Here is a 144,179-nt window from a genome sequence, read left to right as displayed (position 1 = left end):
TTCCTAGGAACTCACCTAGAGTCCTCAGGACACAAGAATGCAGTAGCAATGGGACAGGATCCTTCCATTTTCTGCCTATGCCTGTAGCTAACCCTACAACACAGGCCTCTCTACCCTGAACCCACTGGGATAAAGTTGGTCTCTAGGTCTGCTGACATGCAAGCTTACAGAAGGTTCTGATTTGGATATTCATGACAAAACCAAATTTACACAAGATCTTTCTAAAATTCGAGCTCTAAAATGATAGTATATGGAAAACTTCAATGTAAGGCAGGAAACTATACCCTAGGAAAAGCAAGAAAGTAATTTTCTTGCAATGAACCCAAAAGGAGAAAGCAACACAAACAGAAATCCACAAAAATAAAAAGAAAAGAAAAGAAAACAAAAATCAGTATTCCTTAATATCTCTGAATATCAATAAACTCAGTTCCCCCATAAAAAGATATAGACTAACAGATAGATAGGTGAAAAAATGACGCAGAAATTTGCTGCATACAGGAAATAGATCTCAGGGACAAAGACCGACACTACCTCAGAGTAAAAGGCTAGAAAACAATTTTCGAAGCTAATGCTCCCCAAAACAAGTTGGATTAGCCATTCTAATATTGAAGAAAATAATTCTTCAAACAAAAGTTATCAAAAAGAAATGGAAGGATACTTCACATACATAAAAGAAAGAGTCCACCAAGATGAACTCTCAATCCTGAACATTTTTACTCCAAATGCAAGGGCACCTACATTCATAAAAGAAATCTTACTAAAGCTCAAATCACACAATCACCTCACACAACAATAGTGGGAGATTTAAACACCCCACTCTCAGCAATGGTCAGATCATGGAAGCAAAAACTAAACAGAGACACAGAGAAACTTACAGAAGTTGTGAAGCAAATGGATTTAACAGATGTCTATAGAACATTTCATCCTAAAACAAATAATGTACCTTTCTCCTCAGCACCTCATGGTACCCTCTTCAAAATTGACCATATAATTGGTAAAAAAACAAACAAACAAAAACAAACAAACAAACAAAAAAACAGGCCTCGACAGATACAAGGAGATTGAATAATTAATTTCAGGTGTCCTATCAAATCACCACAACTAAGGCTAGTCTTCAATAACAACAAAAATGACAGAAAGCTGACATAAAATTGAAAGTTGAAGAACACTTTGCTCAATAATAACTTGGTCAAGGAAGAAAGAAAGAAAGCAATTAAAGACTTCTTGAATTTGATAAAAATGAAGGCACAACATACACCAAATTATAGGACATAATGAAAGCAGTGCTAGGAGTAAAATTCATAACTCTGACTACCTCCAACGTGAAACTGCAGAGAGCAGACACTAGCAGATTGGCAGGACACCTAAAATTTCTCGAACATAAAGTAGAAAATACATGCAAGAGGAATATATGGTAGGAAATAATCAAACTCAAGATTGAAATCAAGCAAGTAGAAACAAAAAGAACTATACAAAGAATCAAGAAAATCAGGAGCAAGTTCTTCGAGAAAAATCAACAAAAGAAATAAACCCTTTGCCAGGGCACGTAGACAGTATCCAGATTAATAAAATCAGAAATGAAAAAGGAGACATAACACCAGAATATGAGCAATTTTTTTCAAAAATCAGCAAATCCTACTCCAAAAGCCTTAATTTAACAAAACTGAAAATTCTGGATGAAATAGACAATTGTCTAGGCAGATACCAGGTACCAAGATTAAATCAGGATCAGATAAACCATCTAAACATTTCCATAACTCCTAAAGAAATAGAAATAGTTATTAAGAGTTTCCCAAACAAAAAATGCCCAAGACCAGAAGGGTTTAGTAGAGAAGTGTACAACTTCATAGATTACCTAATATCAATACTGTCCAAACTATTCCACAAAATAGAAAGAAAAGAAGCACTACACAATTCCTTCAATGAAGCCACAATTATGCTTATACATAAACCACACGAAGATGCAAAAAATAAAGAGAACTTCAGACCAAATTCTCTTATGATGAAAAAATACAAAACACAATTCTCACAAACTAAATACAAGAATGCATGAAAATCATCATCCATCATGATTAAGGAGGCTTCATCCCAGCAATACTGGGATGGTTCAATATTTGGAAATCCATCAATGTTATCCAGTATATAAACATACTCAAAGAAAAAAAAAAACACATAATCATCTCATTAAATGCTGAGAAAGCATTTGACAAAATTCAGTACCTCTTCACGTTAAAAGTCTTGGAAAGATAGGCCCATAACTAAATATAGTAAAAGCAATATAAAGAAAACTAGTAGCCAATATCAAAATAAATGGAAAGAAACTTGAAGGAATCCCATTAAGATTACGGAGTAGACAAGGCTGCCCATTTTTTCTCTACTTATTCAATATAGTACTTGAAATCCTAGCCATAGCAATCTGACAATAATAGCAGGTCAAAGGGATACAAATTGGAAGGGAAGAAATCAAAATATCACTGTTTGCAGATGATATGGTAGTATACTTATGTGACCCCAAAAGTTCTACCAGAGAACTACTAAGGCCTGATAAACAACTTTAGCAAAGTGTCTTGGTATAAAATTAACTCAAATAAATAAGTACCCTTCCTATCCTGAAAGCATAAACAGAATGAGAATGAAATTAGGGAAAACATACCCTCCACAATAGTCACAAATAATATAAAATACTTAGGTGTGACTCCAACCGAGTAAGTGAAAGATCTTGCAAAAAGAACTTCAAATCTGTGAAGAAATAAACTGAAGAAGATCTCAGAAGATGGAAAGATCACCCATGCTCATGGATGGACTGGATTAATATAGTAAATATGGCCATTTTGCCAAAAGCAATCTACAGATTCAATACTATCACCATCAAAATTCCATCTGAATTCTTCATAGAGTTAGAAAGAGCAATTTGCAAATTCCTTTGAAATAATAAGATCCCAGGATAGCAAAAATTATCCTCAACAATAAAAGAACTTCTGGGGGAATGACCATCCTGGATCTCAAGGTGTTTTACAGAGCAATCCTAATAGAAGCTATCTGGTGTTGGTACAAAGACAGGTAGGCAGATCATTGGACTAGAATAGAAGATCCATAAATGAACCCACACACCTATGGTCACTTGATCTTTGACAAAGGAGATAAAACCATCCAGTGGAAAAAAAGATAGCATTTTCAACAAATGGTGCTAGTTCAATTTGGTGTCAGCATGTAGAAGAATGCAAATCAATCCATTCTAATCTCCCTGTACAAAGCTCAAGTCCAAGTGGATCAAGGACCTCCACATAAAACCAGATACACTCAAACTAATAAAAAATGTGGGGAAGACCCACAAACATATGGGCACAGGAGAAATTTTCCTGAACAGAACACCAATGGCTTATGCTCTAGGAACAAGAATCAACAAATGGGATTTCGTAAAATTGCAAAGCTTCTATAAGGCAAAGAACAATGTCATTAGGACAAAGAAACAACCAGTAGATTAGGAAACGATCTTTACCAACCCTACATCTAATAGAGGGCTAATATTCAATGTATACAAACAACTCAAGAAATTAGACTACAGAGGGTCAAATAACCTATTAAAAAATGAGATATAGATTTAAAAAAGAATTCTCAGCTCAGGAACATCAAATGGCTACGAAGTAACTAAAGAAATGTTCAACATCCTTAGACATCAGGGAAATGCAAATCAAAACAACCCTGAGATACAACCTCACAGGAGTCAGAATGTCAAAGATCAAAAACTCAGATTAAAACATGCTGTTGAGGATATGGAGAAAGTGGAACACTCCTCAATTGCTGGTGGACACCAGCTGGTACAACCACTCTGGAAATCAATTTGGAAATTCCTTTGAAAATTGGACATAGTACTACCTGAGAACCCAGCTATATCACTCCTGGTCGTATACCCAAAAGATGCTCCAACATACAACATGATGCATGTTCCACTATGTTCATTGCAGCTTCTTTATAATAGCCAGAATGTGGAAACAACCCAATCAAAAGAGCAATGGATACAGAAAATGTGGTACATTTACACAATGGAGTACTAATCAGCAGTTAAAAGTAATGACTTCATAAAATTCATAAGCAAATGGACAGAACTTGAAAATATCATCCTGAGTAAGGTAACCTAATCACAAAGATACACACATGGTATGTTCTCACTGATAAGTGGATATTAGTCCAAATGCTCAGAACACCCAAGATTTAATCCACAGACTACATGAAGTTCAAGAAAAATTGAGGATGCTTCAGTCCTTCTTCGAAGGGGGAGCAAAAATATTTATAGGAGGAGATATGATGACAAAGGAATTGCTCTTCAGAGCCTGTCCCACCTGGAGATCTAAGCCATATACACACAGTCTCCAAACCCAGATAGTATTGCTGATGCCAAGATGTGAATGCCCATAGGAGCCTGATATTGCTGTCTCCTGAGAGGCTCTGCCACAGAATGACAAATGCAGAGATGAATGCTAGCACTCAACAATTGAACAGAGAATGTGTCCCCAATGGAGGTGTTAGAGAAACGACTGAAGAAGCTTAAGGGGTTTGCAACCCCATAAGAACAACAATATCAACCAACCAGAGCTCCTAGGGACTAAACTATTATCCAAAAAGTACACGTCAACAGACCCATGACTCTAGCTGCATATGTAGCAGAGGATGGCCTTTTGGGGCACCAATGGGAGGAGAAGCCCTTGGTCCTGCTAAGGCTGGGCCCCTCAGTGTAGGGGAAATTCATGGCTGTGGGTGTTTGAGTGGGGGTATGTCTTCATATAAGAAGTGGGAGGGGGATGGGATATGGGGTTTATGGATAAGAAACCAGGAAATGGAATAGTATTTGAAATGTAAATTTTAAAATATTTTTAAAATAAAAATAAATAAGTAAATAAATAGACTCAATTAGTTTTATTACAACAATAGTTTTCCAAGATGCCTGATTATATCTGATTTCTCACAGTTTCTCACTGAATTGCTCTGTTTGGCCACAAACTAACTCTGATATTTGTTCTTTTTACTTCTTATTCTCTAGGTTCAGAAGTATCTGCTGCAAGAACAAAGTGAACTGAAATGCACTCACTAAGCTGCCCTTCATCTCTCTTACTGTTCCTAAATAGACACTCTCTACCGTCTGTTTTTCTAAGAGTTGGATATAACCTATCTCTGACTCATTCTGTCAAGCTTTCTGATTCATCACTTTGTCCCCCAATTAGATGACACTTTCACACATAGTGCTTCCTTCTATAAACTAACATTACCTTCATAGCCTGTGATTAAATTTGTGTACTCAGGGTGTGTCTGTGTTCCAGCCAGAGGGATTAAAGGTACATGATTCTAGCCTGATCACACAATCCTAGAAGTGCTTTGAATATGCCTCTTTGCCAGAGAAGCCATGTTGCTGAATTGAAAGTCCTCTCCATTATGCATTCTCTCTCACCCTGTAGTGAGGGGGGTCGGAGTTGTATTTTCTATGTGTGACACTCCAGGAAACAAAAAGTCTATCTACATCAGATAATAAAATAAACAATAGACCGAAGTAAAGATACCACTGAAGTCCAATTTAATGACTAAGTTTTTATTAGAGTGACTTAGAGCAAAAACAGGGAAGGACATACTTAAAGGAACAGAAATGACTTAGGGCAGTAGCCACACTAAAATGTTTCCTCCCCTGATAGTCTGGGTAGCAGGTCAAGAAATCTTGAAAATTGGATCTCAGTGCCCAATCTGTAGACAACTGAACAAATTGGAGAATGTCTCTTTCAGGCAACTCCTGTGGTCAGAGTCTATTCAGGAAACTTGAATTACAGTCTTTTGAGAGGACCCACCCAGTAGCTGACCAAAACAGATGCAAAGACCCATAGCAAAGTAGTATCAAAAGGAGATCAGAAAGGTTTGTAGAAGAGTTGGATAAAGGATTGCTAAACCCAGAGGTGATAGGGATTTTTTAAGAAAATCAATATAGACAACTAAAGTGGACTCTTGTGGATTCCCAGAGACTGAACCGATAACCAAAGAATATACTATGCCTGGACCTAGGACCCCCACACATTCAGCAAAAGTACAGCTTTGTCTTCATTAGTGTCCCCAATAACTCAGAAGCTCAGGCCTACATGAATCTGTGGCCTACATGTTGATTCTGCCCCTCCCTCCTCCATCATTAGCGTCCTCAGTGGAAGAGGATGTACCTGGTCCTGCATTGACTTGAGGTGTCAAGGTGGACTGGTACTCAGGGCGGCTCACTCTTCTCAGAGATGAAGTGGAGAGAGAACCTAGAGAGGACGCATGTGAAGGGGAGAAGGAGAATGGGACTTCAATAGAGATGTAAATTGAAAAATAAATAAATAAACAAACAAATAAATAAATAGGAAAAAAAGAGAAAAAAAGAGGTGTGTCTCTCTGAGATTCTCTTAGGTAATACAGTTTATCTAAAAGTCCTCAAAGAAATCTTTCCTGTTTATGCCTGCTTGAGAAGGGAAGGACCTACAAATATCAGGTATGAGCTTCTTGAAGCTTTTGAGTTGTTTTCTTCCTGACATTAATTAGCTTCCCATTCAAGGGTTGATCTTCAATTAGAGCATCCTGTTCCTTAACAGGCTTAACCCTTAGGTGAAATATTTTGTCTAAGAGAAAATTGCTGTATAATAATGTCTCTTTCAAGTCTACTTCCCATAACAGAATTTTATATAACTCCTAAATAGATATATAACTCTAAGAGGTGGAATGTATCTGAGATTAATGTATAAACTTTAATGCTGAAAAATTGAGCATATCCATGATACCATAATTTATTTGGTAATACTAACATTTCTTGAGTAGGTTCTTCATGCTTAAATAGCTACACTAATAACTGATTAAAATATTAACAATGAAGTTTCACATGTATTTCATATAAGATAAATATATTATGCTGATGAAGACCTCTTATGCACTCATTTCCTTTAATTTCAAATACCTGTTCTTCTCCATAGTATATCAAGTTCAAGATAAATTGATAGGATATAATAGTTTATCATATTCCATAAGTTAAAAAAGTTGTATCTTAGTGCTTGAACATGTGTGTATCATCCATAATCATTTGAGTTACATAGATAATTCTATAATTTTTAAAGACCCTATATTCTAAAAGTAATATACTCATGAATGTAGCTATAAACCCCTGTTAAATTTAAATAATATTTTTTCTTTATTTTGTTTTTTTTAAATAATTTTTCAAAAAAAGTATAAATCTTATAAAGATGATTGAGGTTTTTAATGAAAAAACAATGAAACCCTTAAAGAAAGAAATAATCAAAGGTATGAAGGAAATGAATATAACTGTCCAAGACTTTGAAATGGAAATAGAAGCAATATAGAAAATATAAACTGAAAACATTCTGGAGATAGAAAAGTTAGGAAAGCTGCATCCACTCCTATAACACAAAACGGGAGCTCAAACCTAAGATTCTCTAACATACCCAGGATAACAGAGGTGAGGCCACAACATCTTCCCAACCACACAGAGTAACTGGGACCCCAGATCCAGGGACACATGAACCACCACCCAGCCAGAGACATGTGTTCCTTCTGGTTTGAACCTGTGACTAGAGCAGATCTGAGGCAATGAGTCTGCACACACTCCTCCAACAGCCAGAGGACTCACAACTCTAACATGCCCAGGATCACAGGTAAGGCCAAAACATCTGCCCCACTACCCAGGGTAACTAGGAACCCCAAGATCCAGGTATGCAGGAATCCCTGCCCAGCACTCTCAACAATGGACAGATCATGGAGACAGAAACTAAAGATACAGTATCTAAAACTAAAGATACATAGAAACTAACAGAGGCTATGAATCAAATGGATTTAGCATATTTCTACAGAAAATTTCATCTTAAAACAAAGAGTATACCTTCCCTTTAAAACCTTATGGTACCTTCTCTAAAACTGAACATAAAACAAGCCTCCACAGATATAAAAACCCTGAAATAAGTTCCTGCATCCTAACCAATAACCAAGGACTAAGGCTGGTCTTCAATAACAACAAAAGCAACTGAAAGCTCACATACACATGGAAGCTGAACAACACTCTACTCAATAACTTGGTCAGGGAAGAAAAAAATGAAGACTTTTTAGAACTTAATGAATATGAAGACAAAACATACCCAAACTAATGGGACAGAATGAAAGCAGAACTAAGAGAAAAATTCATAGCTTTTAGTGCTTCCATAAAAAAACTGGAGAGAGCATAAACAACCGCTAAAAAGCACACCTGAAAGCTAGAGAACAACAACAAAAGGAAGAAAGAAAGAAAGAAAGAAAGAAAGAAAGAAAGAAAGAAAGAAAGAAAGAAAGGAAGGAAGAAAGAAAGAGCAAATAAACCCAAAAGGAGTTGATGGCAGGGCTGAAATCAACCAAGTAGAAACCAAAAGAACTAAACAAAGAATCAACAAAACCAGGAGCTGATTCTTTGAGAAAATCAACAAGATAATAAAAAAATCAGAAATCAAAATGAAAACATAACAACAACTGAAGAATTTGACAAAAAATCATCAGATCCTACTACAAAATCCTATAATCAATAAAACTGGAAAGTCTAGATGAACTGGATGATTTTTCTGGATTGATACCATTAACCAAAGTTAAATCAGAATCAGATAAGCCAACAAAATCAGTCTGGTAGTTTCTAAAAATATTGGAAATAGTGCTACCAGAGGACCCAGGTATAATGCCCCTGGGCATACACCCAAAAGATGCTCCAACATATAACAAGAACACATTTTCCACTATGTTCATACAGTCTTATTTATAATAGCCAGAAGCTGGAAACAACCCAGAGGACCCTGAAAGAGGAATGGACACAGAAAATGTGGTACATTTACACAGTGCAGTACTACTCAGCTATTAAAATCAATGACTTCATGAAATTTGGACACTAATAGATGTGACTTGAAAATATCATCCTGAGTGAGGTAAGCCACTCACAAAAGATCAGACATGCTATGCACTCACTGATATGTGGATATTAGCCAAAAGAGCTTAGTATATCCATGATACAACACACAGCCTACATGAAACTCAAGAAGAAATAAGATCCCACCAAAGTGTTGATGCTACAGTACTACTCAGTAGCAGGAAGAGAATAATCTCTGGGAAGTAGAGGGGGGGATCAGGAAGGGAGACAAGAGGGGGAGGGTAAAGTGGGGCAGTTTAGATATAAGTGATGGGGGAGATATATAGAGGGTCAGGAATTTGAAAATACTTTTGTAGCAGTGGTTGAGGTAGGACCGGAGATAGTCACTAGAAAATCCCAGATGTCTGTGACCCAAGAGGTTCCTAGGACCCAGTAGTGTGGACTTTAGCCAAAATCCCCAAGAAAGGGGAGATAGAACCTGTAGAGACCAGATCCAGTGTATAGGCACTGACCCATGTTGAGGGATGGGGTCACTCACTCACCTCAAAAATATTAATTCAGAATTCCTCTGTCAAAGTAAATATAGGAACAAAGAGTGGAGCAGAAACTGTAGGAAAGTCCATCCAGAGACTGCCACAACTAGATCCATTCCATCTGCTGGCACCAAACTCAGATACTATTGCTGATGCCAAGAAGTGCTTAATGGCAGGAAACCGGTATAGCTGTCCCGGAGAGACTCTGACAGAACTGAACCAAAACAGATGTGGATGTACACAGTCAAATATTGGACTGAGCATGGGGAACACAGTGGGGAAGTTAGAGCAAGGACAGTAGGAGCTGAAGGGGTTTGCAACCTTATAGGAAGAACAATATCAACCAAGTAGATTACCCAATAACCTCAGGGACTAAACCACCAATCAGAGTACAAAAGGTGTACAAATGGCTACAGCTGGATATTTAGAAGATGTTTGCTTTATCTGGCATCACTTGGACGGGGAGCACCTTGGTCCTGTGGTGGCTTGATAACCCAGGGAGGGGAAAACTAGGATACTTAGGCAGGAATGGCTGGGAAGTTGGAGAGCATTCTAATAGATACAGGGCTAGGAAGGAGGGGATATGGGGTTTGTGGAGGGAAAACTGTGGAAAGGGAATGTAGAATGATGTCATACAGGTTAAGGTAGGTACAAGTAGACCAAGGCCTGTCATTGGACGAGAAGGAAGGATGGGTGGGAAAAAGTTTGAGAGAAGAGGAGACTGGAACGAGAAAAGAGAAGCAATGGAAAGAACATGGAGGCTGATGTTAAGATTCCTCTCAGCACATTTACAGGTTGTTATGAATTGGATGTGTACAGGGCTTTGTATGTTTAGGTGGGCAATTATATCTTATCAATTGGATGACAGGTTATTGTGCTGTGTGTTCTTTCATGTGGCAATTTAAGTTTAAGAGAGCATATGATAGCTGGAGACACTAGTCCGCCACAGATTTGGTATGTATATTTCTGGCATGGTTGCAACCTGCCTTGGGAACTAGATGGGTAGAGAGATTGTTGCCAGGCTCAGAGAGACGCCAGTGTGATATGGGATAGAGCAAAGCACGTGAGAGGCTTTCCTGACTGAGATGAAGATATCTACCAGATATCTTGGGGCACTACGGTGCTGGATCTAGTAAGGATAAAAGACAGCATTATTTGTAATTTTATAGCAACAAGGGATAACATTTCAAATGTAAATGATTACAATAACCAATAAAAATAAAAGTGAAATAAAATAAAAAATAAAAATAAGAAAAATATACTGAAAAAGTTTATAAATTGAATGTTATAAAAATCATTTTCAAAATTTTATTGATATATTGGAGGCTATAATATGGGTTTCCAACATATAAATAATTATATTTTGTAAATCCTTAGTGAAATAGTTTTCCCAGAAGATGCATGGAGATAATAATTCAGCAAACATTTATTTACATCTTAAAATTCAACATTTATATTATTCATAGAAATAAATATGTAGTTCCTCATAATAATATGATAAATAAATCACATAATCTCTCATTTCTCAGACTCCCAAGAGTCAATATTTCCAAAGAGCAATCTCAGAGAAGGTCAAATAACTGAATACAGAGCAAGGAATTTGAGTAAACTTGGTGTAAGTACTTTGAGGCCTGAATATTAAAATTTTACCCAATGTTTAGTATTCATTTCCGGCTTCACACTTAAGCCAAGTAAATTAATCAGGATACAGAAATATCAGGTCAAGCTGGCCAAAATGGTAGAATGGATGATAGAGAGACCAAGGAATAGTGAAAATTGATATGTTATAGGAAGAGACAATCCTTCCTCTTTCGATATGGCCACGTGGTAGGTTAACCTTGCTAAAGTGCTAATGCAACATGTATGTACATATGGGAAGTATTAACTATACTTAGTGGTTTATTAAAATCAAAGGAAGTAGCATGAATTTAATAAAAGTACTGCCTAGGAGGACTTGAGTGATGTTTGGGAAGGAATACGGTATATGGGATCTTATTTAATAATATGCAACATTGATTCTTTTATTATTATTGTTATTATTATTATTATTATTATTATTATTATTATTATTATTATTATTATTATATCCTATTTTACAGTCCAGTCCAGTATCCCTCCCTTCAGATCCACACTATGACTGTTCCTCATCCCATTCTTTCTCCCCTGTCTCCAGAGGATGTCCCAACCCCTCAGCACCATCCCACTGGACCTTCTCAGTCCTTGGGGCTTCAAGTCTCTAAACGGTTAGGTATGTCTCCTGTTGTGTCATGGGGCTTATATCATTTAGTGTTTGCGGCCTGATTTGTGACTCAGTGTCTAAGAGATGAAAAGAGGGGAAGGGGCCAAGTTTAATTGAGATTGCTGGTATTACTATGGGGTCATCCTCCTCCTCAGATTCTTCCAGCTTTTCTCTAATTCAACCACAGGTGTCCCAATCTTCTGTCCATTTGGTGGGTGGAAGTATCTGCATCTGACTCTTTCAGCTGCTTGTTGAGCCACTCAGAGCTCAGTCATGCTAGGCTTCTGTCTGTAAGTACATCATAACATCAGTAATAGTTTCAGGCATTGGAACCTCCCCTTGAGCTGGATCCCAGTTTAGCTGGGTCACTGAACCTCCTTTCCCTCAGTCTTTTCTCTTTTTTTGTCCCTGCAATTCTTTTAGACAGGAAAAATTCTAGGTCAGAGTTTTTGAATGTGGGATATCAATCCCATCCCTCCACTTGATGACCTGTCTTTCTATGGGAGATGAACTCTACTACTTCCTTCTCCTTACTGCTGGGCATTTTATCTAAGGTCCTGCCTTTGAGTCTTGAGAATCTCTCACCTCCCAGGTCTCTGGTACATTCTAGAGAGTCCCCCACCTCCTACATTCTTAATAAAAACTTTAATGTAGAAAAGGAAATGCATATTACATTTAAAGATAAAGACTACAAAATAGAAGTTTATTTAAACTATATTTGATGAGCTAGTAGAGTAATCTTTGCATATATATTCCCTGGTACTGTCAATAACATGACAAATACATGACATTGATATGAATAAAATAGAATAAATATATTCCATCTATCAACTGATATATGGAATTTTAATGGATTTTTGCATATGAATAATTTCTTGACTGTCAGGTGGACTTTAGTTTGATCATCAGATGATCTGAATGTTTCAAGTGTACTCTAATAATGTAGAAACTACATCTACATATGATCTAATAATGTTCAAACACATCTACAAACTGCTCAAAATTCATCAGAAAAAAATGTTTTATGTTATTGAGTTCCTAAAATAATTATGCATTTATTTGAATGAAACATAAAATGCTAATATCTACATTTACCATATTGAAAAGTTTAATGTGAACATATGGCTTCTTTATCTTTACAACTTGTATTAAAACCAGTTATGGCTCAAAAGGGAACTTAGAAAGACAACCAATGGCAAGATGCTGATTGGAAAAGTTTAAGGTACAAGTTCTTATTCCAGATAGGATCGAGTTGGGACTTATTAGTGTCATGTAACAAACCTAGACTTAGGTCAGATGAAATTCACTCATAATAAAGGGACAGCAAAAGCTGGATGTTCCCAACTCACAAATATTGTCTCAGAAAGACAGAGAAAAAGGTCTTGATATTCATAAGTAAGGAGAAGTAATGAGTAACAGGTACTTACAAATTGATTGCAAAGCAGTGCTCACCAGGGTACATGACTAGACTTGGACCTGTGATGTGCAAAAGATGCAGATTTTTAGACCTCACTTTTAGTGTTTGTACATACAAAGGGGAGAATCTACAATCACCACTTTACTAAAACAGCACGATCCTTAACTCCATTCTAAATATGTACTGTTACATCTATAAGTAAATAAGTTCTCACCCTTCCTCAAATAAACTTCTCTTTGCCACAGAGACTTTTATAGGAAAACACAGTTTATGAAAATGCAAGAATATTTTGCAAAGAACAAGAGATTGTCTGGTGCCCAGGTCCAACTGATACATCTACAATATATTCCTGGACTTAAGGCATAAGGATCAATTCAGAAATTGAGGCCGAATGATTGAGCCATAGAAACAGAAATTTTACTGTTAAACTGTGTCTCCTGAAACTGTCAAATTGATTATATGTTTGAAATATCACCAACTTGGCTTACTATATAAGATCTAATAAGTGACACCAACAATGGACAAACTAAAATGTATGGAGGAAAAATCATAGATCTCAATTTCAGAGAAAGAATTATGGGAAATTGAAAATTGTAAGACCTAGATAAATGATCCTTTTCCCAGGAAAGTAGCCTAATACCATGAATTCACCCCTGAGATTGTTTGCATTAGGTAACAGTATAAAGACTGAACGAGTTTTACTTATGTATTTAGTAACACACTTATACATATTTTATATTTTATATATCATATATCTGTTGTTTATTATATAATATATAATCATATTATAGATAATACATATCAAAACACATAAACATACAAGCAAATAAACACATAAATGTAAAATATGAAAACAAACAAACATTAAACATCAAAATATATAAACCCTGAATATCATAATATCTCCTAAAACACTAATGTTTTATTTTGTCTCATTAATTATTGAATTATTCTAATACTGGACAAGATAACAACTAATAATGTAATTTCTTCTGAATACATATTTTATAATTTATAAATATTTATACATAAACTTTGTTGATCACAAACACTCTCAAATATATATGACATTTGTCTTATGGTTTCCACTGATGTTAAGAGACATAATGACCAACCAGAGTAACTCATATAAAATTTTTAATTCAGCTTTGGCATGAGGATTTCTGCCTAGTCTTATTGTAGGGTTTTTCATTGTGTTGTGTTAATATTCATGGGAAGCTCTGTTGTTTTCTGCAGGGAATTGGAAGAGGAGTGGTGTAGGGGAGGTAGTGGGAAGGACTGAGAGGAAACTTAGGTTGGGATGTATTGTATGAGGAAAGAATAAATTAAAAACCTCTAATTATTAACCCAGGTTTTCATACATTAAGGACTATTACTGAGTATGGTAAATCAAAATGATTGCCCTTGACTTCTGAAACCTGGTTCACACAGAGTTCAAATTAATATTAGCCTGAATTTAGGCAGAAACTATTTCCAACAAATGTAATGAGAATAATTGGAACAATCGTTGACATTTTACCAACTGCTCTTGACTACCAGTAGCAATAATAGTTATTACTCAGTAGTCATGGCCATAGAATCACAGTAAAATAAGCCACTGAAATTCAGATCCACTTATACATATTATTTCTGCTTTTTGTATTCTCAATAAAATTTTAATTTTACTAAATTTTTGATGAAGCATAGTTGATATGACTCTAATTTATCATCTTATCATTGTAACCATTAAAATGATGTCCTCAATAAAGAGGGTAGATGATAGACATATAAAATGATAACTTATATGATTTCATATGTTTAAAACTGTAATCACAGAAGATATTGAAACTGAAGCCAGTATAAATCATGAATTTCATAAAAATTTAAGTTTTACCAAAAATAAAAGATTTCCCTAAGTTCATATGCTCATATTAAATATAAATAAATACATAAATAAGTAAATAAAACAATGCCTGTCTCCTCAAGCAGCCTTCATGGCACCTGCCGACACTATGAAGGAGAGCTAGCAAGTGGACCTTTTATTTTCCTGTGTAGTGCAAACAAAATATGTGTTCTTTTGGCTTTAGCATCATACCACCTTGTTATGGTGAGCCACCAAGAGCAATGTCAGTACCCTATATCATTTTTGGTTGCCTCTATGCACTTTCAGATCAATAACGTTTAGGGAAGTAAACTTTGTCTGACACTAGGCTTTTATTTAACAACCTAGCTCTCTGAAAGTATAATTGTTCATTCATCACGGGCCTCTTTTTGAATTTTTTTTCAAAATGTGTATTTTCATTTCACTTTAATATTACAGGGTTTTCACCAGTTGACTGATGATACCCAAAATGACATGCAGATACCCAAAGCCAGTATTAGACAGAGGTCAGGAACTCTAATGGAAGCATTGAGAAATGATTGAAGGTCATAAAGGAGATAGGAACCCCACAGAAAGCCCAAAACAGTCAACTAACCTGGACTCCTCTTAAAGAAGGAAGGGAGGGGAGTTTGTGGGAGGAATTCTTAGGGGGGGGCCGGAAGGGTAGCATTTGGGAATCAAAAAATAAATTAAATAAAATGATTAAAAATATTAGAGGTATTTTATGATTATGAATATTAAGAATTTTTCAAGTCCCAGATGCCAGGGAAGCAAGAAGTTCCCAGTACACGATGGGGATGGCTTTAGCCAAAATATGCAACAAAGAGAGAGAACCTGTAGAGACCACTTCGAGTAGATAGGCATGGCCCCCAGATTAGGGATGGGGCTACCCACATATCTCAAATTTTTTAACCAAGAAACGTTCCTGTCCAAAGAAAAACAAGTACAAAAAATGGAACAGAGACGGAAAGAAAGACTATCTAGAGACTGCCCCACCTAAGGTTGGATCCATCCCACCTTCAGACACCAAACCCAGACACTATTGCTGATGGCAAGAAGTCGGTATGGCTGTTCCCTGAGAGATTCTACCAGTACCTGACCAATACAAATGCAGACACTCAGAGCTAACTGCGTACTGAGCCCAGGCACCCCAATAGAAAGGCTAGGGGAAGGACTGAAGAAGCTGAAAGGGATTGTAACCCTATAGTAAGAACAATATTAATGAACCAGACTACCCAGACAACCACCAACAGGAGTATACATAGAGGGATCCATGGTTCTAGATATTTATGTAGGAGAGGATGGCCTTATCTGACATCAATGGGAGGGGAAGTCCTTGATTCTGTAGAGGTTTGTTGCCCCAGATTAGGGTGATACCTCACTGCTGATGGAGGAGTGGAGGAGTGGGAGGGGGAAGAAGGAGGAATAGGATGGGTTTTGTAGATGGTTAACCATGAAAGGGAATATCATTTGCACTGTAAACAAATAAAATGATTGAAAACAAGGAATTTTAATATTTTTAGTTTAAACTAGCCTATATTGACTCTCATCCCCCCTTCTTCTGACACCTGCAGTTGCTTGAACCTTTATATCCAATGTTCCTTTCCCTGGTCTTTTATATCACATGGAATACATTTATGGTTAGTAGAATTAAGTAACTGGTTATGGGAGTAAACAGCTTTACAGACTAAATCTAAGGCTTGCTTCATGGGATGAAAGTAATGTCTGCTACTATAAGCATGGTAAAAGAAATGGCTGAGTATATTAAGGTTCTAGATTGGATGAATTTGTGTTGTTTGTCTTACTGGTCGTATAGCCAAACTTTCTCTAGGCATTGTGTTTAAATTTGTACATTTCTGCTGCTATCGACCACGGCTAGTGAAACTTCTTATTGCTTTCAAGTTATGAATAGTTCAGAGAGTTATGATTGTTCAAAGAACTGAGAATACTTTATTATGATTAGATAGGCTTGGGTGGGCCTATCAATCCAACCTCAAGCTTCTGGAATATCATGGAACAGAGTAAAGAAAAATTGAATCAGAGACAAGGAAGTTTGCTGTGAAATGCTCTTTCTGCGCATGACATCACCTTTATACCAATTAAATCTCCACAGCTATGGTTTCCTATGTAAGACCTGCACAATATCAATCCAGGTAAAATCTTGAGCACTGAATATAAGAGGCTTTCAAGGAGGAAATCTTAACAATAATAACTTTAGGTAAAGAAAACCCATTTGTTTTTAGAGGGTTAGTGACAGGTAACTCTCCCATACCATAGTGGATGACCTTACAGCCACTTACATATGGACAGAATTAATGACATTCAATGGATTAACACAGTAATGATAATGATGATGGTGACTATGATCTCTATGATTTTAGTGCTGACGGAGACATAAAGTATAAACCTGGATATGAAGTTTGAATGTAGATGTACTCGAGGGAATCAGTGAGTAGTGAAAAGATAAGATCAACATACATTAGAGGCATGTATGTATTTTTGACAGAATTAATAAACATTTATTTCATAATAAAATATAATTAATTTTATAAATAACCTTTTTAATTATTTTAAATACAAGGTCACATGATTTTAAATATCTTTTTATATTCACTATATTACTGTTTGATTAAAAATGTTAAATGTTTTTATATGCTAAAATCATGTATCCCTTAGTTTTTTAAACTCTTCAGTATTAAATGTACAAGGATACTAAAAAGTAACAATTTTAGAAGCACTACTAGTACAGTTGGTAGAAATTCCCCAGTGCATACACAAAAGCTTTAGGTACAATTTCTAGACCCACATAAAATTAGAGTGTGGTGATGTAAACCTGTATTTTCAACAAGGTAATGTTATCCCGGATACAATGTGACATGCGTGAATTCACAGTAGTTGGAACAATGTGCACAAGACCTGTGCAAGCTAAAGGCACATCAAATCCTACCTTGGAACCAGGCTGATTATAAAGTTTGACCCATCCCTGAAAGAGCTATTGGCAAGAGATGGCTGCTAAAAAAGTGAACTTTGAGTTTTGCCCACTGGTAAATCTATCTTCTTCCAGTGTAAGGCCACATATCTAAGAGTATTTGAGCAACACAATTTGAGCTTCATTGGTTAAAAAGGAAAACGACAAGTAGGGAAGGTAGAAATGGAAGGATGTAGAAAAGAAAGTAAATATGACAAAACATACTGTGTGGCCCTCTCAAAGAATTAAGACACAATTTAAAAAATTAAAGATATTTGAGGACAGCCTTCAGTACTTAAGAACTTCTTTCAAAAGAAAAATAAAGTATGAAAATTACCCTGTGCTTCTGAAATGTGTTTATAATAAACTCTAAAAAATACCTTTTACCAAAGTGTATATCTTAAATTTAAAAAAAATTGATATAGTATTTTACTATAAATCATTTTTTTCTGAATTTGACAATAAACTACTGTATTGTATGAATTGTACATTATTTGGAGTTTTATAATCATATAGTTTATTTAAATTTTTAGCTGCTATTGCAATTTATGTTCATAGCTTAAAAATAAAAAAGACTATATAGAAAACTTTATTAGAAATATGTTTGTACATAAAAAAGATAACCCATAGAGAAAAATTATTGTTATTTTCATACTTTATAAAATGTCTTATAAGCATGTATATGTGATTTATAGTCTAATGTCTACTACTGCATTCTGCTTTTTAGAACCGTTTGTGCTTTCCCCACATTATGCTTAATGCCAGGTTCAAGTGTTGAGTATTCCACTTTTCCTGCTAGAACTTGTTACTATATACACAAGTAATATTTTAATTCCACAAGATAAAAATCAAAAATATTTTGGGGTTGGGGATTTAGCTCAGTGGTAGAGCGCTTGCCTAGGAAGCGCAAAGCCCTGTGTTCGGTCCCCAGCTCCGAAAAAAATTTTTTTGAATTTTGAAGTAAAATGCTTGATTATAAGAGAACAAAGAATGGAATTGAGGGTGGACCATGAATGAAGCCCCTTAATTTGGTGATGCTTACCGTATTTAATTTCACATTTATATATATATATATAATTTCAAACATTTAGAAACTTTTTATTTTGCTTGGCTTTTATTATCAGCTTGATAGTCAAAAGATTCCTGCTATAGTGACATAATGTAGTTAATACACTTAAAATGTATATTACTATAGTATAACCTATCTGATAAAATAGATCTTAGATTATATCACATTAATAACCATTGATAAGAGTGGGCACTCATATAATGGTCGCAAGAATTCATGCTGTTTTTGAAGGAATGCAAGCAGATGGTACTTTGCTGAAAGGCCTAATTTCAAGGAGCAGATTGATACGTGCCTATCCAAATAGTTCCAGAACATGGTAGAACATGTTTATGTCTAATTTGTCATTAAATGTGCATCCCTTAGTTGTAATTTATATATAAAAGGATGGTACTTGTAGGATGTTGGTGAATTGTAGCATTTTACTTTTTTTTCCAATTTGAATTATCTCAATATTCTGGATTCTGATGTATCAGATTCTTCTCTAAATCCTCTAACAAATCAGTAGTATAGACTTCCTAAATAAATATGAAATCAACAAAGCAGTATTTTCCAGAATCCTCAATGCAATTATGCAACATTATCTGTGTTACAGGAATTTTCCTACCTCTTTTGTGTTTTTATCATGGTGGTATATCTTTAAATAATCCTCAGATTGATGTTTGGAATTTTTAATAATAACATGCTTGGAAACAAGCTTCTACATTCTGAGAGTCATGTTCTACCTAGCTGCATTTATTTTCTTTCCAATAGTGATAAAATGATTCATTATATTTCCTCTTGATATCAACTAAGGACATTAGCTATAATTCTTAAGTTTATTGGAATACTTTGTCCACTAGAACCATCAAGCCTCATTTCTTTATTGTTGACCACCAGAATTACCTCAGTATATGTTAGTCCAGCTGTGATTTAATCAGCTTTCTAGTTTGAGAAGACAGTAAGTTGTATGGTTAGATGTAATTCCAGGTCGTTGCTTTTCTTGGTTGTATACTAATATATCTTCCATCTAAAATCACAAAATAATTTATATTTTAGAAAAAAAAAACATGGTCATAAACCATGTCTTTTTTTTACATATAACCTGAAACTTGTTGCATTTTCTGCAGTTTTAAGGTCATTATTGAACAGTGAATTAGTAATCCATGGCATAGGATTTTCCACATTTGTTTTCACAGATCTTGAAAGAGACATTTAGTCACATGTTGAATTGTGCACTGGAAAGCTATTGTTTCAATTAAAGGAGAGCTTAATGTTATATAAATATCAAGGTAAAATAGCATTCTACATTGTAATAGATTATAAATAAATACTAGAATACAAAACATATCAGTGTAATATTTAAAGAAAATTTTTTGCCCAATTTATAAATATCTGTTTTTAAAATCTGTAAATAATGAGGAAAATATTTAAATCTGACATAATTGCCAAAATTTTTTATTCTTTCCTATTAACAATGTTTTGAAAAATGTAGATATTAAATACTCTTTAAATTGACTTCTTTGCATGACATCATGATGATGCTCTCTAGAAATATATATTCTTAGATACACCTACTTAAGAAAGTTTCATAGAGGGCATTATACTCCAATATCACAATGTTTAGCAGTTAACAAGTACAACACTGCTCTATTTTAATGTTGGTGTGATCAAATCCATGTGACACCAACAAAGTTGGCTCAGTCTTCCTCAGTCTCCATGGTTTTGACTTTAGCCATGTCAAGAAGGGGAATGCTGCTTCATAGAATCTATGATTAAAACACACAAGAGAGAAAAACAGCTGGGCAGTATTCAGTCACAGAATAACATTTAGCAGAAGATATAATCTCAGGCAAAAAGATGCCTCAGCATGGCAAAAACATTGACATATTTAAAATTACTCAAAACAGCAGTGTGCTCACCATACTCTACAAACCTATATTCATAAAACTAGAAAAAATACTAATTTTATTAGCTTTTTATAGATTTCCTTATATTTTACAGGTTATATTTTGACACTTCAATTGTTTATTAGTATTATTTTAGTTCACAAACACATGAATACAAGTTTATGAGTTCTTTCCTTCTGGGGCTAACCAAGGAAGACAAAGATCTCTACTGGAATTTTAAGATAATGAGAAACATATCAGGAGATGGAAAGATGTCTTATTCACATAGACTACTGTAAAAATTGGTCTATCACTGAAAAAATTCTATAAACTCAATAAAATTTTCATATAAATGGCAATGAAAATTTCCACAGGACAAGGTAAAATCACCCACAGATGCCTATAGAAGTACAAAAGACACTGAATAGCCATGAAAAGGTTTCACTATGAGAAATAATGGATTGTTTCTTTTTTATATTTCAAAGATACAGTGAAAAACAAAAATAAAACAAACAAACACAGAAATTCCTGCATTTGGTTCAAAAACAAACATTAAGATAAATAGAGAGAAAGATTCCCAATAATACGTATTCATAGTTATATCTACCTAAGGAGTGTGTGTGTGTGTGTGTGTGTGTGTGTGTGTGTGTGTATTTGTCTTTGTGTGTAAGAAAAACAGAAACCTTGGCTTCTATCCTTAGTGATATTATGCACTTGGCTTTTGTTTATTTCATTGTTTGTTTTGCTATGCTCTTGATACATGGTCTTTCATTTGGTCTTAATCTAATAACTTGTGCTAGGCTACCTGGACAGCAAGCCTAAGAGATACACTCCCCAGCACAGGGTTCATAAATCATGCTATTATGCCTAATTTGATTTTTAACAGCTTCAAGAGTTACATACTCACATTTACTAGGCTAGCATATTTCAGAGCTTATTTGAGTCCTGAGTTTTTGACAATATGTAAATATATGGAAAATATATTTACAAAGGACGACCACTTAAACAAATTGGCTGGTTAAAAAGATTATATATATCTATAAGTGGAAAAATATTCATATTTCTGACCTCATACAAAATTGAAAATGAATCAAACACATTAATGTAGAACTTAAACCTTGAAAATTTGAATGGTAATCTTTGTAGATATAGCCATATCGCTTCTCGGCCTTTTGGCTAAGATCAAGTGTAGATATAGCCATGGGCAAGGACTTTCAATACACTACTCCAATAGTACACAGAATAATCCCTTGAAATGACAAAAAAAATTAAAATGCAGTTAAAAGCACCTAAACTACAGAGGAAAATATAAGTAGAGTTTTCAGACAATCTAAAACATAAAAGAATATCTTTACCAAACTATACCTTATGCAAAAGTTATTATCTAAAATATAAACTAAGTTGAAAAAAGGCAAAAATGAATGCAAACAAATCTTTTCATCAATAAATAAACTGAGCTAAAGGATAGTTCACTAAAAAAGAAATAAAAAGAGCCAAGAAATACCTGAAAAATTGGCAATATCATTTGCAATAGGAAAATACAGATTAAAACTGCTTTGAAAGTTCATCTCACCTCAATAAGAATTGATTGCTTGCTATAAGGATTTGATACAAATATGTGGGTGAAAGGAATCTCTTTCTAATATAGACACCAGTGTGGAAACTTCTGAAATGCCTAATGATATAATTCTCAAAAAACCTTGATAAAAAGATTCCTGGTTGCTACTCCGTGGATTAAAAACTTTATTGAAACTTTTATTTAAAATTTATGTTTCTTACTTTAATATAAAAGAAAACACAACCAGCTTATTTTTTCCTCCATTGTTATTAACTTGGGTACTTCTTATTTACATTTCAACTGTTATTCCCTTTCCCAGGTTCCGGATCAATATCCCTCTAACCCCTCCCCCTCCCCATCTATATGGGTGTTTTCCTCCCCATCCTCCCCCCATTATCACCCTACCCCCAACAATCACGTTCTCTGGGAGTTCCGTCTTAGCAGGACCAAGGGCTTCTCCTTCCACTGGTGGTGCTTACTAGGCAATTCATTGCTACCTATACAGTTGGAACCCAAGGACAGTCCATGCATAGTCTTTGGGTAGTGACTTACTCCATGGAAGCTCTGGTTGCTTGGCATTTTTGTTCATATGGGGTCTCAAGCCCCTTCTAGCTCTTTCAATCCTTTCTAAGATTTATTCAACGAGGATACCATTCTCAGTTCAGTGGTATGCTGCTGGCATTTGCCTATGTATTTTCCATATTCTGGCTGTGTCTCTCAGGACAGATTTACATCCAGTTCCTGTCATCCTGCACTTCGTTTCATCCATCTTATCTAGTTTGGTGGCTGTATATGTATGGGCCACATGTGGACCAGGATCTGAATGGGTGTTCCTTCAACCTCTGTTCTAAACTTTGCCTCCCTATTCCCTCCCAAGGATATTCCTGTTCCCCTTTTAAAGAAGGAGTGAAGCATTCACATTTTGGTCATCCTTGAGTTTCATGTGTTCTGTGCACCTAGGGTAAATTGAGCATTTGGGCTAATATCCACTTATCAATGAATGCATACCATGTGTGTTTTTCTGTGATTGGGTTACCTCACTCAGGACGATATTTTCCAGTTCCATCCATTTGCCTAAGAATTTCATAAACTCATTGTTTTTGATAGCTAAGTAGTATTCCATTGTGTAGATGTACCACTTTTCTGTATCCATTCCACTGTTGAAGGGCATCTGGGTTCTTTCCAGACTCTGGCTATTATAAATAAAGTTGCTATGAACATAGTGGAGAATGTGTCTTTGTTATATATTGGGCAATTTTTTGGGTATGTGCCCAAGAGAGCTATAGCTGGGTCCTCAGGTAGTTCAATGTCCAATTTTCTGAGGTATCTCCAGACTGATTTCTAGAAAGGTTGTACCAGTCTGCAATCCCATCAACAATGGAAGAGTGTTCCTCTTTCTCCACATCCTTGCCAGTATCTGCTGTCACCTGAGTTTTTGATCTTAGCCAGTCTGACTGGTATAAGGTGAAATCTCAGGGTTGTTTTCATCTGCATTTCCCTTATGATTAAATATGTTGAAAATTTCTTTAGGTGTTTCTCAGCCATTCGGCATTCCTCATCTGTGAATTCTTCGTTTAGCTCTGAACCCCATTTTTTATACAGTTATTTGTCTCCCTGTGGTCTAACTTATTGAGTTCTTTGTATATTTTGGATATAAGCCCTCTATCAGTTGTAGGACTGGTAAAGATCATTTCCCAAACTGTTGGTTTCTGTTTTGTCCTAATAACAGTGTCCTTTGACTTACAGACGCTTTGCAGTTTTATGAGATCCCATTTGTCGATTCTTGATCTTAGAGCATAAGCCATTGGTGTTGTTTGTTCAGGATATATTCTCCAGTGCCCATGTGGTCGAGATACTTCCCCACTTTTTCTTCTATTATTTTGACTGTATCTGGTTTGATGTGGAGGTCGTTGACCCACTGGAATTAAGCTTTGTACAGGGTGATAAGAATGGATCGATCTGCATTCTTCTACATGCTGACCTCCAGTTGAATCAGCACCATTTGCTGAAAATGCTGTCTTTTTTTCATTGGATGGATTTGGCTCCTTTGTAAAAAATCAAGTGACCATAGGTTTTGTGGGTTAATTTCTGGGTCTTCAATTCTACTCCACTGATCTATCTGTCTGTCTCTGTACCAATACCATAAAGTTTTTATCACTATTGCTCTGTAATACTGCTTGAGTTCAGGGATAGTGATTTCCTTGAAGTCTTTTTATTGGTGAGGATAATTTTAGCTATCCTGTGTTTTCTGTTATTCCACATGAATTTGCAAATTGTTCTATCTAACTATATGAAGAATTGGGTTGGAATTTTGATGGGGATTTCATTGAATCTGCAGATCACTTTTGGTAAAATGGCCATTTAAACTATATTAATCCTGTCAATCCATGAGCATGGGAGATCTTTCCATGTTCTCAGATCTTCTTCAGTTTCTTTCTTCAGCGGGTTGAAGTTCTTATTTTACAGATCTTTCACTTGCTTGGTAAAAGTCACACTGAGGTATTTTATATTATTTGGGTATCTCATGAATGGTGTTGTTTGCCTAATTTCTTTCCGCGCTTGTTTCTCTTTTGTGTAGAGGAAGGCTACTGATTTATTTGAGTTAATTTTATACCCAGCCACTTTGCTGAAGATGTTTATCAGGTTTAGTAGTTCTCTGGTGGAACTTTTGGGATCACTTAAATATACAATCATATTATCTGCAAATATTTTGATTTCTTCCTTTCCAATTTGTATCACGTTGATCTCCTTTTGTTATCTGATTGCTCTGGCTAGGACTTCAAGAACTATATTGAATAATTAGGGAGAGAGTGGGCAGCCTTGTCTAGTCCCTGATTTTAGTGGGAATGCTTCAAGTTTCTCTCCATTTAATTTAATATTAGCTACTGGTTTGCTTTATATGGCTGTTACTATGTTTAGGTATGGGCCTTGAATTCCTGTTCTTTCCAGGACTTTTATCATGAAGGGGTGTTGAATTTTGTCAAATGATTTCTCAGCGTCTAATGAAATGATCATGTGGTTTTTACTTTTCAGTTTGTTTATATAGTGGATTATATTGATGGTTTTCCATATATTAAACCATCCCTGCATCACTGGAATGAAGCCTACTTGATCATGATGGGTGATTATTTTGATGTGCTCTTGGATTCGGTTTGTAAGAATTTTATTGAGTATTTTTGCATTGATATTCATAAGGGAAATTGCTCTGAAGTTCTCTTTCTTTGTTGAGTCTTTGTTGGTTTAAGTATAAGATTAATTGTGGCTTCATAGAAGGAATTCGGTAGTGCTCCATCTGTTTCAATTTTGTGGAATACTTTGGATAGTATTGGTATGAGGTCTTCTATGAAGGTCTGACAGAATTCTTCACTGAACTCATCCTGACCTGGGCTTTTTTTTTGTTGGGAGACCTTTAATGACTGCTTCTATGTCTTTAGGAGTTATGGGGTTGTTTAACTGGTTTATCTGTTCCTGATTTAACTTCGGTACCTGGTATCTGTCTAGGAAATTGTTCATTTCCTCTGGATTTTCAAGTTTTGTTGAATATAGGCTTTTGTAGTAGGATCTGATGTTTTTTTTAAATTTCCTCCGGCTCTGTCCTTATGTCTCCCTTTTCATTTCTGATTTTGTTAATTGGGACACACTCTCTTTATCTTCTTATTAGTCTGGCTAAGGTTTTATCTATCTTGTTGATTTTCACTAAGAAATAGCCTTTGGTTCTGTTGATTCTTTGTATATTCCTTTTTGTTTCTACTTGATTGATTTCAGCTCTGAGTTTGATTATTTCCTGCCTTCTACTCCTCCTGGGTGTGTTTGATTATTTTTGCTCTAGAGCTTTTAGGTGTGCTGTCAAGCTACTGATATATGCTCTTTCCTGTTTCTGCAGGCACTCAGAGCTATGAGTTTTCCTCTTAGCACAGCTTTCATTTTGTTCCATAAGTTTGGGTATGTTTTTCCTTCATTTTCATTAAATTCTAAGAAGTCTTCAATTTCTTTTTTATTTCTTTCTTGACCAGGTTATCATTGAGTAGAGCATTATTCAACTTCCATGTATATGTGGGCATTCTTTCTTTATTGTTATGGAAGACAAGCTTTATCCCGTGGTGGTCTGATAGGATGCATGGAAATATTTCTATCTTTCTATATTTGTTGTGGCCTGTTTTATGACAGATTATATGGTCAATTTTGGAAAAAGTACCATGAGGTGGTGAGAAGAAGATATATCCTTTTGTTTTAGGACAGAATGTTCTATAAATATCTGTTAAATTCATTTGGTTCATGACTTCTCTTAGTCTGTCTATGTCTCTGTTTAATTTCTGTTTCCATGATATGTCCATTGATGAGAGTGGGGTTTTGAAATCTCCTACTATTATTGTGTGAGGTTCAATGTGTGCTTTGAGCTTTAGTAAGGTTTCTTTTATGTATGTGGGTGCCCTCGTATTTGGTGCATAGATAAATAGGATTGAGAGTTCATCTTGGTGGAATTTTCCTTTGATGAATATGAAGTGTCATTCCTTATCTTTATTTATGACCTTTTGTTGAAAATCGATTTAATTCGATATTAGAATGGCTACTCCAGCGTCTTCTTCAGACCATTTGCTTGGAAAGTTGTTTTCTAGCCCCTTACTCTGAGGTATTTTCTATCTTTGTCCCTGAGGTGTGTTTCCTGTAGGCAGCAAAATGGTGGGTCCTCATTGCGTATCCAGCTTGTTAATCTGTGTCTTTTTATTGGAGAATTGAGTTCATTGATGTTGAGAGATATTAAGGAATAGTGATTGTTGCTTCCTGTTATATTCGTGTTTGGATGTGAGATTATGTTTTTGCTTGTCTTCTCTTTATTTTGTTGAAAAACGTTTAGTTTAGTTTAGTTTAGTTTGGTCTAGTGTGTAGCTTGCCTCCTTTTGTTGGGCTTTTCCATTATTACCCTTTGTAGGGCTGGATTTGCAGAAAGATATTATGTAAATTTGGTTTTGTCATGGAATATCGTGGTTTCTCCATCTATGTTAATTGAGAGTTTTGCTGGATACAGTAACCTGGGCTAGCATTTGTGTTCTCTTACGGCCTGTATGATATCTGTCCAGGATCTTCTGGCTTTCATAGTCTCTGGTGAGAAGTCTGGTGAAATTCTTATAGATCTGTCTTTATATCATTTGACCTTTTTCCCTTACTTTGTTTTGCGCATTTAGTGTTTTGACTATTATGTGACAGGAGGAGTTTCTTTGCTGGTCCAGTCTATTTGGAATTCTGTAGGCTTCTTGTATGTTTATGGGCATCTCTTTCTTTAAGTTAGGGAAGTTTTCTTCTATGATTTTGTTGAAGATATTTACTGGTCCTTTTAGTTGGGAGTCTTCACTTTCTTCTATACCTATTATCCTTAGGTTTGATCTTCTTTCTCATTGTGTGCTGGATTTCCTGTATGTTTTGGGTCAGTTCCTTTTTCGGTTTTACATTACCTTTGACAGTTGTGTCAATGATTTTTATGGAATATTCTGCTCCCGAGATTCTCTCCTCTATCTCTTCCATTCTGTTGCTAATGCTTTTATCTACGGCTCCTTGTCTCTTCCTTTGGTTTTCTGTATCCAGGCTTGTCTCCCTTTGTGCTTTCTTTATTGCTTCTATTTCCACTTTTAATTCTTTCACCTGTTTAATTGTGTTTTCTTGCAATAGTTTCAGGGATTTTTGCACTTCCTCTCTGTATGCTTCTCCTTGTTCATTTGTGTTTTCTTGAATTTCTCCAAGGGAGTTCTTTATGTCTTTCTTGAAGTTCTCCATCATCATGATAAAATGTGATTTTAAGTCTAGATATTGCTTTTCTGGTGTGTTTGGATATTCAGTATTTGCTTTGGTGGGAAAATTGGACTCAATAAATTGCTAGGTGAAACAAGTTAAATACGATTTGGAAAAGAAAAATCAACAAATTTTCTCTATTGTTCAGACTTTGTAGTTAAATATTCAAGCATTGTGCGTGTTTGTGTTTGTGTGTGTGTGTGTGTGTGTGTGTGTGTGTGTATGACTATATGCTATGTATTTAATGAGTCTAAAAAGAGGTCATACATGGAAAAAACAATATTTACATTAAAACTTAATTGATGTGATCAATGAAATGCAAGTAATAATGAAGTAGGAGGGAGATATCTATGGGAGGAAGAAAGCTAGCAACAGGACATATTATCAGGATGGCTAAAAGCAGGAGGGACAGTAAAATAAGAACAATGATAATGGCATATGTGTGAAAAATACCCCAGTGAAATCCATTAATTTTCTGATAACTTTAATAAAGAGATTTAATCATTTCAATTACTCCAAATTACTGTAATCCTCTTAAATGCTATTTTGAACATTCTGAAGATACAAATCAAATTCTTCACTATATGAATAAATTTGGTTGGGTATTTTATATAGAACATTGAAAGCCTTGTTCTGTGAGACAGATGTATTACACTCAAAGTGTACCATAAACCCCATGTGTTTCCATTTATTGACCAGGCCTGATTTAAAAAAAAAAGTCTATAAGGTACCAGATTTAGGAATAGACCATATGTCTCAGAAACTAGGTCATATGTTGCCAGATCTAGGGGGAAACCATAAAATCCAGATTAATATCATAAAACCCTCGTTCAAAGAACAGGCTAAGGATAATCACAAAAATGGTGAAATATCTTATCTCAGAGCAGGCCGCCTGTGTTGGTCAGCCCTACTTCATAACATGGTTGAAAGTTCATGACATATGAATGTAGATCTCTGATCACCTGTGACCCACCAATGAATTTTTGATTATCTAATACTTCTAGAAAGTTTCCCCTATCCTGAATGCCTTTGTCTGTGGTCACCATTTCAAAGAATGGCTGATCCCTGAATGGTTGTTGTTTCTGCATATCAAATGTGCCAGTTTTCATACTGTCTGAGACTGAGTTCTTTCTTCAGCAATTTTTGGACCCTTACTATAGTTATATACAATTGCAATTTTTTAGGTTTATATTAAAATTTATTATAACTAGATGATAACAGATTTGACAATTGCAATAAAATTTTACCACAAAAATATTTTAAAAATTAGAAGAATAACGAAACAAATAAATTGCTAAGAATGGGTATCTGACTGTTAGGTAAATGTTACATGCTATCTGGAATATACTTACCAATGGCTACTGCAAACACTTTAGACATCCAGAGTGTGAGAGAAAGAGAAGAGAGAGAGAGAGAGAGAGAGAGAGAGAGAGAGAGAGAGAGAGAGAGAATGGAATGAGGGGAAGAAGAATTGAAGAAACCACAAAATAGAGATTAAATTGTGATAAAAAGTGAAAATACCAGCCCTTGGTAACATCTAAACTGTTATCTGTAAGTGCAGTGGGATGGGATATATGTTGTATGTGCATGCATAAACAAACATCTAACTCATAATTTAAGCATTTGAGGAAATGGCCAAGCTAACTCTGACCACAAAATACAAGAAACAAAGTTATCAAAAAGAAAAAGACAGAGGTAGAGACTTGGAAAATAAGACTGAGTCATGGATCATTACAGCATTAAATATTGTGCTTAAGAATTCCTTGTTTGGAAGTCTGGGTGTTTTTACAGGTATTGAACCTATGTGAGTAAATTGACAGTATATCTTTCTTATAATAATTTGAAATTTTATAAAATTTTTCTGGGTGGCTGTCATCGCTAGCATCAGTGAAGTGTTATCTCTTGGTAAAGGAGACAGGTAAATACAGCCAAAAAATAAAAAAAATAAAAAAAAATTAAAAAAATAAAAAGAGTCAGCAATTGTGGATGATTGGATGATATTGTAAATGAATGACAAAATCAATATTTTTAATGCCAATGATTTTGATTTACAAGAGCTCAGCTCAAAAAAGAAATACAAGTCTCACTCATATAATTGATGTCAGTTTTATTTTATGTTCTGACTGTGAATAAAATGAAATGTAGTATTTATAATTGTGAGCGGATTGGAGTTTACATTAATAAAGGAAATAGAGCATAGAACAAAATTATAACTATGATGCATGGTGAAGCCAATACTAGATCTCACATAATATTGCTGGATGGTCTGAATAGAATATGACTTTTCAATAATGTCTACAATACATCAGGTATACTAGTCCTAAAAAACGGAATGAAGAATAAATATATAAATACATTTAGTAAATATAGTTCATAAGTACACATTGCTTTACTTCTGTCTCATGTTACAAAAGCACATATTTTTGTATAATCAAAATTAATATATTTGGTTTTTGTACACTTAAATATGAAAGCATACATTCTACAGCACATATGTTGTGGCACCAGTAATCTACTAGTTATGATATATTCAATTGACTGCTGCATTTTCATGGATAGGATAAAATAGACATGCATGCAGACCATATTTTTGATGTCTCTAATATCATTCCTGAAATATAAGCCTATTTCCTCATAAGTGTACTAATACTTACTTTTTCAAGGTTTAGAATAATTTTATAGAAATCATTACTTTCTAAACAATGCCTACATTATTTTAGCATTTCTCTTCTTTGATGCAAATGTAATTTTAATGAAAACTAACTTGCAAAAGCAACATGTAATGACACAATGATTTTATAATAGTAAGTTTTATAAATAATTTTAATTACATGAATTAACTAATTAATATAGTTTTGATAAATAAGCCAAGGAAAATAAAAATTAATAAGTTAGGTGATGTCTTCTCATTAGCAATGTACTCGGTCCATAAATAAAAGTCCAGAATTAAAAAACAACTAGAAGGACAAGATATACAGTGAAGGACTTTTCTTCTTTCAGTAACTTTTGTCTCTGGTTTAAATTGATCATTTGTTTGCTAGGCTAATCCCCAAGCAGGGGGCATGTCCTCTTCACTTGCACAACTCTCTTACATAAGTAGCCTTGTTCTCACCTCAAGTGAAAAATAAGAGAGCAGAGCAGGGGAGGGAAGGAGGGAGGGGAGAGACAGAGACAGAGAGGGACAGAGAGACAGAGAGACAGAGAGACAGAGACAGAGACAGAGGGGAGAGAGGGGAGAAAGGAGAGAGAGGGAGAGAGAGGAGAGAAAGTTGGATTTTACTACTTGTTTAGCTGTCTCCATTTTAACCTCAGACTGAGAGTGGACATCAGAATATCAGAATGCCATTATGGTATTTTGAACAAAAGGCTCAGTGTTCATGATTCTACTTGGAGAACCCAAAATAGCATCGTAAGCACTGACATACTGACGTGTTGTGCTACTAAAAGCCCAGCATCCCTAAATCAGAGCACAGTAATCTGTGAAGGGTCGGCCGAGAAGCCCATAAAGGGAATCAGCTTTTCCTTCTTTTCTCTTTCCACTGCTGAGAAGCTACAGTTTCAGTTTGCGGAATAAAAGGATTTAAACCTGACAAGGTAAGGTTATGAGGATCCTGGATAGATTTAAAATATAAATCAACTGAATTTAGTAGAGAGTCAACAAGTAGTTGAAAAATTTTGGTTAGTTGATATTTTATAAAGAAAAGCAATCTAGAAATAATTGAAGCCAGGACATTTTTGGATGTTTCCTAAAAATATTATACGTGAAAAGATTATATTTTCCTGATCAAATTGATAAAAATTTGCCCACATGTTATATTATAAATGTATGTTTCTTCAACAATAGATAAGACTAGATTATATTTTAAATATCTTGAATATTTTATACTTGAATTTGCTGTATAATATTATGAACTAAAAATAATGAATTTGTGTTCCTTCAAATTATGAGAATTATATTTCTTTATAAATAATTATGAGATATAACAATTTATTTCTTGATACTTTTTAGAAACATACTACATATTAATACCATTGTTTTGTGAAACTAACAATTATGAAAGACAGATAATATTTTTGATTTCTTTCTTCTTTTCATAATTTGTGGCTATTAAACTTTTTATTTTATTTAAAATCTATTGTCAAAAATTAAAGCAATAAATATTATTAGGTTTCTAATAAAAATAAATATGAAGTAGGACAAGTATGTACATATTTGGCTGGTTATAGAGACAAAGACATTTATATATATCAAATTATGTATTAGAAAAAAGTATAAACTACATAAAAATATTAAAATCAAAATTTAAAAAATATGAGATTAGACACAAATATAATTCATCAATTTTTATTTTGAAGCCTATCAATTTTAATAAAACCTGAAGTTAGTTGCAAAAAGGATTTATAAAACCCAGAATATTAAACAAATTTAAATAAATAAATGGTTTTAAAAATAAATTTTCTGAAATTTTATTCCTGAAATAAAAAAATAGTTATATTCTGTGTATTTTTAAATCCACTTAAGTGAGTTTTTGACAAACTGAAATGTGCAGGCAGAGGTTTGCTAAATCACTTATAGTTATTCAACTGATTTAGCTACATGTATTGATAATGTTCATTTTTCATCATTACATTGTCTTTGCAGCTTGTAGAAGTCAAGTTTTCACATATGCATAGGCCTTTTTTAACATGATACGCACTGCGTGAGACTATGTTTTGCTACTATGTTAAGTGCCATGACATTGAAACTACTGTTATTTATAGCTCATATTAATGTCAAAAATTATATTCAATAATCTTATTTTTTTGACTTTCTAACAAAACTATTTTTATTTTTTTATTCTCATTGTTTTAGCCGAAAAAGAAAACATAACTACTTAAGTTTCAAATAAAAAAATAGTTCAAATATCATGTTTCCCACATGTAATTTTATGTATTAGCTTTATAAAGCATTTATTCCTAAGATAAAGTCATTATTTTATGTTTTACAATGTATTTAGACTCAGGAAAATTCTGTATAATTAATTTATATTAATAAAGTTTATATAATTTACACTGTAAGTATATGAATGTTAGTATGCAATTCCTAATTCCAAAATACAAATTATAAACAAGAATATTGGTTTTATTTGGATATTGATTTTTATATTATGAATATTTATTAGTATTGAATTTAGTGTTCAAAAAATGCTTTTTAAACACAAAAAATATTCTAATCTATATATATAGAATTATTTTTTAAATTAGGTAATCGTCTTATTCAATTTAAAAGCTACAATATTTCCTGTTCTTTAAACGTATTTATTTCATTATTAAGATGCCCTACCTTCTAAACAAAGTACATCTTACAGTGTATAAGATAGATGTACATTTACTATATTTTATTGCTAAATATTTTGGTAAGATTTTCTCTTTACTTCTGCTCTATATATTTCTCATTAAATGCACACACACACACACACACACACACACACACACACTTTTTCCTATTACTATTATTTTTCCAATTTGTACAAAGCTTAAAGTAGGTCATGCATTTTTAATTTTTGTGTTATTCTTTGGTTTTCCCATTGTGTTTAACAATAGGAATTTTCTAATCTGATTTAATTAAATTACTGTAAACTGAACAAAATATCTATTTTGATTTTTTTCACTATTAGAAAATATTCATGATGAATATATCATCTTACCTTCATTTAAGTATTACATTGCATGTATGTAGGCATCTATGATATGCACATTTCGTTTTTTACAAGAGAAAATAAATTTAATTTAAATTAAAGTATAAAATACATACCTGAGTGTCTCCCACACATTTTTCAGAAATTAATTTTGTTACAGTATAACCTATAAATAAATATAAAAGGAGACCGGTTTTGTCCCTCATAATTTTAGAATGCGTGTAAGATCTCATATGTTATATGTTAATGATAATACTGAAACATTAATTGAGTCAGGAAAAATAAAAATTATTTGTTCCATGCTTTAAGCGGTACATTGATCTTTTCAAACACATTTCTTGAGATTTATTGCTGTCAGTCTCATGTTGACAACCAAGATTATGAGTAAGAGAAAACATAATTTTAAATGCTATAGTGATGAATTATTTTTAAAACCATGATCTTCCAGCATGTTTATTTCAATTTTGCATAAAAGATTGAGGCTAAAAATAAACTACTATGTAACTAACTAATGCCTCTGCAAGAATCCCTTTTATGATTCCAAAGACAAAAGAATAGCGAGATGAGATTACCAAACTGACAAGGTGTTTGACCTAGTTAAAAAAAAGGAACTCAAAATAGATGTAAGAAAATATATATTTCTTCTGTTTTACTCACTATCTCCACTGACTTCATTACAGTAAAACATAAAAATATTTCTCCAATTACCTCCTGTTTCTACTGTCACCTGGACTATTGAGGTAGTTCTTCAAAAGGATGTTGGTATCCTTTTCAGGAGGGTCTAGAATATAAAGCATGAATTTTTTTTTTACAAAGTTTCTCACATGAATTATCGAGTTTACATAAAACATTTACTGACACATGACTTAAAAGAAACACTTGATTTTGCTCTTCAAATCTTCTATTTTGACATAAAAATGAAATTTTAAGTGTTAATAAACAAAAATTAATTATCACGATGAAGGACCAATACATTACTACTTGATCTGTGCTTTAATTGCAACTTACATTATGAGTGAATTGTGTGCTTTTAAAATACAGTATATTAAATTCATGCCTTATCATTACAAATGTACTTTTTTCTATGAAGAAATTAAAAATTGTATGAAGAAATTAAGAAAATATACCAGAGTAACAGGAAACTAAATGTCTCAGTTTTTCTACCTTTGCCGTACTGTAACTAAAGTTTCATAAAAATTATTCTATCATGCATTTTACTTGCAAAATATTCAGTAAAGAGACTATCACCTTCTTTCATAAAATGATAACACGATTAAATGAGCAGATAAATATGAAAAGTAACTAAATCATTAAAATATTACTGTAAAATGAGTAAAGCCATTGTTGTGGAAATTCAAACAGATCCTAGTGTGTCAGTAATTAATTACACCTTGACAATACTTGGATTATAGCTCTTCAGCCGGTAAAGCTAAATGCTGCCCTTTTGCACTGCACTATTTGCTGAAAGGGGCTAGGCTGCAATAGCATTTCAGTTGCATATAAATGCATACTTCCTAAATAATGTTCTTCATGGAACACGTTAGATGCAAACATCTCTTTATATATATTTTCATTCTCTTAATCAGGGTTTCTAGACTACCGATTATAGGGCCATATTAAGTTTAAACCTGATAATAAATAATCACTCATAGATATACAACATTGGCCAAAGTATTTGTCTACAGAAAAATTATTTCTAGTTGAATACATAAAAGTTTATAATTTCACTTTTGTATTATTATTATTATAATTATTATTAAAATATTATTTAATGGAAAATATAATTTATTTTTACTTATAAACTTTGTCTAAATTATACTTAACACATAAATAAACTTCATTATTAATAAGTGTGTATGTGTGCCTATAAATGTATTTATGTATTTTTTTAAGTTAGAATCTAAAACAAATTATGTTTAACATATATATATATATATATATATATAATGAGATCTCCTGAGCATTTTCATCAGTTTATATTAGTTGCAAAAAATACCATTGTTATACATTTGTATGCTTATAATGGTCTATTATAATATATCCACCTGCCTAATCACATATTTATTCTTCCACATCCACTTTTACTTCCATATTTTACTTATTCTGCTATTATTTCTTTGTATTCTTTTCTTTCTCTGAACTTAATGTATGAAAGAAAATGTGACAATTATCTTTCTCTCTATGGTTTCTTTCCCTCAATATCAAAACCTCCATTTCCTCCTACCTTCTTGAAAATGACAGTTTGTTTTATTGAATGTTTTCTACATATCACATTGTCATTGTTAATTCTTGTAGCAATAGGCATCTAGGCATCTATCCTGGTTCTATATTTTGGCCTTTGGGTAGATCCATGAAGGGACAGCTGGATCATGTAATTATGCTAATCTTTTTAAAGGAACAGCCACATGATTTTTACATTGGTTGAACTAAATTTCTGTTATTCCTGAAATGTGTGCATATGTCCTTTTCAAAACACTATCTTCTTTATCATTTATTTTCTTCTTGATAAACGTCGATGAAATGGAAATGCATTGATAATTTTACTTCCACTTCCTCAATGGCTAAGAGCATTGCACATTTTTGAATTTCCAGTTGCTCACTGGTCATTTGTATTTCAATGCTTGAGAAGTGTTTAATATGGTAAATTTGTTACCTCTTTAACTATTATTCCATCATTTACTTACTTTTTATATATTCTATTTATGAATTACATTTAAGATGGACACCTGGAAAACATTTTCTGGGATTCTAAGGGCTGGCCTTTTACTATGTTGTTTGTATTTCAATTGTTAGCATTTGTCATTTCTTCCTCAGCTACATGAATCTAGTAAAGAGTCTTTGACAATGTCAGTATCTTTAATTGTTTCCATTATTTTGGCGAGGAATTCCAAAGGATCAGATTTTACACTAACGGCGATGTAAGCTGTTTGTTTTTGTATAGGTTTCTATTTCCATTTTTCCACATACATTCTACAGATTTCTAAGAACCTTATGCCAAAGACGCTGCGTTTTAAAATGATTTATGTATTTGTCTCATTTTCAAGGACATTAGAAAACTATTCAAGCTCATTTCTGGGTTTACTGCTGCTTTGGCCTGTATGCCATTTGGTAATTTTTTTTTATTTTTTGCTACCACCTTCATATTATTCTGATGCCGGTGTTGCGTGCATTTAAAACCACAACAACAACAACAAACAAACAAATATGCTACCACCTTTCCCAGACCATGGCCTGGACTCCAACCTGCCCCAGTTTAGCTCCATTGACTTCACTTCCAATTTACCTGTTTCTCCGGCATAGCTTTGCCAAGCTGCCATCAACTCTGCCATTTGCTCTTTTTCTCCTGCCCACCTTAGCTCCGTAGAAGGAAAACTCTAGACAGTTTTATTAATTTAGAACTTGTCAGATAACGCAAATGCTGTGACTAGGATCTCCTGCCCTAAACTTACCAGCTAGCTTATTTCAGTTGATGGCGGAGGCCACTGGTTCCGGTGGCCATACAACTTTACATGGCTGTGTGTTCTTCTTCCAAAGCCTGGCTCGAAGAACTCCCTCCTCTCTCCTTGAGTCTGCTCTTCTTCCTCTTCCTTTCACCCATCAATTATCGTCTGCCTTTTTTATTGACACAATCAAGGGAATCAGCATCTCCTCTACTTGCCCCTATAGTATAATTTGATCTCAGGAATTATGATATTTGTAGTATTTTACTCATGAGTGCCTTGATTATTTGAGAGTATTTCATATTAATTTTGAGACCCTGAGTTCATTTCTAAGCCCCACAAAAAAACTTACATTAAAATAGGAGAAATTTCTCTTTAATTTATGCTTTATAATGCACATTTCAATTTTGAGTATAATAGAATAAATGTTTTATGAATATTCAATTTTAAAATAAGTATTACTTGTTAGTATATTATATGTGAACAAATACATGTTAGGATCTAACTTAAACATGCATGTTATATTAGATTGTTTATTTGAATCCTTGATTATCTTATTTCTTCATATCCTAAGCCTATGTGTTATACCAATTTAAAAAGAAAAGCCAGGAATCATTGTAGTTATGAAGTGTCATGGTCAAGTCCAGCACATGTATTATCTTTTTCTCTCCCTCAAAATTTATTATAAATAGTTCTTTTGAGGATATTGTTTATTTGCCAGCTCTGAGTATAAGTATTCAATTCATTTGGCTTAAATACAACTCCTTAGTTAATGGCTAAATTAAATCATTTAAATTTAGGATGCTCCTGGTTCACACATATACAATAACAACGATAACATCTGTATCACAAAATCAGTGAACAAAAGTCTGCTTCACAATGGTTGCATTCAGTGTTAACAGTGGATATTTGTCAATGTGGCTGGGGTGAATGAAGATAAAGTACCATAATCAGATTATTCGACTTAGATTAGCATTTAGTATTTGCTTAAAATCACTTAACTCAGTAGAAGAAGCTGGAGAAAAAAAAATGGCCAAGTATCCCTAAAGACTCTTATCATGAGCAGTGTATACAAACTGAGAAATTCAATAATGTTTTACCCAATTTTCTAATTTTTAAAAAACCTTAAGGATTGATACATTTACCACATTTCTTGTAGTATTTTAAACTAAAGACAATATAGTAAACTCTAACTTTTAAATCATAATAGTGTTCTGATGTTTCAACACACATAAGGATTTTGTTATTGTTACTCAAATGAGTTCCAATGATTTTTCAGAGTTATGGCAAGCATGTATTATACTGTGCCCACTGAAAATGCACCAGAAAACAAGAATTTAAAACAAAATTTTATAAACATTAATATTTTCATTGATATTGTTAAATTTTATTTTAGATTTTATTTTTACTTGGCCTGAATGATTTTTAACTCTCTAAAATAAATAAATAAACAAACAAATGAATTTTTAAAAAGTCAAATTGAACTAGCAGATAAGGAATATAAAAATAACTAAACCAAGTTTCATAAAAAAATATGGAATTAATTTTGTGTCAACCTCCTAATCGTGTGCATGAGGCCTGACTTGTAATACAGTTGGTATACCTAGGGAAATTCCATCAAGGAAAATTCTTTTTCACTTTGTATATAACAATTATATAACAATTGTATATAACAATTATATATAACAATTATAATGGCTTCTTGGTTATGAGTTAGCCTCTCTGCATGATGGGGCCCTCTACTGGATTGATCTTATGTGTTTGCTATAGCTTCTGTGATTTCAATTGTTCTAGTATTTCTGATGTGTTCCTTTGGCACCATACTGATATTTGGAATCCAACTATCCCCATCAACTATCTAGTTTTAAATTGCTTTCTACTTTTGCAGTATTAGGTATGGGTTCTATCGTACAGAAAGAGCCTTCAATCCATGAGAAAAGGTATACATGAAAAATGGATGAGGAAAAGTCCTTGAGGCCACACCCCTATGTGAAGAATTATAGGCAACAGAGGAAACCTGGGAGCTGGAGATATTACCTTCCCCAGAGAACAGCACAGCATTAGCTGTCAAGTTGTCAAGTGCCAAATGGTATGCCCTGAATACACACATATAAGCAACATTATACTTACTGAACAGGTGGAAATAATGAGAAAAAAAATCTGATAGGATTTAAGAGCCACTCCAAAGATGGAACTCATATATGATACTGCTTGAGGAACAGAGAACCAGAGACTAGATAACACAGGGATGCATGATAAAAGAAAATAATGTTTATAAAAAAACAAACACACACACTAAATAAAAACAAATAAGCCAAAAAATAGTAAGTAAATGTCTCCTAAGGGCATTCTGACATAATCATAGATCAATACTTTGTCCATCATCAGAAATGTTTCCTCCTACAGCAGATGAGAAAAATAAATAAATCAAGAGACCCACAGACATATATTATACAGAGAATCTTGGAACACGCAGAACTAAATGAGATGTCTCTGTTAATTACTTCCCCTCAGCGTTCAGTGAAATCCAGATAATGAACAGAAACAGAGTAGATGGTGATGGATAAAGGCAAGAGAAATAACCAACATAATCAAAGTTTATATGAACTCATACAGACTGCAGCAGGAAGTGTAGGGCCTGAGTGGGTCTACAACAGGTATATATAATGGCTTCCATTTTAGTGTGTTTATGAGACTCTTGAGTGTGGAAAAAAGATGATCTTTAATATCTGTACCTTACATGGAATGGGAGCTCTTTCTCTTCTGTTAGTTTGTCTTTAGCTACAGTGTATTATTTTTGGTTATACCATACATTGTATTAAGTTTTCTTTTATAACTATCCCTTAAAAGCCTGTTCTTTTCCAATGAGAGACATAAAGGAAGTGGATCTGGATAGGACAGTAGGTGAGGAACTGGACTGGTAGAGTGAGCAGATACTAATCAGAATATAATATGTGAAAAAAGTCTGTTTTCAATAAAAGGAAAAAAACCAAATAAATATTTTAAGACAGGAATGGAAGCAGAGAGCACAAAGAAATGCAGCTTACTGACTTTCACTTATTATTTGTTCAACTTGATCTGAGAATAATAAAACCTAAGGTAGTCTCAGCCTACCACATCAATTAATAAACAAAAATAAAATAAATAAATAAAATTAATAGAGAAAAGAAAGGAAAAGAAAGAAAGAAGGAAAGAAAGAAAGAAAGAAAGAAAGAGAGACAGACAGACAGACAGACAGACAGAAAGGGCCTCCAGACATATGATAAGAAAATTGCAGCAGATATTTTCTCAGTTGAGCTTTGGAATGTTTTATTGTTGAAGAAAACTTATGTGTTTCCATATCCTTGTTATTGTGGATGAAAGAATGAGGAGTTTTGCCTTGAGATTGTATTTGCTAAGTATGTCAGAAGCCAGACTAGATGCCTACCAGCATGACTCCCTAAACATGATCTGATGAAGAATAACAATTGATATATATATATATATATATATATATATATATATACACACACACAGAGAGAGAGAGAGAGAGAGAGAAGGAGAGAGAGTGAGAAAGAGAGAGAGAGAGAGAGAGAGAGAGAGAGGAGTAGAAAGTACATGAGACCTCAAAAGTACAAGCAACCAAGAAATGAGAGAAGAGAATAATTTCCCGAGGAGATGAAGACACCAATTGTTTTTCTAATATCCAATGATTAACCATTTAAACATATATGTAAGTAACATTGTACTTAGAAGATTGAACTTGTTTAGCTGAAGAGAAAATATAAACAGATATTTGTATGTAACAATAGGAAAAATATATAAACACAGAGTACATAACAAGATGTAGTGAAAAATAAATCATGAATTAAAAAAGAGCTAAAAGATGAATGTTGGGAGGACTTAGAGGAAACAGAGGAGGGAATTATGCAATTGTAACCCCCAAAGACTAAACTTATCAGGAAAACACAAAATAGAAGCGCTCACTAATAAACATGAATTAAATAAATATTATGAAAAATATGACACAGGTTCATTAGAAAGATGTGAGCAGTGACACTGAAAGTTGTTGAATGTGGCCTGAGGTGTTGATTAAAGTACACTACGTAAATGCATTGAATATTCAAAGATTAAAAAATATGTCTAAGACCAATTAACAAATATCTCCATTCTTATAAAACAAAACCCTGTCATTTAATTTTTTACACTTTAAAAGTAGATAAGTAGGTAAGTAGGTAGATGAATAGACGTGCACACACAGATATACAATAAATGAATATCATGGAAAGAAATAATATAATATTTTAACATAGTGATAGCTAAAAATTATAGTTTGTCACATAATAAGATTTTTATAGATACTAATTTTAAATATGTTTACACTCATCAACTAGGTATAGGTGGCCATATTTTAAAATGTTTGCTAGCAAATCCCCATATTTGAACAATACCATATATTTATAATGATATTTTATAATATGGATGCTAAAATATTCTAGCAGAAATATAATCTGCAGACTGAGTTAAAACTGTGCCTTATAAATATACAATGAGTTTCATAGATTGGTGTTTTGGTAAACCAAATTAGTAATACTGACTGACAGATGTTGTAATAACAACCAGAACCTGGAAAGAACTCATATGTCCTTCAGTGGAGGAATGAATACAGAAAATGTGACACATTTACACAATGGAATACTACTTAGCTATTAAAAACAATGACTTCATGAAATTCTTAGGCAAATGAGTGGAGCTAGAAATATCATCCTGAGTAAGGTAACCCAAGCACAAAAGAACATACATACATGGTATGCACTCACTGATAAGTGGATATTAACCCAAAAGCTTGGAGTACCCAAATACAATTTATAGACCACATGAAGCTCAAAAAGAAGGAAGACATAGGTGCTTCAATCCTTCTTAGATGGGGGAACAAAATATTCACAGGAGGAAATAAGGAGACCTCTCTTGATCTTGCTCTCTTGCTCCCTCTTGCTCTCTCTTGCTCTTATCCTTTTCTCCCTTTGTCCCCTCTCTCCCCACTCCCCTCTCCCTTTGTCTCCATGTGCCCATGGATGGCCTCTACTCTTTTATTTCTCTACTTCTCTCTCTCTCTTTCTCTACCATACTACCCTCTTTACTCCACCCCCCATGCCCTGAATAAACTTAAAAAAATAGAGAGAGAGAAATAAGGAGACAAAATGTGGAGCAGAGATTGAAGGAAGGCCATCCAGAGACCACACCACCTGAGAATCCATCCCATACACAGTCACCAAGGTCAGACACTGTTAAGGATGCCAGAAAGTGCATACTAACAAAAGCCTGATATAGCTGTCTCCTGAGAGGTTCTGCCAGAGCCTGACAAATACAGAGGTGGATACTCACAGCTCTCCATTGAACTAAGAACAGAATCCCCAATGGAGGAGTTAGAGAAAGGACTGAAAGAGCTGAAATTGTTTGCATTCCCATAAGAAAAACAACATTATAAAACAACCAAACACCCCAAAGCTCCCAGAGTATACATTGAGCGACCCATGGCTCCAGCTGCATATGTATCAGAGATTGTCCTTGTTGGGCATCGATGGGAGCAGAGGCTCTTGACCCTCTGAAGGCTTAATGCCTCAGTGTAGGGGAATGCCAGGGCAGGGAGGCAGAAGGAAATGTGTGGGTGGGTAGGAGAGAAAGTTCACAGAAGCAGGGAAAGTAAGGATGGGAGAGGTGTTTTCTGGGAGAAGGGAATAACATTTGAAATGTAAACAAAGAAAATATCCAATTAGAAAATAAGAAAATATATAACAGAATGAAACATTTTTTAAACAGAAATTATTTTCATAATTCAATAGATATCTTACACTTCAGTCTTTCCCCCAATTTCTCAATTGATGGCCTTATCCGGAGTGGATGTGTAGAGGAGCACCCTCTTAGAAGCAGGGGGAAAAGGATGTAGGAATGGGGAGTTTTGGAGGGGAAACCAGGAAGAAGGGTAATATTGTGGTAATTGGTTAAATTTCTCCTCCATGCTATCAGAGGGTGCATGGGCAGCTCTTCTGCACCTGCCAAAGAGGTGTGATTTCAGGACTGAAATATATATACAACACACACACACACACACACACCCCATAAACACACGTACACATGCAAGCACACACCATCAGGTTGTTCCAGGTTAATTTTAATAAGCTGTATCTAGCTCAATGTCTGGGCCACACCTAAACCTCTATGTGGAAAACACACTCCCTTCTGACATCCTTGAGTTAATTCTTACTAAATCTATATTTTATCTTTGTTACCCTGTTTTGTTTCCTGTGTAGCCCACCCATGGGGCACCTTTCCCCTTGCACCTACATTTCAGCCATCTAACCCTCCTGGTCCTTCATGGTGTGGTCTGTCAGATGCCCCTTTCATGGTGACTCTTTTCTTCTCCCGCTCCTTCCTTTTTTGTCTGGGAATCCTAAAAGTCCTGCTTCTGTGCCCCTGCCCGACAAATGGCCACTGGTAATTTTATTTCCCAATCAGAGTCAACAGGGGCCGGCTTCATTTAGCCTATGTGCAGGACATTACAATCACACACAACTTGTGGGAAGGGACTTATTTTAGTTTACAATACCCAGGGTAGCAATCACTCCCTGAGGGTCATCAGGACAGAAGCTCAAGATTGAAAGCTAGAGGCAGGAATTGAAGGAAAGAGCTGGTGCTTACTACTTGCCCTCTATGGTCTTTTCAACATGCATTTTTATATAACACAGAACAAGATACCTAAGGATGGTAGTCTAATAGATGCACTTTTTAAATTCAGTTTGGCTTCATAGATGTTTTCATCAAGGGGACAAGAAAATCAAACTAGTACAACATCCCTTAATATTTAAAGGAAATTGAGATATAAAAGGCTCTTCTTCTAGTTAGATTTATATGTAGGGCACATATGTCATTGCAATTTAAATTCCTTTAGAAAGCTGTACATATATGTGGTATGTTTGGATTTTAAATTTATGAGTTAAATTTATACCTAAAAATCTCTAACTCAAATGACTGTGCAAGTTATTATTTTTTTTTGTCAACAACAAAACAGAGTCAACTGTGAAGAAGGGATATCATTGAAGAATTAAATGCACTACGTTAATCTGCACACATGGCTGTTGATCACTATGTGTGTGTGTGTGTGTGTGTGTGTGTGTGTGTGTGTGTGTGCTTGTGTTTATGTTGTGGTGTGTGGTGTGTGTGGTTTGTGGTGTGTGTGTGTGTGTGTGTGTGTGTGTATGGTGTGGTATGTGGTATGTGTGTGTGTATGTGTGTGTGTTTGTGTGTATGCGTGTTGTGTGTCTGTGTGTCGTGGGGGTGTGGTGTGTGTGTGTGTGTGAGTGTGTGTGTGTGTGTGTGTGTGTGTGATTGATGATGAAAGACCCTGCCCATTGTTGACCATCGCAACTCTATATACATAATCATGGATTTTTATAAGAAAACTTACCTAGGAAGCCAGACATACAAGATAATAATAAGCATTCCTCTGTAGTTTCCATGCAACTTCTGCCTCCAGTTCCTTTCCTGGTTTTCTCATGAAAGAATATACTGTCTAAATTTTTGTTGAATATCTGATTCATATCACCTTTCCTCTCCCTCTGGAAAATAAATACTCAGAGTGCTGATTTTGTTTCTTTTCTTCTTTTAAAACATTATTTATTCATTTGTTTACATGCCCAATGCTGCTTTAACCCCCATCCCATCCCAGTCCCACCTTCAGTGAATCCTTCCTCCCCATCTGTACTCACTGGTTTTGTGTGTCAACTTGACACAAGCTGGAATTATCACAGAAAAAGCAGTCTCAGTTGAGGAAATGCCTCCATGAGACCCAGCTGTAAGATATTTTTTCAACAAGTGATCAAGGAGGGAGGGTCCAGCCCATCGTGGATTGTAACATTTTTGGGCTGGTAGTCTTGGGTTCTATAAGAAAGCAAGCTGAGCAAGCCATTGGGAAGCAAGCCAGTAACATCCCTCCATGGTCTCGGCATCAGCTACTGCTTTCTGACATGCTTGAATTCCAGTCTTGATTTTCTTTGGTGATGAATAGCAATGTGGAAGTGTAAGCTGAATAGACCCTTTCCTCTCCAACTTGATTCTTGGTAGTTATGTTTGTGCAAGAAGAGAAACCCTGTCTAAGACAAATTCAATTCGTGCCTCCAGTTCCTTTCCTGGTTTTCTCCATTAGAGAATATATTCTCCAAATATTTTGTTGAATATCTGATTCATATTGCCATTTTTCTATGGAAATTAAATACACAGAGTGCTGATTTCATATATTTCCCTCTTTGAAAAATTTATTTACTCATTTGTTTACATCCCATATGCTGCTCTCACCACTACCCCATCTCAGTCCCACCTTCTGCAAGTCCTTTCTCCCTATCCAACTAGCTTTCTCTTCTGAAAGGTTGGTAGTCCCCCTCCCCCATTTAGATCTTCCCCAGACCCTAGTGCATCAAGCCTGCCAGATTAGCTGAACCCTCCGACACTGAGGACAGACAGGCCAGCCATGAACACTGAGCTGCCTGTCTGCTATAAATGTGCTGGGGGCCTTGTTCCAGAACATGTACGTTCTTTGGTTGGTGGCTCAGTTTCTTTAAGTTTCCAGGGGTCCAGATTTGTTTACTCTGCTGCGCTTCCTGTGGAGTTCCCATCTACTGCAGGACCTTCGACCCTTTCTCCAACACTTCCATAACTGTCTGTTTGGGTATGGGTATCCGCTCTTGTGTCCATCTTTTGCTGGTTATAGCCTCTCAGAGGACAGTTATGTTAGGCTCCTGTCTACAAGTATAACAGACTATTTTTAATAATGTCAGGAATTGGTGTTTGCCCATGGGATGAGATTAGAAATTGGTTGATTATTGGTTCGCCTTTCATTCAGTCTGTGCTCCATCCCTGCATTCCTTTAGAGGGGACAAATTTTGGATCAAAAGTTTAGTGGGAGGGTTGATGTCCCTTTCCTTCCACTGGGGGTCCTGCCTAGCTAAAAGAGGTAACCTTTATAGGTCTTTTCCACGTCTCTACAGTTAGGAGTCTCAGCTAAGAGCACCCATATTGACTCCTGACAGACTTCCTTATCCCAGGTTTCTGGAACTTTCTAAAGATTCTCCCCTCCCTATCACCCCAGCAATTGCAGATGTCTGTTCCTTCTCCTGGCCCACTGGGTACTCTCATAATTCACGCCCCACAACTGATCCTGCCTTCCCATCCCTCTCCCCCTCCCTTTTCTCTCATAGTTCTCTCCCTTCCTCTAGTTATTTCCCTTTTCTCAAGTGGTGAAGTTGAGTCTTGAATCCACTGTGACACAGGAACCATCTTTTCATGTCCTCCAAATAAAGCTTTCCAAAGATTAATATGAATTCAAGGGGTTATTTTTTGAATACTCTAGTCCAACTAATAATACATTAATACATACTAAAATTATCATAAAACTAAATAGAAAATTAAAATGAGAAAATTAAATTAGGAATCCAAAGACATTTTAGAAAAGACAATTCAAAGGTGGCTTACACTTTCATTTACCTAAACTCTTTACTGTTAATATCCTTGTCTACAGTAGGTCCTCTGTGTATTATATTATGGTTTCTGGATTAATGATTTACAAAATTCTTAAGTATGTGAGTGAGTTAGTCTCTGATTCTTGTGTTTTCTCTTGGGCTCTTTTCCTTCTGTTTGTTGTCTTGTCCAAATTCAAAATGTCCTGGATTTTGTCTTATTATATTGCATTAATTATATTGTATTTACATTTTATCATATAACATATTATTTAACATCATTATTCCTTAAAAGCCTGTTTCTCTTTTTCTTCTTTCTTTCTTCCTTCCTTCCTTCCTTCCTTTCTTCCTTCCTTCCTTTCTTTCTTTCTTTCTTTCTCTTTTTTTTCCCTATGGCAGACTGAAAGGTAGTAGATCCAGATGGGAACTGAGGTAGGATGGAGTTGGGAAGAGTAGAGGAACAAAAAGCATAATCAGGTTATATTAAAAGAAAAAGACAAAAACAGTATCTGTTGTCAAAAAGATGAAACATAATACTCTAGTTTCTTTGTTTAAATTCACAGATTAGGCTTAAAATGTATTCACCCAAATACAGAGTAACAGTTATAATCTGACACCTGTCATCTGCCATTTATTTGGTTATCACATAACTGCCAAGGACCATCCTCAGACTGGAAAGGGGTTCTTAGAAAAACGGTGTCTGGAAGGAGTGAAAAGAAGTGCATCAAAGTCAAATTGTGGGTCCAAGCTGACAACCTGTGTTCTGCTATATGCAGCTTTTCCAGTCTGCTTTTCCTATGTTCTGCTTTCTCTAAAGAGAATTATCTCTATTCTATCTACTTGCTGTTTTAAGAGATCTCTCTGTCCATGTCTTGCTTGCTTGTGTCTACTTGCTTGTGTGTGTATGTGTCTGTGTCTGTGTGTCTTTGTGTCTCAGTTTTCTAAGCAGTTCTCTCATTTTACTGTAAAACAAATTCTCTGGATAGCTCATTTCCTGGGGAACACAGGCCTATTTTATTATTTTACATATCAGTCCAGCTTTTTACTCCAAATTTTCTTTTCATTTATCTTAAAAATCAGGATTCCATTACCAGAGCCCTTTGATTCTTCCTAGACAACAAGCATCCTTTTTTGTTTTTCTTAACCTTGCAAAGGAATTCAGAGATCTGTCTGCCTTTGTTAAGCACACCTGGTAAAGTAGTTGGGTGAGGCCCTGCTCTGAAATTAACATTTCCACCACTCCTGGACCTAGACTTCCTGTGTCCCACACTGACCTTAAATTCGGGAATCTGCCTGCATTTGTATCTGCTTGTCTCTGTATCTTTCTAACAAGCTAGCTCATAATATAGCTACCTCTGCTCCTTTATATTTGTGAAGCCGCTCATATAATTCATATTATCTCATTATATTTTTGCATTGTTGAGAAATTATGTTTTGAATTCACAAATTTAGAACTCTTTCCCATAGTCTGGAGGACTGTACTAAAGGCCCCAGTGTTTATCATTTTGCTGAGATTAGCAAACTTTGCCTTCTGGACTCCTACTCTTTCTAATTCGTAGGGAGTCATTAACATTAACAGAGAGGACATTCCTCAGAGGAATGTGAAAATGTGCATTATTATACACACAAGACTTATACCCGTAGAAAATATCAACATTTAATTGGAGGCTCATACTGGGACCTTGTCCCATGGACAGCAACCATCTCCCTCTGTCCTCACCAAGTCAAGGCAGGGAAGCTTGACATGTACCATTTTGGAGGAGGAGCAGTGGTAAAATGGTGGTGGGTATATAAATGCATACTTATATTTCAGTTTGTTATTTGCTTGAAAATTTCATATGCTTTAATTTGAACATATTTACCCCCACATCCAAAATTCCTTACAGATAATCTCCTATATTTATATCCACACAGTTCTGTGATTTCTCTTTTAGTCTCACTGAATCAAATTTATGTTGTTCATGTAATCTTCAGTACAGGTTGTGTCATGGAGTTGGAGACCTATTAGTCCTTATGCGTTAAAGAAAACTGTTTCTCCCTCCCAGAGCAGCTACCAAATTCAATAGCCACCAATCTGCAAATTCACCTTCATGATATCACCATCATTCCTATCTATGTTGGGATTTTGTTGGACTCAAGCATGTAAAGATCTTGTGCATGCTATAACAGTCATTGTGAGATCATATGTGTAACTGTCCTGTTCTGTCTGGAAAACAGTTTCCTTATAGTCATCCATTTCTTGTAGTCATCATACTTTATCCACCTGACCCTAGCTCCTTTTTCAATGACTCCTGAGCTCCGAAGAGAAAAACTGTGATATAAAATTTATAGATTCAGTTGAGCACTCCAATGTCTCTTATCCTCTGCAAATTGACCACTTATAAGCCTTTGTGTTGATTTATATTACTACAAAATAAAGATGTAAATAAACATATAAACAAATATTGCTAATACATTCACAAATCTCTAAGTATAGCCATAAGTCATTAATAATAATTTTAATATTACATGCAAAATAGTAGTAGTTTTAGTCGTAGTCGTAGTTCTCGTAGGTTCTTTTCTAGGAACCATAACCTATCTATTCACCCCAGTAATAGCGTCTCACATAATTTTATTTTACAACATTTTATGTTATTTGTGTTCATATGCACATGTGTATGTCTGTGTGCATTGTGTGCACACAATTATGTGCAAGTGAACATGCAGAATACACTGTAGAATGCTGGACATCTGGTTCTATAACACTCTGCTATCTTTCCTTCATGGTAAGACCTTTCATGTTACCTAGATCCTGGCATCTACAAAGCTCAGGTGGTCCATCTGTATTCAGTATCCATTTTGGTAAAATCAAAGGTGTGCTTGGATTCATGTGGAGTATTTTGTGTGATTTCTTAAAATTTGAATGCATATATTCATGTTTTTACTATAAGAACTCTTACTCACAGAACTCCCTATGAAACTTTTGACACTTTACTAAGCAAAAGAAAAATGAAAGAAAAAAAAAGAACATTTTTTTACTTATAAGAAGTTAAAATACTAGTATCTACTGCAGTATAGTCAAAAAAACTTGTGGGCCCAACTGACCCTTCCATTTTTCTTTCACGCAAAGCTTATAGTATTTATTTACTTCACACACTTAGATTTTAAAAAGCTAGGCAGGTGAGGGAACATTCTCTCAGAGTCAGGAGTGGGTGGGATGGGGTGAAGAACTCCAGAAGTGTGGCTGGGAATTTGGGCAACTTTTGAAATGTAAATAAGTAAAATAATTTAATAAAAACAATCTTTAAACTATGGAGGATTTTTTCATCCTATTTTTGCTACTTATATTTTAAAAGTATGCTTGATATTTTAAAGTTTTAGAAATTTCTTGTCATCACAAATTACCTATCTGAATTGAGTCACAGGATTGGAGCCATTGTATTAATTGCCATCTGTTTTTCTCCATGAGAAGCTTAGCTCAGTGGAGTCAAAATTTCATGATCCACAAATATTTCAGTGTTATATTTTTATAAGTTTTCACAGATGGAATAATTATCTTTATGTAATAAAAAAGTCATAGAAATTAAAATTGCTAATTAGATTCAGACTGAAGTTCTATAAGTACATAGATGATATTTTCATTCCTGAAGTCATAATTTGACTTTCTTTGTACACATAATTGTTCTGAGTCACATTGGGATAACTGTCAGTATATACCAAGCATTGCTTCAAACATGATCATGTTTGTCATACTATTTAATCATGCTTAGCACAAAGTAATGACATTTAACTATTTTACACTATATTTCGAACAGGCATTTATGAAGGTTTTGTGTGTCTGTGTGTGTGTGTGTGTGTGTGTGTGTGTGTGTGTTTGTTGTGTTCAGATATCATCCATGCTGGCAAAGATGCAATGTGTTCCTGATTAAAACAACTTTTGCATAATTCTTACATGGTTCCCTGTTGCATAAATATGAGCACAGTTTTCCATTGATTCTTTTCTGAAATCACAGACAACATTATTATCAAAATAGAGAAATCATTTGTTTGTTCTTAAATTTTTATTCTTTCATATTATACAATAAGTGGACATTTAATGGATAAATAATATTAATTTTAAGTTTAAAAATTCACTTTCTGCTCAATTGTGATAGCAATTTTATTTATAAGTACAAAAGAGTAAATATAACATATTGAGGTAAAAGTATGTTTCAATAGTTTGTATAAGGGAGGGATATATGGGAGGTTAAGAAAATTAGACTTCATTTTATGTTATATCCACTGGACTTTGTTTGTTCCTCGATTTTGAGATACTGTTTTTCTTAATTATGCACACAAGCTCTTTCTGACACATTCCTTTTTCCATTATCTTCCTATGATCCCAAGAATTCCACTTTAACTGCTGTGTATGCAGTGTTATTCTGTGAGACTGCCACATTTCCCATGATTTTTAAGAGATAACAAGTACAATTGAGTTTCTATGTTTAGCCGATCAACTTTCCCTGGACTCATCTTTTATCTTCCGCAAATTACCACCAAATACATAATTCTGACTCCTTTCCTTCATGAAGACTTTATTCCCAGTAAGAGAATGGGATCCTAAAACGATAGAAAATGTTGTGCTTTGTCTCTTTTTAGAATAGTCTAGATGTAAAAACAAACAAAACAAAAAAAATTATAGAACATTATTCAGTGCAAACAACATAAAACATCAGCGACAGTTTTTTTGTATTTTGGGTTTTTTTTTCTTTTTATTTTATTTTCCACCTTTATTAAATTGGGTATTTCTTATTTACATTTCAAATGGTATTCCCTTTACTGGTTTCCAGGCCAACATTCCACTAACCCCTCCCCCTCCCTTTCTAAATGGGTGTTCCCTTCCCGATGCCCCCCCCCATTACCGCCCTCTCCCCAGCAATCCCATTCACTGGAAGTTCAGTCTTGGCAGGACCAAGGGCTTCCCCTTCTACTGGTGCCCCTACTAGGCTATTCATTGCTACCTATGAGGTCAGAGTCCAGGGTCAGTCCATGTATAGTCCTTGGGTAGTGGCTTAGTCCCTAGAAGCTCTGGTTGGTTGGCATTGTTGTTCATATGGGGTCTCAAACCTCTTCAAGCTCTTTCAGTCCTTTCTCTGATTCCTTCAACGGGGTTCCCGGTCCCGTTCTCAGTTCAGTTGTTTGCTGCTGGCATTCACCTATGTATTTGACATATTCTGGAGCAGCAGGTTTTATATTATTAAATACTGTCCTTTTATTATTTTTTATCCAATAAAACACAGGAATTTTTTTAGCCATAATGTGATTATAAATGCTAAATACTGAATCACATACTCAAAATTTCTGAACACAGTTTCTTTCTGTATTCTATAATAATAGATAAAATGTGGATTTCAATATGTGTTAACGATGCTTGTGTTGTTTTAATATTATTGTAATTATGGTCCTTTATAATTTCATGTAAGTTCAATTCATGTTCATACATACATATTATGAAGCATATATTATACTCTGGAACTTAATATATTTACATATATATTAATATACTAGTAATATATTAATAGTACTAATATACCTATACTAATAAGAAAATAAATTCAACCATACTGAAATAACAGAATTGCATGCTATTCCCATGTAAAATATTTAAGATTTTATAATACCCTTGATTGTAAAGGATAACCAGAATTGCAAATGCAAAACAGATGTATTGTTCTCACTTAATGCATTACTGCTCTAAGTAATTGCTATCAGTTTTCTTTTTTTCTTTTTTGGACTGGATTCTACCAAGTGTGCTTATGATTCTAGCACTGGTCACAGATGCCATCATCTTCCAACACATATACACCAACCATTATTTGCAAACACACATACACTAGAATCATACATTACAAGTTATTCAGGTATGTTTGTTACATTTGGAATTCTAACATGATTATTTACCTATGTACTATTACATAATTGTCAATACCTGATAATATATAATGCAATAAGAAATCACTCCTATTTCTTGGGTATTGCTCTGTTATTTATTTATTTATGTTTTTAAAAATTAATTCACATTCAGATGTGTGTGTGTGTGTATGCGCATGTGTATGAATGCACACACACGTGTGTACACAATGTGTAGCAGTGCATGAGTGGAACTGAAAAGATTGCTTAAGAGAGGTGGTTGTTTATTTCTACTTTGTGGTTTCTGTGATAGAAGTCAGGTGTTCAGATTTTGGAGTAGGTACAAGATCCACTGAACTATGTCCTGCGTTTGTTAATGATTGATTGATTAATTAATTGACGAGGTTTTATTTTCTGACTCAAGCGGCCACAAAGTTCCTGCTTCGATAGTTCTAGGATTACAGTCATGAATCACCAAAGCTAGCCTTCTTTATGGTAGAGTGTTTTATAGAAACAAATAGACAGTTATTTTAAACACCTCTCTACTCCAATGCTCCTTCTTTGTCATCATTTACTCTGAAAAATTGTGTGGGTCAATTTTCTTTTACAGCAGTTAATTGTACTGAAATGTCTCATGTCAAGAGATCCAAAGTTTGCGGTCTTTCACCTCTGAATTTGTCTATTCATATGTTGTACAGTTTATGCAATTTTATTTGATGATTAATGGGCTGGTATGAGCAGATTCTTATCAAAACTTAGGAAAATATGTCTGTACTTTATAAAAGAAGTTTAAAAATATACTGTGTGGTAAAATTATTGACCAAAATTTTTGCCTCGATTTTAAATTTAATGGCATGGGAAAGCAATTGGTTTTTATTTCAAATAACAACATATTTAAAAAATTACTGCTTTTCTTTCATGTTGACATAATAATATAATCATAATTACTTTATATTTTATTTTAAAATAAGAATATTTTAAATATAAATAAATCCTAATAATTAGCTATGAATATTTGTGAAACAATTTATTTGATTATCAATTTTCACCACTATTTTATTTTTTCTGCTATTCTAGCAACAAATATTTTTAGATATTCATAGTGTACTTTTGTGCCTACACTGATATTCTTCAGTATGTATGAAGAAAATGAGGCATGATTCCTTACAATCCAAAATGTATATTAAATTTCTGACCTAATAAGTAATTCAGATTATATTTTAAAATACTATTGCATATGCATATCATTTTCAGAGACACGTTTCTCTCGTATTTTAGGTCTTTAGAGTTACTTTAAATTTGAAATTCTCATTCCTATATCCACTTATGGGTTTTATTCCTATGACATATTAAAAGAATATTTCTGGTAGCTAAGAGGCACTCAGAATTCTGGGTAACTATAGGTGTGGGTAGTTTAAAATGCAGTCTCAAAAAACTCTTTTTCCAAAATGACTACAGTTCTGTGTTCTTAATGGGAAATTACTATCTGCCAGAATGTAGTGGTAAATATGAAAAAGATTCAAAATGTAGATTATTTGATAAATACTTAGTGTTTGCTTTGATTGGTTATAACATCGTAGAATAACTTCCTGTAACCTGGAAATTGGCATTCAACATTTTTTATTGAATATTTTATTTATTTTCATTTCAAATCTTTTCCCTTTTCCTAGTTTCTCCCTTGAAAACCCCAATCCATCCTCTCTCCCCCTGCTTTTTTGAAGCTGTTACCCAACCCACCCACCTACTCCTGCCCTGGCATTTCATACACTGGGGAATCTACCATTCCCTGGACCAAGGGCCTCTCTACCCATTGATGTCTGACAAGAAAATTTTATTCAACTAGAGTAGGTAATTTGCAGATAGATCAAAGAGGGATCTGATGATACTATGTTGCTGGCCCTGAAGAGGCTTATGAACCAAAGCAAACAATCAACTGAAAATATCTTGGGAAATGAAAGACTTTAAGAAAGGATTCCATTAAAGAGCCATGGTGTGGGTATAGTCCTGCTTTGGCTTCATTTTTTGTCCAGAGAATTCCATTTTGAAATTCTGATGTACAAATGTGGCAAATCACAAATTGTATGATTTTAATCTACTAGCTGTGAAGCAGGTTGTTGACGTTCCACTGTGTATAAGAAAGTGCCCACAAATAAAATTTCAATTTTTAACAAATTTTAATATATCAATTTTAACAGATTTATTTTAGTGTTTATAAGTATCATTTAGCTAGTCAGTAGTGGAGGGCAAAACATTGAGTTTGAGGTCTAGTGAACTGGTCTCTCTGTCTCTCTGTATACACGCACACACACACACACACACGCACACACACACACACACATATACTGGTCTGCAGACTAAGTGTTGCCTGTACTATTATGCTACCACCTTTAGCTCCAGAAAGTGACCACACTACCGGCTCTCACCTGGCTTCTCTTAAATCCTCGGAAAAAGGCTAGACACACAATTTGTTCCTTTACAACTTGCCTTCTTGGCACAGTTGTGGGGCACTGATATTTCCTGCCTGGAAAAGCATGCCTTTATCAATTTATTACCTCCATTTCTCTACCTGCCCTAAACTTCATTGGCTAGTCCCACCTATCTTCTGTCAAATATCACTCCCCAGTTCACCCACCACCTCTGTCCTGTAGTAGTGGCCGCAGGCTCCATTTCACCTGAAAACTGATGTGGTTGCTGTCTTCTCCTTACAAAGCACGGCAGAAACTCTCTCATCACTTGTGTCTGCGTTTTCCTCCTGGGACCTGGAAGACCCTGTGAACTTTCCACCCAGCAATTGGCCCCTACCTTCTTTACTGACAAATCAAGAACCAATTGGGGAATAAGACTTTATCATTAGAACTGCCCCCTTCAACTAAGTTGCATGATAAGGTGAGTCAAGACTGTAAAGAGAACTCCTGTCTTCAAATCAAAACAAAACAAAACAAAACAAAACAAAAAGAAAATATACACATAAAGAATCACTCAGCAAATGATTCTCATGTCAAAGATCTTTTCTTAAATTTATTATTTGACACTGTACATATCACGAATATGCTTTAGAGTTCCTTGGTTTTGTTCTGATTTCTTCTCAAGTGAACTCAGTGCTTTTAACTTGGACATCGCATTTCCTCTGCTAACTTGTTTGCTTATTGAATCAGTTGTTTGTTGCATTGTCCTATAATCTAAACAGGACAATGTGAAGTTCCAGGTCAGCCCAGATTAGACTTTGAAGCTTTGTTTTATATCTATATCTATATCTATATCTATATCTATATCTATATTTATAACTATATCTATATCTACATCTATATCTATGTATATTGCATATAGGATATATATATACACTATATATACATGCAATATATACACTATATATATATACAATAACAACAAAACAGTAAAACTTCAATGACTTATTTATATATGTATTAGACTATATTTTCTTGTTTTTCTGTTTTTATAATTAAATTCTTTTGTAGTTATGGTGTGATCAATATCCTATGAATATAACTACAGTGTTAAAAGGCTTTAACTACAATGATAATTTACTGCATAGTTCTTTTTCCTTTACAATATTATATATGCTATTCTTACATCAAATGAATTTATAATAGTTTCATGCCTATATATATTTGAAACTTTATTAAGATATGTAAAAAATTAATGTTTCCTTGTAGAAATACATTTAGTCATTTGCCTTCTTTCCATTGTCCATTGGATGAACTAATCACTTGTCCAATCTTAGCCATCACACTGTGCTTGAATTACTCTTATGTTCCTTGATCTTATATACAAAAACTTGATAGGCAAATACTTATCATTTATGTCAGTATCTCTGTGCATAATGGTTTTTCACTTAGTATATGTCCAGAAACAAAATATTTGTTGCACAAAAAACAAATTCATCAAAAATTCTTATGAAGAAATAACTGTATTATTTAATCCAACCCCTAATATTTCTCTCTCAGTCATTATTTTGTATGAGTTTATATGTCATTCCTCTAAGCATTTCCTTTCTGTTTTCACGATGCAGTATGCTAGTGAATAACAAATCCCCAATGGGCTTATTATTGGTTTTGTTATAGATGTTTTATTAATTCTTCATATCCAAAATTTGGTGGAATTAATTGTATGTTTTTCTGAGGAACACTTAAGTAGTTTCTCTTTAAATTATTATTTGTGCCTCATGTTTGATTACTTGCAACATGCTTGTATAATAAAATTGCTTTTTTTAAAATAAAACTCGAGCGTGTGGGCTTTATCATTGCATTTCAGTATGATTGGCCTGTTAAATGTCATCAAGTTCCACATACTTGTTTCCTGATCAACAAGCTAATAGCATGATTTTACGATTTTTACAAGTTTTGCAGTTATAAATCTTATGCAATTAATTTTGTTTTCTAAGGTTTCCTTTTTTCTATGTTTCACAATATTTTTGCTGGAATATTTAACTATGATTTAACTCGGTAAATTTGAAAGTATATTCTCTAGGGAGTTGTTTTTATTATTTTAATGATTCCTCAGAAAATGAATGAATCTATAAATTAGTAATATAATCAAAGAGAGATCACAACAATTCACAGTAAAATGGAGGTGGTAGTTGTTGATAATATCTGAGTAATTAAAATTCAAGATGTCATGCAATAAGAAATATAAAAAAGCAGCTGTGGTCTGTTTTATATGAATTTATAACAGTAGAAACAGTTCAATATAGAGAAATTTAATAAAACATTAGGTCCAAACCAAAATGAAGTTTAACCTAATCTCTATAAATAGTTTAACAGTAAATGTTTAGACAATGTGCTCTTATATTGAAAGCTTCCAGTTTTATACTCTGTGCTATGTAAACTATTTTGTACAAATGATGAATGTTGAGTGTGTTTCTCAGTACTACATTACATTACTTTACTCCCTCTCTCTCTCTGCCTCTCTGTCTCTCTGTCCCTCTGTCTCTCTGTCTCTCTCTCTCGCTCTCTCTCTCTATTACTTCCTCTTCTCCTAGAGAATATGCCATTAGAACAATTTTTTATATAATATATTATTCTCACAATAGAAAACTAGTTATTTTCTTTTTGAAAATGAGTTTATTGACCCTGATAATTGAAAAAAGTTTGAGTTATATTTACTTAAGCTTCTGGGATTTATATGAAATATGCATGGTAAAGAAATATAGTAAATATAACCACAATGACAATGCTATTGAATTCATAATATGGGAAACAGCATAGCATAAAGTCATTGTTATTCATCAAACACACAGGATAAAACCTACTGTAAAAATGGCAAAAAATAGGTGTATCAAAAAGAAACATACAAATATCAACAAAATTCTCCATGTAAACATATTTAAGTCCTGATCTAAAGATGCTTGAATGTTTTAAATTCGAACACTGGACTAAACTTGGTTGTCCTAAAGCCTTATTCTATTATTCTGAAGACTTAGTACATTTTAATTTTAAAAGCCCACAGACTCTAAAAACTAAAATGTATTAAGATCCACCAAGTCTCTTTATTTATTCTTTTAAATTGTTCATAGTAGAAAAATAAGTAGATGATGGCAAACTGGCTCAGTATGCAGAACACGCCATGAAGCTTGATAACATAAATTGGTTCTTAGAATCCATTGAAAAAGATAATTACCTCCCAAAAAATTGGAACTGACTTTTCATGTGTTCTGTGATATGGATAAGCAGGCACTGACATGGACTTATGAACATATTACACACACACACACACACACACACACACACACACACACACACCATAAAATACTACGAAGAGTATCCAAAATACAATTTCAATTGACACACAAAAATCCAAACATAAAATTACCAAATAATTTTTCTTTAATAATTTTCCATATCACACAAAATGTTCTAGAAAGTATATACTTGTTCCAAGTCCTATTCAACACTGACAATGTTATATCACGTTTCTATCATTTCTATAATATCTATCTATCTATCTATCTACCTATCTATCTTTTTTCTAGTTTTCATTCGTACATTGAATTGTAGCTCAGTAGAAGCAATTTAATTGTTTATCATGTGCAAGATTGTATCTCTAGCACAAACACACACACACACACACGTACACATACACACACAGACACACCACACCTATACCAACACCCACACACCCACACCCACACACACACACACACACACTTTAAACAATATGCAACACAAAATTTTAAACTTCAATATAATGATGAAATTCATTCTAATTCTCACATTATATTCACCATTATTAAATAATTAATAAATTAAATAAAAATTCTCAGTAGAAACACTGGTTTGTATTTAATTATTAAGTAAAATATAACTTCAGGAATTGTAAGATAAATCTTATTATAGTCAAAGGAGAGGACTATTTTACCTCTTTGCTTGACGCTTGCATGAATTCATCAGCCAAACTTTTTCTGAGTTAGAAATATATGAGAAAGTAAGCCGGTTAAGTGATAATGCATTTTGGCTCTATTTCAATGTCAGCTGTCAATCAAGGAGATTGTAAAGGATTACTACAACCTTCAGGGAGATTTATGAGTGCAGATTAAAACAAATGGTACTTGAGTTGAAATTTATAGCATTACAATCAGACAAGTGCTTAGCTACAAAATACAACTAACTGACTTAATTGGAAGATAAATTAAATGTCTATTTTATTCCTATATTTCCAACTGCAAATGTTGTAACCTACCTTTAGTAGTTATGTGAGAAAGTGCATTTTTTAATGTATCTTTTTTCTATTTCCCACATTTTAGGAACTTACAGGATACTTAAGATTGTACAAGAGTATAAAGAAACAAACACATTTGGTTTGGATCAGTCCTGTTCTGCTATAGAAAAACAATTGGAATCCAAATATACACCAGAATGAACCACTACTTCTTGAAATACTGGATATTGATGGTTCCTCTCATATGGCCTTGCCTTAAAGTTGCAGAAACCTTGAAAATTGAGAAGGCTCAGAGAGCAGTACCATCTCTTGGGAGAGCTAAGCGTGGCTGGGTGTGGAAGCAATTTGTTGTACCAGAGGAAATGGATACTATACAACATGTTGGACGGGTACTTATTTCCTGAAACAGTTACAGTAGATTTCTTTGTAAGGATGTGATGTGAATGGGCTTTTTAATGTCTGATGATTTCTACGTAGTTAAAGGTTCCCTTAGAAAGAACCAAGCAAAGGCACAATAGACTTGAATTTGCAAACACTTGTTCAAAACTTAAAGAGGGAAGTCTAGTTTTCCAATTTCTCTTTATCTTTTTCATGAATATGCTGTCTCTATTATCAGCCTCTACAAATGAAGTGATGTTGTTTGTTACAATGGCTTAAAGCAGTCACAGTCTGATGCTATTTATCTACAGTAGTTAGCATCATATTTATCTATGCTAAATTGCTATTGCTATGCTCTCATTAATTTCTAATGAAGCATATTGATTCAATCCATTTTAATGGCTCAGAAATTTCAAGAGCCTACACATATCATTTGATTAGTGAAGTTCAAATGGAAAGAATGATAATTTTAATTTTATCAGACACACTTAAAGAATAATTTTTATGAGAATCTCTCCTATTAGTACACTTGATATTTGTATTCTTTGTTTAAACACAGGTAATTTCAGTAACATGTTGATTTTTAACACCCACCCCCCGCCACTTGATAGATGTACTGAAATAAGTTCAATGCTAATTAGGTGGTGGTAAAGTTTAATTGAAAGTCTTCCAAACTCCCTAACTTACTTTGTTTCTTTCATTCAGGAGTGAAAGGTTAGTCTGGTCCACAGAATCCACTAACTTTCTCTGTATCCTAACCATAAAATGTATAAAGAGTCAACCATAGATTTTAAATCTTTCCGTGTCTGCATGTGTGAGCTAACCGCAAATGGTATTGCTCTGCTCTTTTTGTTTTTTGCAGGCAACATGCACACATGGCTATCACACAAAAAATGACTGGCTCTTCATATTGTATTCTTAGTCTATTTTAAGTGATTAGTTAGTTAGATAGATAGATAGATAGATAGATAGATAGATAGATAGATAGATAGATACAAGACAAGGGGAGAAGGGGGAGAGAGGATAGAGAGAGAGAGAGAGAGAGAGAGAGAGAGAGAGAGAGAGATTTGTCTGCCTTAATGTGTAACTTATGCATGCCATACACCTATGGATGCCAAGAATCATAGGATTCCTTGATACTATAGTTAAAGTCTACTTTGAGCCACCTTGTAGGCTTTGAGAATGAAAAAGTAGTCCTCTGAATGACCAGAAAGCATTTTGGGTCATTGAACCATTCATGCAGACCTTCTTATTTTAACTTTATAAAATTAAATCTGGCAGCATTTTAATGGTTTTTATAACTAATTCCACATGGTGTATGGAATATGCAAATAAGCTTTAGTTAAAAAAAAACTTCAATCAATTCTTGGTGCTTGTAATTGAAAAACGATTGAGGATAAGAGATAGTGTGGATGTTCCACTATTGATAACTATTAAAGAAGGATAAATCATTACATTCAATTAGGTAAAATTTTGCAGTGATATTGGCTTCCCATCACAACAAAAGGTACTTATGTCAATAAATATTTTTGTACACATAAACTATATCTTATAATATACCTGCATTCCTAATGGGCAGGAATTTACTTAACTTGAGACTGGGGATATAGTGAGGAAACCTAACAGTCAAGAAAATATTTTGGGCACCCTACTGCTTTTAAATACTCAGCTCAATGGGCTTTGGAAATTATTTCACAAATATGTGTGGGATACATTTACTTGTTTCTAAGTTTCTCTCTATTACTGAACACAATTTCAACTTTTAATTACTGTGAGATTTGATATATTGACTGATGTATAAATTTATTTTTACTAATTTCTTAGCCTATGACTTAGTAAATACCACCCATTTCATAAATAATTAATTATAACAAGTTTAAGAGATGTAGTGAGGCGGTTGGGGATTTAGCTCAGTGGTAGAGAACTTGCCTGGCAAGTGCAAGGCCCTGGGTTCGGTCCCCAGCTCCGAAAAAAAGAAAAGAAAAAAAAAGAGATGTAGTGAGAAAGTTGGTTTGTATAGTTATTTTCTCATTTTATCTTTCAGAAATTTTATTTTTTATTATTAATACAATAAATTGATAGTTTATGCTATAGTTTGATTGTCTCCATGATAACATACAACATTTACTTATTACAGAACAATAGTTTACAACTCTTATCATTGGAATCACTATAAATTATACATCATGCATGAATGTCTTTCCATGAAAGTCTTATTCAGAAGAAGAACATATTCATAAATGGTGTCCGAGGGACAGATATATGCTCCATAATACTAAAATATTTGAGTTAGAATGTAGTGACATCTTCATGTAAAATAATTTACATGTAAAATATCATGTAAACCATTTTGTCATGTCAAAAGAACACGACAAATTGGCTTGGCATAAAAATTGTGTATTCTACATTGAATTTTCCATATATTTGGGAATTCACTTGTCTTTGTTTATACTTGCAGCTAATATCTGACTTAGACAATGGAAACAACTCTTTCCAGTACAAGCTACTGGGAACTGGTGATGGAAGCTTTAGTATTGATGAAAAAACAGGTGACATATTTGCCATGCAGAAGCTTGATAGAGAGAAACAATCCCTCTACATTCTGCGGGCCCAGGTAATAGATACCACTATTGGGAAGGCTGTGGAACCTGAGTCCGAGTTTGTCATCAGAGTTTCGGATGTCAATGACAATGAACCCAGATTCCTAGATGAACCTTATGAAGCCATTGTACCAGAGATGTCTCCAGAAGGTATTAAATATTAATTTACATCAGAACATTATTTACAATGACAATAGATTTAAATTTTTGAATATATGTTTGGTAGTGCAATAATTTTCATAATTCTTCTTTTGAAATTTTAAGTGAAGTATTTGAAAAATTAGATTATATAATAATATTTTATAAGGTACAATTACACGAGAAATTATAACTGCTTCATGTTGAACTCTATTTAGTTAATGCATTATTTATTTTTTCCTCAAACTTTTTGTTCTAAGGTATAATGTGTTAATTTTATTCTTGTACTACTTGTATCACACACAAGCACCTTCACACATACTACTTGTCTTTGTTAGATGCATATATTTCTGAAACAAATTTAATTTCAAACATAAACTTTCAACTAAAATTCAGCTAAAATTTACATTTTACACATTTGTCATTCTGTATTGTAAAGTTATTTTCATAACAGTCTTAAAAGTATGCTTAAAAAGGACAGATGTACATATTGTATTGATTACTAAATTTTACAAAATATACATGACAAATTAAAGAAAATAATCTGTACAAATAATTCATTGATAATATGAAAGCATAAATGGCTTAAAGAACTCTTACAGCTGATGAATAACTTTAGCAAAATGGCTGGATATAAAATTAACTCAAATAAATCAGTAGCCTTCTCTTATACAAATGATAAAAGGGCTAAAAAGAAAATAGGAAAACAACACTCTTCAGAATGTCACAAATAATATAAAATATCTTGGAGTAACTCTAACCAAACAAGAGAAAGATCTGTATAAAAAGAACTTCAAGTGTCTTAAGAAATTGGAAAAGACATCAGAAAATGAAGACATTTCCCATGCTTATGGATTGGTTGGATTAACATAGTAAACATGGCTAAGTTACCAAAAGTAATCTACAGATTCAATGAATTCCACATCAAAATTCCAAAACATTTCTTCATAGCTATGGAAAGAACAATGCTCAATGTCATATGGAAAAACAAACTAACTGAAACAAAAACAAGAACAACATAAACCTAAAACCCAGGATAGCGAAAACAATTATTAACAATAAAGAAATTCTGGGAGAAAGACTATCCCTGACCTCAAGTTTTACTATAGAACAATAATGATAAAACTATATTGTATTGGTATAGAGACAGACAGGTCAGTCAATGGAATAGAATTGAAAACCCAGTAACCAACACACACATTTATGGATATTTGATCTTTGACAAAGAAGTCAAAATATACAGTAAAAAAGAAAAAAGCATCTTCAATAAATGGTGCTAGTCTAACTGGCAGTCTGTAGAATAATGAAAATAGATTTATATTTGTCTCCTTTTAAAAAAATCAAGTTCAACTCCATCAAGAACCTCAACATAAATCTAGATACACTGAATCTAATGGAAGAGAAAACATGAAGAGCTGTGAACTCATTAACATAAGGTAACATTTCCTAATGCCAATGCCTCATACACTAAGATTAAGAATTTATAAATGGTACCTCATGAAACTGAAAAGCTTCTGTAAGGCAAAAGGCACAGTCAATAGGTCAAAATGTTACCCTCTTGGATATTGGAGATGAGGGGAAAAGACATGGAATGAGGAACTGTGGGAGGGGGTACAGGAAGGGGACAATGGCTATATTGTAAAAAAATAAAAGTAATAATAATTTTTAAAAACTATTAGAAGCATTAAAATCAAGAAATACCAAAATAAGAGGCTGTTTGAACATTTACATTCAGCATTGTTTAATTTACTTTTTGATGCTATTGCCATTAAATTCTTAAATATAATGAATGAAGAGGAGATGATTTCAACATGACGAAACTAAGTAATTATCTTCTTTGGAAGAAATATCTGTGCAGTCCAGGGGACCTATGATTATACAAAATTCTTTTATTAAATTAGTCAAAATTTTGCTAATAATATACAGAATTTAATTAAAATATCCATTTAAAATAATAAACAAATGCTTCACCCATGTTTTAAAGATATGCCAATATATTTTGAAGTTTATTCATGAAAATTTAACATTGCTATCCATTGATTGTAAAATATATATCCACTGTATTCTCTCCTGACTTTCCACCCTTTATCATAGCAGTTACAAATTAATGAACATATTCTACATTGGTTAAAATACAGGTCTTTAAAACAACATGAAAATAGTTGCACAATATATTAAATACTTTTAAAAGTTCTGTAAATTAGTTGTTTGATAGCTATGCATACTAGTTTCTAATAGATTGTTTAATAATTATATATTCTTTATTGATCCAACATTGAACATGCTTCTAAAACGTAAGTTCATGCTTTTATTTTTTCATTAGTTGGCTGTATTAAACACTCACTTCTTTGAAAGCAATGTTGGGGGGTTGGGGATTTAGTTCAGTGGTAGAGCTCTTGCCTAGCAAGCGGGAGGCCCTGGGTTCGGTGCCCAGCTCTGGAAAAAAAAAAAAAGAAAGAAAGCAATGTTGGGTTTACCTGGTTTTCACACTTGACCTTACCCAAAAGGCCGAGAAGTGATTTACCTGTTTTCCTATACACTTGATATATAGTTTTTTTTCAGGCTTGAACTCTCTAAAGGAATTGAGCTTCAGTTGTGTGTGTGTGTGTGTGTGTGTGTGTGTGTGTGTGTGTGTGTGTTCAGACATGATATGTGTGTGTTTTCATTTGTTACACTAGACTACAAAGCTATTATCTTCTTTCCACACAAAAATAAACTAAGTATAACACTCAAATATTCAAAATTCTTGAGGTTAAGAAGGACTGAATACATATACAAAACAAAACAGTGCATATCTGTATGTAAATGATGCACAGGTGATAAAGTCAATTTGAGAATTTGCCAGTGATTTTGGATAAGTGAGAATCTGTGATTTTGGATGAAGGAAAATGGTGACCCAAGAGATTATAAATTTCTAGTAATTAGTAAATTTTTTGTTGATGTAGAATATTCATGTTTGTATCTTTGTGACTTACTTCAATAGTGACTTGTTTTGATAATCTTCCCTGATGCCTATCAGTTTTCATCTAACTTGGCATGTCAAAGAAAGGGAGGATGTTAAAAATAAGTTGTATATTGTTAGAGGAGTGAATCGGCAGTTAAGAGAATTGCCTGTTCTTTGACAGAAGCTAATTTGATTCTACATACTCACAAAGGAGTGCAAAGCACTCTGTCACTCTTCTTAAGAAATCTGGTTTCCTCTTCTTGACCCCAGAGATACCAGGTACCTGATTATTGCACTGACATATGTGGGGGCAAACAAAAAGTCACTTTCATACGAAATATATTATTTTTATGGTGAAAAAAGTATATTTAGAACTAGCCATCTGGACTCACTTTAGATGATCCCAATTTTGTTGACAACCTAGAGCATCATAATCAAGAGCTAAGGGAACATACACCACCTTCTCTCTGTCAGGCTTTCCTTATCAGGGTACTGACTTTGGCCACATCAGTGTTATAGAGTTTCTTCAAGGCCTGTTAGATTTGGTGCTTGTTGGACTTGACACTCCCAGTGAACACAAGTGTGTTCTAGTGTATTGTCTTCTATTTTTTTTTCATGGCTGACTCGGTGGTCAGTGGAAATTTGATGAAAGCATAGTGCTCAAGCTTGTTTCTCCTGGGTACACACTTTCGAGGATATTTTAGCTTTTGGCTCCCTCCACAGATGTAGGGTCTTGGCCCACCCGAAAGTGGATAAGGTTCAGATCTTCTCCTTCTGTGTCTGTGGACACCTTTCATCACTGCCTTCTTAGCTTTCAAGGCCTCTGCTTTGGGTCGGCTTTTTTTTTTTTTTGTGGGGGGTGGGGCTTCTTTCTTTTCTTTCGGAGGCATCTTGGTGAAAGCATAAAAATATATTATTTAAAATATATTTTGTACCTAACTTACAGGTAAAAAAAAAAAAAAACTTCTTGACAGCTTGTTTGGAGGTTCTAGCCGGGAATAACAGCTACTAGTATACCCTTGACTGAAGATTGATCCTCATTTATTCGGGAATGGTCATCCTCTTCGACAGAGAGCACGCAGCTTCGGGAGGGATGCACATGGAGCAGTGAGGGAGAAAGGGGACACCCACCTAGACAGTCAGATCAGCCATATCACCCCTGGTGATCAATGGGGTGACAGATGATTCAGCCAGATCACCCTCACATCTGAAAACCTTCTTCAGTAAATTAAGTCATAGCTTTGCATAGGAGCATGTGTAAGCCTCTAATGGACTTATACCACATGGCCTATTAACACAAATTCGGGTAATTTATCTTTCATAAACTAATGTAAGGCTTTCTTTATTAAATTGGTTCATACTATATGCTGAACTAAATAATCAATAAACCCTTTTAGGTTTCATATTCTGAATGGAAATTTTTGCTGCACCCCATGACCATCATATATGTGGATACAAAAAAATTGTAAAGCTACTCACATTAAATTTTGGTTTTATATGTTCTTGCATTTAAATCTTTATTCATTTCACAGGTGAAATAAATAAAATTTCCAAAACTTTCATATCACAGGGAGATATGAAATTTCAAAATTTCAAATTTTGCAAGAATTTGTTATTATATCTTCATCAAGATGATTTTATTATTAAAGTATAACATGATTTATGAAAGAGATTCTGTTGGCTTTATTTATTAAGAATGACTATAGAAGTATTTCACATTTGGAATATAAGTAAAATAGGCATTCTCATTCTGTTGTTAAAAGAATATCTGATAGGGGTTGGGGATTTAGCTCAGTGGTAGAGCGCTTGCCTAGGAAGCGCAAGGCCCTGGGTTCGGTCCCCAGCTCCGAAAAAAAAGAACCAAAAAAAAAAAAGAATATCTGAAATTACATATTTATTGTTTTTGGAAAAGCACATAAAATTGTACTCAATAATACTTTGCATCTAAAATCAATATTATATAGAACATCGTAAAGTATAAGTGTGATAAAACCTATAACTCAAGTAAAATATGTATGTACATTAATAATTATAATTATTTCTCAGAAAATATTTTTCTTTTTAAATTAGGAACATTTAAGAATGAATTCTTAGAACCTTTTTTTTTAACCTCTGAATGCATTTATTTAGACTTTTGGACATCTGCGTGTTTCCTTCTGAAAATGTTAACAGTTGTATCCTGCACACCCCATGGCCTGCCAGTCCAGGCTACAGAGGGCCATTTGCCCCGACTGGAAATTCTGAAATAAATAGAATTGGTAGCAAGTGTGAGTGCTGAGTTTGGTCAGGGTGACCCCAACAGTCTCCAGAGGAGCACTGTGGGGATAGTCTCAAGGTGTCTTCTGATGGGCGGGTACTGGGCAGCATGTGGCAGTACCAGGATGTCTACAGTTCTTCCAGGAAGTTGTCCAGCACTGGGTTGCCCTCCTTCAGGCCTTTGTACTTGTGGATCTTGGCTAACATTTGGCTGGGGTGGTTGCTATCTTCACAGCGGTTCCCAGGCAGAATCATGCACTGGGAGAAGGCCTGACAACCAGTGTTGGATCAAAGGTCGGTGGTGAAGCCAAAGGACTCATTGACAAACAGGTAGGCCTTGACAACAAAGATGAGGGTACTGGCCACCTGAGACTCCTCAAACACACGGCCACACTTTCTGTTCAGAACACCGTAGATGTCACCCACAACTTGCTCAGGACACTGGGTCTCCACCAGATAAATAGGTTTCATAAGGCGGGCCTGTGTGGTCAGAGGCAACTGCATGCTGTGGGGATGATCTGGTCACATCCCTGGTGGATGTCATCAGCAAGCAGGGTCACATCACGGACATCAAATCACACACCACGCATGTTCTCCTCACAAAGAGTACCCACCATAGTGGCCCACTGGAAGCCAACCACCACACTGTCCTTGATCTCATTCAGATACTGAACATCGTTTGTGATGTTCATGAGAATGTTGGAACCAGTACCATCAGGTGCGAATCACCAGATTTTATGTGCTTCAGCAACATCCCACTCATACCTTTTGTCCAAGTAGTAGGCAAGCGCGTTGATCTCGTGGTGGGCACCTCGCCCTTATCGATGACCTCTACCAAGTCGTCAGGGAAGGGTCTGGCCTTCATGTATACTTGTTGGGGTACTTGGACAGACATAGTAGTCTGGACTCCTCACTGACTGTCTCCCTGTAGGACACGACAGGATCATATTTCTTTTTTTTTTTTTTTTTTTGGTTCTTTTTTTCGGAGCTGGGGACCGAACCCAAGGCCTTGCGCTTCCTAGGTAAGCGCTCTACCACTGAGCTAAATCCCCAGCCCCAGGATCAGATTTCTTGATGGGGATGTAGGCAATGTCCTCCTCCAGGTCCTCAAGGTAGATCAATGATGCGCTTTCCAGACTCCTCAATGATACACTGGACCATCGGGCCAGACTTAGCCAGCCACTTCAGCCCCTCCACCAGCTTGGGCAGGTCATCTGGGTTCCTAGTTTCCACTGCCACCCTGATGATAGGACTGATATTCAACTTCATCACCTGCATATTGTGAGCATGCTCAAAAGTGATGATGGTTCCCGTCTTCACAAGGAACTGGTCCACTCTGACCAGCCCCACAATGTTTCCATAGGGCACATCCTCAATTGGCTCCACATAGTGGCCTATCATCAGAATGGTCCTCTGGATATGCTTCAGAAACCGGTCCTTCTTTCTTCCCAGGCCTATAGTTGAGTGCCATGATCTGGACCTTCAGGCCGGTGGACACCACCCCAGAGAACACTGTACAAAAAGGCATAGAAGTGGCAATTGTCAGAGGTTAGCACCATCTTGGAAATATACATTATAAGGAGGGCTTATGGGTCCCAGCTCTTATACCCATGGCGGTCTCACGATCAGGTGAACCCTTGTACAGCAGCTCACAATGGTACTTCTAGCAATGACAAGGGATGGCAAGTGGATGGTGTTCATATGCAGCAGAGCAACCCCATTGTGGGTAGCCAGCGGCCTTCAGCAGTGTGTTTCCTCCTTGTTCTCATCTTCGTTGTCCAGCTTCTCAATCAGCTTGGCTGAAGTTCATGATGGCATCAAACAACCTTGAAGATGGGGTCCATGATAAGCTGGCAGAAGGTGTTTGGAAGTTTCATCCCATCTAGACTATTGGCTGATTTCCTGAATTTACCATTGGCCGGCTCAAAGTCAAGGTCTACCCTAAGGTGCTTCATCATGTCTTCTACTTTCTTGGCCTACTCGGCTGCACGCCCCCCCCACGCCCACATCCCCACCCTTGGCTACAAACTTGGCCACATACATCTCTGCAAACTGCTTCAGAGTGAAGGACCAGTCATGTAGGCCAGAACCAAAGCTTATGGTACCCAGGACAGTGTGGGCCTCCATGCTGGAAGTTTTCCACAAGAAAGGAAGAGAACTTGGGGAGGTGTTCCGCATTCTTTCAGGCCAGGCTTAGCCAGCAAGAAATGGAGGAGCCAGTGAAGATTGCAGGAGGGTTTTTGGTGGCAATTTGGGGAGAGCAGTTCTTTTTCTCCAAACGGCGGTGTTACAACTCTTATGACAGAAGCGCTCAGACAACGGAGTGATTATTGCCCACCTTTACTTCTGAACACGACCCTTAAATACATTTTTGGGTGGGCCACCACATCTACATATTCAGGGCAGGGCATGGTCCTGTCTCTAGTCTAGGAGTGACCTAACTTGAGCACATGTGACCTATGATCATGTCCTCACCTGTGGAGAAGGGGTTTGGGGCGTTGTCATCTGTGACAGATCTGTCTTGAGCCTATGTAACCTGTGGAGAAGGGCTTAGGGCATTGCTCTTCATGACTTGGTCTGTCTCAATCCTCTGTACAGGAGTTTGGGCGGCGGGGGGAGGGTTGCTGCTCCTAAGGAGACCCTAATCTGGGAGGCTGGGAATGTGCCTGCAGTCCCTATTAGGGTTTCCAGGGATTCGACCTGTCTCCACTAGGAATCAGGGTAACTTTCTCAACTTGCTGCTCCACAGGACATGATCGATCATGATATTGCCCATGGACCTAATCTATCTTGACCTCACTTAGGTCAGGTTCCAGCTGCAGCTACAGCAGGGCCCCATCCATCTTTTTTATCATCAGCACAGGCTTGTTTTACTCAGTGGTGACCTGCAACAGCACTGAAACTGTCTGCATGCACACACCAGACAAAGTCCACCACAACCAGTACTTTCTCTGGGACATGCAAGGTAGTGGTCACCTCTGAGAAGAAGTCTACATGACCTGGAGAGTCGATGAGGTTGACGAGGAAGCTCGAGCCATACTTGCACTTCTTAATTGAAGTTGAGGTCGTTCTTAGAGAGCTCATAGAAGAGGGATATGGCTGTGAACTTGATTGTAATGCAGTACTCCTGCTCATCTTTGCCAGTGTCAGTGATACATGTCTCCCCAGCTTGAGCAGAGGTGATGATGCCGCCTTGCATACAAGAGAGTTGCTCAGTATGGACTTGCCACGGTCCATGTGAGTTATGACTGGCATGTTCTGAATGCTGGCTTTCTTGTCCATAGTGGCATGATTGGTCATCATCTTTTCCCAATCTGTTGGTTGCCGTTTTGTCTTAATGACAGTGTTCTTTGCCATACATGAGCTTTGCAGCTTTATGAGGTCCCATTTGTTGATTCTTGATGTTAGAGCACAAACCATTGGTGTTCTGTTCAGGAAAATTTGCCCTGTGCTAATAAGTTTGAGATTCTTTCCCACTTTCTCTTTTATTAGATTCATTGTATCAGGCTTAATCCACATTAAGGTCCTTGATCCACTTGGACTTGAGCTTTGTACAAGGAAATAATAATGGGTCAATTTGCATTCTTCTATATGCAAACCACCAGTTGAGTCAGCATCATTTATTGAAAATTGCTATGTTTTTCACTAAATGTTTAAATTCCTTTGTCAAAGATCAAGTGACCATAGGTGTGGAGGTTCATTTCTGGATCTTCAAGTCTATTCCATTGATCTACCAGCCTGTCTCTGTAACAATACCATACAGTTTTTTTTTAATCACTATTGTTTTGTAATACAGCCTGAGATCAGGGATGGTGATTCCCCAGAAGTTCTTTTATAGTTGATGATAGTTTTTGCTGTCCTGGGTTTTTTGTTATTACAAATGAATTTGCAAGTTGCTCCTTCTAACTCTATGATGAATTGAATTGGAATTTGGATGGGGATTGTATTGTATCTGTAGATTGCTTGTGGAAAGATGGCCATTTTTATTATGTTAATCCTGCAAACCCATGAGCATAGGAGATCTTTCCATCTTCTGAGAGCTTCAATTTCTTTCCTCACAGACTTGAAATTCTTACCAGACAGATCTTTCATTTGCTTGGTTAGAGTCATACTGAGGTATTATTTGTGACTCTTATGAAGTATCATTTCCTTACTTTCTTTCTCAGCCTGTTTATCCTTCGAGAGAGAAGACTACTAATTTGTTTGAGTTAATTTTATATCCAGCCACTTTGCTGAATTTGTTTACCAGGCTGAGGAGTTCTTGGTTGAATTATTGGTGTTATTCAAATATACTATCATATCATTTGCAATATTTTGACTTTTTTCCTTTCCAATTGAATTCTTATAATCTGAAGACTTTTCACATAAATTCAAAATGAATGAGTTAAGATGAATTCTTATTTCAGTTCATCTGACCTTTCACCTGCTCTGAAATAGACCTTAAAAGATCTGACTAAAACAATCTGTTTCAGAGTTTTAATGATAGAGGTGTCAAACATGCAACACATAAGTATAAGCATGGACTTAATTTTAGATGGTTGTGGTCAGAAAATTAAAAGTGATTAAAAATACTTTGCACAGTTAAGCGGGAAAGTGAGTAACAGACCCTCTCTCATACATATTTCCTTGAATTTCTGGACTGTTAACTACCAAATATAATAAGGATGTGCCATTTATGAATTGTCAGTAGGTAAAGATCTTCCTACTAATACATTTGGGTCTCATTGTGAATGGATAAGCAGACATCTGATAAACCAGTAACTTATCTATTAAATTTAATCATTTTAATCATTTAATTAATCCTTTCATTATTTCATTATTAGAAAAATACCTAATGTAATGTACAGATAAACATAGTTGTATATACTATATACTCTTTTGGAGTTCACAATTAGACCAGTACTTATCTTGATAAATTAAAGATGAATAAACTTATGAACTGTATGTTAAAAATAACTATTGCAGGACTAGGTATAGAGGTGATGACCATTAAACACAGGACTCAGGAGATGGAGTCACAGGGATATCTAAGGGTTCTAGTTCAGCCTAATCTACATTAAGACAGACAGGCCTGAACAAATTATCGCTTATCTCAAAACAGAAAAATCAATGTTTCCCAACACAAATTATAATGAGTCATTTTGAAATTCAGGTATTTGAATTTTAGCAGTCAATGCTTATAAACTGTGGTACATGTGTTTATTTAAGTGCTCCCCAATAAATATACACTTTAATTATATAATGGCCTATTTACAAGTTTCAGAGCTGAATTCTTTATGGCCACTATGATTAGTGTGCATGTAAAAATTTATCGCTCTTTTATGTTTTCTGTTTGGATGCCTCTGATTATAATGAGAGGATAAAACACTGTGTGAGCTGAAACACCGCAAGCCAATGAAGTTTTCTTGCAGATGCTAAACTTAATAGTTGGGTGGGAATCATTAAGTCTTCAACAAAATTCTTGGGTGATCATAAATGTCAAATAAATCCACATTGACTAAGTTACAATTATTAGGGTATATTAGTGCCTATACATTAAGTTGCTGTGTGGAGAAATTGTATTATTGATTCTGTTACTAATGTATCTCCTAGTCTTCAAATTTTGTTTTAGTTCAATAGAGATCAGCACTTGTTAATATTTCTCTGAACATGATGATTTATATGAAATTATACATATACTGTACATATTTCCTTTAATTCTGTATCATCATCTTATTTTAACTCCAACTGGGTCTTAAAAATGAATTTAATACCAGTATATAATTACCAAAGAGAAGTAAACTACACCATTCTCTATAATACCTGGTAAATCTTAAATCTCATGTCATAGAATATAATAGGTTTTCCAGAAAACAATGAGGCAACATGAAACAATTCTAATATTGTATGACATTTATTTTTACAAAAATATTGCATAATCATGGTAAAGATTCAGTAGATAAACAAAAAGATGTAGTACTTAAATTCACATTAATGAGAATGTCTTTCATGATTTTAACCATTCACACAGAACCTAGTAATATGGCACGGTAAATGTTTTTTGATAGAGGAACAAACAATCTGATTAATTGATTATTATTTACCAAGTAGTCCTAGTTACAGGATAATGTTTGAAATCTGGTGTGGTAGTTAATGATATGTTGAGGTCACACATATTCTATATTACTATGACTGTGCTTTTAAAAATGAATGGATAAAATATTTTTCTTTAAATTCTTTTTTTTTTTTTGGTTCTTTTTTTTTTCCGGAGCTGGGGACCGAACCCAGGGCCTTGCGCTTCCTAGGTTCCTAGTGCTCTACCACTGAGCTAAATCCCCAGCCCCTTAAATTCTTTAATGTAATGGAATCTTCCTTTGTCCTAAATATTTTTTCCATTAAGCAGTTTTACATATTAGACTTTTAATTATTCTCCTACAAAGATGTCAATCAATCTGTCATCATTTTGTTGTAATTCCATATTATTGCTTTTAGAGAAACAGAATAAAGTTAAACTATAAGAAACATAAAATATCATGTTTTTTACTTAGGGAAAGATAATGACACTTTACAAATAATATGATCACTGTTGAGCTACACCAAACACACAGACAGACTGGCACACAGACAGGCATACAGACAAAGAGAGAGAGAGAGAGAGAGAGAGAGAGAGAGAGAGAGAGAGAGAGAGAGAGAGACTCAACAATAAAAAAGTACAATAATTTGAAAGAAAAAGAGGAAATAAATAGAAAATTTTTTTAGACAGAAAAGAGAAGAGAAAATGATGCAACTATTTCATTATATCAGAAAAGAATAAAAGAGTGCTTAAAAATTTATCTTTTAGAATTAAAAAGTCAACTTCTATTTCTATTTTCATCCATATAAAAGTTGCCTTTTAGAAGTGCTTTGTCTAATAATTTTTCACATCAATTTTCTTTTCATGTTAGGAGATTTTCAAATTGTAAGCTCACCTTGACCTTTGTAGAGTGGAACAATTTGAGTCATGGTATATCAATCAAATCTTTATTTCTAACCTATATTGTAATTCAATTCAGGCAAGAAAACAGCTCAAATTTGGGGAGAAGCTAGTCAGGATTACCTTTAACAATTATCTAGATCATATATCATAAACAGTTGTAGAGAATGAATAATATATAAAAATATAAAATCATATGCTATATGCATACATGATATATATTTATAATAGAATATAGGAACAGAATATATGTGTAGGTATATATATATATACATATATATGTAATGTTTTAATTAAATTACATACTATGTATTTGTGTAATTTTTACTGAAACTACAAAACTGTCTTTTTAACTTATTTATTTTGATTAATCATCTTATTCATTTACCTTCCACATGACATTCCCCTTCACAATTACCTCTCTACAACCTCCTATCCCATTTCCCCATTCCCTTCCCCTTTTCCTCCATTAGGGTGTTCCTCCATGCACTCTCACCTCTTTGCTCTAGCATCCCCCTACAATGGGGCATCAAACATCTTCAAAGGTCTTCCCCTCCCATTGATGTCAGATAACATTTTATGTTTTTAACTAAAATAGTTTCATTATGTTCTCCTTCCTGTACCTCTTACTTCTTGTATGTTTGTCTTCTCATCCAAAGTTCATTTTCCCCTTCTTTAACTGTTTATGCTACACATGCATATGAATGATCAAATCCATAAATGAGTATTCTGAGTCAACTCAGATTACCTGTATGCATGTATTCTTTGGGCTGACCCATTATTATGGGTTTGAATAACCAGGAAGCTCATTCTTTGGGAAGATTAATTCTCACTTTTCTTAGCAGTTAATTGCTTGTAGTTTTTCATCTACCAGTAGAGCACCACAAGAGTTCCCTTATCAATATGTATATGCCAACTAGATACCAATATTCTTAAGCCTTCTCAGTCTCTTTGATTTCATGACCAGATGGTACAGACTCACAGAATAATTCCTAGTTTTCAGGTTCTTACAAATAATTCTGCTCACTCTTCTGAAACATTTGTTCCTTGGTGCATTGGTTGCAGACTATGCTGAAGATAATGTTGGTTAAAGGAACCCATCCATTGAAAACATTTGTGTGTAAATGATGAATAATGTTTAGCTGACATTTCCATTTTAAGATTATGCCTTTTTGACATTATATTTAATTTTAAATAAGGGGACAAGAGAAGTGATTCAGGATGTAAGAGTGTTTGCTGAATAGAATTTAACACTTGGGTTCAGATCCCAAACTCACTTATGAACCTAAGCATCTCCATGATCACTAATAGCACCAATGATGAGGAGAGTGAAAGCAGAATTCCCAGGTTGCCTGACAAAGTGCCTCATAGTTCAGCAACTGACCCTGTTTCAAACCAAAAGGGGGATAAGGAGAGAACAGAACAATGGATTTACTCTTTTCACTGGCAAACACAAGCATATGCATGTATGAAAACATGAATATATGTATATGAACATATATAATAGGAAGATACATAAAATAATTATAAAAAAATAACAGTTTTATAACAAAAAATAGTTGGATACTTCTCCAGAAATCAAACTCCTTATTAAGATATCATGACAAAGGCATTCTGCAAATTCATATAAAACAGTTTTTATTCACTCAAAAGATTTTGATCTAATTTTCCACACAGTTAACTAGTTATGTTGTCTGATGTATAAATCAAATATATTACGTTCTCTATTTAGTAGAAAGTGAGGCAACAACATTAAGTATTCAAGTATTTAGGTTTTTTTTTTTTCTTTATTGACTTGAGTATTTCTCATTTACATTTCAATTGTTATTCCCTTTCCTGGTTTCCCGGCCAACATCTCTCTAACCCCCCCCTTCTATATGGGTGTTCCCTTCCCCATCCTCCCTCCATTACCGTCCTCCCCCCAACAATCACATTCACTGGGGGTTCAGTCTTAGCAGGAACAAGGGCTTCCCCTTGTAGTTAGGTTTTTATTACAAAAAAATATTATTCCATAAAGGAAAAAGATCTAGAGCAATGTTTGGGGTGCTGAGTGTGGTGTATTACATTTCCTTTCCTTTCTTCTTATTTGCATAATATATGCTGAAGACATTCAAGCATGTAACATATTATGAATTTCTTCAGTTAGCAAATTATGGCTTTTCTAAGAGTTTTAGAAAGCAAAGACATGTGGTTTAAGTCTTGAAACAACAACTGGGAGTCTATACGAAGAATTTTACAAAAACATAAAAGGAGATAGAAAAAAATTAAAATTTGTATGTCCAAGGAACAATTTAAGAACACTTTCTACCCAGTAACTTACCCATAAATTAAATTAATGGTCTCTGGATTATTATTTACAGTATTCAATATTTATATTAGATGCATTTTTTTTAAAAACCACATAATGCTATGTAGTCTATATGCTGAACAGCTGGGATGGTTGATAATTTGAAAACGTGGCTGAAACATTTTCATATATTTTACTATATCATGATTTTTAATTGGGTTGTGGTAGTGGCTTATAATTTTATTAATAGCTATTTGCTATTAAATATCCTGATCTTTTCAAGAATGTTAAAAAACAAAATATTAAGACAAAAAAGAGACAAAACAAACTAATCAGAGTCACAGTGTTTACTTTCAGCAGTACATGGGGTATTTATGATATAGATTTTCTGGCAAATTTTTCAAGCCATTTGTGAAGAGACCTGAAAAGTTTACTTAATTTTGTACTCTTCTTGTCATTCTTATATATAAAGTATATAGTACTTTAAAAAAATGATCTTTCATAGGTATCAGGATTTGAAATTCTATATTTTTAGAAACACAAAGAAAAGGTCAGTGCCTTATCTATTTGGTACCTCTTAATGTTTATTGATGATATGCAATTAATTATATCCAAATGTTGAATTTTAATAATAATACTCACTTATGTATATGCATTTTAAAAAATTTAAATCAAATAGATATTTACAAAGTGATTTAGGAGTCTAATCAGTGTACCTCTTGTCAATTGATACTTCTTGAAACTACTGTAATGTATAAAAATGCTTTCAATATTATTTATTTTAGAAACAGACTGCTTTCATATTTTGATATTATTTGCAAATTCTTCCACTTATCACACATCTTGGAAAAATCATAACCAATATTCCATAATGAATGATTTATTAGCTCATTTCATTAATTACAAAAATACATGTTTACTGTCCCAGAACTTAAGGGAATTAAGTCTATCGATACAAGTATATTCTCTTGTTTGTATGTTACATATTAAAGTTGTCATGTGAAATGGGAAGAGCAGCATTATTTTTTTAACATGATCATTTTTGTTTGCTTTAGTGAATGGGATTCTGATTAAATGAGACCTAAATCTGAGTTACTGTTAATATGTGTTTTCTCTTTAGGAACATTTGTCATAAAAGTAACAGCCAATGACGCAGATGACCCTACAAGTGGCTATCATGCTCGCATCCTATACAACTTAGAACAAGGTCAACCATACTTTTCTGTTGAACCAACAACAGGTATATGTGAATTAAAAGAAATAGGGAAATTTTTTATGATTTGCAAGAGACAAAATGTCAGCACAATTTATTTGGTTGAAAATATATTCTGTAGTAGATGTCATGTTTCAATATAATATGATGTCATTCACTAATATGTAAATTCACTGAGGCAGTTTATGATTCAGAGATTGGATTTTCCATAAGTATCACATAAAATATTTATATGTGGGATAAAAATATATGCAATAAATCTTATAAATCTATCAGGAAAAAAAGAACACAGGACTTTAAAAATATGGGAAGTAAACATTACAGGAATCTGACTAGACAACATACACCAAAAGATAAAAGAATATTAAAACATCTCACCTTCATTAATATAAAGGGCATGAAGGTAAAAACCAAAAAGATGCATTTTCATTCTTAATTAGATATCTAATTTACTGTATAATTTTAAATATATGGTGTCAGAGGATTAGGAAGTCCATCAAAACAGATTGTTTTATACATTTTTGCCTTTATGTTTGAAACCAGATCCTTTTATACTTCTTAAACAAAGATTGTGATAGCAACTCCATTTTCTATCAATCCCTTCAATACTGTTTAAAGTAAGGGGAATCATGTGCTTCTTTTTTTTTTTTTTTGAAGTATATCTTAAAATGATCGGTTACTCTTTTATGGTAATTGAACCCAGTGTCTTATATATACTAGAAATAAACTCTGAAATTTGTTATCAGCTATAAATATATACATTGATTACTTAATATTTATATAACTCTATTTGTTTAATGAGTATTAATTGTTATAACCCAATCCACAGGAAAACGCATCTTCCTTTTCAAAATGTATAGGCCTTAAAGTTTTGACATGCCAAGTAATTGTCTCAAACTTAACAAGTTGACAAATGGACAAAGTTCTGATTACTATTAAAATATAAAGGCTTAATTTTTAAAAAAGATAATCTACATTGTAAAATATTTAAATATTTCCCAATGATTTGTGAAATGTTGATGTCTGTCTTTTTCAAGGCTTTTTGAGGTTAAAAGGTTTTATCGAATATGTTTTGTTGTATTGTATTATATTTGTAGCAATGTTCTAAATTCTCTGAAAGGTTATTCATATAATGCATTATTTAAAATATGCAAAAATATACTTTTTTATTTTATGTGCTACCTTTCTTTTTTAGATATTTTTATTTTAATAATATTTTTGAATAATGTATTTTGACCATATTCTTCCCTTGCAATTCCTCCTAGAACCTTTCACCTCAGCCATTGCTCACCTAACCTAATGTTATTGCCTTGTGCTTTCCTCTTCTCTTTCTCTCTTTCTCTCTCCCAAAAAACCTGAAAAATAAAAATCAAAATAAATAAGTAAATGACTAATAAAAGAAAACAATGTCAAAATATCAAAAAAAAACAAAAAACAAAAAACAAAAAACAAAAATCACAGAGATCCTTTCATGTTGGCTATCTTCAACTCCTCATGGGCTGCAGTGGAATAGAGCTGATACTGCCAGTGATACAGGATTGGGAAAAAGAAAAAGAAAAAAAAAAAAACGAAACAGATTTTTCCCATTGCTAGCAGGTATTGATTGTTTATAATTTCTTGGTTAGGGGGTAACCATGGTAAGGTTAGTGCTGTGACTCTATCTGCCTTTACTTGTGTAGACCTTGTACATACTTCCAAAGTCTCTGTGAGTTCACATGAGCGTCAGTCTTGTGGAGTCTGGAGTACACAGTCTTTTTTTTCCTCTTTTGCATATGAACTTAAACCATGATGAATGTGGTTTGATGGAGACAACCATTTTAGACTAAATATTCCAAAGTCTCTCATTCTCTGAACATTGTCAAGTTGTGGATCTCTGTGCACATTTCTGTGTACTGCAAGAAGCGACTTATTTGATGAAGTTTAAGCAAGAAAATGATCAAATAAATTTATTTCATTGCTATATTCTTTCATTCAAAAACATTAGTATCTTTTCCCATAAATGTCCTTATCCTCAGGTTTTTGACTCCTGTAGCAAAACCAGGTATAGAATCCATGAAATGGCCTTTGATACAATTTTAAAATATTGTTGGTTACTCCCATAACATGTGTAGTCTTACTGTACCACTATGTCTTGCAGTCAAGTTGCTATTAAAGGTGACAGGGATTTAGCTGAATAATATTAATTATTAACTATCTCCTATATTGTTATTACAAGTACCTGCTAGTATCATGAACACAAGTTCATGAGTAGGGGTAAAGCATCTACTTAGTCATTGACTTGACTTCTTTGTTTTAGATGACATGTAAGTTCTGCCTTTAGTGACTTATGAGGTTGTACAGAGGAACCTATATACTTGTAAAAGGCTTTGATATATGGGTGTTTCATGGGATCTGTATGCCCAGTGACATATTCACAAAATCACAAGAAATGGAGGTGAATACCTTTTTGAAACTGTTCTTTTGCACATCCGTAATAATAATTTATCAAGAAATCTTAGTTTTTTGGTCTTGCAGCAAGAGAATGTTAGATTTGCTTGGATATTGATTGTATATGTAAAATCATGTGATATTTTTGGGTAGTCATACTTTAGGAACTAAAATACATTTACAAATCTCTTTTAAAGCATGAATAATAAACATCCATTGTCATAATAAACACAGAGCAGCAACAACCAGAGGAAGCTCAATTTCCAGGTGCTTTAACATGCCCAGATTCGCAGGTGAGGTGGTCTCAACTGGCCCAACACCCAAAAAATAAAACTAGGACCTCTAGGATTCAGGGACTCAGGAAACCCTGCCTGGCCATTGGCATGGATTTATTTAAGTTTAAAACTGTACCCAGGAGAGATGCTGGGTGCTGGCTCTGCACCCACTCTTACAGCAGCAAAAGGGAACCCAACTCCCAGGTGCAATAACATGCCAGGATCACAGGTGAGGAGGCCACAAAAACTACTCGAACACCCTGAGTAATTGGGACCCCCACAGGAACCTAGGAAATCCAAAGACCACCCTGCCAGAGGCACCAATTCCTTGTAGCATGCAACTGTGACCAAAGCAAACAAGAAAATTCTGTAAAACTCACAGAAAGCCTGATTCCCAGAAGCTATGAGACAACAGGATCTCAGGAGATTGGTTACACCAGGATTTCCGGATCTCAGAGGCAGCTAAGTCACAGGAGCTCTGATACACCCAGAATCTCAGAATCACAAAATCACAGAGAAAACAGAACACTGAAGAGTTCTGACACAACCAAGATCTCAGCAGGCACAGGTTACAGTCACAGACAACAAGGGAAGATATCACTAGAGATAACCATAAGGTAAGAGGCAAGCACAAGAACCTAAGCAACAGAAACAAAGCTACTTGGCATCCTCAGAAGTGAGTTCTCCCATGACAACAACTCTTGGATAACCAATCACTTCAGAAAAGCAAGATTTTGATTTAAAATCATCTCTCATGATGATGATAGAGTACTTTGGAAGGACACAACTCCATTAAAGAAATACAGGAGAACACAGACAAACAGGTAGAATCCCTTAAAGAGAAAACACAAAAAACCTGAAAGAGTTACAGGAAAACACAACAAACGGGTGAAAGAGTTGAACAAAACCATCCAAATTCTAAAAATGGAAATAGAAACAACAAAGATCACAAAGGAAGACAACACTGGAGATACAAAGTGTAGGAAAGAGATCAGGAATAACAGATGCAAACATCACTAAGATAATATAAGAGATAGAAGAGAGAATCTCAGGTGCGGAAGATACCATAGAAAACATTGACACGACCGCCGGAACCTGAGGGAAACAGACCGGATAAACAGTTCTCTGCACCCAAATCCCGTGGGAGGGAGAGCTAAACCTTCAGAGAGGCAGACAAGCCTGGGAAACCAGAAGAGACTGCTCTCTGCACACACATCTCAGACGCCAGAGGAAAAAGCCAGAGACCATCTGGAACCCTGGTGCACTGAAGCTCCCGGAAACGGCGGCACAGGTCTTCCTGGTTGCTGCTGCTGCAGAGAGCCCGTGGGCAGCACCCCACGAGCGAACTTGAGCCCCGGGACCACAGGTAAGGCCAACTTTTCTGCTGCAAGAAAGCTGCCTGGTGAGCTTGGGAGACACAGAAGCAGATTTCCTCTAGGACCGGGCACGTTCTGTGTTTACCGGAAGTCCCAAACCCGCGGATCCCGGCCCGCAGCAGCTCTCTGCCCCCAGACCCTGTGAGAGAAAGACCCAACCGCCTGGTCAGGTGGGCACTCCTGAGGCTGCAGAGCGGAAGAGACCACCAACACTGCTCACCCCTGCCCACATCCCTGGACCAAGAGGAAACTGTATAAGGCCTCTGGGCTACCGTGGGGGAGAGCCCAGGAGCGGCAGGACCCCTGCCTGAGACACCGCCGGAACCTGAGGGAAACAGACCAGATAAACAGTTCTCTGCACCCAAATCCCGTGGGAGGGAGAGCTGAACCTTCAGAGAGGCAGACAAGCCTGGGAAACCAGAAGAGACTGCTCTCTGCACACACATATCAGACGCCAGAGGAAAAAGCCAAAGACCATCTGGAACCCTGGTGCACTGAAGCTCCCGGAAACGGCGGCACAGGTCTTCCTGGTTGCTGCCGCAACCACGCAGCACCCCACGAGCGAACTTGAGCCCCGGGACCACAGGTAAGACCAACTTTTCTGCTGCAAGAAAGCTGCCTGGTGAACTCAAGACACAGGCCCACAGGAACAGCTGAAGACCTGTAGAGAGGAAAAACTACACGCCCGAAAGAAGAACACTCTGTCCCCATAACTGACTGAAAGAGAGGAAAACAGGTCTACAGCACTCCTGACACACAGGCTTATAGGAGAGTCTAGCCACTGTCAGAAATAGCAGAACAAAGTAACACTAGAGATAATCTGATGGTGAGAGGCAAGCGCAGGAACCCAAGCAATAGAAACCAAGACTACATGGCACCATCGGAGCCCAATTCTCCCATCAAAACAAACATGGAATATCCAAACACACCATAAAAGCAAGATCTAGTTTCAAAATCATTTTTGATCATGATGCTCGAGGACTTCAAGAAAGACGTGAAGAACTCCCTTAGAGAACAAGTAGAAGCCTACAGAGAGGAATCGCAAAAATGCCTGAAAGAATCGCAAAAATCCCTGAAAGAATTCCAGGAAAACATAAATAAACAAGTAGAAGCCCATAGAGAGGAGACACAAAAATCCCTGAAAGAAATCCAGGAAAACATAAATAAACAAGTAGAAGCCCATAGAGAGGAGACACAAAAATCCCTGAAAGAATTCCAGGAAAACACAATCAAACAGTTGAAGGAATTAAAAATGGAAATAGAAGCAATCAAGAAAGAACACATGGAAGCAACCCTGGATATAGAAAACAAAAAGAAGAGACAAGGAGCTGTAGATACAAGCTTCACCAACAGAATACAAGTGATGGAAGAGAGAATCTAAGGAGCAGAAGATTCCACAGAAATCATTCACTCAACTGTCAAAGATAATGTAAAGCGGAAAAAGCTACTGGTCCAAAACATACAGGAAATCCAGGACTCAATGAGAAGATCAAACCTAAGGATAATAGGTATAGAAGAGAGTGAAGACTCCCAGCTCAAAGGACCAGTAAATATCTTCAACAAAATCATAGAAGAAAACTTCCCTAACCTAAAAAAAGAGATACCCATAGACATACAAGAAGCCTAAAGAACTCCAAATAGATTGGACCAGAAAAGAAACACCTCCCGTCACATAATTGTCAAAGCACAAAACGCACAAAATAAAGAAAGAATATTAAAAGCAGTAAGGGAAAAAGGTCAAGTAACATATAAAGGGAGACCTATCAGAATCACACTAGACTTCTCGCCAGAAACTATGAAGGCCAGAAGATCCTGGACTGATGTGATACAGACCCTAAGAGAACACAAATGCCAGCCCAGGTTACTGTATCCAGCAAAACTCTCAATTAACATTGATGGAGAAACCAAGATATTCCATGACAAAACCAAATTTACACAATATCTTTCTACAAATCCAGCACTACAAAGGATAATAAATGGTAAAGCCGAACATAAGGAGGCAAGCTATACCCTAGAAGAAGCAAGAAACTAATCGTCTTGGCAACAAAACAAAAAGAATGAAAGCACACAAACATAACCTCACATCCAAATATGAATATAACGGGAAGCAATAATCACTATTCCTTAATATCTCTCAATATCAATGGCCTCAACTCCCCAATAAAAAGACATAGATTAACAAACTGGATACACAACGAGGACCCTGCATTCTGCTGCCTACAGGAAACGCACCTCAGAGACAAAGACAGACACTACCTCAGAGTGAAAGGCTGGAAAACAACTTTCCAAGCAAATGGTCAGGAGAAGCAAGCTGGAGTAGCCATTCTAATATCAAATAAAATCAATTTCCAACTAAAAGTCATCAAAAAAGATAAGGAAGTACACTTCATATTCATCAAAGGAAAAATCCACCAAGCTGAACTCTCAATCCTAAATATCTATGCCCCAAATACAAGGGCACCTACATACGTAAAAGAAACCTTACTAAAGCTCAAAGCACACATTGCACCTCACACAATAATAGTGGGAGATTTCAACACACCACTCTCATCAATGGACAGATCATGGAATCAGAAATTAAACAGTGATGTCGACAGACTAAGAGAAGGCATGAGCCAAATGGACTTAACGGATATTTATAGAACATGCTATCCTAAAGCAAAAGGATATACCTTCTTCTTAGCTCCTCATGGTACTTTCTCCAAAATTGACCACATAATTGGTCAAAAAACGGGCCTCAACAGGTACAGAAAAATAGAAATAATCCCATGTGTGCTATCGGACCACCACGGCCTAAAACTGGTCTTCAATAACAATAAGGGAAGAATGCCCACATATACGTGGAAATTGAACAATGCTCTACTCAATGATAACCTGGTCAAGGAAGAAATAAAGAAAGAAATTAAAAACTTTTTGGAATTTAATGAAAATGAAGATACAACATACCCAAACTTATGGGACACAATGAAAGCTGTGCTAAGAGGAAAACTCATAGCGCTGAGTGCCTGCAGAAAGAAACAGGAAAGAGCATATGTCAGCAGCTTGACAGCACACCTAAAAGCTCTAGAACAAAAAGAAGGAAATACACCCAGGAGGAGTAGAAGGCAGGAAATAATGAAACTCAGAGCAGAAATCAACCAAGTAGAAACAAAAAGGACCATAGAAAGAATCAACAGAACCAAAAGTTGGTTCTTTGAGAAAATCAACAAGATAGATAAACCCTTAGCCAGACTAAGGAGAGGACACAGAGAGTGCGTCCAAATTAACAAAATCAGAAACGAAAAGGGAGACATAACTACAGATTCAGAGGAAATTCAAAAAATCATCAGATCTTACTATAAAAACCTATATTCAACAAAACTTGAGAATCTTCAGGAAATGGACAATTTCCTAGACAGATACAAGGTACTGAAGTTAAATCAGGAACAGATAAACCAGTTAAACAACCCCATAACTCCTAAGGAAATAGAAGCAGTCATTAAAGTTCTCCCAACCAAAAAGAGCCCAGGTCCAGACGGGTTTAGTGCAGAATTCTATCAAACCTTCATAGAAGACCTCATACCAATATTATCCAAACTATTCCACAAAATTGAAACAGATGGATCACTACCGAATCCCTTCTACGAAGCCACAATTACTCTTATACCTAAACCAAACAAAGACCCAACAAAGAAAGAGAACTTCAGACCAATTTCCCTTATGAATATCGACACAAAAATACTCAATAAAATTCTGGCAAAACGAATTCAAGAGCACATCAAAACAATCATCCACCATGATCAAGTAGCCTTCATCCCAGGCATGCAGGGATGGTTTAATATACTGAAAACCATCAATGTGATCCATTATATAAATAGAATGGAATAGAATTGAAGACCCAGAAATGAACCCACACACCTATGGTCACTTGATTTTTGACAAAGGAGCCAAAACCATCCAATGGAAAAAAGATAGCATTTTCAGCAAATGGTGCTGGTTCAACTGGAGGGCAACATGTAGAAGAATGCAGATCGATCCATCCTTATCACCCTGTACAAAGCTTAAGTCCAAGTGGATCAAGGACCTCCACATCAAACCAGACACACTCCAACTAATAGAAGAAAAACTAGGGAAGCATCTGGAACACATGGGCACTGGAAAATTTCCTGAAGAAAACACCAATGGCTTATGCTCTAAGATCAAGAATCGACAAATGGGATCTCATAAAACTGCAAAGCTTCTGTAAGGCAAAGGACACTGTGGTTAGGACAAAACGGCAACAAACAGATTGGGAAAAGATATTTGTTAATCCTACAACAGATAGAGGCCTTATATCCAAAATATACAAAGAACTCAAGAAGTTAGACCGCAGGGAAACAAATAACCCTATTAAAAAATGGGGTTCAGAGCTAAACAAAGAATTCACAGCTGAGGAATGCCGATTGGCTGAGAAACACCTAAAGAAATGTTCAACATCTTTAGTCGTAAGGAAAATGCAAATCAAAACAACCCTGAGATTTCACCTCACACCAGTGAGAATGGCTAAGATCAAAAACTCAGGTGACAGCAGATGCTGGCGAGGATGTGGAGAAAGAGGAACACTCCTCCATTGTTGGTGGGATTGCAGACTGGTAAAACCATTCTGGAAATCAGTCTGGAGGTTCCTCAGAAAATTGGACATTGAACTGCCTGAGGATCCAGCTCTACCTCTCTTGGGCATATACCCAAAAGATGCCTCAACATATAAAAGAGACACGTTCTCCACTATGTTCATCGCAGCCTTATTTATAATAGCCAGAAATTGGAAAGAACCCAGATGCCCTTCAACAGAGGAATGGATACAGAAAATGTGGTACATCTACACAATGGAATATTACTCAGCTATCAAAAACAACGAGTTTATGAAATTCATAGGCAAATGGTTGGAACTGGCAAATATCATCCTGAGTGAGCTAACCCAATCACAGAAAGACATACATGGTATGCACTCATTGATAAGTGGCTATTAGCCCAAATGCATGAATTACCCTAGATCCCTAGAACAAACGAAACTCAAGACGGATGATCAAAATGTGAATGCTTCACTCCTTCTTTAAATGAGGAAAAAGAATACCCTTGCCAGGGAAGGGAGAGGCAAAGATTAAAACAGAGACTGAAGGAACACCCATTCAGAGCCTGCCCCACAGGTGGCCCATACATATACAGCCACCCAATTGGACAAGATGGATGAAGCAAAGAAGTGCAGACCGACAGGAGCAGGATGTAGATCGCCCTGAGAGACACAGCCAGAATACAGCAAATACAGAGGCGAATGCCAGCAGCAAACCACTGAACTGAGAATAGGTCCCCCGTTGAAGGAATCAGAGAAAGAACTGGAAGAGCTTGAAGGGGCTCGAGACCCCAAAAGTACAACAATTTCAAGCAACCAGAGCTTCCAGGGACTAAGCCACTACCTAAAGACTATACATGGACTGACCCTGGACTCTGACCCCATAGGTAGCAATGAATATCCTAGTAAGAGCACCAGTGGAAGGGGAAGCCCTGGGTCCTGCTAAGACTGAACCCCCAGTGAACTAGACTATGGGGGGAGGGCGGCAATCGGGGGAGGGTTGGGAGGGGGACACCCATAAAGAAGGGGAGGGGGGAGGGGGATGTTTGCCCGGAAACCGGGAAAGGGAATAACACTTGAAATGTATATAAGAAATACTCAAGTTAATAAAAAAAATTTTAATTACAATAAAATCAGCAACATCCAAAAAAAATGCACAACTAATAAAAAACTTATTGCTTTTCAAAAAAAAAAGAGAAATACTCAAGTAAATAAAAAAGAAAAGAAAAAAGAAAACATTGACACAACAGCCAAATAAGAGGACAAATGCAAAAAACTCCTAACCAAAAACATCCAGGATATAAAGAACACAATAAGAAGACCAAACCACAGGAAAATAGGTATAGAAAAGAGCAAAGATTCAATATCTTGAACAAAATTAAAGAAGAAAATTCTCCTAACCTAAAAAAAGAGATTCCCATGAACATACAAGAAGCCTACAGAACTCTAAGTTGACTTGATCAGAAAAGAAACATTTTTTTTTCTCACAGAGGAGAGAAATAAGGAAAGAATATTGAAAGCAGTAAGGGAAAAAAAGATCAGGTAACATATAGAGGTAGACCTATCAGAATTACACCCGACTTCTGAACAGAAACTATGAAAGCCAGGAGAATCTGGGTAAATGTCAAACAGACCTTGAGAAAACAGAAATGCCAACCCAGGCTACTATACCCAGCAAAACTCTCAATAAACATAGATGGAGAAACAAAGATTCCATGACAACCCCAAATTAGCACAGTATATTTACACAAACACAGCCCAGCAAAGGATAATGGAAAACTCCAATATATGGAGGGAAACTACACCACAGCAATAGCAAGAAAGTAATCTTCTTTCAACAAACCCCAAAGAAGATACCCAATCAAACATAATTGCACCTCTAACAAAACTGTATCAGGAACCAACAAACATTTCCTTAATATTGCTAAGCATCAATAGACTCGATTTCCCAATAAAAACACATAGACTGACTGGCTACTTAAACAGGACCCAGCATTTTACCGTATATGGGAAAACACCTCTGTGAAAAGGAAATACATTACCTCAGAGAAAAAGTCTGGGAAAATTTTTTCCAAGCAAATGGTCCCAAGAAACAAGGTGGAATAGCCATTCTAATATCAATTAAGTCTATTTTCAACTAAAATTTATCAAAAAAGATTTTAAAAAGGACAATTCATATTTGCCAAAAAAAAAGTCTACCAAGATGAACTTTCAATTCCCAACACCAGTGCTCCAAATGCAAGGGCATGCACATTCATAAAAGAAACTTTACTAAAGCTCAGAGAGAACATGGCAACTCAGACAACAGTAGTGGGAGATTTAACACTCCACACTTACCAATGGACAGATCATGGAAACAGAAGGTAAACAGTGAAATTAACAGAAGTTTTGAACCAAATGAACTTAACAAACATCAATAGAACATTTCATCTCCCATGCTTATGGATTGGCAGGATTAAGATAGTAAAATTAACCATCGTGCCAAAAGCAATCTATAGATTGAATGCAAGCCCCTTCAAAATTCCAACTCAATTTTTCATAGAGTGATAAAGGGAAACGTGCAAATCATTTTTGAATAACAGATAACCCAAGGATAGTGAAAACTATCCTCATAATAAAAGAACTTTTGGGGGAATCACCATCCCTGACATCGATGTATATTATTGAGCAATAGTGATAAAACCTGCATGGCATTGGTACACAGAAAGGCAGGTAGATCAATGGAAAAGAATTCAAGACCCAGATGTGAAACCACATACTTATGGTCACTTGATCTTTCACAAGGAATTAAACATCCAGTGGAAATAAATACTGTATTTTCAACATATGGTCCTGTTTCAACTGGAGGCCAACATGTAGAAGAATGCAAATAAATTAAGACTTATCCCCTTGCAAAAAGTTCAAGTCCAAATGGATCAAGGATCTCAGCATAAAACCAGATACACTGAAATTAATAAAAGAGATAGTAGGGAAGAGCCTCCAACACATAGATAAAGGGAAAATTTTCCTGAGTAGAACACCAACAGTTTATGCTCTAAAATCAAAAATTGACAAATGGGACCTCATAAAATTTCAAAACTTCTGTAATGCAAATTACACTATCAATAAGACGAAAAGATCAACCAAAAGCTGGGGAAAAGATATTTACCAACCCTACATCTGAGAGAGGGTTAATATCCAATATATACCAAGAACTCAAGAAGGTAGAATCTGGAGAACCAAATTACCCTATTAAAAATGGGGTACAGAACTAAACATAGAATTCTCAACTGGGGAATAATAAATGGATTCAAAGCACTTAAAAAATGTTCAACATCCATAGTCATCAGGGGAATGGAAATCAAAACGATCCTGAGATTCCACCTCACATTAGTCAAAATGGTTACAACCAAAAACTCATGTGACAACAGATGCTGAGAAAGATGTGGAGGTGTGCAATCCCACTTTTGGTGGGATTGCAAGCTGGTATGACCACTCTGGAAATCAATCTGATGGTTCCTCATAAAATTGGACATAGTGATACCTGAGGAACCACCTTTACCACTTTTGAGCATAAACCCCTAAAATGCTCAAACATATAGCAAGGATACATGCTCCACTATGTTCATAGCACTCATATTAATAATAGACAGAAGTTGGGAAGAACCCAGACCTCCTTCAACAGAGGATATAGAAAATGTGGCACATTTATACAATGGAGTATTACTCATCTATTAAAAACAATGACTTCATGATATTCTCAAGCATGGGAATAGAAGTAGAAAATATCATACTGAATCTGGTAACCCAATCACAGAAAAACACCCATGGTATGCACTGACTGATAAGTGGATATTATCACAAAACCTCAGAGTACCCTAGATACATTTAAAGACCACATGAAGCTGAAGAAGAAGGAAGACCAAATTGTGGATGCTTCAGTCCTTCTTGGAAGGTAGAACAAAATATTCATAAGAGAAAATATGGAGACAAAATGTGGAGCAGAGACCAAAGGAAAGGCTATTCAGAGAGTGCCACTCCTGCGAATTCATTACATATACAGTCACCAAAGCCAGACACAATTGTGGATGACAGGAAGTAGATGCTGACAGGAATCTGATAGAGTTGTCTTCTGAGAGGCTCTGCCAAAGCCTGAAAATCACTAGGCAGATGCTTGCAGCCAAACATTGGACTGAAAATGGAGTCCAAAATGGAGGAGTTAGAGAAAGGACTGAAGGAACTGAATGGGTTTACAACATAATATATATTATAAACCAACCAAATGGGAAGAACAACATAATATATATTATAAACCAACCAAATCCCTCAGAGCTCCCATGGACTCAACAATAAATCAGTGTACACATGGCTCCAGCTGCATATGTAGCACAGGGTGGCTTTGTTGGCATCACTGGGAGCAGAGGCCCTTGGTCCTGTGAAGTCTCAAAGCTCTAGTTTAGAAGAACATCAGGGCAGCGTGGCAGGAGAAAGTCGGTGGGTGGGTGGGGAAGCATCCTCATAAAAGCATGGGGAGAGGGGATAGGATAGGGGTTTTCTTGAGGGGAAACTGGGAAAGGAGATGACATTTAAAATATAAATAAAAAATCCAATAAAAGAAAAGTAAAAAAATAACCACAGAGGAAATATAGTATAATTTCCTTGATTACACACACACACACACACACACACATATATATATGTATATATATATATACATATATATATGCAGAAAATTATAACTGTTATCCTGCTTGGCTTCTAGTTTTAACTACACATAAAGATATAATCTTCTATCACAATTGAAAGTTTTTCTTAGAGCACAGTTTCTCCTTTAACAAGGTTTTTCCATTTAGATTCTTTTCATCTACATATATGTTTTAGAAGCGCAAGATGAAGGATGCTCTAATAATAATTAACAGAAATTAGAAACATTGATTGATGGATAACAAGAATGTGGTACATTTATACAATGCAACATTATTTAAGTCTTTGGAGAAAGACAGATGGGATTGGGAAAAATGTTCTAGTTGAAGTAATCCAGACTCAAAAATACAAATATCAGATGTTTTCTATTATATATGGATGTTAGCATTTAAGATTTCAATGAGAACATTACAATAAAAATAATCCCAAAGATTTGGTAACTAATAAAGTCCTATTGTGGAAGGATATTTCAAAGAATAGGAAATCATATGCAGTATTCTAGAGAAATGAATGAAAAACTAGAACAGAAAGATTGAATGAGAAGGTAAGGTAGCAAGAGAGAATAATAAAGGGGAACATATGGGGAGTTGTAACTTTCACAAACTATCATCTGCAAATCACATCTAATATTAGCACCATAGAAGATTTCTTTTTTTCTTTTCCTTTTTTTCTTTCTTTCTTCCTTTTTTTTTCTTTTCTGCTAGGGTCTAAGGCCTCACAAGACATGGCCCTTTGAACAGCTGTGTGTTAGCAGACATGACTTCCCTTTAGTGGAGAATACCTTGAGCCCAGTCACAAAAGTGGTCAGGTTACTGTCCTCCTAACATTTGAAATGTATCATTTAACTCAAGATGCTTCACTCCTTCTTAAAATGGGGAACAAAAATTTTCAAAGGAGGGGATATGGAGGCAAAGTTTGGAGCAGAGACTGAAGAAACCAACATTCAGAGCCTGTCCCACATGGATATATATATATACATATATATATATATATATATTCCACCAAAACTATATAAGATTGAAGAAGCTAAGAAGTGCATGTTGACAGGAGCTGGATATAGCTGTCTCTGAGAGGCACAGCTAGAGCATGTCAAATACAGAGCAGCAGTGAACATGAGCAAGCAAGTATCTCTGATGTAAGGGTTTTTGGGTCATATACTCTAAAGCAGCATAGATATTGATTGATTACCGGATTCTTCAGAAAATTCTACACTGATTTCGATAGTTGCTGAACCAGTTTGCTTTCTAACATAAATTTTCTCCTTTCCCTGGTTTAATTTTTATTTATTGTTGTTCTATAAGTATTAAAATATAAATATTTAATTCCTTCATAGAATCTTGTTTGTTAAATTCTGAATTTACACTAGGCATTATACCATATGAAGGATTTTTCACAGTTTGACTATATGACCTCTTAAATAATAAGAATAATTAAAGAATTTTAAATGTGGGCTTTTGTATCATAGAACTTCAAACTATCTAATAAACATGTCATTATCAATGAATACATATGTTTACTCATTAAGAATTTCCAAATGAATATAAAGATTTAATTGAGAAAGAGAAAGTGAGGGTAAATTTACATTTCTTATAAAGGAACATTTTGCTAAACCCAGGATGAGGACCTAAGTTTGGGCCAAAGTGAAGAAAAGAGTAAATTGGCCTCTTGCGTAATGAAGAAAATATAAAAGATAGACATTCATTTTTTAAATGGTAAAAATTGAGGCTCCTGAAATACTTTGAATATACTTGCTTTACTACTGTATTTAGGTTATAGTCTAATTTAGTAATGTAATAAGAGGACTGGACAAATTAGCATTAAATTTTACTATTTTTGCAGATCTCTGTGTAAGTAGCTAGCATATATCAGGATGAGTGTTACATCATGAGATGAATAAGATATTAGCTAGAAAAATTCATGAGTAATAATAACTGGGGCTATATTATTTGTTTTTAAAAGGAGTCATAAGGATATCTTCTAAAATGGATAGAGAGTTGCAAGATACATACTGTGTAATTATTCAAGCCAAGGACATGCTTGGTCAGCCTGGAGCCCTATCTGGAACAACGACCATATCAATTAAGCTGTCAGATATTAATGACAACAAGCCAATATTCAAAGAAAGTAAGTAGGAAGTATATTAAATTTCTATTTTATTTTATATCATGTGAATATGCACATATGTTAAATTTATCACTCTACACAGAACATTTTAACAGCTAAAATTACATAAAATGTGCTCTTTTTATACAGCTGAATTGTTCTAACATGAAAACATCAGAGAAAAAGTCATGTGTCTGTGCTCTATTTCTGCAGTGATAAATTGCCACTATCGTTTTTGAAAACTTTAGTATGGAGTCAGTAGGCTACAACCAAAATACCCTGCACGTTTCCTGTACCTCTTGGGCACAATCTACTTCATTCTTTATTCGATTGTGGACATTGTCCAGTTGTCTATGTAGCTAGGATTAAAGTTTCCTTAATGGCTGTTAGCTGGGGTCAGTCAGAAATCCAAAGGTTGCCTGATTATTCTTGACTGGCCACACATCTCAGCAGCATCTAGTATACTAAATATCTCTCACACTTACACATCTCTTCAAACATCTGTGGCTCTATTACCATTTTGATGGTTTCATATGATTAGAGTAGGGAACTAAATGAGTCAGGGTATATTCTCTCTGTAAAGGCCAACTTATTAACAATTTATTGTACTTACAAGTTTGATTGCATTTGTTATTTGAGAAACACGTTCAGGAAATCAGAAGAAATTGAGATGAAATCCTTTTTGAAACTTTTCTCTCATGCATCTGTAGTAACTTAAGAAATTTTACATTTTGCTCTTGCAGCAAGAAAAAATTATATTTGCTCTAATAATTTATTATGTACATCAAATCATGAGAAATTTTCAGGTAGTCATATCTTGGAAACAAAAATAGATGTATAAGTATTTTTAAAAGTATGAAAAATTATCAATTTTCATCAAAAACACAAGATGAAAAGAATAGTAGATGTGATCATAAACCATAGCATAACTTTTAGACTTTGATTATAGGTGTGCAGAAATGAAACTGTCATTCATTTGGCTTCTAGTTTTAATAGACTTTAATGTTTTATTAAGGTCTTTCTATTTTATCATTTTTGTTTTTTTTATTATTTTGTTGTGTATGTATTTTTAATGTATGTAATGATATTAGTTTTTTATTAAAATGTTTTTACTTACATTTCAAATGTTATCCCATTTCCAGGTTTCCAGTTCATTAACCTACCCTATGCCCCCTCCACCTTCTTCTTTGAGGGTATACTCCACCTGTCCAAACATCATTTTTTGCCTTCTGCCCTGACATGTCCCTACACTCGGGGACGGAGGTGTCCAGCCTTGGCAGAACCCAGGGCTTCTCTTCCCATAGGTGTGGAACAAGATCATCCTCTGTTACATATGCAGTTGGATCATGGATCTGTCCATGTGTATGCTTTGGATGGTGGTTTAGTCCACGGAACTCAGATTGATGGGTATTGTTGTTCTTATAGGGTTGTAAATCCTATCAGCTCCTTCAATCGTTTCTCAAACTTCTCCAATGGGGACCCCATTCTTATTTCAATTGTTGACTGTGAGCATTTGCCTCTGTATTTGTCAGGTTCTGGCAGAGCCTCTCAGGAGACAGCTATATCAGGCTCCTGTCAGCATGCAATTCTTGGCATCAGTAATACTGTCTAAGTTTGGTAGCTGTGTGTTTATGGGCTGGATCTTCAGGTGGGACAGTCTCTGAATGGTCATTCCTTAAGTCTCTGCTCCAAACTTTGTCTCCATATTTCCTCCTATGAGTGCTTTTGTTCCCCTTTCTAAGAAGGACTGAAAGATCTGCATTTTGGTTGTCCTTTTTCTTGAGCTTCATGTAGTCTGTGGATATTATCATTGGATAATCTGAACATTGTAGCTAATATCCACTTTACTTTTTTTTTTTTCAGAGCTGGGGACCAAACCCAGGGCCTTGCGCTTGCTAGGCAAGCACTCTACCACTGAGCTAAATCCCCAACCCCTTCCACTTTTCAATGATTGAATACCATGTGTATTTTTTTGGTGATTGGGTTACCTCACTCAGGATATTTTATAATTTCATCCTTTTTCCTGTGAATTTCATGAAGTCATTGTTTTCAATACCTAACTAGTACTCCATTATATAAATTCACCACATTTTCTGTATCCATTCCTCTGCTGGAGGCATCTGGGTTCTTTTTAGCTTCTGGTTATTATAAATAGGGCTGCTATGCACATAGTGGAGCATGTGTCCTTGTTATATGTTGGAGCATCTTTTGGGTGTATACCCAGAAGTGTTATAGCTACGTCCTCAAATAGTACTATGTCTGATTTTCTGAGCAACCACCAGACTGTTTTTCAGAGTGGTTATACCAGCTTGCAATCCCATCAACGACAGAGGAGTATTTCACTTTCTCCACATTCTTGCCACCATCTGTTGTCATCAGAGTTTTTTTTTTTTATCCTAGTCATTATGACTAATGTGAGGTGAAATCTCAGGGGTGTTTCCCTAATGACTAAGGATGTTGAACGTTTCTTTACATGCTTCTCAAACATTTGATATTCCTCAGTTGAGAGTTTTCTTTTTAGCTCTGCACCCCATTTTTTAAATAGGGATATTTGATTCTCTGGAGTCTAACTTCTTGAGTGCTTTGTATATTTTGGATATTAGTCCTCTAGAAGATAAAGGTTTGGTAAAGATCTTTTCTCAATCTGTTGTTTGCCATTTTGTCCTAGTGACAGTGTTCTTTGCTTTACAGAAACTTTGGAATTTTGTGAAGTCCCATTTGTGATCTTAAAGCATATACCATTGGTGTTCTATTCAGGAAAATTTCCCCAGTACCCATGTTTTCAAGGTTCTTCTCCACTTTTTCTTCTATTAGTTTGAGTATATCTGGTTTTATGAGGAGGTCGTTGATCCACTTGGACAGAAATTGGGACTGGGAAATAAGAATGATATATTTCTATTCATCTGCATGGTGACTTCCAGTTGAACCTGCAACATTTGTTGAAAATGTTATTTTTTTTTCCACTGGGTAGTTTTAGCTCCTTTGTCAAACATCTAGTGACCATAGGTGTATGGGTTCATTTCTGGGTCTTCAATTCTAGTCCACTCATCTACCTGCCTGTCTCTGTATCAATACTGTACAGTTTTGTCACTATTGCTCTGTAATATAGCTTGAGGTCAGGGATGGTGATTTCCCCTGAAGTTCTCTTACTGTTGAGGATAGTTTTCACTATACTGAGTTTTTTTGTTATTCCAAAAGAATTTGCAAATTGCTATTTCTAACTCTAATAAAAATTGGAAGATGATATATTCTTTTGTTTTAGGATGAAATGTTCTATAAATATCTGTTAAATCCATTTGATTCATAACTTCTGTTAGTTTTTCTATATCTCTGTTTATTTTCAGTTTCCATGATCTGTCCATTGATGAGAGAGGGTGTTGAAATCTCCTTCTACTATTGTGTGAGGTGTAATGTGTGCTTTGAGCTTTAGTAAGGTTTCATTTGTGAATGTAGGTGCCCTTGCATTTGGAACATTGCGATTTAGGATTGAGAGTTCATCTTGGTGAATTTTTCCTTTGATGAAATGAAGTGAACCTTCATTATATTTTTTGATAACATTTGGTTGAAAGTCAATTTTATTTGATATTAGAATAGTGAATCCAGAGTGTTTCTTGTGAAAATTCGCTTGGATTTTGTTTTCTAGCCTTTTACTCTGTGGTAATGTCTGCCTTTGTTTCTGATGTATGTTTCCTGTATACAGCAAAATGCTTGGTCCTGTTTACATATCCAGTCTGTTAGTCTATGTCTTTTTATTGGAGGTTTGAGTCCATTGATGTAAATAGATATTAGGGAATAGTGATTGTTGCTTCCTATTATTTTTGTTGTTTGAGGTAGATTTATGTTTGTGTGGCAATCTTCTCCCAGGTTGTTGAAAGAAGATTAATTTCTTGCTTTTTGTAGATTATAGTTTTTCTCCTCTTTTTGCAGATTTCCATCTATTATCCTTTATAGGGCTGAATTTGATGAAAGGTGTACATTTGGTTTTATCATGGAATATCTTGGTTTCTCCACCTATGTTAATTGAAAGTTTTGCTGGACTTAGTAGCCTGAGCTGTCATTTGTGTTCTCTTAGGGTCTGTATGGCATCTACCCAGGATCTTCTGACTTTCACACTCTCTGGTGAGAAGTCTGGTGTAATTCTGATAGGTCTGCCTTTATATGTTATTTAACTTTTTTTCCCTTACTGCTTTTAATATTGTCTTTATTTTGTGTGTTTGGTATTTGATTATTGTATGATGGGCAGAATTTCTTTTCTGGTCCAATCTACTTGGAGTTGTGTAGTTTTCTTATATGTTTATGGCTATCTCTTTCTTTAGGTTAGGGAAGATTTTTATAACTTTGTTGAAGATATTTACTGGCCTTTTAAGTTGGGGGTCTTTGCTCTATTCTATACCTATTATTCTTAGTTTGATGTTGTCACTGTATCCTGGATATCCTTAATGTTTTGGTTAGGAGCTTTTGTGTTTTTCTATGGTATCTTCTACCCCTGAATTTCTCTCTTCTATATCTTGTATTGTGTTTGTGATATTTGTGTCTATGACTCCTGATCTCTTTCCTAGATTTTCTATATCTAGAGTTGTCACTTTTTGTGATTTCTTTATCTTTTCTATTTCCATTATTAGATCTTGGATGGTTTTGTTCAATTCCTTAACCTGTTTGGTTGTGCTTTCCTGCAATTCTTTGAGAGACTTTTGTGTTTCCTCTTTAAGGGCTTATTCTTGTTTACCTGTGTTGTACTTTATTTCTTTAAGGGAGTTATTTATGTCCTTCTTCAAGTCATCTAACATCATAAGATGTAATTTTAAATTGAAATCTTGCTTTTCCAGTGTGTTGGAATATCCAGTGTTTGCTTTCGTGGGAGAACTGGTTTCTGATGATGACACATAGGCTTTGTTTCTGTTGTTTAGGTTCTTGTGCTTGCCTCTTGCCACCTGCTTATCTCTGGTCTTAGCTTGTCTTGCTGTCTCTGACTGTGGCTTGGCTCTCTTATAAGCCTGCATGTCAACATTCCTGGAGACCAGCCTTCTCCCAGTGGGATCTGTGTCTCAGGGTCAGCTTCAGGTAGAGGTAGAAACCAGAAGGATCTTGTCCTAGACAGCTCCTGGGTTCCTGTGTCCTGATGGTTCCAGGCATATCCCTCAGATTAGAAAGGGTAGTCTTACCTCTGCTCTCAAGTGTGTCAGTTCTTCTCATGTTGATATATTTTTAAGGTCTGGTCTCATTCTGTAGGACCCAATGATTCCCAACTCATGACAATTCTTCTGCCTCAGTTCTCCAAGTGCAGAGAGGAATCATGAAATATAGCATCTGAAAAAAAAACTATCTTTTAATTGCTTCTGCCTCTGCCTCTGCCTCTGCCTGGCTACATTTCACATTCCTCAGAAGTGTTTCCTTTTGAAATTCTCCTAATATAGTAGAACCAGCAATGACAGGATGTCACTTTATCTAGTTGTTTATATGTTTTGGGTTGTCATTCAGTATATGTGGAATTAGTTGAATTTTCATCCTTGCAACAATCATGGGTTTTAATGGCTTTGTAATTATCGTAGATTTTAATGTGCAAGCAAGCACAGAACTTCCTTCTCTAAGGGTTATAGAAATAACCCTATTCAGCTAATATTTGCCAATCACAGAAGTATCAATTCTTTTATCTTAACAAAAGCACATTAAATATTTCCTAACGATACTGGTCAGCAATTTAAAAAGACAGATATAGCATACATAAAAGTGGTGGTATTAGAATATAATGGATTTCTTCGTTTATATACACTGCACAGTCTTAAGATGTGGCATATTTTATAAAGTTCTTGCCGTAGTCTCCCCCTATCCACTGAATCTCATATGTTTGTATATTTCCCATCCCAATTAATAATGAATTCAAGTCATAACTGTCATGCAGAAATCTTATTTAAAATGATCGAAATCAATCTTATTAAATAAATGAAACACTATATTGCATTTAAAATTAATCATTTAGTTCATGCTATACTATGGCAGATATACTTCAACTGTAATTTTTTTTTTTACTTTGACTGAATTGATGATTGGTACAACTGATTTCTTGATACTTCTTGTTTTTAACAGTCTGTAAGCAAGCTAGAATACATACAGACATAACACACCAAAACAGACACATCACATGCTAGCCATATCTCACACACACACACTCACACAAACACACACACACACACACACACACACACACACACACACTTTACATACTCACCCACTTACACACATAAACATATACATATAGACACATATATGTTTTAGTCGTATATAAAATTCAGACATAATGGTACACAACTCATTATTATCTGATAATGGAAAATAATTTTTGAAGATTTTTTGCCTTTTTTATGTTTTATTTCTTACACTACAACTTGAATTGTCTGAGAATTCTCTTGCTTAGGCTTTTAAAATGCTTAACAGTTTTCAACTACTTTAGTTCTCTGTCATTGTTTCACTTCAATACCTCCATTTGTCCTCTCATCACAATGTTTTCTCATCTAATTATTTTGCTTATATCATTGACCTAGTCTCCTCAACATAGCTTTAGTAAAATTGTGAGATGCACAGCAGGCATCTTTATCACAGTGTTTCATCTCACTCATGGAAAACAGTCAAATCCGTGCTACAAACTAATTTCAAGTAATGCTTAAAAACAATCTGACTTTACTGCCCTGTCCATGAGCACATGAATGCAACTTTAGAATTTTTAGAATTTTTCCTCTGCTCTGCTCTTAGAATAAGTAAGACTGTGACTTTTTAATATTTTACTATTTTATTTCCTCAAATACCACTCATTTCAGCTTGTGTCCAAAAGTCTTTTCAACCATGAATGCATGTTACGTTAGCAAAAGTATAAAAAATCTCAGTGTTACCTTCGCACTTACAGATATCACGGTTATTTATTACCTGCTTCATTTTCAAAATCATAAACTAAAGAAAATATCTATATGCATATTATTTCTCATATTATCACAAAACATTAGAACATGACTTTGAAAGGTGTCTATGTTGAAACAACATCATAAAGGTAAACTGCATAGAAAAAAAAGTATTGAAGAAGGAAATACTTGGTTATTTCTAGTTTTGGAAAAAACTATTTTAATATAAATATAATAATATATACAGCCAACTGAGTTAGATGCTGGGAATAGAACTTGGATCCTCTGAATAGTAATCAGTGCTATTTTGCTATTAACTATTGATCCAATGCTCAATTCCTATAAACTACCTTTAAAAGTATGATAGCAAGTCATTAATTTAGTTTCTGTAATCATATCTGTTTTTTCAACTGAAATAAATTCTAGGGAACAAATTTTTACTTTTGTTCCAAAAATTAAGTGGTATACTAACAGTAGTATTTAACTAGTATTTCTTTCATGTTTAAAATAATACAGGACTTCCAAAGGAAATCTGTGAAATGATTTAAGGAAAGTCATAAAAGAATTAAAATCTCTTTAAATAATTCCATTGTATAGACTGATTGTGACCTTATAAATTACCATGGTTAGAATATTAACATGAGAGAATATTTCTATATTTCAGAAGTACTATGAATAATAGTAAATATATTTATTAGTTTTTTATGTCCAAATCTGAGATACAAATGTTAAGATATAAAATGGTAGCTCCAAGAAAGGCACAGTTTTTCCTAGAGAATCCAGGTACAAAATTGGAAATTTCATATGTTAAAAATTTATCCAAAATATCTGGCATTTTGCTTCTAAAGGTTTCTACCGCTTCACTATATCTGAATCTGCACCCAGTGGAACAACTATAGGCAAAATTATGGCATATGATGATGACATAGGAGAGAATGCAGAGATGGATTATAGCATTGAAGATGACGAGTCACAAATATTTGACATAGTTATTGACAATGAGACCCAAGAAGGGATAGTTATACTCAAAAAGGTACATATTTTAAATTATTTACCTTAATGAGTAGTGCAAAGTCTAAACAAAGGTATACAATTATTTATGTTTATCTGTTTTCTGTTATATTTTGCTTCACTAATAAGATCATGGTCATTATATGTAGCTAGAAAAGGCAATCAATTTAGAAATGAGTGATGTAGATTTATATGGTACTTTTAATTGGCACATTCAAACTTTTAAAAAGATTCAAGTGAAGAATAATTTGGAAAAAGTGCTTTCACTAACAAGTCCTTAATTTTCAGTTTTCTAAAATATTTAAACTGATAAATTTATAATTTTATTTTTGAAGAAAATTATGCTTATTTCAAATAAACTTAGAGTAGAGGTATAAGTAAATTCTAGTTTTGATTCCTGAGCAATGATTATAGGAAGTGATTTTGCATATATCAAAATCAAACCTAGATTAAAAGAATTGCGATATGAATAAGTTAATTTTTTCTGTAAAGCTTTGCTTCACTAAAATTATTTCATCTCAACATACTGCATTTATTTGTAGAAAGTTGATTTTGAGCATCAGAACCACTATGGCATTAGAGTAAAAGTTAAAAATTGCCATGTTGATGAAGAGCTTGCTCCAGCTCATGTTAACGCCTCCACAACCTACATTAAAGTTCAAGTAGAAGATGAAGATGAACCTCCCACTTTCCTCTTACCATATTACATATTTGAAATTCCTGAAGGAAAGCCCTATGGAACAATGGTAGGAACAGTTTCTGCCGTAGACCCAGATCGAAGACAATCTCCTATGCGGTAAGTTTTTAGATATGAACAATAACATTGAGTAAATGAACTAAATGAATTAGAAGTTTGAATGAAATAATATTTCTTGAAAACATAAAATGTGACATTTGTAAACTATTTCTCTTTATATAGTACTTAACAGATTTGTATCAATGGAATAAATACATTTAAATAGCCTAAATGTTTATCAACATGCATTGAAAATGTCTGGAGGTTCCTCAGAAAATTTGACTTTGAGCTACCTGAGGACCCAGCTATAACTCTCTTGGGCATATACCCAAAAGATGCGTCAACATATAACAAAGACACATGCTCCACTATGTTCATAGCAGCCTTATTTATAATAGCCAGAAGCTGGAAAGAACCCAGATGCCCTTCAACAGAGGAATGGATAGAGAAAAGGTGGTACATCTACATTATGGAATACTACTTAGCTATCAAAAACAATGACTTTAGGAAATTCATAAGCAAATGGAAGGAACTGGAAAATATCATCCTGAGTGAGGTAACCCAGTCACAGGAAAATACACATGGTATGCATTCATTGATAAGTGGATATTAGCTCAAATGCTTCAATTACCCTAGTTGTGCAGAACACATGAAACTCAAGAAGGATGACTAAAATGTGAGTGCTTCACTCCTTCTTTAAAAGGGGAACAAGAATAACCTTGGGAGGGAATAGGGAGGCCAAGTTTAGAACAGAGGCAGAAGGAACACACATTCAGAACCTGCCCCACACGTGGCCTTAACATATACAGCCACCAAACCAGATAAGATGGATGAAGCAAAGAAGTGCAGGCTGACAGGAACTGAATATAGATCTCTCCTGAGAGACACAGTCAGAATACAGCAAATACATAGGCGAATGCCATCATTAAACCTCTGAACTGAGAACGTACCCTCATTGAGGAATCTTAGAAAGGACTGAAAGAGCCTGAAGGAGCTTGAGACCCCATATGAACAACAATGCCAACCAACCAGAGCTTCCAGGGACTAATCCACTACTCAAAGATTATACATGGATTGACCCTGGACTCCAACTCCATACATAACAAGGAATAGCCTAGTAAGAGCACCAGTGGAAGGGGAAGCCCTTGGTCCTGCCAAGACTGAACCCCCAGTAAATGTGATTGTTGGGGGGAGGGTGGTAATGGGGGGAAGATGCGGAGGGGAACACGGATAGAGAAGGCGGGGTTAGGGGGATGTTGGCCCAGAAACGGGGAAGAGGAATAACAATTGAAATGTAAGTAAGAAATACTCAAGTAAATAAAGATGAAAAAAAAAGAAAGAATGATAGTCTTACAGGGATCATTTAGGAAGAGGCTACTGTAAACATTCCTATTTGAGCTCTCAAGTACATATCAAGCAGAAAACTTTCTTGTGTTACAAGGTCTTACCCTTTCACTTCAAGACACACAGATGCATCACACACACACACACACACACACACACACACACACACACACACAGAGGTGGGGGCGGGCTACGAGGGACCAGGAGAGGGACATTGAGAGAGAGCTCGTAGATATAATTCCCATCAGTCATTGAACACAGGAACGATAACAGTCCATAATATATAGAAGCCTCCCTGGTTTCCAGCCCCAGTTGTACAATTTTCATTAGGTGATATGTTTGCTGTTAATGAGGTCACATTCCTGACTTGACATAAAAAATTGTGATTATGTAAGATTCATAATGGAGGTACTTTCAACTCTTAATAATTCTTTTCATTCCATCCTCCTAGTCCCATAAATATTTCATACTCAGGGATATTGATTCTTCTGAAGTAGTTATCTTAAGCAGAACTTACTTTTTTGTGGCCATAAAATCTGGGTGGAAGATTGAAGAAATAATTTTATTTGCAGGATGCAGTTGAGCTACGTAAAGACAATGCCAGACAAATACAATGAATGAGCTTGGTATTTTCCAGAGAGATCTTGTTGGTTTCTCTTGTTTTCTTCTTTCATTGCTCAAATTCTCACCAGAGAGGACAGACAAACCTCCATGACTATTCGCTACATCAGAGCCTGTTTAAAGAGAAGTGAAGAACCTTAAATAGTGTGTGCACATGGGTGAAAGTTGTAGGGAAGGGAAATGAAGTGTTCCAGTGTCTGCTTATGAATTCAGTTTTATGATTTATTATTTTTGCTTATGTGTGCATCTTTGCATGTGAGCGTAAGTACCCATAAAGGCCACAAGAAGCATTATGTCCCTTAGAGCTACATTTGCATGTTCATGTGGCCTGTTCCATGTGCTTGCTGCAGTCTATCTCTTATTGTCTGTAAGAATATCCAGTATGTTAAACCCTAAGCAATCTCTCTAGCTTGGTTTATAAATCTTTGGAGAATCAAAATATTCTTTACCACTTAAAAGATTTTTTGACTCAAAAAAAAAAAAAAAAAAAAAGAAAAAGAAAAAGAAAAAAAAAGAAAATGTCAAGGTGAAAAATATGTAATAGGCAATCCTGACTTAGAATACAGCACAATACCCATTTTGTGTGTGTGTGTGTGTGTGTTTGTGTGTGTGTGTGTTTGTGTGTGTGTACATGCACATGGGTGCTGGTTTTATATATCTGTATGTCACAGGACACCAAGTATCTTTCTTGCTTTATCATTCTTTGTATTGTTTCAATGAGAAAAATTCTTCCATTGAGCATGGTACTAATGTGACAGTCAGCAAGCATAGCAGATGCTTCTGTCTCACTACTTCACAATATCAGGATTTCAGGCATAAAAAATGACAATCCTAAATCTTTACATGGTCCTTCTGATTGAATATAAGTGCCTTTACCCACTAATCCCTCTCTCAAGCACAACTTTCACTGACTTCTAAAATATTTTTTATACTTCATTTCTTAATGTATGTTAATATGTGTGTGAAAGAGTGTGTAAATGTGTGTGTATATATGTGGGCTTGCTCATGGTACATGTGTTTGGAGGACAGATAGCAACTTCGGGGGATTGGTTCTTCTTTTTCAATGTGGGTCCTAGATATTAAAATCTGATTATCACTTTGGAGACAAAAGCCTTCATCAGCTGAGCCATTTCTACTACTTTAACTAGGGAATAGATATGAGAAAATCTTGAATATACCACCTTAGATCACAAAGTATGGCAATCCATATTTCAATTTTATGAATAGTACTTAATTTAAATTACTTTTAAAAATTCATTTTTTTCTAGGAATAAAAGTAATGAAAGAACTTAAAAATGGGTGAAATAAACTCCTGTGTTATAGACAAACAAATATGTTGTATTCATTTAAAAAGCCTAGTTTTAGTTGTAATGTTGTGATTGTTTTACCAAAATAGGCAATGCAATCTAAGTGAATATAAAATTCAATATTTCACATATTTACTTTTACCAATTTCCTTTCCTACTAACTTTTCAAAGCCCACTATCCAGAGAAGTATGCAATCTTGTACGTATTGAGTTATATGCTGAGAGCACTTTTGTCCATTAGAGGTTCAGTTTAGGCACAGAAGGAGTACATGCAGATAAACTGATATATTATTTTTCTTAAAAAGCCTCATAAGACATTGTTTATAAAAATGCTTGTTCAATGAAAAAAATCTAATTATCTATTAACTGGGAAGGTCAGGATTTATTTTACAAGTCTAATTAAACCTATCATTAGAAATCCTGGCTAGGGTCTCTATATTCTAAACACATTATTGGATAATTTAGACAATAACTTGTGATTATCAAGACCTTATCACAAGGGATTAACAAAAGATCAGTGCACTTTTTCAACTAAAACTCTGGGATTTGATTGGTTGTGATTTCTTGTAAAGGTCAATATATGTTGCAAGGAGAAATTTCCTTGATGAGGGTTCATAACTATACATATCTGTGGTTACCACAACAACAAGCTTGTCAAGATACCCATAAGGATTCAGTAGTAGGGCCTATATTTTTGTAGTAAGCAACAGCTCTCTAATTATACCTAATATCTACTCTACAAGAGGGAAATTATGTCTTTCCCTAGAAAGCTACACAACTACTCAGTTTCTTCCAAGTCATGAACTTGGAGAAGAACCTACAACAACCAATTTTGTAAACCTACATAATTCCTAATTCTGTGTAATTTGGTTTGGTTTTCCTAGTCTAATTTTCATGTGCAATCTGGATCAGTTTATTTGGTCTTGACTATGCTTCCTAAATGTTAGCAAATGTTAGCTATTAAAAAAATCATTTCCCTCAAGCTTCTAATGGGATTTATTTGGAATGGTGTTTTGTAGGAATAGGATTAGATGGGAAATACAAAATAACAACCATTAAAGGACCCTTTAATTCTGTAGGAAATCTGTTGAATAAAAAATGGACGAAGTTGTAGATATTTAAGTAAAATGTGTCAAAGTACCTAACATTGAATCTAAAATTGAACTGTAGCCTAAAGTATCATCCTCTTTAGTGAATATTTTAAATTTCTTCTGAACATCAAATCTCAAATTCAGATAACATTTTCAGAAAGTTGTCAATTATAAAATATTCTCATCCTCGTCACATAATTATAGTAAATCTCTAATTTCTTTGTGGAAATTCCTCAAGAATGTGTTCATACATTGAAACCAGCTAAACTCTAGTAATTAAGCTTCTTTAATTGTTGTTATTAATCATTCTCAAACAGATAAAACATGCTGAGTGCCTCAAAGAATTATTTTGTTGTGAATTTCAGACTATTTCATGAAAGATCTTGTAACCCAGCTTTGTTCCAAAAAAAAACAAAATGAAATTCATCATCAGTATGTTTAACCCAAATAAACATAAAGTAGATCTAAATGGTTTATAATATATGAAGTTTATCTCCCAAAAGTATTAAGTGTTAGAATGCATCAACATTTGCTGAAATAGGCAGACCTGTGTCTGCAAGACCAGGGATCTGAGGAACTTCAAGAATGGGGCAGATTCCATTCAATGATGTAGATACCCTTACTTCAGTTTGAGTGTACTCTATACACAAATATATAAAAAAGACATAACTAAATCAGGAAAACTTGTACATAAAAGACAGTAAGCACATACTAAATAGAAACAGAGCATTCATTTCCCAGAACTTTCTCCGGGAATACCAATTAAATAAAAATTGACTGACACACACTAGAAATTTTATCTGGGAAAGCAAAAAAACAAAGCTGAAGACCATATCAAGATTCATGGTACACTGAAGAAAGCTCTCAGCACAATTAAAAATATGTCTTATAAATTAAATTTGAATATTTCACGTTGAAGGCACAGAATCATGTTCAAGAATAATCCAGGGAAACAAATTAATCTGAGGTAAAAGGCCCCCAACTTGTTTTTCTGGAGCCTCTCTCAAGGGTCCTCAAGGTAATGTTTACAATGAATCGCTATGTTCCAACAGTGTGTAAGACTAGGAATTTTTTATAAATATTGTAAATATGTTTGATTTAGATGTTTATAAATAAGTATAATTTATATGTGATAAATAATTTTATATGTAAAATTATTCATTGAAACAATGCCCATGTTATAAAATAGAGACTAATAGGAGATGACTAAAGAAAATGCTTAAAATCAGAAACAGTTACGGGTCGATAGTCACACATTTCATTTCTGAATTAGTTATTCTTTGGTTTATATGAAACATGATTCTTGCAATTTTTTTGACCAAGTTATTCACCAATTAAAATTCTCTCATAATATAGGTAGAAGAGCCCTCTATTGTATTTAAAATGTCTCTGTAAATCCAAAATCTTTTAATTTTATGTTTTCTAAAACTACATTATTTTTGGAGATTATAATGTAACTACAATATTCGTCCCTTTCCTTATGTCCTCCTAATCCTCCTTTCATATGACCTTCCTGCTCTCCTTTAAATTCAGTCTCTTTTTTCATGAGTTGTTATTTCATGCTTGTTTTTAAACATTTATTCTGAGCATAATTAAATATGTTAATGTAATTTATTTGAATTATTCAGCATCACCTTCTCTATAGGAAGAACGTAGTTGATATTTTCTCTTTCAGCTTTGAATGTGGAAATGCCCTATAGCATTGCTATAAAATATTATAACTTGGTTATAATCTCTTTTCCTTTTGGTGCAGATATTCTCTCATTGGAAGCAAAATGTTTGATATCAATGGCAATGGAACAATAGTTACCACTAACCTACTTGACAGAGAGGTCAGTGCTTGGTACAACTTGAGTGTCACAGCTACTGAAACTTGTAAGTCCTCATTAACTAGTTGCAGAGTCAATAACTCTAAATAGAAAAAAATAATTTTGAAATTAGAGACTGACATGTTTATGTGCTGTAGAAATAAAATTAAAAATTTGTATGTAACTACTTGTATGTGGGTAATCTTATCAGTTACTATCTGCTCACTGGATTTAAAGCTTACTATATCCTTATGGTTAAAGTTTGAGTTTCTCTTACTTTAAAAGGTTAGTTTGATAAAAATAAAGGTTGAATAAAACACACAGCATAATGAAAATGATAATATTTAAATATAAAATATATTTATTATAGAACAATGTGTCACTACGCTTTGTATGGATGTTTTATGTATTTCCCATGTTTATTGTTAAGTAGCATGTGTAATAAAAATTATGTACATTTACAAACCAAATACTTTTGAAAAGAAAATTATAATGCTACTGACTAGGTATTAACAGCTAAATTTTCCGTTTAAAAAATGTTGTTTTAACTGTTTTCTTTTTGCTGCTGTTTTTTGTTGTTGGGTTTTTTGTTTTGTTTTGTTTTGTTTTGTTTTGCTTTGCTTTGTTTCATTGTTGTTTTGTTTTTCCCACACAAGGTTTCTTTGTGTATCTTTGGCTGTCCTGGACTTGCTGTGCAGATAAGGCTCTCTTTGATCATAGCGATCTGCCTGCCCCTGCGTCCTGAGTCCTGGTAGTAAAAGCATGTGCCGCTATCATCCAGATGTTATTTTTTTAAAACTGTAACAGGTTTTAATGTTTGTAGGTAATATTTAGAAGCGTAATATGAATGTCTGTGCCTTATCCTCTTTTTAGGATGAAATATTTGTAAACTAGTACCAAAGAACATTTAACACAAATCGTATTTCATTCTGATTATGAGTTGAAATATGAAGGATATCAAAAACATTAATTAGTTATCATTCATTTGTTGTAGAACACAGAAACAGTAATATATTTTGAACTTCTGCTTATAGCTCCTACTTTCAGATCGTAAAATTTTAATAATCAGCAGACACCAGTGCCTTGTTCCCTTGTTTTTCCTTTTCTTCAGACCTAGGATCATAATGTCTTATCTAATTATGAAAATAGATCCACTCATACAAGTTTGTGGTTTAGTTATCATTTTCGAAATTGTGAATTAATTATTTATTTGATCAATTATATTAATTAAAGTTAAAAGTAATGGATATATAGAAAGTAACAAAAATTCTTGTTATTTAAGTTATTGAACATAAACACAGCAAGGGATTAAATTCATATAGGAAATATCCTATGTTCCTTGTAATTGATTTTATACAGAATTGAAAAAAATTGTGAGTATATTGGCATTAGGTAAGGCTTGAAGCATATGCTTTTCTTATAATTCAATGCTTATAGTTACTATATGACATTTCCAAGATATTTTAGTCTGTTTGTTGATTTATTTAAAATATATATTGAGTTATATAGTGAAAAAAGACAGGTGATCTTGGTCCTAGTGAAAGATCCCCGAAGGGAGACCCTTACTCAAGTCTCAGGAAATCGCGAAACACAGACACAGAGAGACCATTTTGGATGTAATATGCAAAGGCAAAGCTTATTACAGAGACCTATTATGGAGATCTCCGGGCCAACACGTATCCCATGCAGGAGACAGAGGTGTCGACCCCGAGTGGCTGGGAGAAGGGCTTTTTAAAGGAAGAAGTCACAATCTCCAGGAGATGAGGGGATGTCAAAAGGAAATACCAAAAATGTCACAAGGGTAAACTCTCTAAGTCACAGGATTGTTCTTAAGACACTAGGGTTTAAATGAGGGGAAAGGTCAAGCATTCTCCTGAGAACAGATCCTGATTGTCCTTTAGGGTAAATGTTTGTCAGAGTTGATGAGGCATCTGCATCTGAAACACATCTGGTTAGGCTTGGCCATAGGTTTCTTGGAATACTCTCTGCAGGACACAATGACTAGAACAGTATACAAGAAGGACTTGGACAAACCTCACAGGGCTAGGTAGGGCTCCTTACTGATTTACTCACTTCCATAGTCATTGGAGGGCCGGTGAATGAGTCAGTACCAGATGCCCTGGAATTTTTTAATTTTATCTCCCTTAAGATGCCATCTCTCACTAGATTTTTAACTTTTTTCTATTTAAATGGTAAAGTATAGCAGAAGTACTATTTTGACCATTTGTGGTACACAGAAATGCCAAAGTTTTTCATGTGGGAAGACACAATGCTGTATATACCCAGTACTAGAGCTCTTATCCATTCTTGCTTTCTGAGATTGAATTATTGTGTCATTCTGTAAAGATATTACAAAAAAAATCAGGTCAATTCAAAAGAGAAATTGAAATTAAAAGTAAAAAGAATTCTCTATAAAAAATTTTCAGGTACTAAAGTTTATAATTTGTCAAAGCTTCAGAATAAGTCAATTCAAAGTTTTGCCTTATATGAGGAAAATAAAATAAACTACCTTCTTATACTAGGTTCATTACAAAATAAGTGATTAGGGACAATATTTATAACCTATAGAGAGTGTATTTTGTTTTATATTTGCTTACATATCATATGTATATATGTACACATGTGCAGATATACATGTATATATTGGTATATATTTGAAGTCAAAGGATGTTTTGGAAGAATTGCTTCTTTCTTTTTTCTATTTGGGTTTCAGGGATAGAAGTCAGGCCATCAGACTTAGTGGCAGGATTTGTCTTCTGAGCATGTCCCTGGCCCACCTGTCAGTGTTTGTTGACTCAAAATGCTTCAATTGTTATAAATTTTAAAAGTTATAAAACTAATGAAAACCTGTTTGGTTAAAAAAGGAATGCTAGATGATTTAATTAGATAATAGTTTTAATCTAAAGAATATTGACAATCAAAGAAACTCTCTAGTAAATTATGTTTTTTGTTACCTTTCTTTTTTTAAATTTTAGGACTTAAGGAAGGCAAAAGTAAATTTTGGCATTATAAACAAGAATCAATCATTAACACATATCTTTAATTTTAGAGAAAGTCACTTCCTACTCAAAACATTATTTCTAACACTTTCTTATTTATATAGCTTTGTTACAAAGAATAATCCTATACTTTGTCATCTTATAATGACATTATTAAGTATTCTTATCATATGCAATAGTCCATTTCTTTATGTGCACAGCTTGAGCAATCAGGGAAACACTCATCCCCTAACAATCACCAACACTATCCCACTGATTAAAAACTTAAGAATATTTGAAAAGAAAATGACTTTATGAACGCTACACTAATTATATGCATGTGCCCTCATGTATATACACACACATACACTATTCAGTCAATAATGCTGTATCAATTTTTGATTTAAATATTACTCCATAAACATATAAAAGAGGATATAAAGAATGCTCTATATGTGGTAGAAGCATAGCTGAACGATGAGAGTGACATATAAATATGGAAATCATTTCAAGTTTTCAAGAAAAAGTACTTTAGCCGTGGGAATAGAGAGAAGACTTAGAAGTTGTGATCACTAGCTGATCTTCCAATGGATCGAGGTTCAAATCCCAGCAACCACATAGCAGGTTACCACCTTCTATAAATCTAGATCCCAGGGATCTGATGCCCTATTTTGACCTATGTCTATGTCTATGACACCAGGCATAGAAATAGTATGCAAATTTACATGAAGGCAAAATACACACATAAAATAAGATAAAATTATACTATTGCTACAACTCAATTGTGTTTTCCGTACATTACTTTGATCTCCTTCCAAGATGACCATTAATGTTGGTGAGGCTTAAAATATCACCTTTCATGAGTTTTCTGATGTTTTTAACTGGAGTCTTATATGGAAATAGGCAGAACTCAATGATAGTTATAACAGTTTGACACAAATATTGTTAAATCTATACATGTTACAGACGTTAAACATCTTAAATCTACGCTACATTTTTTAAATGAGAAGAGAAGGGTGAATCATAATTATATCCAATTCCAATCTAGAACCATATTGTCTTAATTCCACTTTATTTATATTGGACTGTGATGGTTTGTATATGATTGGGTAAAGGATTGACACTATTAGGAGGTATGTCCTTGTTGGTGAAGGTGTGTCACTGTGGGTGTGGGTTTAAGACCCTAGCTACCTACAAGTGAGTCTTCCATTAGCAGCCTTCAGATGAAGATGTAAGGACTCTCAGCTTCTCCTGTACCATGCCTGCCTAGATGCTGCCATGCTCTTGCCTTGATGATAATGGATGGAACCTCTGAACCTGCAAGCTAGCGCAGAATGTTGTCCTTGTAAGACTTGCTTTGGTCATGGTGTCTGTTCAGAGCAGTAAAATACTAACTAAGATAGGGATCTTATTAACAAATAATATCACAAGTTATTTTAATCTTATATTTTTAATTGACTGAGATGTATTATCTGTTATCTTAATAAGATTTTATAAATTTTTCTTCTCTTTGCTTAGTGCAAATCATGTCATTGAATAGGCCAAATATAGCATGTAAGTTGCTTTTGTTGTATACTTTTTTTAGAATAAAGTAATAATTCCTAAGCATGTAAGATTTATTCCTCATCACTCTGAAGCTGTTGTGACCTTCTAAGTCATGTGTCATTGAAAATGTGAGGATTAGAGAAATTATATTAATATAGTGTGATTTCAAGATATGATTACAATATCGAATAGTTTACAAAGAACATAGCTGTTGCAAAATTTCATGCTAAAAATATTTTGAAACTGTTATAAAAGCATTAAAGCTGAATGTATTAATGTTGAAACTATGATTTCATATCATATGTAAAGAGAAAAGGATACATAAAATTCAAAATATAGAAGTACCTGAAAACAGTTTAATTATCATAAGGGAATTAAAGAAACACTAAAGACCAAAGTCCAAAAAATATAGGGTTTCATTCCTGCAATCACAACTTTGCAAGGTTTAAGTCAAAATTGCCTATGAGTTCAACATAGATAAACTCTTGTGAGAATAAAAAACCAAAAGAGTTACAGTATTTGAATCAATCTCCGATAACCAGATCAATCAGTTCATCAAACAATCATAAGTTTAAGTGAATTAAATGTATAATTTTGAAACAATTTCCACAAAATATATTACAACAATGGTGCAGTTGATAATGAGAACCAAAATTATGGAAATTATAATTATTTTAACTTATACATTATGTATAGGATATATTTTCTTGATGCACAAATGTTAAAAACTAAAATAAAAAGAATAAAGTTAGAGTGTCGACATTTGAAAAATAAACAGTATAAACTAAATGCATTTATTTTAATTAAACCAAATCTTATAAATGCATAGACATGTCAAGATAAGTGACAAAAAATGTTTCTAGGTCAGGAAGATGAAGTCCATCGCTTCTCGGCCTTTTGGCTAAGATCAAGTGTAGGAAGATGAAGTCCATCCTAAATCTGTTTCTGATGCTATAAGGTCATATTTCTGAGAATCACAAACCATTTTAGTAAAGAGGACTCTGATATTTTCTTGTATTATTTTTAACTTTAGGCTTAAGGGGTACAGGATAAGGAATGGAATTTTAAAAAATAAAAAGGTACCATTGGATAAGTACTTTCAACATTTGCATATCACTACAACTGACATATTTTGTTTTGCTTTCCTTCTTTTTTACTGGCTATTTTCTTTACTTACATTTCAAATGTTATCCTCTTTCTTGATTTTCCCACTGGAGTCCCATTGTCCCTTCCCTCCTCCCCCGCCTCTATGAGAATGTTCCACACCTATCGATCTATTCCCTCCCATCTCCCAACACTCACTTAACTCTATGCTAGGGCATTGAGCCTTCACAGGGCCAAGGGCCTCTCCTTCCATTGATGGCCAATAAGGGCATCCTCTACTACATATGTGACTAGAGCCATGGGTTCCCCCAGGTGTACACTTTGCTTGGTGGTTTAGTATCTTTGAGCTCTGGGTGTCTGGTTGGTTGATGTTGTTTTTCCTAAGGGGTTGAAAATCCCTTTAGGTCCTTCAATCCTTTCTGTAATTCCTCTATTATGGACCCAGTTCTCAGTTCCATGATTAGCTGTGAGCACCTGTATGCATTTGTCAGGCTCTGGCAGAGCCTCTCAGGAGACAGCAATATGAGTCTCCTATAAGCATGCACTTCTTGGCATCAGCAATAGTGTCTGCGTTTGATGGCAGTATATGGGATGTATACCCACGTGGGGCCATCTCTGGATGACCTTTCCATCGGTCTGCACCACACATTGTCTCTGTATTTCCTCCTGTGGATATTTTTGCTTCCTTCTAAGAAGAACTGAATCATCTGCTTTTTGGTCTTCCAACTTCTTGAGTTTAATGTGGTCTTTGGATTTTATCTTGGGTATTCCAAGATTTTGGGCTAATATGCACTTTTCAGTGAGTACATACCATGTGTGTTCTTTTATGATTGGGTTACTAAACATAGGATGATATTTTCTAGTTCCATCCATTTGCCTAAGAATTTCATGAAGTCATTGTTTTTGATAGCTGAGTAATATTCCATTGTGTAGATGTACCACATTTTCTGTATCCATTCCTCTGTTGATGGGCATCTGGGTTCTTTTCAGCATCTGGCTATTATAAATAAGGCTGCTGTAAAGATAATCGAGCAAGTGTACTTGTTATATTTCGGACCATCTTTTGGGTATATGCCCAGGAGTACAGCTAGGTCCTCAAGTATGTCCATTTTTCTGAGGAACCTGCAGACTGATTTCCAGAGTGGATGTACCAGCTTGCAATCCCACCAACAATGGAAGAATGTTCCTCTATCTCTATCTCCATATCCTCACCAGCATCTGATGTCACCTGAGGGTTTTTTGTTGGGTTTTTTTTGTTTTGTTTTTTGTTTGTTTATTTGTTTTTATCTTAGCCATTCTGACTCATATGAGGTAGAATTTCAGGATTGTTTTGATGACGAAGGATGCTGAACATTTCTTTAGGTGCTTCACAGTCATTCAATATTCTTCAGTTGAGAATTCTTTGTTTAGCTCTCTCCCACATTTTTAATAGGGTTATTTGTTTCTCTGGAGTCTACCTTCTTGAGTTCCTTGTATATATTGGATATCGGGCCTCTTTCCGTTGTAGGATTGGTAAAAATCTTTTCCTAATCTGTTGGTTGCCATTTTGTCCTGTTGACAATGTCCTTTGCCTTACAGAAGTTTTGCAATTTATGAGGTCCAATTTGACAATTATTGATCTTAGTTCATATGCCATTGGTTTTCTGGTCAGATAATTTTCCTGTTCCTATGTGTTCTAGGCTCTTCCCCACTTTATCTTTTTTTTTCTTCATCGTTATTAACTTGGGTATTTCTTATTTACATTTAGATTGTTAGTCCCTTTCCTGGTTTCTGGGACAACATCCCCCTAACCCCCCCTCCACTTCTCTATGGGTGTTCCCATCCTACCCTCCCATTACTGCCCTTCCCTCCCATTACCTCCCCACCCCAACAATCACGTTCACTGTGGGTTCAGTCTTGGCAGGACCAAGGGCTTCCCCATTCACTGGAATGTAATCAAATTGAAAGGAGGTAAAAGATTGTAAAAGCCAAAGGTGATAGATGGTTCTAAAAATTCAGTGTTTTGCAGGCACAAGAGGACTGATGCACATATGCACTCACACTCACAGAAACTATAACAGCTGGAATAGGTCTTGCATAGGTTTAAACCAAACAAATCCCCAGCATTGAGAAGGAGAGGCATTTATAAAATCCTAGCTCTAGCACCGAAGCTATTAGAAATTGATGGCGGCAGGAAGGGGAAAAAAAGTAAAGTAAAAAATAAATATTATAATGAGGTGTCATGGGGTATATCAGCCATACTCAAGTTCATGCATGATGCCCAAGAATAGTTAACCAACACTTTTGCATGAAGCTTTTGCTACCCTGCCCAAGTTCTGGGAACAGGCTGCACTACCAGCCCCCACCTAGTGTTCCCTGAATTCATGGATAAAAACACAGACACATGTTGTTCAACTTCAACTTGCCTTTTGGCACAACTGTTAGGTGCTTATTATCTCCTACCTGGAGAATTGAATCATGCCCTTAACAACAGCTTTTAGCTCCACAGCACTCCACCTGCCCTCAAGTTTAGTTGCTCAGTTACCTTTAATCCCAGCTCAACATTCCCAGCTGCCACCTGCAAAAGTTGCCTGGAGCTGCTCCATCTGAGATCTCATGGCTGATTGGCTTTTATCTCTCTCAATCACGGTGAACTTTCCCTCTGTCTCTGACCTGTGGGAACCAGGAAGTTCTGCATATTCCATTTACCCAGTAATTGGCCCATGGTTTCTTTAATGGAAGATCAAAATTCAATAGGGAAACATAACCTTTGAATCAGAACCACCCCCATAAAACACAAAACAAACTTCATTTTGTTTGGGGGACTTATTTTAATATTTTTGACATTTCTATGCTATCTGTTTGATTTTTGTATTGATTTTATATTTTTGAACGAAATAGAAAATAAAGCCACGTTGGTAGGGAGGTAGGTAAAATCTGATAGCATTTGAGATGTGGAAATAAAATGATTAAAATGATAAAATGCTTTGTTTAACATAATAAAAATGTTAGAAGGTAAAAGAAAACCCAAAGAGACAAAACCCAAGACATGACAAAGTGAACAAGAAAAGGCACTCAGTTTCACAAACCAAGGGATGACAAAGTGAAGAAGATAAGACACTCATTTTCACACTCAAGATTCCCATATGAACTGTACTGGAAGTTACGATATGGATGTAGAGAACCTGGAACAGACCCATTCAGGCTTGTGGATGATGGTGCAGTCTGTGTGAATTTAAATGAGCCTTTTCATTTTGAATTAGAGATTTTTGGATTCCTATTGTCCTCCATTCCCCATGGATCTTATACTCATTAAAGCTCCTCTTCCAAAGGGATCCCTGAGCTCTGATGGGAGAGATTTGATGGAGACATTCCACTTAGGACTGAGGTCCATTATTACTCTTTGCATAATGTGGAGCATTATGCAAATTTCTATTTGCATAATTTCTATTATTTACTTTCATAGGATATAGAAAATGAATGAATCAATGAATAAATGAATGAAAATGTAGCCACTAGAATAAAAGCTAACATCTAATTGTCATGTAAACCTGCTAGGGTAAGGAAAATCAATTTTCTCTAATATAATGACCCTGAGTATACCAACCACTCCAAGGACAAATCTCATGCTCCAGGGTAGTTTAACAATGTATTCTAACATGGACTACAGAGTTTTGATCTGTATGTGTTTGTGTTTACATTTGTTAGAGGTTGGCTCGTTTCTTTTGCTGCTATTATGTTTATTTGTTTTGTTTTATTCCTTTTTGATGTAGGTTTTTTTCCTTTTTCTTGGTTTAGTGGAGTCGCTTGTGCTATTGATTCTTTTCTTCAAAATTAATGAAAAACAGAATAAGTAAATGAATAAATTTTAAAAAAATGGAAAATGTGTCGGGTATCTTTTTTGTTAGCTTTTTTCGACATAATTCTGTGTCTCAATAATTAAGCAAAGTATTTAGAATCCAAAGTCTATAGTTCAGTTTCTGTTCTTCAGGACCGATTGATCTTTGCAGTATGGAAATGTTAAGTAGTTGTTAATCCTGTCATTTGCCAAACGAAACAAAATGAAACAAAACAAACCCCAAAAACTTAAAAAAAAAAACAAAAACAACAACAAACAACAACAATAGCAACAGCAACAAACCTTACCGTTTTGGGACAAATTTAAAGTAAATTTAAATGTTAAAATATTGACCAAGATATAAACTTTGTTCAGGATACTCTTCTGGAATTTCCAAACAGGATTGACTGTGCCATGTATTTTAGGGGTTTATAAGGACAAACCTATAAGCCAACATACTTTTGCAGGCAGCTTTGGTATTTCCTAGATCTACAAATCCAAGCATTCCAGGAAATTACCTAGTTCCTGGGCAGGAGGGGCTGGCAGGTCAATTTTTTGGGCATTATGCAGTTCCTTGACTGAAGCTAGCTACAATAGGACAGTCAATAAATGAATAACAACTGTCAATAAATGTCAACACTGTCAAAGGGAATTGATTTCATTCATTTCTTTGAACATTAAGTAAATACAGAAACCTGGTCATCTTGAGACAAAGCATATATGTGACATATCAGGAAAGAACAGAGATTTTAAAAAAAAGGGCATAAGTGACCTTTCCATTAAACTCTCAGTGACCTATCCTGCTATATACTCAGTCACACTTGCCAAAGTTACATAATATGTCTGGATTTAGGATTTTGCTTACCTATCCTCTGTTTCAGTGTGGCAGCTCAGGAATCTAAAAGTAAGTTGTCAGAAATGGGAAGTGAAAAAATCATGAGAGTCTTATATTCTGATGTACTTTCATATAAAAGAAAGGCAAAATCTCATAAAAGAATCCTGCTCAGAAGCCTTGTGATATCTACCTAGCAAAATGTCAAAATACTGGTAGTGTCCTTAAAGTGACATCAGTCTTAAATATAATACCAGCAATTGGTGGTAAGCATGAATGAAACTATATATGATGGCTCTAGTAATTACCAACAATCCTTTTTTTTTCATCTTTATTAACTTGAGTATTTCTTATTTACATTTCGATAGTTATTCCCCTTCTCGGTTTCCCGGCCAACATCCCCCTAACCCTTCCCCCTCCCCCTTTCTATTAGTGTTCCCCTTCCCATCCTCTGCACATTACCGCCCTCCCCCAAACAATCACATTCACTGGGGGTTCAGTCTTGGCAGGACCAAGGGCTTCCCTTTCCACTGGTGCTTTTACTAGGCTATTCACTGCTACATATGAAGTTGCAGTCCAGGGTCAGTCCATGTATAGTGTTTGGGTAGTGGCTTAGTCCCTGGAAGCTCTGGTTGGTTGGCATTGTTGTTCATATGGGGTCTCAAGCCCCTTCAAGCTCTTTCAGTCCTTTCTAAGATTCCTTCAACGGGGGTCCCATTCTCAGTTCAGTAGTTTAATGATGGCATTCACCTATGTATTTGCTGTGTTCTGGCTCTGTCTCTCAGGAGAGATCTACATCTGGTTCCTGTTGGCCTGAACTTTTTTGCTTCATCCATCTTATCTAGTTTGGTGGCTGTATATGTTAGGGCCACGTGTGGGGCAGGCTCTGAATGTGTGTTCCTTCTGCTTCTGTATTAAACTTGGCCTCCCTATTCCCTCCCAAGGTTATTCTTGTTCCCCTTTTAAAGAAGGAGTGAAGCATAAACATTTTCGTCATCCTTCTTGAGTTTCAAGTGTTCTGTTCATCTAGGGTATTTCAAGCATTTGAGCTAATATCTACTTATCAATGAGTGCCTACCATGTGTGTTTTTCTGTTAATGGGTTACCTCACTCAGGATGATATTTTCCAGTTCCATCCATTTGCCTATGAATTTCATACAGTCATTGTTTTTGATAGCTGAGTAATAATCCACTGTGTAGATGTACCATATTTTCTGTATCCATTCCTCTGTTGAAGGCATCTGGGTTCTTTCCAGCTTCTGGCTATTTTAAATAAGGCTGCTATGAACATAGTGGAGCAACTGTCTTTGTTATATGTTGGGGCATCTTTTCGTTATATTCCCAAGAGAGGTATACCTGGGTCCTCAGGTAGTTCAATGTCCAATTTCCTGAGGAACTTCCATACTGATTTCCAGAATGGTTGTACCAGTCTGCAATCCCACCAATAATGGAGGAGTGTTCCTCTTTCTCCACATCCTCGCCAGCATCTGCTGTCACCTGAGTTTTTGAACTTAGCCATTTGCTCCGGTGTGAGGTGAAATTTCAGGGTTGTTTTGATTTGCATTTCCCTTATGACTAAAGATGTTGAGCACTTCTTTACCTGTTTCCCAGCCATTAGGCATTCCTCAGCTGTGAATTCTTTGTTTAGCACTGAACTCCATTTTTAAATAGGTTTATTTGTCTCCTTGCGGTCTAACTTCTTGTGTTTTTTGTATATTTTAGATATAAGCCCTCTATCTGTTGTAGGATTGGTAAAGATCTTTTCCCAATCTGTTGGTTGCCATGTTGTCCTAACAAGAGTGTCCTTTGCCTTACAGAAGCTTTGCAGTTTTGTGAGATCCCATTTGTCCATTCTTCATCTTAGACAATAAACCATTGGTGTTTTGTTCAGGAAATTTCCTCTAGTGCCCATGTTTTCGAGAGGCTTCCCCACTTTTTCTTCTATTAGTGCGAGTGTACCTGGTTTGATGTTCAGGTCTTAGATCCACTAGGATTTAAGCTTTGTACAGGGTGAAAAGAATGGATTGATCTGCATTCTTCTACATGTTGACCTCCAGTTGAACCAGCACCATTTGTTGAAAATGCTATCTTTTCCATAAGATGGTTTTGGATCCTTTGTCATAATCAAGTGACCATAGGTGTGTGGGTTCATTTCTGGGTCTCCAATTCTATTCCACTGGTCTATCTGTCTCTGTACCAATACCATGCAGTGTTTATCACTATTGCTCTGTAATACTGCTTGAGTTCAGGGATAGTGATTCCCCAGGAAGTCCTTTTATTGTTGAGGATAGTTTTAGCTATCCCGGGTTTTTTGTTATTCCAGATGAATTTGGAAATTGTTCTGTCTAACTCTCTGAAGAACTGGATTAGTATTTTGATGGGAATTGCATTGAATCTGAAGATTGCTTTGGTAAAATGGCCATTTTTACTATATTAATCCTGCCAATCCATGACCATTGGAGATCTTTCCATCTTCTGAGGTCTTCTTCAGATTCTTTCTTCAGAGGCTTGAAGTTCTTATCATACAGAACCTTTACTTGCTTGGTTAAAGACACACCAAGGTATTTTATATTATTTGGGACTATTATGAAGGGTGTCGTTTCCCTAATTTCTTTCTCGGCTAGTTTCTCTTCTGTGTAGAGGAAGGCTACTCATTTATTTGAGTTAATTTTATACCCAGCCACTTTGCTGAAGATGTTTATCAGGTTTAATAATTCTCTGGTGGAACTTTTGGGATCACTTAAATATAATATCATATCATCTGAAAATAGTGATATTTTGACTTATTTTCCTCTCTGTATCCGTTTGATCTCCTTTGTTGTCCAATTTCTCTAGCTAGAACTTGAAGAACTATTTTGAATAAGTAGGATAGAGAGTGGGCAGCCTTGTCTAATCCCTGATTTTAGTGGGATTGCTTCAAGTTTCTCTCCGTTTAGTTTATTGTTAGCTACTGGTTTGCTGTATATGGCTTTTACTATGTTTACGTATGGGCCTTGAATTCCTATTCTTTCCAGGACTTTTATCATGAAGGGGTGTCGAATTTTGTCAAATACTTTCTGAGCATCTAGTGAAATGATTATGTGGTGTTTATCTTTCTGTTTGTTTTTATAATGTATTTCGTTGATGGTTTTCCATATATTTAACCATCCCTGCATGCCTGGGATGAAGCCTACTTGATTATGGTTGATGATTGTTTTGATGTGCTCTTGGATTCAAATTACCAACAATCTTAAGTTCTACATGACTAATCATATTTTTCTTTATGGTAATTGTGTGTATGTGCATGTGTGTGTTTGTGTGTGCAATGTTAGGATCGAAGTCCAAAAATAAGCATGTATGTTATTTAAGAAACAATAAGTGTATTACTCTATGTTTAAAAAGAAAAATAATGCTTTCAGAATTCCTTGTATTTACCTTTACAAATCACATTCCAAATATATACTGTATTTTTACTTTACAGAGTATTTATTGAGTATATATAAAACCTCAAATGGAAATACAGAAAACTCCAATATACACTTAGTCATGTGACACTCTAGTCATATGATGGCAGTGCTATTTTAGTGCTCAGCTAGATGTAACCTCCTTTCCTCAAGGTATTGTCCAGTCATCCAATTATAGGTGGTGAATAAGCTAAGATAGCAGGAATAGCTAAGATCTTTTTATCATTTACTAATCTGTGTTTTCTGAATATCTTCATGTAACTTTTAATAATAAAAGCAGCACAAAATTTTCTTTCTTAAACATGAAACAGGTGACAAAGAAGGAAGGGCTTTATCAAGATCTCATTTCAGGGATTTTGTCATAATAACATCAGGCTGGGACTCAGTTGTATGGCATTTTCATCATGGGCATAGTTGGCCTGACTTTTGCTCTCTGTTATATAAATGATATCATGTATCTCAGAGATACCCTTCCCCCTTTAGGTTTACAACAGTTTTGCTGCATAACCACAGGCTTGACCCTTCTAGATTTTCCCTTTCCTGTCCTGGAAAATGCTTTTTCCTTTCTTCTTTGCCTTTACCTGAATATCCCTTTATCTGAATATCCCTTGCATTGTTGGCTACAGAAATACACTGAAACATATATAGGCTATTTACCACCATCCCCAGAAACTCAGGTTGAGAGGGTCTCATATGTCCAAATCCAATAAGGACAAAACCATGTTTTTAATGACTGAAGCTACGGAGATGGCTTAGTCATAAATGCTCACCACATGTGCTGGCTTGTGTTGTTTCAACTTGACACATACTAGTGTCACCAAGGAAATAGGGAACTCAATTCAGAAAATGCCCAAGCAGATTGTTCTGTGGACAAGTTTGCGGTACATTTTCTTAATTGACTACTTATGTTGGAGTGCTCAGATAAGAGCTGGTGATGACACCTCTGGGTTGGTGGTGACATAAGACAACAGGCTTCACAACCAAAGAAGAACAAGGCATTAGCCAGCACTCCTCCATTGCCTGTGTATCAGCTCCAACCCAATGTAATAGTTCTGTTTGAATTCTGACCTTAACTGCTTTTGATGATGTAATATGTTATATAAGTTCATCTACAATTCCTTTCCCTCAAATAATTTGAAAAAGTAACAGTTTATTTAGAATCTTTAAAGATATTGTTTAATGTTTATGTTACAATTTTAAGTATTTATTTTTAATTGTTTGTGTCTTTGTATGTTCATTCTGTATTGCTCATTCATTTATACTTTGTAAGTTATGATCTAATTTTAGTGTTCTATTATATGATGTGCTATGGTCTTATAAAGACTACATTTGTTATAGGAGCTCAGGCAGTTTGTAAACATAAATGTTTTCCTATTCTAAGAGTAAAAATTAGAAACACTGGCAAATTACTAATTCTTGTTCTCAGTGCAATGCACTGGACTCATACAAACCCTTCCAGTAGCTTATAAATGTTAGCAAGGTGTCCATATAAAAATCATTTACTCATTTTACCCTCATTATTGGCTAAAACACCAGCACACAGAAGGCATAAGTTAAATGGGACTTGAACTAAAAATAAATTCTGTTTCTGGCCTTTATTATTCATAAATATGTAGATCACATAGACCCCATCTTTAATTTCTTCAAGTACAACTATCAGTATACAACAAGTGTCTAATTCATTTTATTGCATAACTTTTAATAAATATGTAATTAATTGCATTTTCTATCTTTAATTTCCAGACAATGTACAACAGATCTCTTCAGCTCATGTTTATGTCCAAGTTTTAAACATTAACGACCATGCTCCTGAGTTCTCTCAATTGTATGAGACTTATGTTTGTGAAAATGCTGAATCTGGTGAGGTAAGATGAGATCACAATAGATCACCAAAATTTGAGCAACACAGCATTTCATATTTTATATTACCTAAATTTAATATATAATAAATGCCAACAAAGGATTCCATATTATATATTATATAAAATAAATCTTTGGATTAAAAACCACATATTATATATGTACATATGCTATATATAATTTATTATATATCTCTTAAATTTTGAAGTATTAAAGAACATTACATTCGTGTACACCTACCATTATATTTTACTCCATCAAAACGTAAGTCTTTGTCATGAAAAAATCAATATGTCAAGAGGCAGAAATAGCTTATTGTTAAAAAGTTATCCTTTCACAATTTTTTTATTTCCAAGTTACTAGTGTTTTATTACATTAACTTAAGTCATGATATTTAATGATCCTAATATAATGATGTAATAAATAATAAAATATGCCAGTATAGAAGAATGCCAGGTGGAACTAGTTTATAAAGATGAAGATATTCAATTATAAATATATTATATAGGTATATAATATATTACAAAGTTATGTTAGATATATAGTTAATATATATTTGATATATAACATATAATCATGTAGAATATATAAGTATATCTTATTTTATTAAATATAAGATACATACAATAAGTATGTATATTTCAATATACATAACTGTATGGGATAGTTTGACACAACAGCAATGTTTTTATTCACACTATATGAAAGACTAACAGGGACACACATTATCTAGCCTTCCATTCCAGAATTTCACCTCTCAGGAGACCACATACCTGATGATGTGTGATACATACAGAGGATTAAAGGTGGATGTGGTTGCATGGCACATTTATAAATTATAAATATTTTAGAGCAATCCTAGCAATTGAAATGAAAGTCCAAAGAATGTGCTCAACAGATCAGAGGGTAAAGAGATTGCCAGATTAAATTTAGGATTAATGTAGCATGTGATATATTATTTTAACTGAAGAACTGAAGATGAAATTCTAAATATTACTGACTCCTGAGCAACAATGTCCAGATATATTAAGAGACAATTAGTTAATTAGAAGTTCTGCCCTAGAAACTGTTAGCTAATTGATAAATACTATTTAGATAAAGAAAATCATATAGAAATAACTACAGTCAAGGAAAGGAATTTTTATGTTTGACAGGAAGGAAAAAAATACAAATCAGAGAAACATTTACTGATCTCATGTTAAAAGTTTAATATATGATTAGTAATTTTGATGATTATATCATTTATTTATAAAATATCTTTCTGGTGATGGTAAATATTTATATTTATGAATATTGAATCAAGAGTCCTTTCTAATATAATCTTAACAGCGGAACGAGAAAAAGATTAAATGCATCATAGAATATTTTCAAAAGCACCAAGTATTTGAGAATGAACAAGGAGGAAGGACAATTTGCTACTGAAAAGTAGTCAATAGAATTAATCAGGGTGTAAGTAATATATTTAGGGACAATCTCATTATGATGAGTTTATTTCAATAATGTTCTGAACTAGAAAGAGAAAGGAAAGTATTGAACTCCAGTGTTTTCCAGGGGACTGGAAGTGACTTTGGACTGACACTGACAGTGGATAGGAGTGAATGGAAACTGTATCAGACAACTACCCACATGTGTGGGTATTACCAACACCTAATAGAATCTGTATATAGCACAGCCCAAGCCATGGTTCTTTGTGAACTTAATACCAACCTTTCCCCCTTTTGAAATAAGGTCTGAAATTAATAGAGGTTTTAAATAGAATAATAGAAACATTTCCTATTGTTGTCTGGACCTGCACTTAAGTAGTGATGTGCTGAAAAAATGGGTCTATAGTATGGCATACCCTCTGCTTATCAGCATACAAGGCAAGGGCAGAAGAGATGTTAAAATAGGAAGATATTGAAATAGGTGATGGAAGCAATAGGATCCTAGAAACAATTTGAGAGCAGAGATTTTTGTAAGATATTGTACTCATGGTAAAGCAAGAAGGTCTGAATTATGAATACATTCAAAGGATTCATCAAGTGCATGTAGAGGAAAGAAATATACTTTGCCTGTTGCAAGAAATATATGAGACATGTAAGGTAAAGAAATGGAAATTTCAGTTGTGAAATTTTAAATTGATGTGTAATTTTAAATTAAAAATTTTAATCGTATTGATGTGCTGGACTTCAATATGGAGTTAAAGGGAAAAGGTAATGGTGGACATAAATAAGGTTGAACGTATCAGTCATCTGTGAGATACTGAAGATTATGTAGCCTAGAACTTGAGAGGGGAAAAAAGGGTATGAAAACCTTAGGGAAATAGAGAGTGTGGTAAACTAGAAATAAAGTATGAGGTGGAAGAGAAAGGAAGATTTTTCTTTTAAATTTCCTTCTCATAGTTTAGGAGGAAAGTAGTAAAGTTTTTACTTAATTTACCAATGCATATTTTACAAATTTTAAATATTTGTAGCTACCACAATATGCTATAAATATCTGCATAAAATAAAGGATAATGTAAGAAAAAAAAGAATATGGCACTGGCTCATTGTTGCAGCAGGTAAAACTGGTCAATAAGCCTATGATTCAAGTTATACCACAAACACATAAAATATGAGTATATATACCTATAAATATACATACATAAATAATTATCTCCAGATATGTGCCATGGCACATGCATAAACCTACTACACAACAAATATATACATTTAGATTTTAAGATGATATTATTCTGAAAGATCCCCAAAGGGAAACCCTTACTCAAGTCTTGGGAAATCGGGGACCCCAGACACAGAGAGACCATTTTGGATGTAATATGCAAAGGCAAAGTTTATTACAGAGACCTATTATGGAGATCTCCAGGCTGACACATGTCCCACGCAGGAGACAGAGGTGTTGACCCGGAGTGGCTGAGAGAAGGACTTTTCAAAGGAAGAAGTCATAAGCTCCAGGAGATGGGGTGGTGTCAAAAGGAAATACCAAAAATGTCACAAGGGGAAACTCTCAAAGTCACAGAATTGTTCTTAAGACTCTAGGGTTTAAATGAGGGGAAAGGTCAAGCATTCTTCTGAGAACAGATCCTGATTGTCCTTTAGGGTAAATGTTTGTCAGAGTTGATGAGGCATCTGCATCTGAAACACATCTGGTTAGGCTTGGCTGCAGGTTTCCAGGAATACTCTCTGGAGGACACAATGGCTTGCGGGCACAAAGGGGACTTGAACAAACATCACAGGGGCAGAACAAAACCCATTACTCATTTACTCAGTCTGGTGATAAGCGGGAGGGTCAGTGTCTCTGAACCAGTACGCCTGCATTTTTAACGATTTGTCTTCCTGAGTCAGATCCTGTTGCTGAGTTTTGAGCTAATTTAAAACTCCATCTTTCAATTCAAAGGAAGAACTGTAAAGGAGACTGAGATAGTGAGAAAATTTTCTGGTGGGAGACACTTAATTTTATCAAAACAAGTAAGTGTCCCCAACATAAGTGAGAAAACTTGTGCTGACAAGGACAGCAGTAGGGATGATGATAAGAACAGAGGAGAGTCTATAAGAATTTGACACTGCAAAAAGAACTACAGACTACAAAGGAATGCAGAGAATGCAGGGAAATCATTATCCTCGGCAAAGAGCAAGCATACCAGTCTGCTACCTGATGTCTTAATGGATCCTGAAATCACACAAGTAATATTATGTAGACTGAGCTTATGTAGATTGTACTTAGATATTTCTGAATATTAAACACATATACATAGATGTATATATTAAAAATTATTGAACAGAGGCCATGAATTTGATGTTATATGGGAGGGAGGAAAGTGAAGGAAGAAGTTATGTAATATATTGTAATACAAAAAGATAAATTATTTTAAAAACTTAAAAAACAAATTGATGAGGAAAAAGACTTGGGTTTTTGACTAAGATGAAAAGGAGTACTAGACTCTATTTTTCTGTAGCAGAGAAAATCTGTGCAGAAATCCTAGTGCCACTCAGTACTGACCAGGGCCTTAATGAGTTCTTAAATGTTAGGGTACCTGAGGTCCTGGGAAGAAAGTGCTATCTTCTCCATGTTCCTTTCAAAGGAATTATTGGGTTCCTGGTGCTTGAAAAAAAGAGTGCAGGTTTGTTAAATGGAAGCATATGGGAGACATAGCAACACTGAAGAAAAGCAATTAATATTTTTCAATTTAATTAAAAATAAAACCTCTAAAGGCGTCCACAGTACCACACTAAACCTGACCACATGGTCGTCCAGTCCATTCAAGTTCATTCTCCATTACAAAGGAAAGTACAAGGCTATCCTGGGATACACAACATTGTGAGATTGTGAGATTTAATGTTTAATAATATTAATGTAATAGTGATAATATAACCTAAAGAAAAAGAAAAAATAATCAAACCTTAAAAATGGAGACAAAAAAATTTTTGAAAGGAGCCAAGCAGAGGAAGTACTAGTTAAGTCACTCTTAGTCAAGTGTTTATATAACGTAAATATGGTAAATAAGTATTAGTTAGCATGCAACATTTAAAGATTTTAAAAAGGAGAATGGCTACATTTATAATTTTTTCTATTTATGTTTTTGATCCTCAATTAGAACAATAATTCCATTTATTATTTTTTGGCATACCATTTCTTCACTGTTGGTCACATTTGTATATATCCTACTTTAAAAGCAATGTAAATTTAGATGAGTACATCTTATTTATTGTGAAAAAAAAAGACATATTACTAAGTATATGTAAGGACAGAAGTAGAATGGATTATCATAGGGGATTAACTCTACCTCAATAATTTGGACCCCAACTATCTTTTTTTCTAAAACAGAGAAATACTTCTTTGAAACACAAATTATCAGACAGAAGGTTGAGGCTTTTGCCTTTGTTGTGTCCCAGAGCCCAGGTTGGGAATCTAAGGCACCCACCTATGAGTGAGATGAAAGAAAACAGTTACTCTCTTTGTAAAACAATGTGTATTACCTTTGTCCAAAGATATTTCCTCAGTGCAAAGAGCACAGTAGAGTCTGTTAGGCTTCTGTGATTTAGTGCTCAGAAAGGGGGCCACTGTCCTTCCTTTGTTGTTTGTTTGCATCAATCCTTTTCTCTCTGCAACTGGACAAAGCTTTAGCAGACATCCTTGGCTGAGCCTTTTTTATTCTTCTGGAGAATTTTCTCCAACCCCCACCCACTTCACCCCCTGCTGTTGCCTTACTTTCATGTGTTGAGTTCCATTATTGCACCTGGTGGCTCCTCCCCCCCCCACAACCCCACCTCCTCACCCCCGCCCCCCAGGCCCCCCTCCCCCGAGCTGGGGACCGAACCCAGGGCTGTGCACTTGCTAGGCAAGTGCTCTACCACTGAGCTAAATCCCCAACCCCACATGGTGGCTTTTTAATCACCAAAGTTTAAAAGACTTTGCTTTGATACTTTGTTTGTTTGGGTTTCTTGAGGTTATTTTGTTCTTTTTTGTCTCTATCTCCTCCAGGAGGCTTCTTGGATTTTCACCTTACAGACCCTATCATTTCTCTTTCACATTGTAATATTAGTATACTTGGTCTTCATTCTGAGTATGTTTGTAACCTATTTCAATTTGTGAGACCAAACAAGACTACCAACTCCCAAAAGGTTGTGATTTCTGATTAATATTTGTTAGTACATTTGATACTCATAATGACGATAAAAAGAAGTCTGCCATGAGATTATTTCACAATGTTTAGAATAGCCAGAAGATATATATCATTATCAGGAGAAAAATTTAAAGACTAAGATCTCTGGTAATATTCACTATGCAAGCAACTATTGACAATGAGCTCTCAGAGAGTCTTAGTTGCTGTTCTATTGCTGAGAGTAAATGCAAAGTACCACTTTAAAGAAAAAAAAAATGAGCCAAGCAGGCCTGGTGTTGGAGCAGTATTCTAGCATTATAATCTGATCCACAAGCAGGCATCAGAGAGGGAGACTTGTACTGACTTGTGTTTTTGAAACCTTAAATCTTCTGGGACACCTCCTCCAACAAAGACACACCTAATGTTTTCAAGTATCAAGAATATACTTCCTCTTCTTTTCCAACAGTTCACCATCTGGGAAAGTCTTCACGTTCATGAGCAATTGTGTTCGCTCTCAGTGAATGAAAAGTATAACCACATAAGTAAGGAGGAAAGTCTGTTGGTCATCCCGTGTACCACTTACTCCAGGTGGATTTTGACAATAGATTATGAAAAACATTTCGAACTGGATATAAAGTACTATTACCTACAGTCTTGTCCCCCAAGAAGGTGCTTTTTCACAAGGCTGGGAATTTAGACAAAAGCTACCTCAGGGACTTGAAGAAAATTCCTGTCTCTTATAATATGAGAGTACTTATCCATAACCTGGCAGGAACAACATGAAGCTCTTCATTTACATATGACTGTGTTGCCCACTAACTTTCAAAGCTAATGCTAAACTCTAGGCTCCCTCATTCCCTGTTCATAAACTTAAAGGTTTTCTCCCATTCCCACTTAATTCTGTAAACATTTCCCCTGTCACTTCTTGCTTTTCCAAGAGACAGCCTTGGCAGTTTGGAATAAATGCTTCCCTTTTAGCCTATGGAGTAGCTTTTTTTTTTTTTCTGTGCCCCTTGATGTGTTTATAAAAAGATAAAGAGAGAATATGTCCCGTGTTCCAGTACCCATGACCAATCTTGTGTTGGTAAAAAAGATAAAGGGGTGAGGGATATGGTCTATGGAAATCTGAGGTAAGGGGTTGGGGTGCCTTATCAGGCCCCTGCTGAGACATCCCTTCCCCCTGAGGGACCAGCCACAGACAGACAGTACAGTATAGAATAGAGTGTATTCAAGGCATGAGGAGGGGAGGTAAGAGGATAATAGGGCAGAAAAAAAGAGAGAGAGACAGAACTAGAGAAATAGAGGTACAGGAGAAAAGGAGCAGAGGAGTAGAGTAGAGGCCCACTATGCATACGTGGAGAAATGGAGGGAGGGGAAATGGGGGAGAAGGGACAAACATGGAAGAGGGTCAGCGCAATGGAGAACAAGAGGGAAAAAGATGGCAAGAGAGTGAGAAGGGGACAAGCAGCCCCTTTTATAGTGTCAGGCATTCGTTGGCGGCTGTCAGGTAACTGTGGTGGTGGAGCTTAGACAGAATGTTAACACTCATTTTCATTCTTGTCTACCGATTGATGGAGTTTGAACTGGCACTAGAAGAGCATTTCTTCTGGGGCTAGTGAGGTTCCCCCAAACTGATGTTAGTATGTACTGATGAAGGGTTAGACTAAGAATGGATATTGAAGAGGCAGCCACCTGCTGTCTTCAAAGAATAACAAGAGACCAGAGGTGGTGAACGGAGGGGAAATAATTTCAGGGATGTAGAATACAAAATTAAAGTTACATGGGGGAGAGCAATATTTGTTACCGAGGACTGTAATAATGGAGAGCAAGGAAACCTGAACTTATATTAAGTGAACCGCTGATACTCCAGTAAATTCAGAGGACAAAAAAGAGACTCTCTTAGAATACCCTTCCAAAGGCTGAATTAAGAGAAGTCTCATGCAACCTAAACTATAGTACGATTTTAGACTGTTGAATAAATTTTACTACATCATCTAGAAGAGTGGCAGGTGCTTCCTCTACAGATCTCGCCCTATGCTAGCCAGACTAGCCCCAGGCATATAGATATAGACTTGTACCTCAGCAGCTCACAGCCTCTTTTTATCCTTAGCAGTCCTGAGTGATGAAGGTAGCAATACCTGGTGAGGACCCTCGACAGAGTTATTTTTTTTCCTTTTTTTTTTAATTAACTTGAGTATTTCTTATATACATTTCAAGTGTTATTCCCTTTCCCGGTTTACGGGCAAACATCCCCCTCCCCCCTCCCCTTCCTTATGGGTGTTCCCCTCCCCATCCTCCCCACATTGCCGCCCTCCCCTCAACAGTCTAGTTCACTGGGGGTTCAGTCTTAGCAGGACCCAGGGCTTCCCCTTCCACTGGTGCTCTTACTAGGATATTCATTGCTACCTATGAGGTCAGAGTCCAGGGTCAGTCCATGTATAGTCTTTAGGTAGTGGCTTAGTCCCTGGAAGCTCTGGTTGCTTGGCATTGTTGTTCATAAGGGGTCTCGAGCCCCTTCGAGCTCTTCCAGTTCTTTCTCTGATTCCTTCAACGGGGGTCCTATTCTCAGTTCAGTGGTTTGCTGCTGGCATTTGCCTCTGTATTTGCTGTTTTCTGGCTGTGTCTCTCAGGAGAGATCTACATCCAGCTCCTGTCGGCCTGCACTTCTTTGCTTCATCCATCTTGTCTAATTGAGTAGCTGTATATGTATGGGCCACATGTGGGGCAGGCTCTGAATGGGTGTTCCTTCAGTCTCTGTTTTAATCTTTGCCTCTCTATTTCCAGCCAAGGGTATTCTTGTTCCCCTTTTAAAGAAGGAATGAAGCATTCACATTTTGATCATCCATCTTGAGTTTCATGTGTTCTAGGCATCTAGGGTAATTCAAGCATTTGGGCTAATAGCCACTTATCAATGAGTGCATACCATGTGTGTTTTTCTGTGATTGGGTTACCTCACTCAGGATGATATTTTCCAGTTCCAACTATTTGCCTATGAATTTCATAAAGTAATTGTTTTTGATAGCTGAGTAATATTCCATAATGTAGATGTACCACATTTTCTGTATCCATTCATCTGTTGAAGGGCATCTGGGTTCTCAGCCTTTATCCTTGAGATTTAGGCTGGTCTTCTCAGATTTCTCCCTAATTAATTCAGGTCTCCTAGTTGGTCTTTTGTTACCAAAGTCATGAGCCAGGGTTTCCCACTGTGCTTCCCAGATATTTTCTACCTGGAGACTTGGGTATATAAGCAGTGAATAAAGCTACAGGAGACTCTTCTGCTCCTCTTCCTCTCTCTCTCTCTCTCTCTCTCTCTCTCTCTCTCTCTCTCTCTCTCTCTCTCTCTTTTCCTCTCCTGGCTTGACACGATACCCCGTCTGTGTGTGTGTGTGTGTGTGTGTGTGTGTGTGTGTGTGTGTGTGTGTGCGTGCATGCGTGTGTGTTTCTTTAATCCCACAGGCTTTCGCCCGATTCTCCGTACAGTGTCAGTGCAGGTGCCGACAAGCAGAAGTTTGTCTAAGTTCTTGACATGAACATTTGCTTTATTATGTATAATTATTTTTAATTCTATAATGAAAGTTCCTTCTCTCAACTTGCAGAATTTGAAAATATGTTTTAAATGTTAACCATAATAGTAATTCATATATAAGTTAGGCAGATATATATATATATATATATATATATATATATATATATATATATATATAATTTTAGCTAATTTCACAGTGAGCTTTTGGAGTGAGTTCTGTCACTGATTTAGTTTTGTAAATACTTTCATTAATTTTCAGGTAATTACTAGAGTCAGTCAGAATGAGAATGTATAATACACTGTACTGTAAATAAGAAATACTCAAGTTAATAAAAAAAAAAGAAAAAAAAAAAGAAAAGGCTGAGGAAGCAAAAGGCAGAAGTAAATTGACCACCACCCAGGTGTGGCCCAGCTGTGTCAGTTCCACAGGCATCAGCCGGGCTCAGCAGAGGTTATGCAGTGGAGACAATGGGTGTTTACTAGGGAGATACTTGGTCTTTTCTTCCTGTGACATAAATTCATGGGAGAGGCTTTTGTCCAACAGTCTCACGACTTTATGGAGATAATCTTAACTGTGGCAATATAGTCACAAAGAGGCCAGGCCCAAATCCAATACGGTTCCCTACATCTGCTCAAAGGGCAAAAATAATACAAAAAAATTAGAGCTATCAACATTTGCTATAATTTTTTAAGAATATTCCTACTACTTGTTTCATAAAACAATGATTAGTTTGTATTTACGTTAAACCTTATATTTCATTGCTGATAACCTCATCAATTTCAAAGGGCTCAATAGGGCTGAGTTATGTAATTATGGTTTAGATAACTGAACAAAACTAAGGATAAGCAATTTCTTCGTCTATTATTTGCACAATGAAATGAAGTATTTCTATTGTTACAGTGTAAATGCAAAAAATATGAGCATATCAATGACCATTTTTTAAGATTTGTTATTTTATAATGCATATACATATACATATACATGTATATACAGTATGATATATAATATACACTACATATTATATAAACTGAATTAAGTATTATTCATATTTATTATATGTGTGGTATATGTTTATAATATACTATATATATATATATGCTCAACTGGAATGCATGTTTTAATAGGACCTCATCTAGTCTAAGGATGGAGTATATCCATGGATTGTTATTTTTAAACTTTAACGGAATAAAGCATATTGGATTAGAAATCTACCTATGAAGAAAATATAAATGCATTTTTTTAAACTGAGCTCATGGTATTTGTTTCTCGTAAGAACAATGCATTTTGATTAGTTTTAGCAAAAAACATTAGAAAATATATACAATAAAACATAACCCAAAACAAACAACAACAAAAATAGCCTCTCAATTTCTGAAGCATTCCTTTAATAAGCATTTTCAACAGGTATAACACACAACCTCACATAGAAGGATTGAAGTCGTACATTCTTTCAGGATAAATGTAACTTTTACAATTTTGCTTTAATCTTGTTTCACTTTTACAAATAAATACAGAAATGTGTTTAGTTACAATCTGAACAGTAACATTTGGTAATACTACTGGAGAAAGTTTTCTTGATAACAGAATTATAGACAAAAACTCTTGAAATATTGGTCCAGATGTGCCTGCAAAGGAATTTTAAAAGTGTCTTAGTTTAGAGAACTTACAATAGCAAAATCTGGACTCAAAATACAACTGACCCCATCCTCCAAAAATAATTATAATACTAGTGTCAAATAAAAGAACTGCCTTGTTCTCATGCAATAACCACATTTACTGTCATACACAGGAGTTGAATAAATCTTTTCTTTCTATCATATATTTAAATAATTATGATTTAATTAGAAACAAATTGTGAAGAAAATATAATCCAACACAGATATAAAATATCAATTGCTTTGATTTCATTGCACTCTACTCTGCATCTATGTAGAGAGAAATTTCTGTTTTTTGAAAGATAAGTTATCAATTATATCTGTCATCTTAAAATCAAGGAAAGTTTCATACAAAACACTGTTTAATGTATTTTGATGATAGAAAGTAGAAACCAATTTACCTTAATTTTCATATTTAATCCCGTTCTTATTGTGTGATCATGACGAGTATATATTTTTTCTGAATGTAATAACATGCATATGTCCTCTTAAAAAAGAATTGAGACCCTATATGCTTGTATTTGCATTTCTATACAGTTTTATGATCTGAGATACATAATGACACTTATTTGATTGGGGAGACTTTGTCTATCATATTTGTGGGCCAAAGGCAATAAATTATACATTGCCTGTAAGCTTTAAATTCATTCTTTCTGAAAATCAATTACAAAACCTATTACTTTAGGAAATAATCTATTAACTTAAAAAATATATACATAAAAGAAGTCTGTATTATCATGACTGCATCTGCACGTCATTACTGGCAATCAGATGAAGAATAATACAGAAGAGGACAGTAAGAAAGAAATTTAGAGATCTGTAATATCTTTAATAATGTTGTTAAAAATTAAGTAAAAGTAAAAGTAACAATAGCATCGATCAATTTACAGTTCCAATTAATAGCAATCAACTTTCTTTATATTTTGTCTAGATAATTCAGACCATCAGTGCAATCGATAGAGATGAGTCCATAGAAGATCATCATTTTTACTTTAATCATTCTGTGGAAGACACAAACAACTCAAGTTTTATTCTAACAGACAATCAAGGTAACAACTCATCTATAGGGTATTTAATAAAATCAATGATCTTTTATTCCAATGGGTTTATCTAACTGATTATTTATTGTTCTTACAACATGATACCACTGATAAATAGAACAAAAGTTACATGGTCAAAATGGGAGAATGAACTCAAAATGAACTTCAAGAACAACAGTTTTATTATTCCTTATACTGCTTCAAACTAGAGAAACAGATTTGAAAATTATTACTGTGAGTGCTAGAGATTGTAAGTGCATTGCCTGTTTTATGTAAGGTTATGAATTTGTTCTATTACAACTAAATCTAAAATGGGAAACTACACTTTATTATAAGATACTGGGAAGTCTGAAAATCTCTCAAATATTACTATGGTTATGACATCAGATATCTTTTCATAATGGTCAGAGTAAATTATCAAATTATTTGATAGAGTCAATTATCAAAGTAAAAATGAGTAATGGTATATACTTAAGTTGCAATGTGATTAGCATGACTTAATTATCAATATGTAATATAAGCATAATATTAAAATATCTTTCTTACATCAAAACACAAAGATTTTCATTAATTGAAAAATAGGTATTCTAATGTTAGTGTTTTGTTTGGAAAGGCAGATTTCTTGCTCCTTCTGAGTAAGACTAATAAATTATTAAAAAAAAACATGTTCTTTTGCTTTTTCATTATCTGTAGGCAGATTTTTGTCCATTATATAAATGCATATTTTATTATAATACATAAAATTTATGAATTTGAAACATCTTAGAATTAAATGCATCTTTTTCTTGTTCTTATCAATTTGTTTTGATGGATATAAACTAATTTATGGTAATCAGACAGTGCAATCAGACATTAGTAGCCTGGGCCCTCCAGCTTCTACTAGCAATGAAGATAATATTCGACAATCATGGTAGTAGATCAAGCTAATTAAAGCATTCCTTGACAGAGGTTCCCTTCATGGCAGCTTGAAAAGCAAGATTAGTTAGAATAGAATGCTATTCAATATTAAAACAACAACAATGACAACAAAAACAACAACAACACAACAAACATCAAACCAACACAAAAACCTGGAAAAGGAAAACTCAAAATTTTAGAGGAAAAAAAACATGCAAATGTCATTCTGGGTATTTAAGATTTAGAGAAAAATCTCACATGTGAAAGTACTCACTGTTAGTTTTACTAATAGTTTGAAGTTTTACAAACCCCTATAGTATTACTATCTTAGTGAATGAGTTGTGATGACAAGTGGAGAAGCCATGTCTTGGGATTTCATATGAAATATGGCATGTGAAAGTTATAAAAAAATGAATATCTTAATAAGATTTAACCCCAACATTGCATTATTTTTTTTCTATTTAGGACATATATCATTTAAGAGCACATGTTTTTGCAATTAGGTTACTGAAAATCTTGCACATATTTTGTATTTGTGAAAGGAGTACTCAGTGCAACTCATTCTCTCTCTCTCATTCTCTCTCTCTCTCTCTCTCTCTATATATATATATATACATATATATATTCCAGATTTTGAGCTGGATGATTTTGGATTTTGAGCTGCATATTTTAATATAAGACTTGATTTTTTACTTGCACACATACGATTATATTTAAACATCTTTGTCCCTAGTACCTATATTTTACAGATTTGTTTTATACTGTTGGAAAAAGTTGTAAATATAGGTTTCTGTTTTAGATAACACAGCTGTAATTCTGAGTAATAGAGCTGGTTTTAGCCTTAAAGAGGAGACTGTTTTCTACATGATCATCTTGATTGCTGATAATGGAATTCCACCTCTTACAAGCACCAATACTCTCACTATACAAGTCTGTGACTGTGGAGACAGTAGAAGCACTGAAACTTGTACTAGTAAGGAACTTCTCTTTATCATGGGATTCAAAGCAGAAGCAATAATTGCCATCGTGATATGTGTTATGGTAATATTTGGTAAGTTGTATTGAATGGTACAAACCTTAACTTGCAAAAATTACTGTAAAGGAGGTAATTACATAATATGCTTTTTATATGTTCATTTGCTCTAAAAATGTTTAAAGTTTAAAACAAAAATAGTGTTGGTTTTCATAAATGTTCCATTTAATATTAGAAAATTATTTTTTGGAGGTTTTTTAATGTATATGTTTATATTGTCACTCTCTTTATGAAAGCAAGAAGAGGGCATTGGATCCCATTGCAGAGGGTTGTAAGTTATCATGCGGTTCTGGGAATTGATCTCAAGACCTCTGGAAAAGCAGCCAGTGCTAACTGCTGAGTAATCTCTCTAGCCTTCTTGGAAGTCTTTTTAATTCAGGTGCTTTGTAGTATAGTATCTGAAATTATATAATGAGTACTTATGATAACTATTTCAATTTTAATACAGTGTATCTATTTAATTTATACTTTTAATTTACTTATATGAAAACTTCATATTTTGATGATACAATGTAATATTTCACTACAGAAAGACCATATCAATGAAATTAACACAATTATAACCATCATTTATCATTTCTTTGTGGTGAAGGCACACGATTACTTTAATGATTTTAAATATCAAAATTTTTATTAATTATGGGTACCTTGCTGTGCAAGAAGACATCAAAATTTAGTCTTCCTAAGTAATTTTTAATATAATATAATTTTTGGGATCATTTATGTCATGAAGGGATTTTCTTAAATTTGGATGTTAATAATTGAGAGATTTAGGTATAGGCATGAGTGAGTACAATGAACCTTGAAGAGGTGAGAATAAAAACTCAGATGAAATTGACTTTGTCAACCTGAATCACAACTTTTAGAGAGTTAGTGACATGTGGTAGCAAATATAAACACAATATAATTTGGAAAAAAAAAGTTTCCTGGTTTCATGCAATCACTGCTGTACAAGGAAACATAATAACATCAAAACTCAGCTGAGTTGTTGTTGTTGTTGTTGTTTTTCCCAAGAAGATTGGTTCTAAAAATAGTCTACCTAATGTAGCTTAAGGGCCTTTGGAGTCTCAGTCAATCAGATAGGCTATTAGCCACCTCTGGGTCTAGTTGTGGGAGCTTGGGAAAAGTTAAAGTATTATGTGCCATTAGATTTCCAACAGTCTGGTACTGATCACACAAATCAGCAGGCTGTTCTAACTTCTATCCTTGTGAATGAAATAACAAATTGTATGCCCAGTCATTTAATAGGAAAGTTCTCTAAACATTCCTAGAGATCTGTATACAGAAAACTTTTGTGCTGTGCTATCCTGACAAATAACATTCCTCAGGCACTTGTACACAGATTTACAAAGAATCAGGTACAACATTCATACACATAAGTTATACATGAATACATATTTATAAAAAATTTCCAGTACTGAATAACATACTCATTTTGTTTATCAATAATCAAATTAGTATTTCTTAATAATGTTATAATATTTTGAAAATTTTTGCTGTTATATCTTTTTAAAGTGGAAGAATTCAGTTAAAAAACATGATGTCCTTGAGTTTTCTTCTTTTTCATAGTAGACATATTGATCCAATCTCCTTTTCCTGGTTATTTAGCCTGAATATTTCTTATTACTCCTAAGTATGGTTTTGATATATTATATATTCTAGGGATTCATTCACTTTTTGCCACACCATACAATTCACCAATTCATAGTGGTTCATAGTTATTTCTGTTAATTTCACATTTTCTGTTTTATCAGCTACAATGTCCTTTTTTTCCTATTGTATTTGAGTGTGGCCTGAATTTTTTTTAACAAGAAACATTACCCAGTATAAATCTCTTGGCTGTAATTTTAAATAAGATTACTTAATACTTATTTTCAAGGTTGTAATATAAAATCCAAAGCTAAGGTTGTGTATTAATACACAAACATAAACTCAAAAACAAATGAACATTTTGTTATTGTGTTTTTAAATTTAAAATGCACTGTAAAATTGTTCTATGTTACATGTTTTAATAATTATCCCCAATAGAAACTACTGAATTTCACCAATTGGTAGTATTATTAGATACTCGATAACTCTGAATTTCTGAAACTACTCCTATCACAGAATCGAAATAAGAGTGTTCTTTCATACTGTTTTGCATGTTGGTATATTCTGTTTTCCAGTAGTTAAAATATGATTCTTCTAATCTTTTTCCTCAGTTTTTATAGATCATTAATGATAATATATAATTTTCATAAAAGTAAAATATCAGTAATATTTCAGCTTTTATAACAAAGTCTGATATATAAAGAAATTTTCTATATACACACATATATAGTTTATAGTATCTATAATATATATAATCTATTAATACTAACTTCAAAAATCACCTTACATGATTTTGCTTTAAAGAATATAAAATGTTTCCTTTCTAAACTTTCATTAGCTTGGATCATTGGTCACTAAGTACATTCTTATTGGAAAATATTAAATTATTATACTTTGTTCTGTTTACTACTAGAAAAAATTAAATGACACTAAATTTTGACTTGAGCAATATCCAAAATAGTTCACTCCATTTTCCTTCCACGTACCTCTAAACCATCAGCCATAAGATGGCTGTATAGATTAGTTTTTCAAGTATTACTTATTTGCTTAGAATCATTGACTTTAAAGTGATGTCTTGAATATATCAAGGTGAAGGATTATTACATTTGCACTATGCACTATGAGTTAGTTCTTTTTTATGTCCTTTCTTCACCAGGGTTTATCTTTTTGATACTTGCTCTGAAACAGCGAAGAAAGGAGACCCTATTTCCAGAGAAAACTGAAGATTTTAGAGAGAATATATTTTGCTATGATGATGAAGGCGGCGGAGAAGAAGACTCAGAAGCCTTTGATATCATAGAGCTGAGACAGAGTACAGTAATGAGAGAAAGAAAACCACGGAAGAGCAGGAGCGCAGAGATCAGGAGCCTGTACAGGCAGTCCCTGCAGGTGGGCCCAGACAGCGCCATATTTCGAAAATTTATCCTAGAGAAGCTTGAAGAAGCAAACACAGATTCAAGTGCTCCCCCCTTTGACTCACTACAGACTTTTGCCTATGAGGGGACTGGGTCATCAGCTGGCTCACTGAGCTCCTTGGGTTCCAGTGTCACTGATCAGGAAGATGACTTTGACTATCTTAATGACCTGGGACCTTGTTTTAAAAGATTAGCAAACATGTTTGGTTCTGCAGTGCAACCTGACAATTAAGGTTTTACAATATCAGCATGCAATAAGTATTAAGGCATGTTTACATGAATTGAGAGGTTTTTGGGAGAATCACCTACTCTGGTTTTCTGTCTGGTAGGAGACCTGATTTGTAATATTCTGATCTTTTCAAACACACTCATGGCAATTTCCAGTTCAACAAAGAGATTGGGAGTAATGCTACCAATCAGAGTTAATATATTACTGCAAACAACCAGTTCTGCAACACTGAGATGGTCATCTATAATTTTTTTTGTGTAATTCAATGTAGATTCTCAACAACTCTGAAGGGTAAAATGAGAAATGTGGCAAAGAAAGCTATCTGTATAGTTTTCTATCTATCTTTTTTTTTTTTACAAATTAAGTATGAAACCTCTCTGTCTACTAAGTTCTTGATATTGTGCAGAGATCAATTATAACAACCGGAAGAATTCTGGATGGTTTCATAAAGCCATACAAATATTTTCTTTACATGAATAAGCAGTTTTCTGATTGAGATCTGATGGATTATTTTATTAGAAACTTTTGAAATGTTTGCAGAGATTAGTCTTTAATACTCCAAAATTGGCTCTATTTAATATCTGAATTAATCAGAGTTACATAGTAACTTGTGTTGTTTGATTATTCTGAGTTTGCACAAAGAAGGAAAGCAAGAGATATGCTTAGGGTTTTTTATACATTAAATTTTGTTCAGCAACACTAAATTGCTATCCTTTTCACGTAAAATTACAATAACCAAATACATGTCAACATTTACCTGTGATTAAATTATCACTAGTGAACTGATAGAAAGTACAGCGAATTTTAAGTACATTTTGCTTCCTACTAAAATCAAGATAGCTAAATAACAGCACTACTGAATTCAGATTAGAATTATTATTTATCTGAAATATTAGAATCACCTGCAGTCTACCACTATTCACACTGTGATGGTTTGCATATTCTTGGCCCAGGGATTGGCACTATTAGAAAGTGTGCCTTGGGCTGGAGAGATGGCTCAGTGGTTAAGAGCCCCGACTGCTCTTCCAGAGGTCCTGATTTCAAGTCCCAGCAACCACATGGTGGCTCACAACCATCTGTAAAGAGATCTGATGCCTTCTTCTGGTGTGTCTGAAGACAGCTACAGTGTACTTATATAAAATAAATGAATTAAAAAAAAAAGAAAGTGTGCCTTGTAAGGGTGTGCCACTGTAGAGGTGAGCTTGCAGACTCTTCTCCTCACTGCCTGAAGATGCCCAGTCTGCTCCTGACTTCCTTTGGGTGAGGATGTAGACTTAGCTCCTCCTGCACCATGCCTGCCTGGATGCTGCCATTCTACTGCCTTGATGATAATGGACTCAACCTCTGAACCTGTAAGCCAGACCCAAATAATTGCTGTCCTTCATAAAACTTACATTGTTCATAGTGTCTGTTCATAGCAATAAGACCCTTAGACACACACAAATAAAACCATGGTGCCTGTCTCTTCATTTCTTTATTGTTAGGAGCTTAGCATGTGGCTGATCACCAAGTATCATTTTAAAATTATTGAATTAGATATAAGAAGCAGTGGAAACTTCTCATTATAGCACTATGGAGGAGCCAACCTGTCAGTCATAAAACTTCAGGGTAAATTAGAATACATGGTAATTGGTAATAAACACAGCATTTTAAGCTGACTGTCAAAGAATGTTTCTTATTATATTCAAATCAAGATGGAGTTCAAATTTGTTATTTCAATTGAAAATAATGTATTGAGTACAATGCTTATAAAATGTAAATTGTGGCCATTTTTATACTTTATGCCTTTGAACTAAACTACATATATATATGAAATATTTCAAGTAATTTTGTATGTAATAGGGCAGTTGAAAAGCTATATTTTCTTTGTAGTCTGAAATATATACACCTATGTAACATAATAAAGAGAAAGAATACCAATTTGAAATGGGAATCATTTTGTTTGGGCCGCAGATATTATTTATAAGACCATGAAATAATCACATTTGAAAGATACCCGTTAAAAGAATAGATCATTACAAATCAATAATGTGATGCTCTTGGCAGAAATAAGGTACAAAATAGAAATGATACAAGTTCACCTAGAGATGTGTGCATTAAAAATTTCTTATTCCCATCATAATATACTACAGTTCAAAAATGTTACAGAAAACATAATGAAAGAGAATTACTCCATAAAAAGCTATTTTTTTAATTTAAAAATAAGTGTTATGGAATCTTTGCTGCAAAACTGGAAAGTCTGTTGAACAAAGGTGATTAAATTCAAAGTAAATGGAGTAAAGAAGAAAATTAGGTCTTGGGATCATAGCAGAAATTTTAAGCATACTTCCACCCCCCCCCACCATCTTATGAACTGCTTATACATGATATAAAATATATAATAGGCTGATTATTGCTTGTGACCAGTTAGTGTTTGCAGATTAGTACAAAACTCACTGTGATTGATATAGTGATAAGGTACAGGATACACTTAAAAAGGGAATAATTATAGTCATAATGGTAGCAAAATATATACTTTTCATCACCCTACTGAGTAATATGTAATATTAGATAATTTGTAAGTTAATAAATAGTATTTGCAGTTGTTTCTCTTTAATCTCATGATGCAAAAATTCATGTTCCCATATGGAGCACATTCCCTCATTTTTGAATGTTTTAATAACATCTAAATTAACATAGTCGTGTATATCTTCCAATTTTATGTTAACAAGCTTTTCATTCAACTCTCAATCTTATACAGAAGCTTCTATTGGCAATTCTTTAAAGTAAACAATATTTAAAATTAATGATAGCTTCTAGTCTCCAACTGTGCTTAGAGCTGGGGCTGTTCCACAGCCCTCTGACACAAAATCTTCCTGCAGAGAGTTGGTCTAACAGAAGTTCTCACCTTCCTAAGCCCACAAGCCACAGGTGGGAACCTACTTTCTCTTCATTAACTGTCTAAAGAAGACATTTCAGGAGCACACAGGGCTTGGGAGCTGAAGGGCAGCCTACAGCAGGAATCTACTGCCCTTCATCTGTGCCCAGAGTTGGGGCTATCCCACAGATCTTGGACCCAAAACCTGCCTTAAGAGAGCTGGGCTCCCAGGAACACTAACAACTAAGATCATAGGATCACAGGCTCAAGGGCTGACAGGAGTAATAAGTTTCAGTCAGAGAAAGCAAGACCAACTAACAACAGAGATAACCTGATGACAAGAGGCAAGCACTAGAATTTAAGCAACAGAAACCAAGACTAGTTGGAATCATCAGAACCCAGTTCTCCC

The 144,179-nt window shown here is 34.9% G+C and overlaps 1 protein-coding gene and 2 pseudogenes across 4 annotated transcripts; 2 read left to right on the top strand and 1 right to left on the bottom strand.

Moving 5' to 3' along the window:
• The first annotated feature begins 31,659 nt into the window (after positions 1 to 31,659).
• On the top strand, positions 31,660 to 142,843 carry Cdh19 (cadherin 19). Of its 4 annotated transcripts, none has more exons than XM_087581148.1 (13): positions 31,660 to 31,784; positions 55,375 to 55,550; positions 59,425 to 59,728; positions 62,176 to 62,467; positions 78,015 to 78,134; positions 93,416 to 93,580; positions 101,298 to 101,482; positions 102,003 to 102,256; positions 108,313 to 108,434; positions 123,830 to 123,951; positions 135,641 to 135,758; positions 137,446 to 137,619; positions 140,426 to 142,843. In XM_087581148.1, exons 3-13 carry the CDS (start codon positions 59,537 to 59,539, stop codon positions 140,914 to 140,916), a joined length of 2,235 nt encoding a protein of 744 aa, XP_087437274.1. In that variant the 5' UTR covers positions 31,660 to 31,784; positions 55,375 to 55,550; positions 59,425 to 59,536; the 3' UTR covers positions 140,917 to 142,843.
• On the bottom strand, positions 67,785 to 70,937 carry Eef2-ps1 (eukaryotic translation elongation factor 2, pseudogene 1; annotated as a pseudogene).
• LOC120096433 (U2 spliceosomal RNA) lies at positions 113,772 to 113,895 on the top strand (annotated as a pseudogene).
• Positions 142,844 to 144,179: the final 1,336 nt, after the last annotated feature.

Source organism: Rattus norvegicus, chromosome 13 (assembly GCF_021556685.1).
Source record: "Rattus norvegicus strain SHRSP/BbbUtx chromosome 13, alternate assembly SHRSP_T2T, whole genome shotgun sequence".
Classification (NCBI taxonomy): Eukaryota; Metazoa; Chordata; class Mammalia; order Rodentia; family Muridae; genus Rattus; species Rattus norvegicus.
This window is presented reverse-complemented; position numbering and strand designations above follow the sequence as displayed.

Coding starts and splice junctions, on each gene's coding strand:
- Cdh19 (XM_087581149.1), top strand. CDS start 59,537: ATGAACCACTACTTCTTGAAATACTGGATATTGATGGTTCCTCTCATA. Junction 93,581..101,297: donor CAAGCCAATATTCAAAGAAA/GTAAGTAGGAAG, acceptor TTGCTTCTAAAG/GTTTCTACCGCTTCACTATA. Junction 101,483..102,002: donor GGATAGTTATACTCAAAAAG/GTACATATTTTA, acceptor ATTTATTTGTAG/AAAGTTGATTTTGAGCATCA.